The 144,179-nt window shown below is 38.5% G+C and overlaps 6 protein-coding genes and 2 non-coding genes across 17 annotated transcripts; 6 read left to right on the plus strand and 2 right to left on the minus strand.

The window, feature by feature from the left end:
- The first annotated feature begins 16,543 nt into the window (after positions 1 to 16,543).
- Positions 16,544 to 33,777, plus strand: LOC131307375 (uncharacterized). Of its 4 annotated transcripts, none has more exons than XR_009194111.1 (6): positions 16,544 to 16,907; positions 17,966 to 19,977; positions 20,901 to 21,005; positions 21,097 to 21,164; positions 31,894 to 32,923; positions 33,036 to 33,777. XR_009194111.1 is itself a non-coding variant. In XM_058333851.1 (2 exons), the coding sequence occupies exon 2, from the start codon at positions 18,119 to 18,121 to the stop codon at positions 19,907 to 19,909; it is 1,791 nt and encodes a 596-aa protein (XP_058189834.1). In that variant the 5' UTR covers positions 16,544 to 16,907; positions 17,966 to 18,118; the 3' UTR covers positions 19,910 to 20,041. The 4 variants fall into 4 exon arrangements, 1 of the variants encoding a protein (XP_058189834.1); XR_009194112.1 differs by having other exon boundaries at positions 32,831 to 32,923; positions 33,070 to 33,777; XR_009194110.1 differs by having other exon boundaries at positions 20,901 to 21,164.
- A 4,317-nt stretch (positions 33,778 to 38,094) lies between these two features.
- On the plus strand, positions 38,095 to 68,061 carry LOC131307377 (uncharacterized). Of its 3 annotated transcripts, none has more exons than XM_058333854.1 (7): positions 38,095 to 38,440; positions 40,500 to 40,568; positions 50,475 to 50,591; positions 50,662 to 50,736; positions 60,177 to 60,311; positions 66,241 to 66,382; positions 67,596 to 68,061. In XM_058333854.1, the coding sequence occupies exons 1-7, from the start codon at positions 38,180 to 38,182 to the stop codon at positions 67,754 to 67,756; spliced, it is 960 nt and encodes a 319-aa protein (XP_058189837.1). In that variant the 5' UTR covers positions 38,095 to 38,179; the 3' UTR covers positions 67,757 to 68,061. The 3 variants fall into 3 exon arrangements, with proteins under 3 accessions (XP_058189837.1, XP_058189836.1, XP_058189838.1); XM_058333853.1 differs by having other exon boundaries at positions 38,109 to 38,440; positions 50,662 to 50,721; positions 60,150 to 60,311; XM_058333855.1 differs by lacking the exon at positions 50,475 to 50,591 and having other exon boundaries at positions 38,109 to 38,440.
- LOC131309076 (small nucleolar RNA snoR100) lies at positions 43,262 to 43,369 on the minus strand. The gene has a single exon (XR_009194748.1). It is a non-coding gene; the product is annotated as a small nucleolar RNA snoR100 (small nucleolar RNA).
- On the plus strand, positions 59,144 to 59,251 carry LOC131309054 (small nucleolar RNA snoR100). The gene has a single exon (XR_009194727.1). It is a non-coding gene; the product is annotated as a small nucleolar RNA snoR100 (small nucleolar RNA).
- A 1,328-nt stretch (positions 68,062 to 69,389) lies between the features above and the next one.
- LOC131307379 (uncharacterized) lies at positions 69,390 to 73,895 on the plus strand. Its single transcript, XM_058333856.1, has 3 exons — positions 69,390 to 69,743; positions 72,489 to 72,793; positions 73,253 to 73,895. The coding sequence occupies exons 1-3, from the start codon at positions 69,612 to 69,614 to the stop codon at positions 73,779 to 73,781; spliced, it is 966 nt and encodes a 321-aa protein (XP_058189839.1). The 5' UTR covers positions 69,390 to 69,611; the 3' UTR covers positions 73,782 to 73,895.
- Positions 73,896 to 75,138: 1,243 nt separating this feature from the next.
- Positions 75,139 to 80,957, minus strand: LOC131307380 (MICOS complex subunit MIC10-like). 2 transcript variants are annotated; one of them, XM_058333858.1, is made up of 3 exons: positions 80,665 to 80,957; positions 77,889 to 78,028; positions 75,139 to 75,483 (listed from the first exon to the last, which is right to left on the minus strand). In XM_058333858.1, the coding sequence occupies exons 1-3, from the start codon at positions 80,792 to 80,794 to the stop codon at positions 75,469 to 75,471; spliced, it is 285 nt and encodes a 94-aa protein (XP_058189841.1). In that variant the 5' UTR covers positions 80,795 to 80,957; the 3' UTR covers positions 75,139 to 75,468. The 2 variants fall into 2 exon arrangements, with proteins under 2 accessions (XP_058189841.1, XP_058189840.1); XM_058333857.1 differs by lacking the exon at positions 75,139 to 75,483 and adding an exon at positions 76,596 to 76,806 and having other exon boundaries at positions 80,665 to 80,942.
- Positions 80,958 to 109,818: 28,861 nt separating this feature from the next.
- LOC131307376 (patellin-3-like) lies at positions 109,819 to 113,499 on the plus strand. The gene is made up of 4 exons (XM_058333852.1): positions 109,819 to 111,092; positions 112,244 to 112,368; positions 112,474 to 112,624; positions 112,754 to 113,499. Exons 1-4 carry the CDS (start codon positions 110,064 to 110,066, stop codon positions 113,006 to 113,008), a joined length of 1,560 nt encoding a protein of 519 aa, XP_058189835.1. The 5' UTR covers positions 109,819 to 110,063; the 3' UTR covers positions 113,009 to 113,499.
- A 23,974-nt stretch (positions 113,500 to 137,473) lies between these two features.
- Positions 137,474 to 141,495, plus strand: LOC131307381 (uncharacterized). 4 transcript variants are annotated; one of them, XM_058333862.1, is made up of 3 exons: positions 137,474 to 138,162; positions 138,262 to 138,981; positions 140,877 to 141,495. In XM_058333862.1, exons 1-3 carry the CDS (start codon positions 137,563 to 137,565, stop codon positions 141,318 to 141,320), a joined length of 1,764 nt encoding a protein of 587 aa, XP_058189845.1. In that variant the 5' UTR covers positions 137,474 to 137,562; the 3' UTR covers positions 141,321 to 141,495. The 4 variants fall into 4 exon arrangements, with proteins under 4 accessions (XP_058189845.1, XP_058189846.1, XP_058189844.1 ...); XM_058333863.1 differs by having other exon boundaries at positions 137,476 to 138,162; positions 138,406 to 138,981; XM_058333861.1 differs by having other exon boundaries at positions 137,484 to 138,981; positions 140,877 to 141,325; positions 141,401 to 141,495.
- The last annotated feature ends 2,684 nt before the right edge of the window (positions 141,496 to 144,179 follow it).

Genomic DNA, 144,179 nt, shown 5'->3' on the forward strand with positions numbered 1-144,179 from the left:
ACAACAAGCGGATAAGAAGAAGAAGAAGAAGAAGAACAGTGGGAACTGCGGAAGCGATGCTGGTTACGGAGGCAGCGGTGGCGGTGCCAAGTATGGAGGTAGCTATGGTGGAGGATATGGAGCCGTGGCGGCGGGGGGAATCATGGTGGCAGCAACGGCAGAAGAGGAGGCGGTAGTGGCGGATATGAATTTTTGGTGTATCTATAGTTGTTTGGTCTTTAAGTTTTGTTTGGTCTTTTGTCCCTTTCTGTATATTAGCAATAAGAATTTAAGGTTTTTGTCCCTTTCTCATGGTGCGAATGTTTTTTTGAGCGTTTCGTCCTGAATTCTTTGGATGTGAATTTTGGACATAAGGGTGTGAATTTTGAGGTGTAAACTGTGAAATAAGGGGTGTGAATTTTGTAATTGGGGAGATGTGAAGAGTGTGAATTCTGTATTTTTCAAAAGTGTGAATTCTTCTTCTACCGTGTGAATTGTGTTTTTTTCTAAACATGTGAATTCTTTATTTGAAAGAAGAGAATAGCCGGAATAACAATATTTTGTCCAGCAAGCCTTCTGTTACTTGCTACTGTGAATGAAACATTTTCTAAATTTGGCATTAGTCAGAATCAGAGATTCACGAGTGTTACTTTGGCATCATTTAGAAATTAGAGTTAGTTTGATTCACGAGTATTATGTTATCTAATCTTCCTCAGTTCTTCTGGTTTTTTTTTTTGGGATCTCTGTATGTATATAGCATGGATGTAATTTCTGAAAAAAGGGTAAAATAATATTTTGAGAGTGTGAATTGTGTAGGTTTGGTTGAATTATTTTAAGATTGTGAATTGTGTAATTTGAGTAGGTGTGAATGGTGTGAATTCTGCAAAGAAGTGTGAATTCTGCAAAGAAGTGTGAATTTTTGCAAAAGGGGTGAATTATGTAAATTGTGTGAATTCTGTAAAGACATGTGAATTCTGGGGATGTGATTTCTTGCAAACGGGTGTGAATTCTAAAAATGTGTGAATTTTAGGGGTATGAATTCCGCAAAGGTGTGAATTTTACAAAGGAGTGAATTCTGGGAGGTGTGAATTTTTAGGGGTGTGAATTCTCGGATGTGTGAATTTTGTGGATGAGGCGTGAATTATGAGAGTGTTGAAATATTGACAAGGGTAAATAGTAAAAACATCTTTAAAAAAGGGCTGGATGAAATAGCTCTACAAAAAGGGATTTGCATGGAACATCAAGTAAAAAATGGGACCTGCCAGGAATTTCCCGAAAAAATAATACCTGATTTTCAAGAAGACTAAACAAAAAAAAAAAAAATTACACGTACTGAAACTTAAAGAATTAAGCAAAAAAAAAAATCTCTCATTTCAATACTCGCACTGCAACTTAAAGAATTAAGCGAAAAGGAAAAGTATTATTACTAAAAATAAACCACCCATAAACTCCTCCTTACATATGACATACCGCTCCATTGAATCCAACCCTCTTCGATTTACATCCTTAGCTTGGCTCCACTGATTCTTCAACTTTCAACCTCTCCAGCGCCTTCACCGACTCCTTGCTAGCCGTTCCTTCTTTCGGCCCCACTGTCCCCTCCATCAACTCCATCAATGTTGGTCCAAAAGCAACCCCAAGAGGGAAATGAATTGAATATCTCAAATATATGTAGAATTTTAAAACTAATTACGAGAATAAAATAAACAAACAATAATGGCAGCAAATTCAACAAGCCCAAAACAGTAACACAGTAACATAACAGAACGGAGCAAGCTCCAACAGAAACAAAGATTAAATGCAGAGAATTAATATGCCAATTTCTAGAGTTACATATATGAAACTAATCGACTGATTTAGCATTTCTCTAAGACAATTGCCAATTATTCTTTGCATTTCCGGATTTCCCTCTCTATTAATTCCCTCCACTGCAAGTGTCTGCAAGTACGAAGCTCCACTTTTCATGCGTTCTTGTAACTTTAAAAGTCTTGAAACTTATTTTGGTATTTTTTATTTTTCGTAACTTTTTATTTAGTTTTTCGTTATAATTTTTGAGATTAATCATTCACCTCGACAAGACGAATTGAAAAAAGATAAAAATATAGACGGATATTAAAAAAATTCAAATAAGATGATACTTTAGACAAATAAGACAGCTATTTGATATTTTTTTGTCTTTAGTGATTTTTTTTTTTGCTTTTGGTCATAGTTTCGTACTTTTTAAATTGCTCTCGTCGAGATGGATTGTAACGCCCCGAGAATTCGGAGACATTAAAAAAGAATTGAAAAGAGTTTTTCAATTAGTTTTCCATTTCGAAGCATTTAAAATTTTAAAAGCCTTGTTAATTCCAATCAAATCTCAATGTATCAATCTTAAAGATTTTGCCAGATTCTCTAACTATACAATGTTAAAATAATTAATTGAAATTACAGAGAAACTAAGGGTGTAACCAGAGTTTGATGATATCTTCTTCGGTCAACGTCAAATCATTCCTTGTCTATGCCCTTCTGTTCCGTCTTCAATATCTGGCGTTCGAGTTACCATGGCAACGTAGTATCGTGAGCGATGACGCTCAGTAGCTAAAACTCACCCAAACCCATAACTTACAAGCAATAGGATAAACAATTGAAATACACAAGCACAATATCTCCCTTATGACCCGTCCCAACATCCGAGAGCCGACCACCACCATGCCGTAACCAGGGTTCGTAAATCCATACTTTCGACAGATCACCACCAATCATTCATCAACAATACATCACCACGGGTTCCAAACTAGGATTGCCTGGAATCCAAAATCACATCCTCTCACGTTATCCATTTTCCATTAAACCTACTTTCACGTCTAATATGTTAAATTCACACATCGCAACCAACCTCGAGAACCTATTTGTCCATTCTATCAGTACAACAACATTGCACACAATTTAACATTTCAATTAAAAATACTAACATGCTAACAACACATAAGCATGCGACAAAATTAATCATGCCATAGAATTTATCATGCGATTAAACTAACATTGAGCCGAAAATATTTAACTTAAGGACTTATATTATTTTTTTATATTCTATACGGTGGTTTTAAAAGCTATTCTAACTCAAGGGTTAAACAGTAATTATTCTTAAACTTTTCAATCTTTCCGGCTGCTGTCTTTTTTTCTTTCTTTTTTTTTTTTTTTTACAGAGGCTTATGATTTTCGGAACCAACCGTGGGCTTTAAACCCGGACTCGACCGGAATCTATATTATTGTTTCTGAAATACAAGGGTGGGATTTATCACTAAACAAGCTACATGGGCTAAACCGTAATCAATCCAAACATATTTCAAAATAAAAACAGCGGCCATGGGATCTCGGAAATTTCAGGAGGTTTCGGCCGAATACGTGTTAGGGTCGAACGGGAAAGCTAATTAACTTTGGGGCTTAACATATCATTTACTTATTCACTAGGTGGTTTTATGAGCTATTCAAACATGAGGGGCTAAACTGCAATTATTCCATTTTCTATTTCAAATTCCATTACTGTTTTCAACGGAAATCAGCGGGCTTCCGCGGACTTTGACCAGCGATGTCGGATTCGATTAATTTGATTAATATCAAATCATAATGTTAAAAAAATCATAATAGAAACACGACATATATTTAGGGAGGTGAGTTTCAAACTATCTCTCGTCCGGTGAACGGTTTTCGGAGAGGTTCGGTGGCGGATCGAAGCGGCGATGGAGCTTGGTACGTGGTGGTGGCGATCACGGCAGTGAGGTGAAGCTACGGGGTGATGGTGACCCGGTGGTGGTGATGGCGTCCAGTTAAAGGCTGCTCTGGTGGTGATGAACCGGTTGATGGAGGAGTTCGGGCTGCCTTCTCTCTCTCCCGAAATGTTGGTGGGGTGGTGTATATAAAATGGGTTTGGATAGCATGGGAGGTACCTCATGGGTAAAAATGACGTGTCAAATTGGGAGAGAAAAGGGGAGTAAGAGGTGGGATTTGGCTCCGATGAATCTGATCGAGCAAACAAGTTTTGTTCTATTTGGATAATGAAAGAGTATGGCATAGTTGATTCTTGGTATAAGTATGTAAAAGTTGATCTAACCAGAGGATTTGAACGGGTTCTAGGTATCCGAAAGAATGGTCATATATTACTGGTGGGAGATGTACCACGGCCTTGGGAGCTTTTTTCATATGACCCGTGGAATAAGGAAATTAAGAAGTTGGGAATTCATGGGGCTATAAGATATTTTCATGTTGATACCTACGAGGAGAACCTTATCTTACTAAATAAAACATATGCTCCATTGTTTATACGGGGAGGGGGCAGGAAGAGGAAGGACAGGTAAAAGCATGATTCAACTCAAGTTTCATCATTTCTTTTAGCAGTTCTACTTCTATATTTTGCATAATTAATACAATATATTTTTTTATTTTTTATGCCATTAAGTACTTCACTTATTAATGACCGAACAAAGAATACAGAGTCTTGGGGCATGCCCTGGTACAGACCAAAACCAAGATTACAAACAAGAATCCCTATTATACCAGAAATACATCACCATCCATCCTGCACCAAAAACCTACACTGGGACAAGCATCACCTTAGGTGTACAAGACCAGTAAATCCGTACAGAATGCCCATACAAATATGAAGTTCAGATTTCGGTATGCATAATTGTAAAGATTAAGAAAAGCATTGTAGTACTCTTCTTTCTAGACGTTGTAGTGAAGTACTCGCATGCATAAAGTGAGCTATATGTCTTAAATATTAAATGCTTCTTAAGCAACAATCTTACCCTCTGTGATGCTTATATCGTTACCATGTTCTCTTGTTGTTAATGACTACCCGATCCCTGTCCTTGCCCTTCATAAAACCCCGTTGCCTTCATGTTGTTTGATTTGACCATATATGACACAGGTAAGGGATACAGGGATGGGAGCTGTGTCCAATAAGTATCGGCTCTGAAGGTGGTGATTTATTTTTTGCATATCTAGTGATAAAACTCATGTATCTCCACCTGGACTTTCCTTCCATTGAACTGGTTAATATCTGAGGTGATTTGGACAGAATCTACCTCAAATTTTTCACAGGCTTCCTGGGAGTAAAAGGAAGCTGTTAGTTTTACAGTTTTCTACTTGTTTGCGGTATTTAAGGCTTCCGTGTGTAAGAGTTAAGGGTTGTGCAGACAGGGATGGTTGTTCATTACTTGGCTGAAGGGCTATAGATTATCTGAATGTCACACGGTTTGGTGGCATGCAACAGACGGATGTTGTATGAGGAGGGTTAAATAAGACCCCTTTTTCTTTTCTTTTCTTTTTTGTATGAGTGCTGAATATCCACTCATTTGTACTGATACCTATTGCTGCTTTGTTTGTCATGGTTATGTTAATTGATGACGGATGTTGTATAAGGAGGGTTAAATAAGTTTTTTTTTTTGGTATCCGAGTGCTGAATAGCCACTCATTTGTACGTGTAGCTATTGCTGCTTTGTTTGACGTGGTTATGTTAATTAGTATCCTAGGATAAATAAGACAATCTTGAACGAGTGTCTTTCGCCAATTACATTGTAGTTCACCTGTTTGATTTTTGTTCTTGGGAGCCAGTGAAGGCGTATTTTTTGTGCAAAAGTGGACGAGAAATTGAAGTCATCCATTCTCCTATTTTATCACATAAATGCATACTGATAACCAAACCGAGCCTTGTATATAAATGCATATTGATATGGACTTGAATTTACATGTGCCACTCTAGGTTTAATAAGCAAATGCAGGAGCAAATACAGTATGGTCAGTTGTGGACTTCTTCAAATCAAACAAATATAAGCGAACAAGTGAAATCGGGTATACTTGTGGCTTCGAAGATTTAGGAGCAGAAGGCCAAGTTAGAGAAGGTATTTCAAGATGCTGAAGCAGGGACCGGCATTTTTGGTGTTTTAGGTAGGAGCCTTGCGTTGTAAACATGCCTTTGAAATAAAAAATTGTTATTGGCATGGTGCCTGTAAGAGAAATATAAACCATAATGGTCAATGTCATTCAATTAAGATCATGTTTCTGTATTGGTTACTCCTGAAATCACCAAGTTGATGTTGCCTGCCTAAGTTCAACTTGCTTACTCTTGTTATGTATTCCTTCTTTTATTAATGTCAAAGTCCAGTTTCCTTCTTCATGTTTCGTCTAGCCGGATTTTGTGCTCTGTTTGAAGACTGAAGCATACATCCTCACAAGGAGATGCATTTTTTAACCTTTTGTCTTCAGAATATTGTATTCTTCTAGGTGGTCTGTCACCTTGAGGAGCATCGTATGACTAGTAATTCTTTGCTGAATAAATTTGAGCCTTTATTATTTTAACCAGAAACGTTTTATTAGAAAATTTTGAGACCTGAAGGCAGTTTACTACATTTATTAGGGTTCCAGTTTTGCAGGTATAGGTCAGTGTCCACTATAGCTCACGTTTTGCGTTTGTAACTCGCTCGGGAAGTATGTGGTTGAGGCCAGTGGGAGACTTGTGTTTCCCGGCCAGTGGTTGGTGTTTGTATAGCCTTGTGTTTGTCCAAAATGGTGCATGAACTTGCTCATAATTAAGGGCAAGCAATTCAACATTATGTCACTGTATATAGTCGCTAATGCCATTGTAAACATGATGAAGCTTATGAACTTTCCAAGAAAGAAAGTAAAGTTGGCACACCTGAAAGACCCTTTTCGGACCTGGGGCTGGTAAGCTACAGAGTACAGAGGATACTAGAGCGTTCGCAATGAATGCCCTTATGCTTGTTTAGAGGGGGCTATTCATTTTGCAGCACATTATAGAGGGAATCGGAGTGCTAGATTAATGATTTGTCCCTTTGATTTGGGTAACGAGGTGTTTAGAACGATATTGCTGCCAAATGGTCTTGCCAGTGCGAGAACCGAAATCGAACAATAGTATTCACAGGATTGCTTTCTCTTTTACACTGCGATCAATCTGATCATGCAAACAAGTTTGTTCTATTTCAATTTGGATAATGAAAAAGTATATATGGCGTGGTTGATTCTTGGTATAAGTATGTCAGAGTTGATCTAACCGGAGGAATTATAAGTAATATAGGTATTTTTTTACCAAGAAAAAGTACTTTTATTTTTTGTTTAGGAGACTTCACCTCACAAACTCCTTTGCTAAAAACATAATTTGTTTACTGGCAGTCAACTAATTTTGCGTTGTTTAATTACTGCAATGTTTGTTTTCCCCCGCTGCCATTTCAGTGGCCAACTCCTATTTCTTTGTTTTTTGATAGAAAAGTGGGATGAGTTTAATATTATAGACTTACAGTAAATGTATCGGTAATTATAGAACATATTGATGGTGCATGAATTTGTAAATAACTTACTCAACTATCGAAATCTAAGAATGACGAGGGTTTTTTTTAAATTTTTTATGACCACTTGCTGGATTGATTTTAGGTCTAAAAACATTGTTATTGACTTTTATGAACTTGATATACTATAGTTACACTAGGTTAACCTTCGAGTTAAATGGAAGGAGATGTGAGTGAAACTTGCATGACCTAGGATTAACCTTCCAGCTAAACAAGTCCAATTTACAAAATCTAAAGATGGAAGATAATATTGAAAAAAATATAAATATCTAGTTTGTAGAAACTCTAAAATATCTTAGCTCTAGAATATCCTTGTAAATATCTAGAGTTTTTTGTGAAAATTATTCTCATGTATAATTCTAGAATTACCTCAAAGTTTATCTTGTATGAAAATATCTTTGTATGACCCTGTTCTAGAGGTCTTCCATGAAGTAGTATAAATAGGAATGAGTTCTAGTTATTTTGTATTAAGCCAAAAAAAGTTTGAGTTCAAATGTAATCCAAATACTCTTTTTTCCACTGTTGTCTTTAGTCTCCATTTTCCTACTCTTCCAACAAACATAAGAATCTTGGGCTGATCAATGACGTGGATGAATAATAAAAAAATAGCTTGCAGTTATGCGGGCCAGAGCTAGCTATTAAGGGGCTTTGCAACCTATTGAAAACCATTTCATGCCGAAAAGAAAATTTGCAGACAACGTCTACTGATCATAAAGAACAAAATGCAGACAAGGAAGGCGAAAATTTGCAGACAACTCCTAAAGATCATATAGAAGAACAAGATGCAGTCTTACTATCCGCCATGCAGTAAACACTTTCTCTTTTACATCAAACATATATCCATAGTTACTCTTTTCACGCAATCTTTATATCTTTATTTGGTTTTCTTGGAAGAAACCATTTCATACCAAAAAAATATAACGCTTGACAATTGATTGTGATATTACCAAAGACCCATGTTTTTGTTCTTGCATCTGATAGATTGAACATAGCTAATTGATCGATGTTTTTGTCCTTTTGCAGGAGGCTTTTAAGGGCCTGAGCTTTTAAGCTCGGGCCTTGGCTAGAATTCTCGTAGGATTACACCTGCGAGTACCTCATTAGGAAAGGATGGCAAAGTACGGAGTTGGGCTTGAGGAGATGGGATTATTAAGCCCATCAAAGCCTATCAATGCCCCAGAAGGGCGGCCTTAGGGTCTTTCGACCAGAGCTTCCATTGTGGCTTGGGGTACGAAGAGAAGGAATGAGGTGGAAGAGAACAAGAGATAAAAGAGGAGGGAGAATCAATGCCCCAGAAGGGCGGCCTTAGGGTCTTTCGACCAGAGCTTCCATTGTGGCTTCGGGTACGAAGAGAAGGAATGAGGTGGAAGAGAACAAGAGATAAAAGAGGAGGGAGAGGAAGTGAAAAAGAGAAGGAAGGAGGAAGGAGGAAGGAGGGAGGGAAGAAGAGAGAAAAGGAGGAGGTGCAGAGTGAGTGGCAAAAAGGAAAGAAAAAAATGTATCCAAAAGTGCAAATTCATTCTTGGGCGAAAGGGGAGAAGGAGAAAGAGGGAGTAAAGAGGTATAAGTTTGGTGCACAAGTTTAGGGCTCTTTAAGTGCTTTAATTATATTTTTTATAGATCTACTAATAATGACAATGACATTGAGAATGTAAATCACTCTATCAAAAGAGGTCAACAATATTTTGATAAATGAACAGGATTGTCGCCATTTCTTTTTCCATTAGTAAAAAAAAATGTTCAACAGACCTTACCAACCAATTGTTCTCAATTCCGTTCTTAGGACATTACGAAGGCATTAACTCTTTTTCTTATGTTCATTTTCATACCCTTTTTTTGTGAGTTATTTGAAAAAATATTTTATATTATTTTACTGGATAAGGAGCTCTTTTTTTTACTATTTTCACCAGATAATTGTAAGTCGATCTTGCAATTGAAGACATTGACGAAGCACAATTGCATGACACAATGTTGTAAATGCATAGAGTGTCACGCCCTCAATATTTAAACATAAATATTTGTACTTTTCCATAAAAGAGATCCTCACATAATACCACGAATATATCCCAAAAGAGTTCCTTGTTGTCCTTCTCAAATTGAGTTTTAAAAAAATAAAAATAAAAATATTACATCTTGAGGCACCGCGGCCCAATAACTTTATAATACATAGGTTCAAAAGATAATAAGTGCTTACATTACACCTTCAACATGTAAAATAAATAAATAAATAAAATAAGTGTCTTCACTCGCTTTGCTTTTGAAAGAACTCACCCTAAAGCATGCAAAACACTCCAAGCTACTGCTTCAGATACACACCTGAAAAATGAAGGGTTGAGCAAACACGCACCCAGTAGAAAAGTCTCCAACAATTCTACATGCATATAAGTTGATGCTTGCAAAGACAGTTTGAATAAAACCAGAATGAACAATATTATTTGGTTGAACAGATAAGGTATCCGGCCTCTTCGTTTTATCCACTTTAATACCCACACCCTCACACATACGCACACTCACACACACAGATACACACCCACTACCATACTCTCTACTCACCAAACGACGTCAAGGTGTTTGTGTCAATTTTAAAAAAAAAACCTAGGCTCCACTTCCGCATAAGGTAATAATCTTCGCCTCAACTACAAAAGGTCATGAACTTCATGGATAAGATCTATTAGCTCACCTCCACATAATCAAAGAATAAGGATACCAAACACTTTATTAGTTCTGCATGATACCAAAGAATTGATAGTCAACAACGTTCACCAATTTATATTTCATTCTCTCATTTCAACCACAGTTTGGGTCACCATGGCCTCTCCCGGGTCTTTTCCCATTTTCATGCCATATGACTTATACACGATTCCCATCGCACAATTCAAGCAATAGGAAATTGACAAATAAAAAGAAAATAACAGTGATCGTGACCAAGTCCTGTCTACTTAACCACATCACCTAATATACTCGCCGATTGTCACACCTCCATACCAAGAATACCCAGATACACATAAACGACTTCATTCTTATAATTAAAATATCATCAGGAGTAGTACAACATCAATAAGTATCACACATGTACCATAACATTTCATCTCATGAAGCTTCACACAAATCATTCTGCCTTTCACGTTATCACTAAGAATAAAATCAAGTGTCTCCCATGACAACATGTGACCATCGAGATTAAAAAGGGAGAAGACTAATTCGGTATAATGAAGGCCCTACGTAAATTCAACTCGAGGTTTCAATCTTAATCCATTCCAAGTGTGCAAGGACCCCGAATGCCCATAGAGTACCATTCGAACGAGTGACACAATGAGGAGTATTGATTTAGAAATACTAAGAATACATTAAAAAGGATTAAAGGTTGTTCGGGACGGCGAGAGGCATGGCAGCATGCCAAAACTGCCCAGTAAAGGGTATCGATACCCCTTTCATGGGTATCGATACCCCATGTTCTGAAGTTCTTGTTTCACCATTGGTATCGATACCAGACCTTGTGGTATCAATACCACAAACAAACGAGCAGTGTTCTGTGCAGATTTGACAGGTTTTGATTCAAACGAATGGATGAACGATTAAAGACCCAATCTAATGTCAACCACATCACTTCACTAGCTCTATCACTACCAGACTTCGCCGTCAAAAAACCCTCGACACATTACAAGCTCAACACATTAAAAAAAATCGAAATCAAAGCTAGGTTCGGCTTATATTCAAGAAACTCAACTTTAAAGGAGAAATTAAACACATAATCAACACATAGGCATCTAGAGAGAGAGGAGAAATCCCTACTGGAAGGGTTTTGAGCAAAATCCCAAGCGAGCCCTAGCCTCCGATCTTAAAATCAACTAACGCTTCCTCCGAGCCCTTCCTGCACGACCCAAGAACCCGCGCGACCCAAGAACCGAGGATGCTTGTACAGGGCGTAGTATGCGTGGGTTTTCAAGGACCATGGTGGAGAAAACAAGGAAAGCTAGAGAGAGATATAGGCCGAGAGTAGGGCTGTAAACGAATCAAATCGAGCCGAACCCTGTTAAATTCGGCTCGGGTTCATTAAGGTATGAGTTCGGCTCGTGTTCGATTCGAGCCTGAACAACTTAGCTTGAGTTCGGCTCGTTAAAATTTTTCAAGGCTCGGGTTCGGCTCGGTTGGGTTCGTTCAGATACTAGTTTGGCTCGAGTTCGGCTCGGATTTGGCTGGGGTTCGATTCGAACTTGAACATTTTGGCTCGAGTTTGGCTCGTTAAACTCAAATGAATCGAGCCGAGCAGAATCTAAGAGCGAATTGAGCTTATCAAGACTCAGATTTGATTCGGCTCAGCTCATTAAACTCAAGCGAACCCAAACTCTCTCATTGATCGTATAGAATTTGGGAGAAAAATAAGTATTGAATTATATATACAACCTTAAATTTTTTTACATTTACAAATAGACCCCTATTGAATTATTAATTAAATTTAAGTATAGTTTCACGAACCTAACCGAGCCGAATACCATTAGGCTCAGGTTCGGCTCATTTACGGAACGAGCCTAGAATTGAGGTTCAGGTTCAGTTCGTTTAGCAGACGAATCGAACTCGAACGAGCTCTTACCGAACCGAGCCTCGAACAGTTCGCGAATAGCTCAGTTTATTTACAGCCCTAGCCGAGAGGGAGGAGGAGAGAGAGTCGGACGGAGAGTGGGAGGGGGAGACGTGTAGGAAGAAAAAAAAAAGATAAGCATTTTGTTTGGTTCACATTTTTGAAAGTTATTTTTGAGAATTGAGTGATAATGAATGAAAAGAAATAGAAACAGAGATTTATTGGAAATTATGTTGAGAGTTAAAAATTACTCTAAAAAATGGAAACCAAACGGAGTGCGGTGTCTCTCTCCACACACTCACTCTATATATACCACTATACATATCTCTTACTCTCACACGTCTCACACTTCTAAGTTCTGACCCATTAAACCCCAAATGCCTATTCTCATCTCCATTCACGTTCTCTAAAAAAAATTCTAACATTTATTTAAACACTTTAATTATCGAAATTTAACACGGGTCTCTACATAGAGGTTCCTCGTTGAGAACAATATCACCATTGGAAGAGCAAGCTCATAATGTTCTTACACTGTATTGTTTCAAAAAGTTCCAAGAGCAGTTTGGAAGAGCTTCTTTATATTTATTGACCCATGAGGATGGCCATATGTTTGTGTTGAATCATAACGAGGAAACACGTTACAATAAATATAAACGGCTTCTAAACTCGTGAATTTGTAAACAACTAACTCAACAATTTCAGCTGTCCAAAAGTATTTTGGACGAGTCGGATTAAAAACAATCTATTAACGGCTATTACTGTTAATAGATTGTTTTTAATCCGGCTCGTCTAAAAGTAAATAATGGGAAAGTCTACAATACACACCTCTTAAAAAGGGTGTACCATATGTACCTATTTTATGGTTCATTCATAACATTTTAGCATGTTTCGTAACTTTTGTTCTAGAATTCATAACTTTTTAGCAGTACAATTCGAAACATTTTCATTATGATTCATAACATTTTAGTGTATCTCGTAACCTTTATACGATTCGTAACTTTTTAGCAATACGATTCGTAAGATTTTCTCTATAATTCATAACATTTTGGGGGATGCATATGATACACATCCAAATAAAGGGTACTTTTGAATAGGCGAGATTGAGCGCCGTAAACTTTATTCACAGCTCCTCGGTGATTATTTACTAAAAAGTTTAGAATGCATTTCCATAGAAGGATTTTGAAGATTATCTTCTCGCCATATATATTACGTCTGATTAGATCGTAGCCTCTTGTCTTTTGGAATGTCTTTTTTAAGTATTTAAATTCTTAGGTTTATCTCAAGTTCTCAACCACGCATTGTTCGACTGCCTTTCGAAAAGAAAAGGTTGAAATCAATTTGTGTCTTGAATAGAAGTTTGTTTACTACGTAAAATTTCAAGATTAAATAGCTCCTCTATGCACCAGATCAAAAAGAAAAAAGAAGCTCTATGTTTTTTTTTTTTTTTGGGTACACCAGAAATGAAAAAAAAAATATTTAAACTCTCTCAAAAGTCACTCCTCCCATGTCCACCTCCAGGAGTGAAATTAGAGCATCCGGCGGAATGATATGAGACACAATTTTCTCCTCTTGATCGACACTTATATTGACGAGTCTGTCCGCCACTTAGTTGGCTTCCCTGAGCGTGTGTGGTAATGTGCTTGTGTGGTCCCCAATCAGGGCTTTGCACTCTTTGATCAGAACTATGTGTGGAGAATGTTCAAGTGGATCTCCATTAATCAAGTCATTAGATTAGCAGCAATTGAGTCTGACTCCACTTCCATAGCCTCCACTCCTTGTTGAATCATCCCAAGGCCTCTAAATAGTTTCCATATTTCGGACTCCCAAAGAAATCGATGACCCAATTACCTCTTTCCTCCCTGAAAACTCCACCATAGCCGGCTGGACCTGGCCTGGATTTCCTCTACTACTCCCATCCTTACATGCCTGTGCCTGGGAAATTCCACGGAACAAGTCTTACGCGTCTCGGGTTAACACAAGAAATTAAAACAAAACTATGCACAATCTCATTGGCAAACATGTGACTACTATAGCATGTCTCAATCGGGTTAGTATCAATATTGTCAAAAACTTTCCTGTTTCTAGCTAACCATATTTTCCAGAGGATAACTATAATTGAGACATTCAAAGAATAAACCCCTGAATTCACATTGGAGTGGTTGATGTTGTTGAGTAGCCAATCTCTCCATTCCTCCAAGTTACCAGTATTGGGTCCCTGGACACTAGAAAATTGAATCCAAACATTAGCACTCAAAGGACAATCAAAAAACAAGTGTTTAAGATCCTCGGTAGCTCCCTCACAACGAGGGCACCAATCATTATCTGCCAAATTGCGAATCCGCCGTTGGTGATTTAGTAAGAATTTTTCCATGCATACACAGCCATAGAAAACTACGGAGCTTAGCAGGGATGGTAAGAGACCAAATCCACTGAACGTATGATCCTTCAAATACTTCTTGTGAAGAAGTTGGATCCATAAAGGATCCCGTTCAGTCGAGATTCTCCATCCAAGTTTGGCCAATAAAGCAAGGTTTGAAGCCCCTGCCTTTCTAATACCAAGCCCACCACAAGCTTGGGGTTTACACACAGTAACAAGGTGAATCTTCTTTTTATCAATCTTTGTCACCCCAGAGAAAATTCCAATTCAATCTGTCAATCTGATTAATGATGGTGGAAGGTAAGGCCGCAGTTTGCATAGTGTAATTAGGAGTAGTACACTAAAGTAGCTCTTCTCGTAAATTTAAGACTATCAGATTTCCAACCCGCAAGTTTCCTATTGATCATTCTCTCAATGATGTACTGGTAGTTTCTTTTAGACACTTTGCTATGAATTAAAGGCACATTTAGAGAGGGCGAACCCACATTTAGAGCTCAGATTCTTAGCCGTTCTATTTGGAACATTAGGGGAAACCAAAAATTTTAGACTTATGAACACTAACAAGCTGACCCGATTCCTCACAGAACATATTTTAAGGTATTGCAACATGCTATCACATTGTTTACCGATAGCCTAATTGCCAAAAAACAGAACATCGTTAGCAAAAAATAGGCAGGAGAAGCAAGGGCCATCCTTGGAGGCTTGGATACCAACTCAATTCTTTTGTAAAACCTTTTGATTAATAATGGCAGAAAGTCTCTCCATACATAAGACAAAAAGATAGGGAGAGAGAGGGTCCCCTGTCTAAGCCGTGTCTTTGGAGTGAAAGAGGGAAGGGGTTCACTATTCCAAAGAACAGACGAATTCCAAATTGGTCACACAGCTCATACTAAGAGCAATCAGCTCTTCATTCATTCTAAAGTACAGAAGAGTATTCAACAGGAAATCCCGCGAAATTCTATCATAGGCCTTATCAAAATCAAATTTTCAGATCATACCACCATTTGTTGGAACTTTGGTTTGTATTTGTAAAAAACATTGTGTTTTCTCTAGTTCCACGTTGCTAAGTCACAAAACTTCTATCTACTTTAAATGACTTTGCACGCTAGTAGAACACCATTATTACAATCAATTTTCCAGATCATACCACCAATTGTAGATATCCTTAATATCAAGTCATGAAGTACTCCTTTCTTCAAACGAATCCAAGAATCCAAGATTATTGAGTAGTCTTCATTGAAGTAGGTATCAATCATAATATCATTGATCTGTTCACCGGGACGAACCATCAAGACACCAGCTGCATAAGGCAGCATAAGGCTTAACCATCAAGACACCAGCTTCATAAGGCTTATGAACGTTATAGATCAGTATAGTCTCCGTATCGGCTACCATGAATGGTTTCAGCTCTTTGCCATTATTACCACGAAATCCTACGAAGAAGCTCAATGTACCATTATGAAAGTGTAGATACAAATTTGTTGGCAAGCGGTGAACCGGATATATGGATTGGTTCTGTGGTTTAATGAATTGGTTCTGGTTCTAAAAAAATGAGAACCGGATATTTTGGTTCGGTCACAGTTTCATAATTGGAAATTGTGGTTTGAATCGAACAAGATCGTTAACCTATATATATATATACACTTCTGAAAACTTTGAATTACTAGTTGTTTAGTTATTTTGTTGGGCTTCTAAATCTATTTTGTGGGTTGGTTTAAATATAGTAGTTTTATATCGAAAAAAAAAGAAGTTTCAACAATTTTGTATGCAAATTCAGTTTTCAAAATTAATGAAGTTGTTGCAATTTTCTTTGTGGTATGTTATTTATTTTTTCTTAGCAATTTTTAGGTGCTAACATGATTTTTCTTGGTAATTTTCTTTGAGGTATGAAGTTGTTGCAATTTTCTTTGTGGTTTAGTCTTATATGTGTAACGGTCAGGTTATCTTTCTCAATTCTTTGGAAACGTTAAATATGGTTTGGTTCCTGAGTTTCTATAGAACTCCAATTCGGACCATGCACACCTCTATATGCAATTAGTCCGTTTCCAGCTGTATTATGTCTACGGTAGATTGTAATACTATCTTTTATTAATAATGAAAGTTGTTGCTCTTCCCAAAAAAAAAAACAAAAAGAAACAAACACCAATCTCCTATATCCTTTTGCCCTCAGTTTTCATGGGAGAAGAGGGCAAATCAGCCATTTGACCCGAAAAGCCCATCATCAGTGAGTACGCCAAATCTATTAGTTGGATCAATGAATAGGTAACCACAAAAACACCCTCGTGTAGTCACTGTACCGTGTCTGTAACAATTAGGGCTCCGAATAAAAACCACCCGCGCCGAGGTCCCATATCTCAATTACACCCCGTCGTCTCTTCCCTCCGCCGTGCTCCTCCATATCCTCTCTCTCTCTCACACTCTCTCTCTCTCTCTCTCTCTCTCTATATATATATATATATGTGTGTGTATGTATATCTGCTTTGTATCTGTCTCTTCCTACATTTAGCCGTAGCCACCACAGCGTCGCCACCAATAATCGTCGCCATTTGCTCCCTGCCCGCTGAATCTTGGCCGTTGGATCTCGTTCAGAGGGCCTGATTACAGAGGGCGCACACATCACACACACGAGGTGATTAAACTTCTCTGTTTATGTACTGCCTGCAAGTAACTGCCGTGGGTCTGACCATGCTTAGGAATTGACATTTTGAAAATACGAAGCGCAACCCTTTAATTGTGAACACCAGACTTCATCTCAAATCATCTCAAATGAGCTTAAATAATCTCCGTTTTCTATTTATTTCTCCGTTATCCAGTTAATTGATAGTGTATTGGATGGTGTTTGGTTTGCTGGAATGATTATGGGTAGTATTGGGATGGTCGTTCGTTCTCCTTCGATTCATTCACCGAATTGGTGAAAGATGATTCCCTTTTGGATGCACATTCTAAGCATTTCTTAGTGAAGCAAATGTCGGAGCAAGCATCGTGCCATTCCGATGGAGTTATAATTTAATAGCATATTAGGTAGTGTGTGGTTACCTGAAATGATTTTGCAAAGGAATGTGATGGTCCTTCCTTTGCTTCCATTTCACCGAAATTACTGGAAGATGGTTCCATTTGTAACACAGAGTCTATTCTTTTCTTAGTGAAGAAAGTGTTGCTATTTCAGCTCCATAGCTTAAATAATCTACATTTCCCATATATTTCTCCATTATCCAATCAAGTTGAATAGTTGATAGTGTTTTGCATGGTGTTTGGTTAGCTGGAAGCCTGGAATGACTATGGGAAGTAATGGGATGGTCCTTCGTTCTCCTTAGATTGACCTAATTGGTAAAAGATGATTCCCTTCGATGCACATTCTATGCATTTCTTAGTGCAGCAAATGTCGGAGCGAGCTTCGTGCCGTTTTGATGAATTGATAACTTAATAGCATATTAGGTGGTGTTTGGTTATCTGAAATGGTGATGGGAAGGAATTGGTTGGTCCTTCCTTTGCTCCCGTTTCACCGAAATTATTGAAAGATGGTTCCATTTTGTAATGTAGGGTCTATTCATTTCTTAGCGAAGAAAGTGTTGGAAGGGGCATCATTCTATTTCAGCTCCATAGCTTAATTCCAGTTAACAGAATACCGTTTTAAAGTTTTTGCTTGGGGATACAATGTGTATTCAGTTTTTTTTTTTTGTATTGCAGCAAATCGACACCACCTCATTGGAAGAAGGTTATGCGAAGGTGGTTATGTGTTATGTCTATACCCCATTATGCATTTTGGAAATCCCTGGGCAACCACTTGAGGATGACAAGTGTTTGAATGACAAGCTGAAGGTGTTTGTGATCTAGATTTTTATGGCTGATCAGTCCTTAATCACACTTCCTCCTGATTCATCACTTGATTTGCAAGATCATTCTTTAGTTATTGGGCAAGAATTCGCTGATGTTGAGACTTGCCGTAGAGCACTAAAGGATATTGCTATAGCATTGCATTTTGATCTTCGGATTGTGAAATCTGATCGTAGTCGGTTTATAGCAAAATGTTCAAAGGAAGGTTGTCCCTGGCGTGTACATGTTGCAAAATGTCCGGGAGTTCCTACCTTTTCTATTAGAACCCTACACGGAGAGCATACTTGTGAAGGGGTTCGCAACCTTCACCATCAACAAGCATCAGTCGGATGGGTTGCTAGGTCTGTTGAAGCAAGGGTTAGAGATAATCCTCAATATAAACCAAAGGAAATTCTACAAGATATTCGTGATCAGCATGGAGTTGCTGTGTCTTACATGCAAGCTTGGCGTGGGAAGGAGCGGAGCATGGCCGCACTTCACGGGACTTTTGAAGAAGGGTATCAGCTTCTTCCAGGATATTGTGAACAGATAAGAAAACTTAACCCAGGAAGCATAGCATCAGTTTTCACAACTGGACAAGATAATTTCTTCCAGCGCCTCTTTGTTTCATACCGTGCATCAATCTACGGTTTTATAAATGCTTGCAGACCACTTCTGGAACTTGACAAAGCACATCTCAAAGGTAAATATTTGGGCGTGTTGCTTTGTGCTGCAGCTGTTGATGCTGATGATGGGTTGTTTCCATTGGCCATTGGGATTGTTGATGTGGAGAGCGACGAGAATTGGATGTGGTTCATGTCAGAGTTGCGGAAGCTTCTTGGAGTAAATACTGACAATATGCCTAGACTTACCATACTCTCTGAAAGGCAACCAGGCATTGTGGAAGCTGTTGAGACTCATTTCCCCAGTGCTTTTCATGGTTTTTGCTTGCGTCATGTGAGTGAGAATTTTCGTGATACATTCAAGAACTCAAAGTTGGTGAATATCTTTTGGAATGCTGTTTATGCCCTTACGGCAGTTGAATTTGAAAGCAAGATCTCTGAGATGGTAGAAGTATCGCAAGATGTCATACCATGGTTTCAGCTATTTCCACCCCAACTATGGGCTGTTGCCTATTTTGAGGGGGTACGATATGGCCATTTCACATTGGGGGTCACAGAAATATTGTATAACTGGGCCCTTGAGTGTCATGAGCTCCCTGTTGTACAAATGATGGAACACATTCGTCATCAGATGTCATCTTGGTTCGCCGAGCGTCGTAATTTGGGAATGAGATGGAGCTCCATTCTTGTACCATCGGCTGAGAAGAAGATTTTAGAAGCAATCGCAGATGCTCATTGTTATCAAGTACTTCGTGCAAATGAAGTTGAATTTGAGATTGTGTCAAGCGAGCGGACAAATATTGTGGACATACGAACCAGAGTGTGTTCGTGTCGCCGTTGGCAACTCTATGGTTTGCCTTGTGCACATGCTGCTGCTGCACTCATCTCTTGCGGGCAAAATGCCCATTTATTTGCTGAGCATTGTTTCACAGTCAATAGCTACCGTGAAACCTATTCACATATTATCAATCCAATTCCAGATAAAAGTCTATGGAATGAGCACATTGAGGGAGCAGATGGTGGAGGTCCCAAATTTGATATTGCAATACGGCCACCCAAGACACGTCGGCCTCCTGGCAGGCCGAAAAAGAAGGTCCTTCGTGTGGAGAGTTTAAAGCGTCCAAAAAGAGTCGTTCAATGTGGTCGCTGCCATATGTTAGGACATTCTCAAAAGAAGTGCACGATGCAAACTTGATCCTTAGTTAATTGTCAAAAATCGTTTCTTTTGCCTTTCTGCAATTGCCGTAGGGGAATTATGTTTCTGTAAGCTTGGTTGATTTTCTTTACCACTCAGTTGCAAAATAAATTCTGTGGTTTTTGTGGAATCGTCCATGTGCTTGCCTTTTGACTATGTTGTCGGCCTGTTAAATTTGCATTTGAGTACTGGATGGTTTGACCAACTTTCAGCTTTAAGCTTATTTCCAACAAAGTTCCGTTTGTTTTGTTTCTGTCATTATTGTCAATTACTGACCAGAAAAAGAATTAAGTATCATAGTTTCTGTCTTTTTGTACACCTCTAGTTGAAATACATTATTTGTAAACATGCTAAAATTTTAATGGGAAGCATTCCTACCCTACACACCATGGAATGAGATAAATTACATAGCTGATAAGCTTGTTCTTATTGTTTCTTTTTATCTTTCATTGTCCCATTGTCTTAGAATTTCTACAAGAGCCTGATTTTTGTCCTTAATGATTCAGTTCGAAATGAGTACCTAGGCCCTGTTGCATTGTTACGTATCTTTGGCTTGTGCCTATGGTTGCTGAATTTTCAGATTAATAACAATTCCTGCATTTTTTTGATACTGACAGACACACTTCTGTGAGTATATCTATTGTGCTTTATATATAAACAGAGTTTTTACTTCCGGGTTCTGCTGTACTGTGGGAAGAAACTGTTTGGTTTTTTCCTTTTGAAATCTTTCAACTCAACTGTGTTTACAATAATGGAGAAATTGCTGAATTTGTTGCATTCAGTGATGATAGTATGAGTTCTTTTTTCCCTGTAGAAGTGATCTTATTGATATTAGATTGCGGATGTTTTCAGCCTTGTGGATGATGTCAATAAGAATTCTACAGAAAGTAAAATCGATTTAAGGGCATAGTTTTACTATTTATACGTTTTACGTAGTTTGTTCTCCCCTGTCTATCCTCTTTATCAATTGTGTATTCTTGTTGAATGCCAGATTTGATGAGCAAGCATATCAGCAAAGAATATTGCCTCTATATGAGAGTACTAATTCATTGCAACACCAGCAGCCGATAAACACGTGTACTTGAATTGGGCTTCCGTAAGCCAATTCTCTTCCCTCCTACTTTTGGTGTTAGTTTGGAGTTTTCATTCTTCAGTTGCTGTCTAAGCCTGTTGACATATCCCCGCAGCTCCTTCGTCATACTGTGGATGATCTTGTTCTTCCAAGAAATAGCACTCATACAGCTGGGCGGAAAAGGTTAGATGTTTTGCATTTTGATGATGGATTTGTCTATACCTGTTGGACGTATTGTCTGTAAAATGATGATTTCCACTGTTGCTTTAACACTTGTATTCTTATTTGAATTGATTTGTTAAATTTTGTGAAAACAGTGTTATGGTGTGAACCAAAATTGAGTTGCTATTGCAATCCTCGATGTTAAATAGATAACATAACAGTGTCTTCACCTTGATATAAGGTTTATCATTTGCACTACCTTGCATCACAGTAATGGTAATTAAGAGACAAGGTAAATGTGAGTCAGCTACTCTTTCCATGAGCAATTCAAAATCATTATCTGCAGTACTCGTTGGTAAACCACAAGTCCTATATGGTCTTGAGTCATTTTTGAGCTTTGTTTTTGTTGTTGCTCACAAAGTAAGAGGTGGGTAAATCGTAATGACTCATTTTTTTTATAAGGTAATGAGTAATGACTCATTTTTCTAATTGATCAAATAGTCACTCAGCATCACTAGTGGGTTTAAGAAGGGACTAGGGGGACCATTTATCCCCCAGAATTTCTTGTAAGTTGTAACTACAATAGTACATTGTGATGAGTTGCCCCTCTTTTTAACAGCTTAAAACTTATAGATGAGCCGGTGGTTAACAATCTAACTTGGTATTAGAGTCGACAATGGATCCTATGTTCGAACCTTACCGCCTAACTAATGATCAATGTTTACACGTGTTTAGCCCGCTTATGCAGAAGAGACTTGCTACACGTGAGGGGGAGTGCTGAGAATATAAATAATAAAGTTGCCCCACTTTCTAACAACTTAAACTTTTAGATGAGTTGGTGCCTTGGTGGTTGACAATCTAATATACCTCATTTATTCATAGGATCTTTCATTTATATCCTATGAAATTATAGGAGTTCCCCTCAAGTTTTTTAACACCCTCTAATATTTGATAAAAACTGTCCGACAAACCCTGTCTCCTTTTCAGCTCCGCTTCCAATCCTCCCTCAAAACAGCCACAATAGGGTTCGTCCCCTTACTCTTTCTTATTATGTTTTTTGCACAAATATGTTTGGATATAGGATTCGATACATATATTTATGCGTAGAGGGAGTTTGATTACCCTGGAGGGGGGGGGGGGGGGGGGGGGGGATGTGCTTTCAAATTTTACTGAAAGAACACAACAAAATAGAGAGTGCCAGGAAGGCATACCTTCCAAATACAAGGAAAATTACAAAATGCTAGGAACGTTTCTTTGTTGAATTAAGAAGAGTACATTTTTAATAGTATGCCATCTGAAATCCATTTACTATTAGGACATTTAATCACTCTAAACTAGGAAACATTGTTTTCAAGATCCATATAGACTAACAAGCGAAAGTGAAAAAACTTGTCTTCGAAATGTCCCTGAAATCTCCACTTGAACTCTTTATTCTCTCAGTGCCTCTCTTTGCACCAGTTTAAACGTTGTCCTCTCTCTCCTCCTCTGCTCTCTCTCTTCCTCTTCCTTTGCCCAAGTTTTCTTTGCGGATGGAGTTTTGTGGTAGTACTGGAGGTGCATGCCTCGCTATCGTGGAAGATTTGCAATGTTTTAGGGTCCTATTGGATAGTTATATTTTCCTCCTAATAGAAGCTGCGTGGCAGCAGCAATCACCACAAAAGACAGCCTTCCCGATTTGGATATTCAAAAGAAGAAGAAAGTGATTTGGATGTCCTCTCCAAAGATTAGGAACTCGAGGCAGCATCAACTTTGAAGTGACCTCTCCACATAGCGAGATTCCGATGGCATTGGCGGTAGATAACAATAGTGTGATCCATTGCCTTCGAAGGAATCTTGAATGACAACAACAATGACAAAGGAAGGCCAAACTGATTAGCGTGTGACCTCACACAATTGTTATCTACCGCGAGTGCAAGAGGAATCTTGCTATGTGGAGGGGCCACGTCATAGTTGACGACTGCCTAGAGTTTCTAAACCTTGGAGAGGAGGACCAAATTTGGAAGGCTCCCTCCAATTGCCGCTGCTAAGCAATTTCCATCATAGGAAAGAAATCACCATCCAAGTGGACCTTTTGGCCTTCCCAAGCTTCCTTAATATGGAGGCCTCACTCCTCACCACCTCCAGTACTAACACAGGTCCCATCCCTAAGGAAGACCTCGGGGATGAGAGGTAAACGAAGAGGGGAGAGAGACCTAGCTTTACACTAAGGATGTGGATAAGAGCTGGTTGCAGGGTTGCGTGTGGAGTCTAGATAATGGTAAGAGCTGGTTACAAGGTCATGCGAGGAGCCTAGAGGCTTGGCTATGGTGGAAAATTAGCTGCAATCCTTCCCTTAGGTCGAAGTTACAGTGACGACGACAAGTTTCACATTGGGTTCAGGTTGATGAGAGAGAGACAGAGGGGAGGGGGGTTGGTTGGTTGCTGTATGTGTGTATGTTTGTGGGTGTGAAAAGGGGGATTGGGTTGAGGTTGATGAGAGAGAGAGAGAGAGAGAGCTGTAAGTGTGTATGTTTGTGGGTGTGAGAAGGGGGGGATGAGGTTGGTTAGAGAGAGAGAGCTTCTGTGCTCTTTTATAATGTTGAGAGTGAGGGTAAGGAAATGTTAGGTTGTATGCCCAATAAGTTTAGCAAATCTTTCATTTAATAGTTGGCATCTACTAAAGGGGTCAGTGGGATACCCATTTCAACATGAATGCACCTAGTCAAGCCATAGTTAAGATGGAAATCTACAATATTTATTGAGATAACCACTTGATTGTTAACTTTTAGGGTATCATTTACTCAAAAACGATTCTTTGGCTATTGTGGTCTTTAAGTATTGATGTTACGACTAAGATTATTAGAATCCTGGAAAAACAGTCACTGGATGGCTAAATTTAATGTGTTAAAATCTCTATAGATTTATTCAATTGTTTTGGCTTAAAGGTAATCTAGTCAGCGTTTGCAAAACGATAATCAAATTGTGAAAGCTTTTGTGAAAGTACGATCTACTATGATTTTGTGCTTACTGATGAATGTTTAAGTTAAGCAGAATCTGAATTCTTCTTGCCGTGGAAAAAATGTTTTCACATTTGGGTTTTAATGGGTGCCTATTCTTAGTTAAATTCTTGGCTTCGCCGCTGCCCTTTTTGGAGATTGGAGATTGCTAAATCTGTTGACACCTTGATTTATTTACAGCTTATTCTCGCCGTGATTCATTTTACAGTCTTCTCCCATAAGGCAAGATGTGAATGCAATTTTCTTGTTATTGGGGAGAGAAAAAAGTGATTAGGGTGTTAATTAACCCTAACACACATATTATTCATACATATAGTATTTGGGTACAAGATGCAAAATGACTAAGTTACCCTCACTCACTAGTACACATAACTATATCTTCCAACACTCCCCTTCAAGCTGTGGAGAATAAACATCACAGAGTCCTAACTGGTAGCGTAGTATCTCTTACCAAGGCTTGAACAACGATTTATTGGATGTCTGTAGACACAAAGGGAGTAGCTATCACACAACCAGCTAACTTCTCTCACATAAGGTTACAATCAACTTCAATATATTTAGTCCTCTCATGAAGTACTGGATTGGATGTAATGTGAATTGCTGCTTGATTATCACACTCCAGATTCATAGGCAATTGCACATAGAAACTTATCCCCTCAAGAAAATAGCACACCTGTGCAATCTCACGGTGTCATGTGAGCCATGGCTCTATATTCTACTTCTATGCTAGACTGTACAACCACTCGTTGCAAGTTGGATGGATTAAGTGGCGGAGTACTTTGTGAGTGTTTTGCGTCCGCAGGAGCTGCAAGGTTAAAGGGAAACTTCTAGGTCAGCCATGTTAGATGGCAAAGAGTGTTGGGATACTATGAAACAACATGCAAGATGAGTGTTGCTGAAATTAAAGTATTGAGATGGATGTGTTGGTAAATGTAGGTCCAGTTCCATGAGCCATTTGAAATCATTATCTGCAGTAATTGTTGGTAAATCATAAGTCGTATATGGTCTCGAGTCGTTTTTGAGCTTTGTTTCTGTTGTTGCTCACAAAGTAAGCGGTGGGTTTAAGTAGGAACTAGGGGTGCCATTTATCCCCCAGAATTTCTTGTAACTACAATAGTACATTGTGATGAGTTGCCCCACTTTTTAACAGCTTAAGCTTGTAGGCTTGTAGATGAGTTGGTGGTTAAGAATCTAACATGGTATCAGAGCCAATGGATCCTCTGTTGAAACCTTACTGCCTACCTGATTGATTAATGTTTACACGTGTATAGCCCGCTTATGCAGAAGAGTTTGGCTACACGTGAAGGGGCATGTTAAGAATATAAATAATAAAGTTGTTCCTCTTTCTAACAACTTAAGCTTTTAAATGAGTTGGTGGTTGACAATCTAATATCCCCTCAAGTTGTTTAACACCCTCTAATATCGGTTCAAAACTTGCCGACGAACCCCTCCTCCTTTCTCAGCTGCCCCTCCAATCCTCCCTCAGAACAGCCACGATTGAGTTCGTCCCCACTCTTTCTTGTTCTGTTTTTTTGCACAAATATGTTTGGATATAGGATTCGGTATACGTGCATATGCATAGAGGGAGTTTGATTACTGGGTTTGCTTTATTGCACTTATCGGCAGGTATTTTTGGTTTTGGGGGGGAGGGAGGATGACTGAAAGAACCCAACAAACAGAGAATGCGAGGAAGGCATGCCTTCCAAATACAAGGAAAGTTAAAAATGCTAGGAACACGTTTCTTTGTTGAATTATGAAGAGTACATAGTATGTTATAGTATGCCATATGAAATTCACTTATAACTAGGACATTTAATCACATTGTTTTCAAGATCCATCTAGACTAACAAGCAAAAAGTGAAATAACTTGTCTTCGAAACGTCCCTGAAATCTCCACTCGAACTCTTGATATAATCTCTCATTGCCTCTCTTTGCTCCAGTTTAAACCTAGTCCTCTCTCTCTTACTTTTCCTTTGCCTCCAAGTTTTCTTTGCGGATGGGGTTTTGTGGTAATACTGGAGGTGGCGTGGACCACCACTTGGAGGAGATGCATGCCTCATTATCATGGAAGTTTGCAATGTTGTAGCGTCCAATTGGATAGTTATGTTTTCCTCCTAATAGAAGCTGTGTGGCAGCGACATTAACCACAAAAGACAGCCTTCCAGATTTGGATGTCCTATCGTTCCAAAAAAGAAGAAAGGGATTTGGATGTCCTCTCCGAAGATTAAGAACTTGAGGCAGCATCAACTTTGAAGTGACCCCTCCACATAGCAAGATTCCGATGGCATTGGCGGTAGATTACAATTGTGTGATCCATTGCCTTCAAAGGAATCTTGAATGACAACATTGACAATGGAAGGCCAAACTGATTAGCGTGTGACCTCGCACAATTGTTATCTACCGCGAATGCCAGAGAAATCTTACTATGTGGAGGGGCCACTTCATAGTTGATGGCTGCCTAGAGTTTCTAAACCTTGGAGAGGAGGACCAAATTCGGAAGGCTCCCTCCAATTGCCGCTGTTTAGCAGTTTCCATCATAGGAAAGAAATCACCATCCAAGTGGACCCTTTGGCGTTCCCAAGCTTCCTTAATATGGCAGCCTCACTCCTTCAGGCGGTGCTCCTCACCACCTCCATTGCTACCACAGGTCCCATCCCTAAGGAAGACCTCGGGCATGAGAGTTAAACGAAGATGAGAGAGAGACCTAGGTTTACACTAACGATGAGGATAAGAGCTGGTTGCAAGGTCACGCGAGGAGCCTAGAGGCTTGGCTATGGTGGAGAATTAGCTGCCCTTAGGTGGAAGTTCGAGTGACAACGACAAGTTTCACATTAAGATTACCACCCCCATCAATGTTTTATGCCGTGATTGGTGATGCAAATAATCATTGTGTCTAACCGCAATTTGAACCTGCACATAATGGTGGTTGATCGCTCTAGGTTGATGAGAGAGAGAGAGAGAGAGAGAGAGAGAGAGAGAGGGAGGGGGGGGGGAGGGAGGGAGAGGGAGAGGGAGAGAGAGGAATGATGCTTGGAAGATTGAACTTCTGCGCTCTTTTATAATGTTGAGAGCAAGGGTAAGGAATTGTTAGGTTGTATGCCCAGTAAGTTTAGCAAATCTTTCATTCAATAGTTGGCATCTACTAAAGGGGTCAGTGGTATACCCATTTCGACATGAATGCACCTAGTTAAGCCATAGTTAAGATAGAAATCTTAATATTTATTGAGATGACCACTTGATAGTTGACTTTTTAGCTATCATTTACTAAAAAACGATTCTTTGGCTATTGTGATCATTAAGTATTGACGTTAGGACTAAGATTATTAGAATCCTGGCTAAACAGTCACTGGATGGCTAAATTTAATGTGTGAAAATCTCCATAGATTTATTCAGTTGTTTTGGCTTAAAGGTAATCTAGTCATCGTTTGCAAAATGAGAATCAAATCGTGATAGCTTTTGTGAAAGTACGATCTATGATTTTGTGCTCATTGATGAATGTTGAAGTTAAGCAGAATCTCTATTCTTCTTGACTGTGGAAAAATGTTTCCACATTTGGGTTTTAATGGGTGCCTATTCTTTGTTAAATTCTTGTTTTCGCCGCTGCCCTTTGTGGATATTGGAGATTGGACTTTCGACATTGCTAAATCTTGACACCTTGATTTATTTACCACTTATTCTCATGATGATTCTTTTTACCGTCTTCTCCCATTAGGCAAAATGCATTCATGTGAATGCAATTTTCTTGTTATTGGGGAGAGAGAAAAGTGATTAGGGTGTTAATTAACCTTAACACACATGTTATTGATACATATAATTTGTGAGTAGAAATGCAAAATGACTAAGTTACCCTCACTCACTAGTCCACATAACTATATCTTCCAACACTCTCTTTCAAGTGGAAGAATAAACATCACCCAGTCCTAATTGGTTACATAGTGTCTCTAACTGTGGTTTGAACAACGATTTATTGGACGTATGTAGGCACAAAGTGTAACGACCCGTGCCAGCTGACTTGCTAACCTTTCGCCTAATCATGTGGCTCAAAAGGTTAACCTTAGGTTAATAGTAGCTAGTGGGCCTTACCTTATAAACCATTTCAACTTTCAATTATTTCCCGATGTGGGACTTATCTTGCATAGGGTGAGTTCTAACAATCTCCCCACCTTATGTTGCAACGTCCTTGTTGTATTGGCCCAGCAACTGTTGCTTCTCCTGGTGGCCATGGTGTGGCATCATTGCGCTCGTACCCGATTCTAGAGGTGGCCCCACCATGTAGACTAGGGTTGTGCTCTCATACCAACTATAACGACCCGCGCTGCTAACCCTTCACCTAGTCACGTGGCTTGAAAGGTTAACCTCGGATTAATAGTAGCTGGACGGTCTTGCCATAAATATCACATGACTTTCCCATAAGTCTCCGATGTGGGACTTTACAATCTCCCCACATTGGCTGTAACGTCCTCATTGCATTGGCCCAGCAACCCTCCCCTGGTGGCCATGGTGTGACACTTAGCTTTGTACACCACAATCAGTGTGCTCATATTAGATTCTAGAGGTGGCCCTCACCATGTAGACCAGAGTTATGCTCTGATACCTAACGACCCGCCCTAGCTGACCTCCTAACCCTTCGCCTAATCACGTGGCTCAAAAGGTTAGGTTAATAGTAATGGGTGGGCCTTACCTTATAAACCATTTCAACTTTTAATTATTTCCCGATGTGGGACTTATCTTGCATAGGGTGGGTTCTCACACAAAGGGAGCTATCACACCACCAACTAACTTCCCTTGCATAAGGTGACAATCAACTTGAATATGATTAGTCATGAAATGTGAAACATTGGATTGGATGTAATGTGAATTGTTGCTTGATTATCTCACTACAGATTCTTAGGCATTTGCACATAGAATCTTATCCCCTCAAGAAAATAGCGCGCCTGTGCAATCTCACGTGTCATGTGAGCCATGGCTCTATACTCTACTTCTGCACTAGACTGTGCAACCACTCTCTGCAAGTTGGATGGATTAAGTGACGGAGTACTTTGGGAGTGTTTTGCGTCCGCAGGAGCCACAAGGTTGAAGGGAAAATTCTAGGTCAGCCATGTTAGATGGCACGAAGTGTTGGGATACTAAGAAACAACATGCAAGATGAGTGTTGCTGAAATTAGAAATTTGAGATGGATGTGCAGTAAGGATTAGGGCTGTTACGAACCCGACCGGACCGAAAAAGACCGAAAAAACCGACCGATCGGTTTGGTCTTCGGTCGGTCCAAGGGAGCTTTTTTTCGGTTCGGGGTGGACCGAACCGAACCGAACCTAGGTCGGTTCGGTCTCGGTTTTCTGGAAATCTATACCGACCGAACCGAACCGAACCGAATGCGGACCGAACCGACCGAACCGAACCGAACCGCACCGAACCGACCGAGGACTGAACCGACCGAACCGAGCGCGAATATTATATATTTATATATTTATATAATATATAAATATATTATATATATTTATATAAATTGTTTTAATCTTCTGGCTCTTATTGTTTTGAATGGTTAACTTTTGGCTCTTACTTTTTTTTTTTTGGAATTTCATTGCTTGATTTATTTACGTTTTTGCAAAATTTTCCAATCGATTACTCTCTCTGTTCTAAATTACTTTAACTCCTCCAAGTTATATACACTAGTGTAGAAAATATTTCCATTCGATTGAAAAAAAAAGAAGATGGTGGAAGAGTACTTGTAAAAGTTGTAATTGTTTGAGCATACTTGTTGTATGTTTTTTTTTTTTTCAATTGGTGTTTGAAAAAAAAAAAAAGGTACAAATTACGATGGCCCAAATGTGAAAAAATAGCCCAAACATGGGTGATTGACTTAAGGTTGAAAATTGCTCAAATATGGGTGAGAAACATGTGAAAATGGCCCAAATATGGGTGAAAAAATGGTCTAAACATAGCCCGTAGTTTATTGTTAATTTTTAAAAACGGCCCAAATGGCCCAATTAAGGCCCATTTCGGGCGGACCGAACGCCCCGAAATCCCCGACCGAACCGAACTCACCCCGAACCGAACCGAACCGAAATTAATACCGGTCGGGATCGGTCTCCGGAATATATACCCCGAACCCGATCGGGGTGCGGCAAATCCACCCCGAACCGAACCGAACCGACCGAATAACACCCCTAGTAAGGATTAGAAATGAAAACCTTCGCATTATGGCAAGGGTAGTACTGATAGAACATAGGATGTGAGGAAATAGATCAAGGTGGATTGGACATATCTATCTTCTTTGTAATGCGGTAGTTAGGAGGAGTGATATGGTTATGGTAAACAGGTAACATCAGGGGGAGGAGTAGACTGAAATTAACTTTAGAAGCGGTAGTTCGAAAGGATCTTGTCCTTTTTAGAACATGATGCCCTCAACAAAGCTCAATGGAGAAAACAGATTAATGTAGCAGCCTCTCCTTGATTGATTGGGACCTAAGGCTCAGTTTCATTTGGTTATGCTATGGGCAAATGCAGGATTGATGAGAAAATTACGGGATCTTTCGGTGTATATTCGAGTGACCTATATGCAAGTGCTAGAACACGGGTTGGTAATTTGATGATGGTATCATTGTTTCATTTGTTCCACATATGGATGTTCTCTACGAAAGAGAGGAGGTGATGACAAGATAACAACCTTATGCTAACTGAGCTTGAGACAGGGAAAGAGTTTGTTTTTTTAGAGAAGAGTAACAGCTTTAGTTGTGCCAGAACACATATTCACCATACTTATTAAAAGAGAGAAAAATTAAACTTACATCAGCTTTAGTGATAGATACACCATACATATATGTGTATCTATCACTAATTCTACCAAAGAGGGAGGGGCTAGGTCCCCCTCCTGTCTTAAATATGATTCGCCCTGGTGGTGGGGGATATCATTTGTATGTTTTGGGCCAAACAGCAGAGATAATGTATTGTTGTCTCCCGTAGTTGTAAATAAATCCTGTTGTGTTCTGATTGTTGTATGATGACAATTAGTATCCGTCAATGACAATATTTTTGTGTCTCCCAGGTGCAACCAAGTGAGTCATTCTTTTTTTTTTATTCTGATCGGCGAGTGATGTCATTCTTGAGAATGATCCACTTTAATTGTACTAATTGTACTCTAAACAAGAGATGGATCTGGAGGGAATGTTCTGTCATTTTATTTGTGAACTTTGGATCGGCAAGAGGGTACTTCTGTTCTGTTGCATTTGTACCCCACCTATCCATCCATCACTTCCTTGGCAGTATCTCTGGAAACTCCTTTCTCACCGGATGGTCAGTTTGTTTGCTTGGTTTTTGGGGCATCATGCTTTACCTGCAAGGGAGCTTCTACATGCTAGGCTCATGTTTCCATCACCTGACTGTATGTTCTGTCCTAATGTCATGGAGTCTTGGCAATCCATTGTGCGGGAATGTCGAGCTTGGCTGTTTCTTAGTCCTTAGCTCTATTAGGCATCATTAACTAATGCATGTGCTGCCTCAAACTCATTTTCTACTCTGTTTGGCTAGGTCTTGGTCGTTTGTGCAACCCTCTGCATATATCAAAATTTCCGCTTTCTGGTGCATGATGTGACGTGCAATAAATGATATTGTCCCATCATCCGTTCTTTTAGCTGCTTCTAGGTGTGCCTGGGATTATCTTAAGCTATCTTTCGAACCTACACGGCCCTCTAAGTTGAATCAGAGTCTTGTAGTTGTGTAATCCTGGGTTGTTGGGTTTCGCTGTTGTGTGTAGGGTTCATTTGGGACGGTTTTCGTTTGGCTACGCACGATCTACTCAATTGAAAACACATGCTGCAAGTGAGTTTTGGGGTGGTGAGGTTAGGTCTCTAAAAGCATCCACTTATCACGTCCAATCCATAATTATTGAGATTGATTCCATTATATAGTTCTTATTGCTTTTTGAAGGACTCCACCACTAAAACTGGCTCTTACCTTGGCTTTTTTAGGACTGCAGCCAGTTATATAACAACTTTCGCAGTTTTTCATCAAATTTTGTTATTAGGAAGCAAACATTGGAGCGGATAAGTTTGAGCTATTTAGCTTAGACCCAAGAGCAGTGGGTTTTGTATTAGTGTGCCTAGTTTTTTGGTCAATAGTATTAGATTGTTAACCATCAACTCATCTAAAAGTTTAAGCAGTTAGAGAGAGGGGCAACTTTATAACTTATACCTTTAACATGCTCCCTCATGTGTAGCCTGGCTCTCCTCCATAAGTGGGCTAAACACTTGTAAATATTTGAACATTAGGTGGGCAGTGAGGTTCGAAAACAAGATCTATTGTCTACTTTGATGCCGCAGGGCCCATTTCACTTCACATTTTAAAAAATTCACAATCCACACCCCATGATGACAGACTAGCAAAAAGGTTGGACGATGATAGACCAAAAAGAGGCTACACGTGACAGATCTCAAATGCGGCTGCACGTGAGAGGGGATGTTAAGGAAATAGAGTCCCACATTGCTTGGGAGTGGAATGGGTGATCACATAATAATATTTGGGACCTCTCCACTCATTGCCAATTGGTTTTGAGATGGATATAACGTTTCCACAGGTAGGCTGCTTTTTTATCAGCTCGGCACATCCACTCCCCCTTTTGTATGACATGTACATCGTTGTAACCTTGTTCAGTCATTGTAAATTTGTAATATCTTATTTCGGTGTATGTTCAGGAGAAGGAAAAAAAACTGTTTCAGTTTCCAAGCATTGACTGACAGAGCGTGACTGATTACAGAGTTATTCTACAATTGACTCTTCTTGTTGAGGTACAATGGTAGTTTCCTCAAGCTTTACTCTCTTGTAGTTTGCTTCTGTTTTGTAGTCTTTGAATATTTTACTCACTCTTGTAGTTTGCTCATGCTTGACTTTGTCTTGTAGCTTCTAACTTTCCACCTGGTCCATCTTCTTATAGCTGATCCAAGCCATCCTTACCCACATTGCTGAATTGGCAAAGGGTCATTAATGGAGCATCTTTTGGTGAAAAAACCAAAAGATCTTTGGTTAGCCTCTGAAGCTGTACACAACAACGTTGCTCCTCTCCCTTTGTCCTCTTTGCCCTAAGCTCTGGAAGCATTGCTGGTAACTGATATTTCTTAGTTTTGTTCCTTCTGTCTTCTTCTACATTTGCTTTGTAATTGCCAATTTAGGAAAAAATTGTTTCTCTGTAGTGTATTTGCATTGTACTCGCTTAGAATGTGGGCAAATTGGCGGGTGGGTTTGTTCCAATTTCAGCAATCCTTGTTTATGAACAGTGCCTTGATGTATTGGAGTTTAGATTAGGAAGAATTCCATGTAATATACCAGTACAGTAGTGGCAGAAGCATCTAGCACCCGGAGGACAAGGCCCACATGGAGGGGGAGTGTTATGAGTTGCAGAATGAAGAAGTGGAAACGTCATTGAAGCAGCTTTGGAAGAGTGTCTACTTGTTTGATTAATTTATGTGGTGATCCTAATAAGTGGGATGGTTTCCTTAATTGATCCACCTGCAGGAACGATTGTAACTGTAAATACAAAGTAGAGAGTAGAGGAGAGTCAGAGTAGTTGTCGAGTATTCTTGCAACTCGAAAGACCTTTTAGCAGCTATCAGTTCAATGAATAAAATAATTTCTTCTTCTTCTTCTTCTTTTCTACTTCTTAATTTTCATTGCCGTTGTTGTTTCTCCTTTTCGTATAAGAGGTGACATAATCATTTTGAATGGCTTTATCACGAGAAATCTTGGATTCATGCATGAAAATTTCAGCTTGATGCAAGATCTCAAAATCGATTATGGAGATAAACCATAAAGGTTTACATCTCTTGGAGGAGCTTCTACATGAGAAAAGAGAGAATCGGATGAAACTGCGATGGCAAATTTGCAGAGTTTGTTTGAGGCTTTTTCCTGTTGTGTCATACAAATAGATAAAGTTGAGACTGCTTGGAAGGTCGAAGATTTGTATAAACACGAGTATGTAGAGATATATATGTAGAGACTGCAGGAAATTTGAGTAACACATGTTTCCCTGTCTTCTTTATTTTATTTTCAATATTTTTTTTTTAGGTTTTCCAGATAGTGTCTTCTGTAATGATTTTGTCGAGTTGTGGGAAGTCCATTGTACTGCAGAGCTCAAGACGGTAGCACCCAATGTTTTCTTTTTTTATCCAGGAAAATCCTATTATGGGGAAAGATGGTTTGGCAGATGTTACAGCTATGATTAGTGGGTTCTTTTTTATGTTTGAGAGCCAGGGTGGTTGATCTATCAAAAGTTCCGGTCCAGGGGGTACACAATCGGTAAAAGGGAAGGCGAGTGGGGCTTGAATTCTTGCCAATGAAGTGGTGATATCTTGCCAATGAAGTGGTGATAACCTGCTCTATCAACTCAACTAGGTGAGTTTAGTAAGTGAAATTACCCTCTTGTCCTCCCTCAAAAAAAAAAAAAAAAAACTCAGCTAGGAGACCACTTTATTAAAAGTTAATAATAAAACCCAATATTTTCTTACAATGTTAAACAATTAAACAATTGATAGGAATCACTGAATTTTTTTCTGAATTTTTTTCAAGTTTTTAATCTTTTTTTATTACTATTTTGCCAGATGGTTTGACAATCGACATGAAGAGCCCAAAAAATAAATCTTGTAAAGTGAGACTTTTCGTTAGGGAGCTTTTCTAAACTTCGGTCTATATTTTCCTTTTTGAATTATTATCACTGGGATGAATTATGAAACTAATTTTTTGGTTGGAAAGCTAGAATTTTAAGTGTTTTTTTAATTATGTTATTGACTTTCTAAATTCAATCAGGAAGTTCAACGTAAAAGAAATCCAAATAAATTGAAAGTGTTCTTCTTCTTCGTTTTATATTGTTATTATGTATAAGGAAAGATTTTAAAAAAAGTGATTCTCAATTTTATTAAGGTGGTACTTACAAGAAAATTGCATCCATACAATTATTGATTAGAGAGGTTGCACATGACCTTAATAATCACACACATTAACCCAAACTTCCCAATGAAATGAGCCCTGCGTCATGGGACTAAAAGCCTCGACGACACACAAGAAGGCGGGAAACTCAACGTGCTCCAGGAAACACTCTACATGGCTCGCTTGAACTGAATATTTTAAGGCGATACCTGAATAAACCACATCCAAACAATGATTGAGCAAAGAGGCTCCCGTGACCTTTATAAACTCACGCGCTGACCCAAACTTCCCGACATGGGATGCAGATTTGTATTGTAATTTTGAACTTCTTCAAATTTAACTGAACAAGTTAATAATACATTTTCTTGGAAATTGAAAATCTTGATAAAAAGGAAACAAAACTTAGATCACAAATGGATCCTTTCTGATCCCCAAAAGGATTGGTTTGGGTTATCGGCCCTATTGTGAGTCTCCAACTAGCTCGTTGGAACCAGGGGCGGATCCATCTTGGAGCACGTGGGGTTACGTGTCCCACGCCATTTTTAAAAAAAAAATTTCCAGATTTTGTGTATATGTATATATATATATAATATGTGTTACATGTCCATGAAGTTAGTGTGTGGTTCAGTGGTAAGGGACACTTTTTGAGAAAGAAAGGACGTGGGTTCGAGACCCCAACCTCTAAGTTTTTTGTTTTCTATCAAAATACACCAGAACTCTCACTCCCCAACGTCTCCAATCTATGTTTTTTTGTTTTTTTTCAAAATACATTAGAACTGTTTTACAGCCAATGTTTCTCCCACTTCTCAACATCTCCAATCATTTATGCAGTACTTAATATGAATTCGCACATTATATTTGTATATTTTGGTCCCCAAAACTTATACTTATAAAGTTAATAATAGGAAAATAGATGATGAACATGTGATAATTTTTTTAACTCATATAGTGGAGGTGAGCAGTTTGCCCAAGTAGCTTTTATTAAAATACATATATACTTTAAAATTATTACATTATCGTGAATGCTAAAATTATTTTGGTGTGAATATGTTTAACTGTAACTCATATATTACCGTGTTACAAAAAAAATTAGTGTCCCCATTATGTCAAATTTCTGGATCCGCCATTGGTTGGAACTATTTATATTTTGAAACAGTTGGAGAATTAAGCGTGCCAAAAATTATGTTGATTGATACAATTTCGGCACACGTTTATCTGAAAAAATAAATACGTATTTATTTAACATACTATTTCCATCATCTGTATAACCTCGAGAAGCCCACATAAAATGAGTCTAAATGGCCCAGTACATTTTCATGACTAGAGCAAAGGTATTAGAATTTTGTAAGATAAAAAAAAAAAAATTTGTTTAAATGCGAAGACCGGATACAACGCACAGGCTGACCTAAACATCTGATTTAAAAAAAAATAGAATCGGACTCAACCCTTCAATGTAGATAGACTCTAGATGCATATGAGCTCTACATACAACAAGCAACTACAAATTGTGTCCGGCATATTTTGCCTCGTTTAAATATAGCTAGATTTTGAAGATATTACAAAAAAGTAAGGGTTGCAAACGAACAGATCTAATTGCGAGCAGTTCATGGCTTGGCTCGTTAATGTTCGGATCAACTCATTTTTTAAACAAACCGAACTCAAATTTTAGGGCCGTGTCCTAAAAGAGTCGAGCTCGACTCTCAAAGATTCGATTTGTTTGTATAGACTCGACTCGTTTAAAATAGCTCATTATTAATTAGGCTCAACTCGTTAAGAGTTGTAGCTTAAATTTTAAGTCCGTTTAGTAAACAATCGAGCTCCAACCCAACGGGTTGGTTCGTTTGCACCCGTGGTGTCACTCATCCAGTACTCGGAGAGTTTTTGGCCGAAATGGTCATAATTTGTAATCAAATTGGAGAAATACCCATCTTTTGAAACGTATTGTAAAAATAGGTCATTGCGCCTTTTCAAAACGCGTTATAACGGTTAGGTGCCATGTGGCCACGGTTTGGTTGCCACGTAGGAATCACGCCGTTTGCCATAAATAGCGCCTTTTGAAAAAGAGTGATAGTTCTAACCCAAATAGCGTCTTTTCAAAAGGAGCTATATTTCTAAATCCAAAAGGAGCTATATTTCTAAACCCTAATCCCTAATAGCTTCTTTTTCATATTTTAACTCTAATAGCTCCTTTTGAAAAGGAGCTATAATTCTGACCCTGATAACACAATCTCGAAAATGGTTATGTAACATCCCAATTTTTTTTACACAAAATGTGAGAATTTGTTATCACCAAAGATATTATTAAAAGATTGGAAACAAAGAGATATTAAAAATTCTCACGATTCGTGTTAAAAAAATTAGAATTACTATTAATTTGGAAAAAATTTGAATATAATAGAGTTCACGAGTATATTGATTAACATAAAAGACTTGTTGAGTACAAACTTTTCATATAAAAACATCATTTCACATGACATGTAATTTGAATTTCATTTTCCGCATCTTCTCTTGTTGTGACTTTGTTGACCACACTTTGAGCACGTCTGTGGCTGTTGGTGCTCAATCAAATCATCCATTTCATTTTGGATTCAATTCACTTTCAGGCGGCCTTGGCCTCGGAGACGTTCTTTGTCTGGAAGAATTCTTGGCCCATCGTATGGCGGCAAGTAGGCTTGGTTAGGCAGTGGCTTGAATGAGAGAGATCCAAACATGGCAATTGTTGTGTCGACCGTCCAATATTTGCCAAAGTAATCAAGAGGGTCAATATACATTTTGTTGCAAACCGCAATAACGTGCGAACAGGCTATTTGGGTTTAGAAATATAGCTCCTTTTGAAAAGGCGCTATTTGGGTTAGAACTCTCACTCCTTTTCAAAAGGCGCTATTATGGCAAACGGCGTGATTCCTACGTGGCAACCAAACCGTGGCCACATGGCACCTAACCGTTATAACGCGTTTTGAAAAGTCGCGAAGACCTATTTTTACAATACGTTTCAAAAGATAGTATTTCTCCAATTTGATTACAAATTATGGCCATTTCGGCCAAAAAATCCAGTACCCACTTCTTTTCCCGGTTTCTTACCAGTTGGGAAGAACGAAGCAAACATCCCATCATCATCATCATCCATGACTTGCCGAACCACCACCACCACCGCTCTCAACCTCATCGCCACTCCGTCAAAACCCGTATTTTCCGTTGCTCTCGCCGGAAAATTTCCGCACAATTGCCCGATCAAATCCCGTCGTCTATCTCGTGTGCGTTTCCGTTCTCCCACGTCACTGAACCATGAGCGCCCGTACAAACGTCACCGTTTCGTTCCGAAAGCGCGCTATTCCTCTTCTTCGGAGGCCGTAGAGCTCCCTCTCCTTCCATTTCCTATGGACCAGGTGGGTGTGTTTTTCCTTTTTCGTCTTTTTATCTGATTTTTGGCTTTACACTTTTGAAAAGCCATACATCTATCATCTAGGTTATTTTGGGACTCTCGTAAATGCATACAAATTCCGGTCGACATTTGACGTTGGGAACCCAATTTAGTGCCCGTTCTCCTTAGCTTTTTCGTGGGCTTTTTGGGTTTTTGTCCTTATTCATTTTTTTTCCGCATTTGTTAGTTTTGCGCCAAACTTTTGTGGATTATTGATTCGTCTTATCGATAGAAACCAGAAAAGTAAAAAAATTATGACTTTTACCCAAAAATAAAATATTTTGGGAAATATTCAAGATAAAGCCCAGCCTAGCTTACAATAATCCCAAAAGTTTGACGCAAAATTAACAAATGCAAAAAAATCATGATTAAGGAGAAAAATCAAAAAAGCCCACGCAAAACTAAGAAATGCGAAAAAAATCTTGAATAGGGACAAAAATCCAAAAAGCCCAAGAAGCTAAGGAGAAGAACCACTTAGTCATCAGGTTTCTATGATATTTGAAGGAAAAGAAGCTCTCATTAGCAAGGGAGCAAACATTTCTAAGCTTTTCACATGGATGAGAAATAGAAATTTGATATTCTTCCTTAATCCCCATTTGATTTCAAGTACTTTGGTAAAATGAAGTGTGTCTAAAAACACTACAATTTGTGCAACGTGCCAATGTGGCATTGCTTCATTGTGACTGCAAAATAACGACCCACCCAATCATTAACGAGATCGATGAATTTTAAGTTAGTCGAGTTCAAGCTGGTATTTTGCTCATTAAAAAGATTATTCAAGACCACTTTATTATATGGACAAAACAAGCTTGAACATGTTATGTAACTCGTTAAGCTTGCAAATGAAATTTGAATGACCTCAACTCTGTAGACTTATAATGTTTAAAAACTCGAGCTACCAAAGCTTGGTTTGAGATTGACTCGATTAAAGCTCATTCGAGATTGCTCACGTGATAAACAAACCAAGTCTGAACATATATTCGAAGCACGTTAAATTTTTAAACCGAGTTTGAACTATTCATTTGTCGACTCGTTTAAGCGGTAGGCAATGCCGTAGTAGTATGTTGCATGAATTGTTTTATTTGTTGACACGCAAATAAATAATACTCCGTATGTGGTATATTCACTAATATCATACTTGTTCATATGATATTGCAGTACAAATGACTGGTCAGGACATGTCCCTGTACTACCCATACCAAATGTTTTGTCCTATATCCCTATATCCAGAGAGTTGAGCTTAGGCAAGTTGTATGCTTAGACCCGGCCCCTATAGTTATATGCGAGTCCATGTTGCATGATTTATGCTGTTGAAAAGCACATGTGTGGCAGGGTGTGCAACATGGACTCGCATATAACTATGGGGTGTGGGTCTAAGCATACAACTTGCCTAAGTTCAACTCTCTGGATATAGGGATATAGGACAAAACGTTAGGTATATCCCTATATCCAGAGAGTTGAGCTTAGGCAAGTTGTATGCTTAGACCCGCACCCTATAGTTATATGCAAGTTCATGTTGCATGATTTATGTTGTTGAAAAGCACATGTGTGGCAGGGTGGGTTGAGTTTGGAGCAAAATGCGTCTCGAATTGTGGTAGTCTGCTAGATCATATGGCTTCATATTATAATGAATGTTGACAAAGTCAAGTTCTGGTTTTCTCCTTGTATTTATGTAACGCCTTCTTGAGTTGGGTACTGGTTAACTGTTTACAGGTTTCATTTTCCCATTTCTTGTACAATTTTGGAGTAAGAAGTAACTGTTGTTGCTAAATATAAAAATCGGCAACCTTAAATATGAGACACTTGCTGATATTGGTTTCAGAATATAAGGGAGTATTAATTTAAGCCTCTTAACAACAAGTTTGTTTATTCTTGTTGACTATATTGTCTTCAACATGTGAAGGACAATGGCTTTCTGCTATATCTAAACTTGCAATATGCACATCAAGACTTGCAATATGTATGCATTCATAATTTTCTATGTCATTGACCATGTAGTTTTGACAGTATTACTTGTCCTGCAGGTACTTGTTCCCTCTGAGACTAAGACTCTTCATTTGTATGAAGCAAGATATCTTTCGTTGCTAGATGAGGTACTGCATATTACCTTGCACTTTTCATACGTTTAGGAAGGACCTTGCATATCCCCTGCTCATAGTATATCTAACTGATTGGCAATTTATGAGCTGTGTATGGACATGTATAGTCAATTGTCTTGTTTATGCTGTAAATAATAATAATAACCCAACCAGTTTTCCTTGCTTATAAGTTGGTGGTAACTGATAGTCACATTTTTGTTTTAGGTTTCTGTTGGGTGTTGTAGTCTCTTCTTTTGCTTTTTATGGTGACGATGATACAAATTTTTTTCCACCTCAAGTGGAGATTCGGTGATAATGATCATTCTTTAGTTCCAGGATTGATCCCTGTCTAGGGTCATTGCGATCAGTTTGATTGACGTCTCAGTTTTTTTTTTTTGTGTGTACCTTCCCCCTACATCAATGTGATAATATAGTCTTCGTGTCATCAAGTAGGCGACTCGCATTGGACAATTTATTTCGATGCACCATCCTTGCAATGCAACTCTATAGTGGCTAACTGATGCAGATAGAATAGCACAAGAATGCATGGTGCCTTGCTATGAAGAACAAACACTTCGTTTGAGGTTATGTATCAGTGTTGGACACCAACATTCTTCAGACACTCTCTGGACACGTGTCCGACACTCAATTATAAATTTCCTATATATTTTTTAATTGTGTTCACTTGGACACTCGGGGGACGCTCTAGTATAAGCTAGGCCACACGTGGGACACTCTATGGACACCATAGGGATGTCAAATGAAATAGTGGCTCTAATCAAAGCTTAAGGATCTCTTTTTGGGTGTTAAATGATTGTACAAAGATATAGTGACGTGTGAAATGAAGCATCTTTTGTTGGAACATTTTTTGTGAATGTTGTTGGAAATCTTGAACGATGTCATGACTCATGAGATATTTGATTGAAGCCATATAGGGTATGCTATTTATAACTAGACCCCGATTTTAGTGCTCTTAATGATTTTTATTTAACCATCATGTGCATGCTAAAAATACAAAATAGATGCTTTTAGCCTACCCCCAAAGTGTCGTATCCTCCTTATTGTCTTATGTCGTATTTGTGTCCATGATATTTAGGTGGCTTCAGACCATTGTTGTGCTTGCCAAGGCTAATGGGCTAAATTTGAGAGGATTTTCGTCTACGGGCCTAGAAAATCTGAGTAATACGCTGTTGGAAAGCTTTCAACAAGATGATCAAGATTGATGATAGCTTAAGCATCACGGTCAAATTTCATTCAATTTGTTTTGACCAAATTTTAAGCATGTTTATATAATTATATTGTTGGCATAAATTTTCCTTTTTAGCATATTTCCTTATTTCCTCTTAGATTTTAAGTCCTGATTTTGTTATTTTTTTCCATTTTGTTAGCGTTTGGTCATTATTTCTTGTCTTAATCGGAGGTCTTTTACGTATAACTTTTCTGGACAATGAGAGTCCTATAATCATTGGATGAGAGTTTTCGATAAACTCTCTCTCTCTCTCTCTCTCTCTCTCTATATATATATATATATATATATATATATATATATATATATATATTTATTTATTTATTTAGTTTTTCATGACTCAATAATATTTTTTGGGGATCACGATCAGTAAAATGCTTTAAGACCAAATGGGTTAAGAGTAGATTTTGCATCTATAGTTACTCTAGAATCGATGAACTCAAACTGGTATATTTTCCGTGTCTCTTCTTTAAAAGCCTCCGCTCATCACGAAGTAACTATATTTGTTTTTCTAAAGAGAACATTCATGGATGTTGTTTTTCTAGCTACTTGAAAAGAAAAGAGTTCGAACTAGGAGGTTTGCATCTTCATTGTGCACATTGATAAAGCTTGTGATCATGAGATTGGGGATCCTAAGATATCGGTTTTGTAGAAGGAGGTACTTGGGAGAGGGATGGAGGGGATGGATTCAATCATGTTTATTTGCTTTTAACATGTCAAGCGTTGTTAATATTGAGGGAGGAGAAAACTTTGAGGCCACTCGGGGTCTTTGGCAAGATGATCCTCTTTCCCCTTTCCTCTTCACTCTCAGTTGATGTTTTTGGGGCATGTTAGAGTTAATCATCTCCTCTAAAACTAGTATATGTGCCTAGGCGGCCTCTCCACTCACTGCCAATTGATTTTGAGATGGATGCTTAATACAGTGAATGGTTGATAGGCTACAAAGGTAGGTTATGTTGATGGCTTTTTTATTAGTAATAAGGGAAGGATAATTTCTGTCTCCCTTAAAGCATCTAAAAGATACCAGTTTCTTTTGTCTAGATGGAAATCAGAAGTGGTCAATTTGTTTTATGTTTTTGATAATGATGGAGATAGTTTCAATGCATGTCAAGGCCAATGCATCCAAGCTTGGATTGTAAATCATGTTCTTGAGTCTTGGTATTAAAATTTAGTTCAACAGTCACGGTGGCCCATTCTTACCAGAGGTGATCTAGTGGATTGTTTCAAAGGTTCTCCACTTGTGTAGTTGGTGGCTATTTTCTTTTTAATTCTGCAAGTGTCGTTGATGGCATATTCTAGTCAACAATAACAAAACCCATCTAGTCCTCAATCATTGGGTGGGGGAAGGTTGGAGAGTGGAGATAGACCTACCTTTTGGCAATATATGCACAAAGTGGTTGCTCTTAGAATACCACTAAAATAGTAGCCCCATATACCTCCAAGAACCGAGGAGCTAAAGAGACGTTTTGTTGTAGAACCATATCCTCAAATCAAAGCCCCAAGGCATTAGAGAGGATAGGCCTAGAGACCCAAATTAATTTCTGTGCATATTGCCATGCTTGCTTCATTCATAGTCCAGAGCATCGGAAAGCACAAGGATGGCATATTTTAGTATTTTGTAATTTCAAACTTGCTTGAAGTTAGTGGTTTACGTGGTTAGTTTTAATTGATATTCCTTATTGAGTTTAATCTATTCACCCCCTTTAGACACAAACATTGCTGGCTTTCCCTTTAATGGGGATTGTCCTTTATTTTTCCAAAAGAACGGGAGATTGAATATAAAGATAAAATCTGGAAATGATATCACATACTCTCATCAAAATACTTGGAACACTCGGTTTCCAAGCCTTGGGACATAGTTTTTAGAACCGTACGTTTCAGTGGGTCATCATTACAAATAGTCGCTCGACTTTGTGATTTGTTGAATTTGATTGTGGCTCTTTTTGTAATTTTGTTGGAAGAAGGGTTCAAACTATTTTTGTAAGCTATTTAAATTTAATATTATAATGTCATCTTTTGTCTTCTTTCTCCTTATTTGCTCTAAAAACTAATTTCTCTCGTTACCCATTAGTATCATATAGGGGAGCTTTATGTTGAGAGTATAAAGGGCCCTAAGAAGTAAAGACATGTCTTTGGGCCATTTGGACTGTACCGCAGACATGTTGGACACAAACACTGGGCCATTTGTACTGTACCACAGACATGTCGGACACAGACACTTACCTGACACTTGAAAATATGTGTCTGAGTATGTAATTGTCTTTTCTAAACCGGACACATTTTGGACACACTTTGACACTTATCAGTGAAAATATGTGTCTGATTATGTAATTGTCTTTTCTAAACCGGACACATTTTGGACACACTTCGACACTTATCAGTCATGTACCGTACATGCACGGGACACACTTTGGGTCATAATCTAATTTTTATAGCATAAAATAGGGTAAAAATGTATTATGTGCTATGTGAACCGAATTATAAACTAATATTAAAAAACTGAAAAATGACAAGTGTAATATTCTTTATAATAAATTTTAATAAAGAGAGAATGCTCTCATTCTCTTGACCAATTTCTAGATTGGTTTGAGCTTTTCCATTCTCATGGTAGTGCATAGGGCCTTTTTGTCTTGTGGCCTTTTTTTTGAAATCAGGTGGCATTCCCATATAGCCTTTTTTAATGTACTTATTTACTTATAAAAAAATATTCTTTATTAAAATTAACGATATTCTAGATAAAATAAAGAAATATGAAAGGTATAATCTAAGTTATGAAGAAAACACAGTTTGTCATTCTTATTTTTTCCATTTTTTTTATATCTCTAGTGTGTGTGTGTGAGTTAACGTATACCCCAACGTGTCTGTGTCCTACTTTTTGGAAGAATCATGTGTCTGCGTATATGTTTCTCGTATCTCTATCCGTGCTTCTTAAAAGGCAAAAACAAGATGGCATAGAATAGCATTAAAAACCTTGATGGTGTTGTTAGAGATAAGAGAAAGTGTATAGGGTGTTAATGAACCCTTACACATATAATTTTATTTATATTACTCTGGAGAGTTACACATACATAAGATAGACGATGTGGGACATACTCACTCTCTCTAATAAACACTTCTATCACTCCCCTTAAGCTGGAGAACAGATATCACAAAATCCCAGCTTGTTACATAAAAATTCTAAATGAGGTTTAACAGTGATTTGGTAAAAACATTTGCTATTTGAGCACCTGTGGACACAAAAGGCATAGCCAACACACCACCATCAACCTTCTCTCGAACGATATGACAATCTATCTCAATATGTTTGGTTCTCTCATGAAACACAGGGTTTGAAGTGACATGTATCGCCGCCTGATTGTCACAATACATAGGAATTGGTAACTGCACCCGAAATCCCAGCTCCTCAAGAAATGATCTCAGCAAAACAACCTCACATGTAGTATGAGCCATGGCATGATACTCTGCTTCTGCACTAGACCTTGCAACAACAGTCTGTTTCGTTTCTTACTTTTCCAGGTAACTAAGTTACCACCAACAAAAGTACAGTAACTAGTTGTTGAATGTCTGTCAGAAGGTGACCCTACCCAATCTGCATTAGTAAACGCCTCAACAATGACCATTGGAACGGTAAAATAAGCCATGTCCAGGATGAGCCTTAATATACTTCACAATATGAATACAAGCTTCCCAATGTGGAAGACGAGGAGCAGACATATGACTCACCATACTAACAGCAAATGAGATATCGGGACATGTATTGGTAAGATAATTCAACTTACCAACTAAGCGACGATATTGGTCTTGATGAGGAAATTCCTCCCCCTAATCAACGCAAAGTTTGACATTAAGATCCATAGGAGTCTCCACAGGTTTGGCTCCCAGCAAACCTGTCTCCTCTAGAATATCCAACACATATTTCCTTTGGGACAAACTAATCCCATCCTTGGACCTTGCTACCTCAATACCCAAGAAATATCGTAGCTTACCCAAGTCTTTAGTGTGAAACTGACCATGTAAGAACTGTTTCAACTCACCAATTCCTTGCTGATAATCTCCAGTAATAATAATGTCATCTACATAGACAATGAGCAATACTTTCCCTCAAGCTGACATAAGAGAAAATTCAGAATGATCTGATTGACTTCGATGCATGCCAAACCTCAGAATAGCCTCACTAAACTTGCCAAACCACGCTCGAGGAGATTGCTTAAGTCTATAAGGTGCCTTGCAAAGATGACATACCTTATGAGTTATGATGCTCCCCTTGAGCAATAAACCCAGGTGGTTGCTCCATATAGACTTCCTCTTGGAGATCGACATGGAGAAAGGCATTTTTGACATCAAGCTGATACAATGGCCAACCAAGATTGGCGGCAAGAGAAATAAGAATCCGCACAGAGCCAAGCTTGGCAACAGGAGAGAACGTGTCGGAATAATCAACACCATAAGTCTGGGTGTAGCCTTTAGCAACCAGGTTAGCTTTGTGACGCTCAACAGTGCCATCAGGAAGATACTTGACAGTATAGACCCAACGACAGCCAACAGTAGATTTCCCAGTGGGAAGAGGAACCAACTCCCATGTGCCATTAGTATGAAGAGCAGACATTTCATCCGCCATAGCTGTCCGCTACTCAGATCGAGATATTGCCTCCTGAACAGATTTAGGAACAAAAACGGAGGAAACAGTAGTAGTGAAAGCGCGAAGGGATGGAGAGAGATGAGTATAAGAGATAAACCGATAAATAGGATGAGAAGTGCTTGAGATATTAGAAAAACCATATTTTACTAGTGGACGACGATGCTCACGAGTCGGATATCGAGGAGCAGGTGGATCCGGCGACAGGGGAGAAGACGGAGGCGTGGGCACAGAGAGTTCGGCAGGCTAGAATGGTTCTGTAGGATGAGGTGGTGCCTAAGGTGGGGTTTGTGCTAGAGGGAGAGGCGGTGCCGATGCTGGGAAATGACAAACATATACCTGCAAAGGTTGGGGTGGTACAGTGCCAGTAGGAACAACCATAGGTAACACAGACTCGAGTGTAAGAAGATCATTGGTAGTAACGTGGTCCGAGTAATATGGCAACGACTCATTGAACGTGACATCAACATAGACAAAGTGACGATGTAAAGTAGGAGAGTAAAATCGATAGCCTTTCTGGGTGTGTGAGTATCCCAGAAAGATACACCTAAAAGATAGAGGATCAAGTTTACTCCTATCAGGATCAAGGGCATGAACATAACAGGTGCACCCAAAAACCCGAGGGGATAAAAAGTGGAGAGGCCGACCGGGAAACAAAACCGTATGGGGAACCTGATCACCTAAGACCGTAGAGGGCATACGGTTGATTAGGTAACATGCAGTGAGAACGACATCACTCCAATATGACTTAGGAACCTGCATTTGAAATAATAAGGCACGCATAACCTCAGACAAGTGCCTAATTTTACACTCAGCAACTCCATTTTGTTGTGGAGTTCGAGAGCACGACGATTGGTGAATAATGCCATGATCATCGAAAAACTGAGAAAGTAGATGGTGAAAATATTCACGGGCATTATCGGAACGAAATATCTTAACACAAGTATCAACTTGATTTTTGACTTCCATGTAAAAAGTTTTTAAAAACATATTTCAATTCAGACCGCTCTTTCATTAGATAAAGATATGTAATACAAGAAAAGTAACATAATACAAAAATAATATAATACTGAAAACCAGAAACGCTGGGCACATGAATAGGCCCCCAAATGTCTGAATGAACTAACTGAAAAGGTTGCGACGCACGACGCTCAACCCTAGATATAAAAGTGATTCTACGGTGTTTACTAAACTCACATACCTCACAAACCAACTTATCAATGGAATGACAAGAAGGCACAAGGTGCTTCAAACTCTGAAGAGAGGGATGACCAAGACGACAATGCTATTGGTATGAAGACTCTGATGTCTGAAGAGCTACAAGTTTAGGAATAGTCCAGTAATATAGGCCACCTCGCTCAATGCCCCCACCAATCTTCTTCCCTGTCTTGAGATCCTGAAAAACACAGCCATGAGAAAAAAATGTGACGGAATAATTTAAAGATTTTGTAAGGCGGCTCATAGACATAAGATTAAACGGGAAATGAGGAACATGTAATACGAATGACAAAGTAAGAAAGAAAGTGACAGGAATTGAACCGAAACCAGTAACAGCAGTGGTAGAGCCATTAGCCAAGGTAACATGAGATGTTCTACCAACCGGCTGTCGATCAAAGAAAGCAGATGTACCAGTCTGGCTGACTAAGTCAATAACCCAAGGAGAGGAAGAAGATGAGGCAACACAAGTAACAAATGAATCAGTCTGAGCGAGCATAGCAGTATAGGATCCTGTTGCAGCCTGAAATGACAAAAAACACTGGTACTCCTCAGCTGAAATAGCCACACTATCGGTAGAGGATTGAGTAAACTGTCCAGGGTCTTGAGAGATAGCAGCCTGATGAACCTGGGGAAAGCCGTGAAGATTATAACAGAACTCCACTGTATGATTTGTTCCCCAACAATGAATGCAAAATTTAGAATCACGGCCGCGACCGCGGCCACCTCCCTCAGATATGCGACCCCCACGATTATCAAAACCAGAGTCATGGCTACCAAAGCCACGATCAAAACTACGGCCTTCAGAGTCACGACCACGACCTTTAAACCCAGAATCACGGCTGCCAAAGTCACGACCACTCACTCCATAATCGCGGCCACGATTACTAAATCTTGAATCACGGCCGCGACCACAACCACGACCATGGCTGACTGAGAGAATAGAATTGTTAGAAATAGTGGAAGACAAAGCAGAATGGCCAGAAATCGGCGCAGAAATAGACAATGACTGCTGGAGACGACTGAATACCTCGCTGAGAGGAGTTAAGTCACGATTCCCCAAAATCTAATTACCCATAGGGCCAAAAGTGGATGATGCACCGGATAAAAAACGAGTAACCCTCATGCGCTCACGTTGGCACCGTATAACCTGAATATCAGTAGCAAGTGGCTCACATATATCCAATTCATTACAAATGCGCCGAAACTTAGCATAATAATCTTCAAAAGAATCATCACCCTGAGATATATTAAAGAAAGACCGATGAAGATCATATGTGCGACGGAGATTGTTGTCACCTGAATACAACTCCTTTGCCTGTGTCCACACCTCTCTAGTTGTATCACAGAACATCAGCGTACTAGCAACCTATTCCGTCATACTATTCCATAACTCTGAACGAACACGGGCATCAACAGCTTTCCATGCCCTATATGTGGTTTCAGCAGTAGTAGGACGCTCATCAGTCAAGTAAGAGTCCTCAGACTGACCCGTATAATATACCTCAACAACTTTAGCCCAAAGAACATAATTGCCCCCATTTAATGGTGTGGAGGTATTAGCCAATAAGGCGCCTCTCGCTAGACCAAGAACCAGTCAATAAGCTACCAACAAGAGTAGAACCAGAGCTAGAAACAGTACCAGAATCAGAATCCTTCTTCTGCTCAGACATTTTACCAAACAATGTAGAGGCACTCCAAACAATAAATAACCACAAAACTTCAACCGACTAAACAACAAACCAGTAAAAGCAACGGATCAAACGACCACCAACATAAAACGACCGAGCTCCGAGCAACTTCTAAGGACTTCTACCAATCAGAAAAATGTTACTATGCTGATCAATCACGATAACCATCCAATAGATCGAGAAACCCATACCAAGCAACATATCAATACCAAGGGCAGGACTAGATCAGTACGAGAAATATGTACCAGCAGTATAATAACACCAAGCACAGTAATAGAACAACACATAGGTGGAAAGCCCAGTGATTCAACTCATACCAGAGTTTGACGAAGACCTTGGACGATTGGCGCTAGGATTCCGGACTGAAAGGATCGTTGACAAGGGTTGCCGGAGGATGAGTGTGGCCGATGAGGGTCGCCGGTGGATGGGTCTGAATTTTGGAAGGATTTCGGAGGAGTTCACCGACTGGGTTAGGTTTTGAGCACTGGGTGGCCAACCAATCATGATTTCGAGCACTGGGTATGAATATCAAACACTATTCAGACTATTTCGGGCATAAATCGACTGATTTCGAGCAGATTTAGGGGGTTTTCTATGGTGTTGAAGGTTGATTTCGGGATTTTAGGGTTCAGTTTAAGGTTTTGGAGGGCTGGTGAGGGTCGATTTAGGGTTATAATGTACTGGGTGGGTTCGGTTAAGGGAGATGGTGGTTAATTGGTGTTACAGTAGGTTAATTGGTGGTGGTGGGCGACAGATTTAGGGTTTTCTATGGTGGTGATGTGGTGGTGTAGAATTAGGATTAAGGTGGGGCTCTGTTACCATGTTGTTAGAGATAAGAGAAAATGTATAGGGTGTTAATGAACCCTTACACATATAACTTTATTTATATTACTCTGGAGAGTTACACATACATAAGATAGACGATGTGGGACAAACCCACTCTCTCTAATAAACACTTCTAATAGGTTTGTATGTACTTTCAACTCTTTTTCCATAAAAGAGGCCGTCAATAGAATATATCTCTTGCACTAGAAGCATCTTTCTTACTTATTAGATCATGTGATGTTCTATTCATCCTTTAGAACACGTATTTTATTAATAAGCTTTTGATTATGTTCTCTTGCTTGTTGCAGTCTTTGTTTGGAACAAATAAGCATTTTGTGCACTTTGTGTTGGATCCAATTGGTATTAATGATACAGCAGAAGCATCATTTGCAGCTAGATATGGTTGTTTGGTTCTTATAGAGAAAGTAAGTTGCTAGACTGAACTCTTGGACATTGCAAAATTTGGATGGTCACATTCTCTTCGCTTTTGTGCAGGTTGAGCGGTTAGATGTTGGGGCATTAGTTTCTATCAGGGGAGTAGGTCGTGTTAAAATTGTGAAAATTGTGCAGGTGAGTACTTCATAGTTTTATGTTGTAAGCTTTACTTAATATGATACTACCGGCACCCCAAACCCTGGGTGGCTACACTAGTGTTTGATGAGGGGGTACAAGCGAACCCTCTTATTTCAGAAAATACAATAAATTTTTATATTTTTTGATTTTTTTTTTTTTTGTAATATTTTCTGCACTGGATCATTAGTGCATCATTGGTATGAAGCCAAAGTAAATGAAAATTACTTAGATTTGTGACTAAGTAGATATTATTGCTCAAACAAAATAAATCAAGTCTAGATAAATTTTCAACCAAAATAAATGTCTTTATTTTCGTAGTGTTTCGTGTATAAAATGTTTTCATGCATTTTTATCATTGCTGAACAAAAATTATGGAGCCAACTTTGAATGGCTAAACTTAAGATGTATTCATTGGTATTGTGATTGAAAAAGGAAAATAGTTCGTTCATAAAATCTTGTTATTTGATTTTATCAGCCAATAATTTATCCATTTATTTTACTTTGTTCAATTTTAAAGTATTTTAATAGCAGAAAAATACATGTTTGAAAAATTATGGATATATTAAACGGATAAAAAGTGTTGCACCTGCCGATTTTCTCCCGCTCTCCACTAAAAAAACTCGGTTTTGGTTTCTCTAGGGTGCGAAAGGTGTTCTCTATGACACCCTGAGTTCAAAAATGGTTTGGAGTCGCCACAAAGCATCAAGTTTAGGTGTGTCAAGGTCACCCATTTAAGTTACTGCCGACTGGTGAGAGAGAGAAATTATTTTTGAAAAAGGAGTCACAGTGTAAATGCCACTATTCTATTTGTTTGGGGCCGAAGCCCAAAAATTTGTGACACATTTTACTGTTCTACGAAATCCATAGATAGGGTCTGGGGTTTATTGTTATGCATGGGGATAATTTTATTGCAATTCAAGGCTTGTAGTGTTTACGGCGGAATTGACAAAAAGTGAAAGATTGGGGAGCAAAGAGACAGGGCAACATGAGACACATTAGGGTCGGTTTATCTCATGATTACTTTGTTGAGTGCACGGTTGTTGCTTTAAATAGAAAGGGCTTGCCATTTCACCATTTGTTGTGAGTTGTCACGATTGTGGGCCATACAGATAGGAAAGTCTGGGGAGTTTTTCTCGTGAAGGTCTCACATCGCAGTAGTCATTACATTCCTATCAGTAGTCGAGGCCAACCTATGTATGGTGTTGCAAAGTCCTATTCTCAAAAAATGGACACAGCACGCCTTGAGGAAACTAATATGATATACAAAAGTAAAAAGTGCCACATAACACTAATCAAATTAGAGAGCCATTTATTTCATTACTCAAATGTAAAGGAATCTGTTCCCTTGTAATTGTTTCCTGTTTCATTTCTTTTGTTTTGCCTTCTTTTGGGTGTATTTGTTGTTGTTTGGCATCTGCTTTTGGATGTGGCCTTGTTCTTTCAGGAGCCTCTTGAGGCTCTTTGTTGGTTATTAGGGCTATGCCCCAACGCTGGTGTAATCAACTGGTTGCTTAAAATTGTTGTGCAATGGTGTGTTCATCTTATAAATGGTTCAAAACATAGTTAGAGTCCACTTAGCAAGCTTTGTTTGGAGGGTTATGGAGGTATGGCCAAAGTGTTCACTATCAGGAAGTGGCCAGTGTGTCGAATTAATTTTGCAACTAACTCACATCAAATGAAGTTGGGAAGCACTTATAATGTCTGAGGTGGGTGTCCGGCACTTGATTTCTCATGGGACATGCCTCCTCGGAGAAGCATCTGTGCTTCTTAGGTTAAGTGCTTTCCAAACCTGTCTCAGTGGAAGCCAGTCTGCATAGGTTACGATAATACATTCAGATTTCTTGTAGTTAACTCTTGTAGTATTTGCGCATCAGGGTATTGCGCTGGCTAACATGCCAATGGTTGTCTTCTATATTAACCGGTCACCACTAATTGCTTGTGGTGTATAAACCCATCTCTGTAGAACTTTGGTAGACCTGTTAAGGGGAAAAAGTAAAATTTTCAATAGGTGTATGTACTTCTTGCTTTAATAACTTGATGATGCAGGATTTGCAACATCATTCCAGTCTTGCTTTCAAAGTATTCATTGGAAAGTGAACATGGAATTATTATTTATTGTTTTGATAAGTAAAAGATTATATTACCAAAAAGGCATTAAGGGAATGCTGCCCATATACAGTAAAAGACCACAAGACAAAAAGACCCTATACACTTGCACTCCTATTCGACTGAAAAAGCTCAAACTGATCTATAATGGTCAAGAGACGGAAAGCAATCATTCTTGTCCCAACTATACAAGCTATTTAACAAAAAACTTTTGATTTTAAATAAAGGCTTTTCAACCCCTTCAAAGCATCTCGAATTCCTTTCACGCCAAATCACCCATGAAATTATAATGAGGGGGCATTGGCGAATCCACGTGTATGTCAGGTTGTTCACTTCATGACCACCTTGGAGTTGGAAAAATGATAAAGAACTATATTCCTGTTGATTAATCTACTTTAAGAGATATTGGATACCTAAAAATAATTGATCCTCTCTTCAAACTGGAAAATAAACATTGATACTTTACCCACTTCATTACTCTACCACTAATTTAAGTTGAAGGCCTTTTCACATTTCGTCTTTCTTGATTTCTGAAATGAGAAGCTCTAATCTTTATAGAGTTAGAGTTTTTTATTTGTTCATAGAAGAATGGTAACAAAAAGGAGAATGTCAGCTCCAAAAATGATTTTTTGGTCTGCACAGATTGTCAGTTTTTTTATTCTGATGTGTATTCCAACATTTCCAACCCATCAAGGGAGAGTTGAGTTGGATTTTTATAACTCTTCCACCATGTAATTTTTAATGGCCGTACGAGTTCATTAGTCTCTCACTCTACATCCATTAGTCTATTTTGCATGTGGGAAAGTGTTGACAATGAGTAAAATATGTAACAAATAGTATCTTGATGAAAAAATACAATAAATTTGGTAAGAAGACTATCATTTAACTTTATAGGAAGGAGCACTTCTTTTAGTACAATATTCATAGCAAAGCATCATTGGTCTTGTTATGTTTGGTAATTAAAAGAACATGTTTAAATTATGCTGAAAAAAATTCCTAGAGCCGCCACTCGAGGGGGGCATGTTATGCATGTATTTGCATTTGGTAGCTGCTAATAATAGGACTTACTTTTTTTTTTTTTGGGAGGGGAGGGTGAATTCGATATCTCTCCTGATTAGCTTTTAGTTTTCAGTTCTGAACTGATGCATAAAATCTGTAAATATATGTGCATATATATATATATATATATATATATATTTTATCTTGTCAAATTTGACTGGAATCAACTAAATGAACCTATCAAGCCCTTACTGATATCAGAATGAGATGATTTTTTACGGCAGCTCTTAAAAATATTTTTTAAATAAATTGAACGCTTCTAATCATTTGTGTGGGGGTCCTATGCAAAACTTGTGTCAAATGTTTTGTTTTGCGAAACCCATGGTTGTTAGTTGTAGTTAGCGGGCTTTGAACCCCAGTCAAACGCACGGGAGTACATGATGCATACCACTAGGCTATCACTCCACTTGCACTTATGCATAAAATATCAATATACCAGATTCGCAAAATCTGTCCATAAGAACGAGATTTATTGTCATCCGCATTAAAAGCGTTTGCGTAAAGAACTTTAATTGTTAATCTTTACAGCTAAGGCTTGTAGTTGCAGGTGTAAATGGAAAACATTGTAGACGAGGAAGCGTTACAATCTATGTATATTTCCATTTATTATCTTAGATTGTGGCCCTTGTTTGATGCCTTTCGGTTTTGATTTGGGGGCATAGTTCTGCAGCAAAACGCCCCTTTACCTACTCTTTTCTTGGAGGTATAGGGGAGCCACTGTTTTAGTGGTATTCTGAGAGCAGCCATTTTGTGCATATATTGCCAAAGATTATGTCAGTCTCCAATCCTCCCCTGCCCGTACCAATAATGATTGGGGACTAGATGGGTTCTGCTATTGTTGTTGTTGTGGCCCCTCTTGGAAAATTTTCTCATTAATGTCCATTTCAGTTTCTGTGGTGCTGGCACTATCTTTTGAAGTCCTGGTGCCCCTATATATATTGGCATGTCAAGGTTCCTTATAGGGCATATATTTTCCTTGAAGGGTCTTTCTCTTTCTCTCTACACTTGACCATGGGCCGTGCAGTTAAGTTTGAGTTCATTGCTAATGAGCGTGTGAGGAGGCAAACATTTCGGAAAAGGAGAGCCGGCTTAATGAAGAAGGTGAGTGAGCTTAGAACTCTATGTGGTGTTGATGCCTGTGCTGTCATTTACAGTACACCTGATGCTCAGCCAGATGTTTGTCCTTCTCCACCTGAAACATACCATGTGCTTGAAAGGTTCTGTAACTTGCCTATCATGAAAAAAGATCTGAGTGTAATGAATCGGGAAACTTTTCTTACCCAAAATGTTATGAGAGTGAATACAACCTTGCAAAAATTTAAGTACCGAAACTGGCGGGTTGAGAAGGAACAACTTATGGGCAAAAACCTGGTTGAAATTAATTTGAATGATGTTGGCAACTTGAAGGATCTGGAAGATGTATCCGGCCTTTTGGAGGGGAGAATTAACAGTGCTGCAAAACAGATTGAACATATCAAAAGTGGGGGTGTTCGTGGGAATTAGATTGGGGCTGGATCAGGGTGTGCAAAGAGAAGTAGCCCCTCAGAAGATGGGCACTAAGAATCCATAGGGCATCTGCTAGTGATCGAAGTTCTGAGTTTTCTTATTTGTGTTTTCGTATAATAAATGTTCCTTTTTTATGTTATCTAGAGGAACATATTTGCACCTTATGTATTCTAAGTTTCTATGTTGTTTTTATTTCCTTAATTTTCTGGTTTTACTTCTACCCACCCTGAGTTTGCTTCTGTGTGTTTTCTTCTAAGTTCTAATAAATGTGTTGTTTTAATTTTATCTAGAGAAACACATTTGCATCTCACGAGTCATGTATTCTAAGTTTCAATGTTTTTTTATGTCCCTAATTTTCTTGGTTTTACTTCTAACCCTCCCCCAAAAAATAGATAAATAAGTAACATAAAAAAAAAAAATCAAATGTAAAAGATCAAGAACACCTTTGGCATTTGAAAGTTGTATCATTGAAACCCCAAAATGCTGATGTAACACCCGCTAAAAATGATATGAGATATCTCCCAATCCCCTTAAAACTCAAGGGGGTCTCACTAGTAATTAAGTATTAACTAAGCGTGTCATTGATAGCTTTGCAGACATTTCGTTCAACTAGGAAACAACCAACAAAAGTGGTAATTACGGATGTTTATTAAGATCTAACTTATTTACCAGTAAATCCCATTATGCATCACAAAGATTGTTGTCCTTAGACATCGCGATGCAATCATATCACACCTCAACTGGGTATGTATATTTTTAGGCTTTCACAGTTTTGGTTTGTATATTCATAATGATAACATAAGCGCTTTAGGGCGTCCCCAAGATATGTTTTCAAATACCGCTATACAATTACAACCCGTCTTTTCTCAATGGATACAAAACACTCATGCTTTGGCACCTGGTGCAATGGCACTAGTTTAACTTGGGGGGTAATGATTTAATAGTGGTGGGCGGCAAAGTGGCTTTGTTACCTACTCCATTAGGAACTGCAGATTTTTTGGTCCATCACATTCATGCATTTATGATTCATGTAACGGTATTGATACTCCTGAAAGGTGTTCTATTTGCTCATAGCTCCCGTTTGATACCGGATAAATCAAATCTTCGTTTTCGTTTTCCTTGCGATGGACCTGGAAGAGGGGGAACATGTCAGGTATCGGCTTGGGATCATGTCTTCTTAGGCCTATTCTGGATGTACAATGCAATTCCATTTCATCACTTAAATGTGCACCTCATATGCTAAAAATAGACTATCCAGCATATCAATGGGAAAATGACGGCCCAAGACGTATTTTGATAATTAATACCCGCTAAGGACATGCTAAGAACATTTGTTAATGCTGAAAATGTCCTTAACGGGTATTAATTATCAAAATACGTCCTTAGCCGTCATTTTCCCCATATCAATTCAACTGTCATGCACACGCGGACACGAAACAAGGAAAGAAAATCAGTGTGCTCCATCCTTATATGGTATAACATGTCAGGGTTGAAGCAGTTCTGTTTGCATTGAAACCTAATTTGCAATTTTTTATTGACCATGCCAGAACTTTTTGACCTGACAATATATGACAGTAGGATTATGTATTCAGTGGCAATTTTAATTGAAATCAGCTTGACTTATTATTTAAAATTTGCTATTAAAGCATTGTATTGTTCTTTCTTAGTTGAAGGAAACGTTCCCATTCTAATTATCAATGGCACCCCAGTTTGTAAGGGTAGTTGTGGAGTGTCAGTACGTTACCATTTTGGGGTTTTGCTGATACGAATTTCAAATGTGCCTCATTTTACCCTAGAGTTAGTAGTTGTTATCGTGTTAAAAACAGTGCATAAAGTGGTTGGCAACCTGACATACCTATAACTGCAGGGGAGGTGGCCACCCCCATGATTTTGAATTCCCTTGATACTACCTAATTGCCTATCCTACAATCAAAGGCAGAAATCCCACAACGTGGGCGGTCATTCTAAAATTGTTAGAAGACAATAGACTCGCTGACTTCTCTTGTAAATTTTTGCATATATTGTTGAGTATTTGAGTTTTACTTGGCATGTTAGTCCTCTCTTTCTTTCTTCCACCTCCCATCATATAAGACGCTGCCCACCATTTGTTTAGACGCTTCAATTCTCTTACCTTTCTAAAGTTTATAGCATGTATCTTAATAGTAATAGATTATGATTGGAAACAAAAACAAAAAAAAGAGATTGTTGGGTATTTTAGATTGGTATGTAACCATTGTCATTGTCGTTCTTTCTACCTTTTTCATGGTGTTTTTTGATTTAATAATCTCCACGCAATTCAATTTTCACCAAAATTGATGTTAGAGAAAGCAGGTAAATCGGGGCCCAACGCCCACATGATTCTTGGGTCCACCGCTCAATGCATAGGTGTAGTATAGATATCACTTAACAGAATAGTGTTTTTTTTTTTTTCTTCTTCCGATCGAGGACTGGTGTGTTTGAATCCTTAGCTTTTAGCATTGAAATTTGAGATGCATCAAATGCTCCCTCAAGAAAAATATGCATTGCCGTGATAACATATATTTACTAACTGAGATGTTCCTTATTAGTTATCCTGTTTTTCACAATGTGAGCTTCACTATTTTCTGGTGGCCCCATTTTGTGTATGTTATTCCTAATATGATATCGTCGACAAAGTTGGAAGGTTGAAGCCAATGAATCCATCTCATGTTAAGGCAAGGTGCAACACTTCCTTGTGTTTCTTGGAGTCTTTTCAAGACAGACAAGGTAAATGACAAGAAAAGGAATGCAATATACATGAAACTCTTGATGATGTGAATTAAAAACCTTCAAGTATGCTTTTATCGGTAAATATTAAGTATTAACCTGAAAAATCTGCATGGAGGAACTAGTGCAGAACTGTGAACTCAATTCTGATGTCATATAAGTCAATGTTATGAAAGAAGATTACGATTCTAATGGCAGGGAGGAACCAAAAAGGAACATTATAGTAAACCCGTAAATTAGAACAAACTAATGGGTTTTTTCCCCGAAAGATGTAAAACAACTTTCACAAGAGAATCTGTAGTTGAATGTGTTTAAGTATGCTTTGGCGTGTTCTGGTCCGTTTTTCATGATTTTTTGTGTATCACTTGATATCTCAGTTATAGATGCTCCCCTGCTATTTCATTTTGGTTTCGTATGAAATGGAGACCTTTTGGCTACATGAATGGCATTTTGTTCCTTGTTTTATTGTATTGCATTTTCTTGGTGGTACATATTGGATGTTAAACTTGACTTTGGCATTGGTGCCTTGACGTGACCAGATCGCGTGCGAATGTATCAGATATTTCTATATTGCTATCAGTGACAAGTTAATATTGGAATAACATTAGGACACTTTACTAATGTGTTCTAGTTAGTCAACAACGTGTGCAAGAAAATTTAAGTTTACTTAATTTTTTTAGATGTATGTATGTGCATGTCATTCAATTAACATCTTATACCAATAGATTTATTACAAGCAGCCTAAATTGGTAGGTTTGAGCATACTGACCAAGATGTAGGCACATTCAATCTGCCAAGGAAATTCATTGGTGCTTATTATAGATCTGCTTTCCCTTTTGAAGACTGTATTGAGGTCAGAACGCAATTACGAGTCATGACTCATGAGCAATTCTGTGAAGATCACGATCTTAAACCATCAATAGTTATGCTTCTTTGTTTGATTATAGATTTTAATATTTGAAAGCTGCATACCGATGCTCTGGACTATCAATGAAGGAAGCATGGTAATGTGCATAGAAATTGAATTGAGTCTCTTGGCTTGCCCTCTCTGATGCCATTTGGCTTTGATTTGGGGGTATGGTTCTGTAGCAAAACAGGTATAGGGGGCCACTATTTCAGTAGCATTCTGAGAGTAGCTACTTTGTGCATATTGCCAAAGGTTAGGTCTGTCTCCAATGGGGACTACATGGGTTCTATTGTTGTTGTAAAGCTGCTTCGTGTGGGATATGTTGGATATATTTCACAAACACGTACAACCTATTTTTTACCTAAACTTTTGGCGCTTTTTTTGCAATACCACTACTATTGCTATTTTTTCTACTTAGGATATGTACTTACTCTTGTAATGTATGCAGCTGAACAATGATCAGAACCAACTTAGAGTATAGTGTGTTAGATGAATCCCTGAAATCAATGGAGAAGAATATTACCAACTTTACTTAGAGTATAGTGTGTTATATGAATCCCTGAAATCAATGGAGAAGAATATTTTGTCCCTTGGCATTTAGGCTGAAGTAAGTAACCTTGCAACTCAGAATAGCTTATCATTTCCTATCAATTTAAGCTTTTATGGAAATTTGCGATCTAACATAGTATCAGAACTTTGGTTTTCTCCTTTTGCATTTGTTCCCCCTTTGCGTTATCATTCTCTCCTTCGCATTTTGTTTAAATCTTTGTAACATCTCCTTGTTGAAACAAAACCGCATGTAAGGGAGGGTGTTGGATATCTAGATATTCATTGTGGGGCTACTTCATAACAGCCAAAGCCGGTGTTCTAAAAGTCAATTCCAGTAAGGCTTAAGTAACAACCTCTTATACCAAAGACAGAAAAGAACAGGAAAGTACTAGACTACTAGGGCATCTGTCTTCCAAGCAGTGTATATACTGTATCTTCATAGATGCAAATGCTGGTAAAGAATTGTCATAGAATATTTTAGGTGACTTGATATTGCTAATTACACAGTTTCCTAAGTTTTGTGTTGCCATTCTAAAAGTTTTTTGCTTCTAGTGATAGTTTGCAGGCCAACCCTTACCTGAGAGGCGCAGTCATACCAATGCAGGATGTGGTTCCTGACAGTCTAAGCAAAGTAACCTTCCAGGTTGTCGAGCTGAAGGAGGCTCTTCACTGTTTGAATGGCTTGGAGATAAAGTTGAAGGTGCTCTCTCTCTCTCTCTCTCTCTCTCTCTCTCCGGCGCGCTTGTGTAGACTGTGCATCTTCTTTCGAATTTTCTATTCTATTTATCTGCTATTTGATACTTGAGCACATACCAATCCATTTCCCCCTTCATATCAGTTTCACATACTTTTAGCACACCTCTTCCTTTCAGCTGCGTGAGTGCGAAACATAGTTGTGTTGTGCTTCCCCATATATCAAACTACAACTTCTGTATTGAGCGTTCCTCTTCTCGTTCTCAATTAGCGTAACCTGTTTCTGGGACACCCATGCTACTCTATGGGAAGCACTCCAGTTTAACATCGGTGTGAGCCGACTAAATCGTCGTCCTACAATTTTCCGTCTACTTTGGAAGGATTTGTAGTCTCACACAACACTCAGAAAACATATGAAATGCACATCTACGTACCACTTTGGGAAAAGTACTGATCTACTTCGATCAGCGTTGTTGGAAATTGTCCCACATCAGTTAATTATCTCCTCTAAAACTAGTATATGAGCTTGGGCGGCCTCTCAATTCATTGCCAATTGGTATTGAGTTAGATGCTTTAGCATGGTATCAGAGCTTGGTTTTTGGAGACTTTTCCCCTTTGTTTATGCCATAGTTGCAATTTGTTTCGTTGTGATCTGTGTGTTCCGGATCCTTTTTTGACCTCTCCACGTGCAAGTCGGGGGTCACATGTGAGGGAAAGTGTTCGAAATTGTCCCACATCGGTTAATTATCTCCTCCAAAACTAGTATATTAGCCTGGGCGGCGTCTCCGCTCATTGCCAATTAGTTTTGAGTTGGATGCTTTAACAAGCATGATCAACATTCCTATTATTGAATGCACTTGTACTCGACACTAGGATTTTGTAGGTCAAATGAGTTATATCTTTAATCTATACTGTTCCATATTTTTACTAAAGTTAGCTAACAATATTTATCATGAGTAAACGTGTTCGTGGAGTTCATCATATTTAAATGGTTAGGTTCTGGATATTTTGCTTAAAGACAAATCTAGCCTTATACCAAGCCATTGATAATTGGCATTTAGAACAGAGACGGAATATCCTCTACTTCTTAGAAGTATATAGTCTTCTTCTCATGGAGTGAATGCAAGAAGGGAAAGGGAGAAAATAAGATTTATTCAGTTGCGGAGGATAAATGCACACCATGGAAGCAGAACCGATCAGTATGGCCAATGAGTTGACTGAGAATTTCTAGCCACTACTTGAAGGTTCTACTTCGAGGCAATGGCAACAGTATTCCAGCAAGTTGTAGTGGTAATAATTATTAAAGTCGAGGTACATTTTAAAGGACATGGCTTAAGTTCTCTTGTAATTTCATTATGCATAGTGATGTAGGACAGATGTGGAAACTTGCCCTAAAGCTGCCTAAAATAGCAATTGTGGCCGGTTTTTGGTACAGAAAGCTTCTAGGGTTAGAGTTCTGCAGGTAAAAGGTTTGTGGGGTAAGGAAATTCATAGTGTGATTGTTTTCATTTGCCTTGATTTTGAAAGAGGAAGCTTTGCTTGAATTTTAGGAGATAGGGTGTTTAAGGGTCTAATCCATGAGCAATTTAGAGTTTTAATGGTTCAAAATTCAGATGAGGACCAATAGGTAGGAGACTTGATGGAAAAAAAACCCCGTAGGAGGCAGTAGTAGCGTTGATTTGATTAAGGGCTGCAAAGGTGGCTGTTGTAGGGCTATAAACAGTAACTTGGGAATAGTAAATTTTTGTGAAAAGAAGAAAGCAAAAGAGGGGCATAATTATAAGAGGGCAGACTTTTGCTTTCTGGAAAAATTCAAAATACCCCCCAAACTTTACACTCAATGTCTATTAGACTCCCATACTTTCAAAAGAATCAATTTTACTCCCTAAGTTATCGTCCATTATTCAAATAGATCCTTTCCGTCAAATTTCATTAAATTGATAACGGAATTGGTTATAGGGGTTGTTTTTCCGTGAAATCCTAACTTTGTGCCTCTCTCTCTCTCTCTCACACACACACACACACACACCCAGCCACCATCACCATTGGCCCCAATGGAATGGACCTTCTCACCCTCTCTAACATCCATTAACCTAGCAATAGCCTTGAGAAGAAAAGTGTACGTGTGTGTGTCAGGTTGAATGGAATTTAAATGCATGATTCTGTACATATCAATTGCTGGCCTAGGGTTTTCACTCTCAGCATAGCCTCTTAATCATGGAATTGCAAGTGAATACACCTGGGTTTTGGATTTGGGTAAAGATTAGGTGGGCATAAGACATGGTGGGTTTTGTTGAGAGGAGAGACAAGTTTGAAGATGAGGTGTTTGCCCATATCTGGGCTGGTGAGAGGGACACCGTGTCTGATTGAGAAGCCGTGGATTTGCTTGAGCTTGTGATTGGAAGAGGCACATGTTAGCAAGAGAGCAATGCATTTCTTGAGAACAGAGGGTTGTGGGTTTTCTTGGGTAATGCTGGTTGAGGAGAGAATGGAGTGAGAGATGTGGTTTGTGGGGTGTTGATAAGGGGAATTAATGGAAAAACAACCATGGTTACCAATTCCATTATCAATTTGACAGAAAGGGTCTATTTGAATCACAGAAGATAACTTAGGGAGTAAAATTGATTTTTTTGAAAGTTTAGGAGTCTAATAAACATTGAGTGTAAAGTTTGGGGGGTATTTTGAATTTTTCCCTTTCCTATACTACAACTGCATGACCTCACATTTAACAATTTGCAAAATTACCAAAACATCCCTAAGAGAATAAAGTTTATTTAAGAGGCCAATCCTGTTTATAACCAAATTGATGTGCATTTGGATGCTCCCCTTCAACTCATTGTTCAAAAAGATGTCCAGTGGCATACTAAATTAAAGCAAACACAAAGACTATACTAATTTGAAAGTTCAAACAGTGACTAAGAAAAATAAATGTTCTGCATGTGAAATGTGTTATTTTCCCTATTTCATCTTTACATGCTTTCCTTGCCATGGTGGGTCGAATCTGTATCTCTTCAAGGCTGTACTTTTGGCCTGGTTCATTTGTCAAGATTAAAGCATGGGGTTGGACTATGAGTCCAAGGCGACCACATATTTTGTGCTTGGTTGAAACATTTGCGATAATTTATCAGCCAGATATGAAATACCACAAAACATGGGATTGAAAATACTTTAGGGAATGTGGTATGATTACCCTCATTATTGGTCAGTTAGTCCAATTAAACAAACCAGAACCTTTGGGCTGAAAGTGTTTTCCATGCATCCCCCTGTGCCTCTGTTCTCAAAGTACTACATTTTGGTTGCCACACCCATGGGCAAGATTGTTATTGTCAAGTTACGAGCATCATATCATACTTATCAATCGACATTAGTTATTCCCATGTTCTCCAGTGTCCTTGTAGTACAAGACTTTAGGTCCTCTGTTTTGCAATATTGACTTCCATTAGTTTTGGGTTGCCTCCTCCAAACTTTGAGTTGACTAAGAATCTCAATATTTTGGTTTCTCACAAGTCTTTAGGTTCTCTGTTTTGCAACATTGACTGCCAGTAGTTTACCGTTGCCTCCTCCAAGCTTTGAGTCGACCGAGAATTCTAATATTTTTGGGTTTCACCTATTACTTGTTAGATAGGCAAACTCCATCGAAAACCATATTTTTACTACAAAATAAGTTAGATAATGGATATATAAGTACAAATAAATTTGGAAAGACCTTAGCTTGAAATTTTTTAAGCCCAAATCAGTATGTACAACTGTAGATACTCTGCATCAGGTTATAATTAACCAAGGTTACACATGTACAATCATATACTCCCTCCATCCTAAATTGATGGTCCTTTTTTCCTTTTATGGATGTCCCAAAATGAATGTCCATTTTGAAAAGTCAACATAAAAAGTTGTGCAACATTACTCTTGAGTTAAAGGGATGACAAAAATAGTAACCAGGTGGTTAATGACACACAGGGCCGACCCTATACGTTTGGGGGCCCTAGGCGATTGCTCCGCATGGGGCCCATCTATTTTTATTGTTAAATTTGCAAATAAGAATATATATTTATGTGACATATATTTTTCTTGGTAGTTTTAGTTAATTTGAGATTGTAAACAAACTTAATGAAAGAGTATAAAATAAAATTATTAAAAAATGAATAATATAGCAAGTATTTTAGTATATTACGTGAAAAGTGTTGAAATAATTATTTATTTGTTATACAGTTGGCATGGATATCATATGGGCTTTGTGGTACCAATGCTTGTTAAACTCATTGTAGGGTGGGGATCGAGCATTGGTAGACTATTTTTTTTTCCAACTGTCTAACCATTAAAAAAGAGCAGTATGGGCACTGAGACTCAAACCCGCACCAAGCACACGTACGCCTAATATCCCACCACTGGTACGTAGAAGTAGATTTAAGAAACCTTGGGCATTTTTATGTATAATACTTGCTTTGATTTGGGGGTTCCTGTTTTGCTTATAAATTGGGGGCCCTAGGCGGCGGCCTCTTGCCACTGCCATAGGCCCCGGCTGAGCCTGATGATACGAGTTGGACAATTAAACTCCGTGACATATGAAAAGTTTTATGTAGTGCAAAAGCATATAAACAACGGTAGAATCATGAAAAATAGGGCAGCAATGGTGTAATGAAAATGTTGCACAAGAAATGAAAACCTTAGTGGGATGCTAGGGGCAGCACGGTTCCGTCATTGTTGTGGGTCCTTCGCTTTCATTACATTGATTTCCCCCTGAAATAGCAATAGAGCTTTTCCAAACATTTGTAATTTGTTCTCTAATTATACAACTTGCTTTGAAAATTAAAGTTGCGAAGAGTCAAATTGCAAATTTTGATCCATGTCCGAGGGATCAGACCCACCAAGAAAAAAGTATTGAAATAAGATGAGAGAAATAGATTAAGGTTGTTTGAACGTGTTAATCATAGATCGGTTGATGCAGTAGTACGGATGAGTGATATGGCTAGGATAGATACTAGGGGGTAGATGAAAATTGACTTTAGAGACAGTAGTTTGAAAAGACCTAGGTAACACGATGCCCTCAACAAAACTCAACGCATATAATAGATTATGTAGCCAACCACAATTGATTGTGACATAGGCGAGGTTTGGTTTGGTTATCCCCTTATCTACGTTTGTTGTCATCCAAACAATGGAACCTCAATGCTAAAACCACAACTTTAGTTTACAAATTTACATGAGGTTCAAGACCTGTTCTTGGGTCCCATTTGTTCCATTCCCGCAGTGACTTGCCATTATGATAAACGTTCCCAACTCTAGACTCTCTCTCTCTCTCTCTCTCTCTCTCTCTCTCTCTCTCATGTAATTACCTCTTGATCATGGAATCTGCTCACATGTTGATCCAAACAACGAATTCCTAACTTTAACATGTTTAGATCTCTTAATAGAATAGTTGTGAACCATTTTTAGATCACCAATTGTTTCAAAAGCTTACGCTGGTACAAAATGGGCCTAACCATTTATCAGGCAATCCAACAACTTCTCTTGTGCGTCCCCATCTTGCACTTGGAGACGCAAACATCAATTGATTGCATGTATATAACGAAACTAAACACAAACCAGAGAAGGACAATGCAAATGGGGGTCAAATGCAAGCAGAAAGAGTTGAATCCATGACCTCCAGAAAACCAAAGCTGTAACACCATGTTAGATCACCAATTGTCCAAAGCTTACGATATTACAAAATAGTCCCAGCAATGTATATCAAGGTATGCAACACCCGTACCGAACTTCACAAATCATAATACTCCACAGTCGTGTCAGTATTGTCTTAAATCGCAATACCAAAACACCAAGGATCGAATATGCACCATAATTTTCACACCCGTGCTATGGATATAACAAAATTGGCACTTTCATAGGGCTTTTGAGGTATGACTCATTTTTTGAAATCATTTACCTTCTTCTAATAGGCACCAAAGGAGGCATTAATGCAAACACAAATTGCTAATGCGGTAGAGTGGGCTGAAAAGGAATCCTCTGTAGACAGCTATGGAGCATTTTTTCCATCTTCCATCGAGCGTTTATGCTTTTCAGGACTTCAACCAGTTTCAGGCAAGTTGTTTTTTATCTTTATTTTATATTCCATTTGCGATATTTGTTTTTGTTGTATCGTTGCAAAGCACGTTAGACGGATCCTAAACAAGGAATGGTTCTAGAAGTTCATGCATGAAACTCAACCTTAGACTTCTCCAATCTTGTGCTAACAGCGGACATGCATGAAACTCAACCTTAGAGTTCTCCAATCTCCAGTCTAAAATTTCCCTTAGAGTGAACATTATCATGATGGATGCGGCGAGTTGAGATGTATCTTGTCCACAGAAGCAGCACAGGCTTATTTCAAAATGGGCTTCCTGAAAGGAAGTATCTACTTAATCTCGAGGAAAGGCTCATTGTAGAAAAGGGTGTTGTACTCTAATCTTGCCAAATCCAACTACTTGTTAAAGCTAAACATCAGTTAATCTGAGTCCTTGGAATGCATAAACAGTTGGTGGGTAATCTGTAGTGGTTAATGGCAACTAAACGTATTTGGGCTGCATAGGGTAATAGAATAAACTAGCAGACATTGAACCGTAAGTCTTCACATTTCATCCTTTGCTAATTGATGTCCCCTTCGTCTCAAGTCAAAGCAATAATAACTTTGTTAGGCAGTCAAGTCCTAAACGTTGGACTATGTAAAGGTGGTGATGTGAACATTGCTCCCATTTGTGGGAAATCTACCTAACAGATCATGATACCCACAGAATAGAATTGCGTGATAAGAAGCAGGATAAAATCAAGCGGTAAAGCATTTTGTTAGAGGACAATGACTACAAAGCATATCTGGCCAATCTCATCTAACTTGTTGATGAGACCAGCCACAACTTCTCTCAACTCTCAAGATGATGGGACAAAACTAATCTCAACTATTGGCCAATTGGTAAAAGAAGACACTTTTTCTACTACTGTAACCGGCTAGGAGCCTAGGACCATCACAGAAGCACCTTTGCCGTAGCAGTTCAGTGATTGTGGTATCCCTAATCTCAGCTGCCTCTCTCTCTCTCTCTCTCTCTCAATGTGTGTTATGTCTTGAGTTGTGAAAGTTGTGCATTGTGAGGGGTTGCCATCTAGATCTTAATTAAGTTGCAAGCATTTGTGTGCGTAGTTTGCAGTTTGCCTGCCTATCGACATGTAAAGATATTGTGGCCCTCCTTATCCTATGAACCTTCCAACTCTGAGATTATATAGTTGGAAATGAAAACCAATCTGGTTTATGTTATTTTTGCAGGAGGAACACCGACGGAATTGCGACAATTGCAGAGAGAGAAGTTGAGAGCAATGGAGGTTAAAGACACACTGGAAAGGCTAAATCAGTCCTTAGAATTTGTCAGAAATAATATCTCAATGGTTGCAGCCAAGCTCGCCATTCAGTCATTGGGGTCTCAATGAACAATGAAGTAAAAGGCATTCTTCATTCTGGTGTCAGAAGTAGAGAAGAAATGAAGGGAAGAAGCGTCACAAGAAAAAGAAAAAGCGATATGTCATTCTTAAATCAACGATGAACCTAGGGTTTCCTTGTGCTTGTAGTATAGATTCTTCATTCTGGTGTCTATCTATAGTATTTGTTCATATAGTAGTATATCTTGTTTCCGGGATTAAATCATCTTAATGGGATGGAATCAAAACTAGTCGTAAAGAAACTTGCTTCAACAGGGTGAAAGGCTTTTTGTCAAGTAGCAGTTTCAGGTGTGGAATCACTGAACCCAGTTACAAATTATCATTGAAAAGTAAAGCTCAAGGTGTCCGCCCAAATACCTTGCTGAGAGTTTTATGTCAAATCTTTGTGACGTGCCAACGGGTTTGAACTTTGAAGAAACTCATGAGAAGAAGTTGTTGAACTCCCAAATTTCCATTTTGTTTTAGCACTGTTTCATAACAAGAAAATATCTATAAACACCATAATTTCTACAATATTTCGTACATAATTTTCATTCCACTGATATACAGTTGTTATTGTTCAATCTACCAATTAGGCAGTGTTGTATTATCATATTTGTAACCTAATCTACCGATTATCGTGCGTAGATTTTATTCTGTAGATTCAAGTTTCATACGATATTTTATCTGAAAGCAACAAAACACTCTTCATATCACTCACTCACCAACCAAGTCACCCTTGCCCTTGCCTTGAGTTAGCCTTCACCCAACAATTCCCTCTGAAGTGGAAAATGAAAATAAAATTAAAGAATTCGGAACTAAAGAACATACGTTTTCGGGTTACGAATGAAAATTGTTAAAGCCAGAGTATGTAAGTTATGGAATGACCTCCCGTCGAACTGGTTTGTTTTAAGTTTAAAATTATGATAATTGTCTATTCTGTCAAATAAGATGCAATTTAGTCGTCTGCCTATGATCAAAATGATTTCTTGTGTAAATATTCTTTATGTAAATCTTCTCAAATAAATGATTGGATTTATTATTGCAAATCCATGAGGTTGGAAAGGGCAATTTTGGAGATGTATGGACAATGGAAAGGAACTAATTCCACACCCTTGGGGAAAACATGAGTTCTGTTGTTGTTGTTGATGATGGACAATGGAAAGGAACTAATCTCATAAGTTATACCCCTTTAACCCTATTTGTTTGTTCCTTATTCGATTCTACCGAATAGAAGGTTGTTTATGTCTTTTAATTGATAATAACTTCCTCTCTTTTTTTCTTTTTTTTTATAGGAAATATGAATCTTTTTATGATTAATCTCAATCATTTTATTACATAAGTTATTAAAAAAGATAAACCCTTATAAACTAGTAAAATACTCATATAAACAATTTATAAGTGACACAAAACATTTAAAAAAACTATTACTCCATTCGTCCCTAAATAAGTATTCGGCACGCAAAACTAGGCTTTAAAAAAAAAGCATTTGTTTCATTAAAAAAATCAATTTTTTTTCACAAATCAAATGAATAACAATGAGTTTTATTAAAAAATTTAATAAAAAACATGCATGTCTTGTAAAGACTAATTTTATGCGTCGGATACTTATTTAGGGACGGATGGAGTAACAAATTGGCACTAGGGAGTAGTCAACAAGAGCCTGGCTAATCTGGTAAAAGGTCGGGCCCCAATAAACGAAACAACGGAATGGGAATTTGAGGCCCAAATTTGTTCTTAAGCAAGAACAAATATCCCTTATATATTTTGTTGTGGTCACGGATGATTCATCTCCTTCCACTTTCTTTTTGTTCTTAAAGTTTGAAATTTGGGTTTTGTAAGATTAGAGAGTGGAGAAACTGGGCACATGGGGTTGGCCTCGTCCCCCTTGTTTTCAACTTCAATAGCTGTTAGCAGCAGCCCTTACACCACCAGGAGGCTCAACCACCGCCACCACCAGTGCCTCAGCTCCCTTGCTTCTCCTCAGCTTCCCCCTTCTGTAAGTTTGTTTCCAGTGCTATTCTGTTACCAAAACTACTCCTTTCTCTTTTATGTTCTTTTTGTATGATTGTTCAGAATATTGAAGAAATGGGTGTTTGTTCAGATTTTTCAGGAAATGGGTATGTGTTTGTATGCTATAATGTTGTTCTGTTTGCTATAGTTCGTGTGAAAGTTTCTGTAGGAATCAATTTGGAGCTTGACAACTCTCGTTTTTGGCAACGGCGTGGATGCGTTGAGCGCAGGCGTGCTAAGACTTGTAGCGCCTAACTTTTGATGAAGATTCCCGTAAATCTTGACTTCTAACGTATGAGCGATTGCGTGTGACCCAAAGGTTGAAGATCACAATGAGGTTCGTGGTTTGCCACACGGTTGTGGACTTCAAATTTCCTAGTCGTATAGGAAATGGAATGTAAAAACGTGAACTTTATTACTCCGGGATAATAAAATTTGATTACAAGAAAAGTAAAAATCCAAACTACTTCATGAAGGGAGTTTAAATGGAGTTTGAGCACGAGGTACTCGATAGACTACTTTGCTGAAAGTAGGAAAGTGTTTGTAAGCGTTGAGCTTTGATTGGTGTTAGATCTGTTTTCCATCTTGTTTTCTGCCATTTATAGGCAAAATCTCAGACTGGAAAATCATGGAAATCAACTGCCTTGTCCTCCGAAAATGGCCAAGTGTCCCATGCATGTTACACCCACGACAACTTGCGGCAGTTATCAAGATCATGGGTAGCAGTTGTTGCTTGCCCATTTACCCCATTTCCTAATGTGTTGCCATGTGTCTTTACTTCCGATATCAAGTAAAAACCCCAACTGTTCTTTACATCGTGGGGTACTCCACTTCTGTAGCAACAAGCACATGCCAACATTTTTACCCAAAGCTCTGAATAATAACTTCCATGGAATATTATTTGGCGTATCTCGCTTTACTTGGGCTTTAATTTATCGGGCTTGCTCCAAATCACAAAATTAATGTGGCCCATTAATTTTTAGCCCGAGAAACTAATGAATATCGGCCCAATTTAATTAATACTTAATTAAATGGCCCTCCAGCGCTGATCCGAGATTATGTGCCAAAAATGGGTATAAACAGAGCTATGGTGTTGAACTAAACAGCGAAAGTCATCATATGGGTAGAAAGTTTGAGCATAACTTAGATGGAGTATACCTGTGGGTAAACCAGAGCAGGCAATTGAATCCTATAGATGGAAGCATCTGTGCACGTGAAACAATTACTCCCTATGTGTCTCTGCCCGGGGGGAAAAAACTCTATGACTAAATGTTTTTGTGGGTTCTTGTTTTCTTTTTTGCTAACTAATATTTTGGGGGTTCGCATCATAGGAAAAGCTCATAATGGAAACAAGGTTAGTGTATGGCGCATGACGACTCGTGTCTTTATGTGATTAGAAGTTGGTGTGGTAGTTTTGGTAGTTTAAGAACAGCTATGTACGAGGAGTAGGATGGAAATGAGATTGTTAATGTTGCCTTGTTGATGTGCTAAAAGATTCATCCAAGTTTTAATGCCTGCACGTTGTCAACATTTGGAAAGTTGCCAAGCAAAAAAATATTGGAAAGTTAAGGCTTACATTACATCCGACTCTATCTATGAGTTCCTCTCATTTGCGAAATTGCACATGCAGACAAGAAAATTCGTCTGTTCAAAAAAAAAACAAAAAAAGGGACAATCTGATTCCCGGGTATTGCTTGTGTTCTTTTCTGTGGTATTCTTTTCAGGAGACCATGCTAGTTAGTGATTTGCGGATTCTTCATAATGGTCTTTTGAAGTAAATTGTGCTATTTGTGGTTAAAAAAATTCATAGATTGATATTTGTGATCTTAACCTTCACTTATTAAGGTGAAGAGAGAAAAACCTACTGTGGCGATTATGATGAAATTACTCTGGGTTTTTTCCGACTTGATGATATTGCTTTGTCCATAATGCTTGATACTGGCTTACACACCATTTTCTTTGTGTCTAATTTGCCGCGGACAATAGGCTTTGGGGTTCCTTCCAAAACTTATGAGCTTTTAGGTGACACGGAGAGTTCTGTCTGCCTTATACTTGAAGGGGCACCTCATGCATCAGCTTTGCTGCCTGACTCTCGGGCATGACCTCTCTCAAAGCTGCATTACTTTCACAATTTGTCACATTTTTATTTTATACCCAAGCCTTGCATATTTACCTTGAGTTCCTGTACTGTTTTTTGTATCTCGTGATAAGTCTATACGATGGAGGTTTTGGGATCTTCACTCTTGCTTGGAATGCATATTTCTATTCAATGTCAATCATCTATGTTTTAAGTTTTAACAAGTATATAACCCTGAAATTTGCTGCATAGGATTTTCTAGTTAGGTTTATAGGTTATGAGTAATTTCCCTAAGCCTCATTTTGTTCAATATCTTACCTGAGTTACGTGACAAGTAGGAAAGTAGTTCTACACATTGACACAGAGCATGAGGAATTGAGGATCGGCATCATGCTTTGTTTTATTGTCAGTCTTTTTGGCTGAAATGTAATCTCAAGATAGCACTATAAATGTTTGGTCTTTTATAAGGTACAATATGTTGAAGTTGTGTTCTGTGCTTGAAGTTTGATCATATAAGAGGATTTCACTTGAAACAAACGCATCTTCTCTACCCTTTCTATGTTAATGAGCTAAAAATAAGTTACACAAAGTTGGAATTGTTTTCACAGTTGGTATGAGAAAGAAAAAACAACAATCTTGACTATATAGCTTCAGTTCTTGTTCAGGGAATCCGCAATTCTAAATCCTCGTCGAACCTTGTTACGTTTTCCCAAATATACCATCTGTAAAGTATCTAGCAGCCAAGCGGAAGTTGATGATGGTTTAAATGACGAGGCTTGTGAGCTAGTAAGTGGAGCGGAGCTATCCATAGGGGAGGGAGTTGACAGCATTGGTGCTCATCTCTTCAAAGCAGTGAAGAACAACAATGGGACCGGCATATTGCTCTTGTCCGATATTTTTGGTTTCGAGGATCCTGCTACTAAAGATTTTGCCTATCGTGTTGCCTGCAATGGTTACAAGTATGTTATTGTTACCCTATCTTTAGACACCTTATACATGCAGTTTTGTTTGGTTTGCAGTTTTCATGTTTCTGTTTCCTGAATTTATTTTCCAGAAACACAGAAAATTTGTGGATTACGATATTTGAAATTTGTTTCTGACAACTTACTGGAAAAGATCAAAATACTCATTTTTGAGAAAACGTCAAACAGGTGTTTCATTGATCATAACTTTTTTCTGGAAACTGTATTGCAAAACTGATAGTGAAAACAGCAACGAAACAGGTATTTTCCGATATTTGCTTTGTTAGGTACACACACACATCTATATATATAGAAGACTTCTAAGCATTGATACGCTTGTTTTTCTCGTCTTCCCATATCTTTAGCAGCAAGAGTAATTAGTTTTTTTTAGACAATGGAGATTGAATGCCTTGATCTTATGTAATTTCACTGGGTTTTCTTGGAATAATCCTGTAGTGTTCTAGTGCCAGACTTGTTTCGCGGGGACCCATGGGCAAAGAACAGACCAAAGGCTTCATTTGAAGATTGGCTTGCCAAACAAACTCCGGAGAGGATTTCTAAAGACATCACAACATCTACAGAGTGGATGATGGATGAATTTGTAGCTGCAGGAATCTCGCAAAAGCTCGGTATCATGGGGTTTTGCTTTGGAGGTGGCCGAGTAATTGATGTGCTTGCGCAAGACCAGGGTGTCTGTTTTGGCATTGGGGTTTCGTTCTATGGCACACGGATTGACCCATCTGTAGCTGCTAATGTGAAGGTACCTGTGTTATTCATTGCAGGAGACAATGACCCGCTTTGTCCTGTCAATGCCTTGGAAGATATTGAGAAGAAAGTGGGTAATGGATCTACGGTGTTGATTTTCAGAGGAAGAGGCCACGGGTTTGCCCACCGGCCAGAATCTCCTGAAGAGGATGAAGATGCAGAACAAGCTTTTACGGTCATGAGAAATTGGCTGCATGATGGCTTGGTTGCAGGGACATGATTGCTTGTTTGTTAGATTTTATTTGTCCAATGTTTGTAATATAATGACCTAATCGATAGAGTTTTCAATGTGAAGTTATAATTCGTCATGGGTGCAGATGACTGTTTGGATCAATTGCCATTCATCATGATAGGTTTCATCTTTTGGTAGTGCAGTTTTTGTCATGGAGTTACCTCCTGGCAAGTGATTCTTAGCAGCATTTGTTTTGTTGCCATTTTTCATCTAAGAGGTTCATGCTAATGTAACTTTTGGCTTTTTACATGCTGGAAGCCAGTTTCGATAGGCTTCAATCTGAACAGTTCGTGACGTTCAAGTTTCAGTAGGCTTAGGCAAATCACCTGTTTTATATAACCTTGTGAGTATAATTTATCTTTGTAGATCAAGAGCATGGTGTATTTTGCAGGGAGTGTTGCTATATGTACCGATTTGGGGGAGGGATTTCGTACCGACTGCCGCCGGTGGGCCGTCTCCGGCCACCGGACGGCCGATCTGAGCCGTCCAAAAATTCTAAAAAACAAAACCCAGGGGCCTTATGCGGGAATCAACGTCATCCGAGGTATGTAGGGTGCTTGATCCGAGCATTCCTTTTTCGTGTATATACACGTATATACATATACACACGAAAAGGGGTGCTCGGATCAAGCACCCTACACACCTCGGATGCCATTGATTCCCGCATAGGGCCCCTCGGTTTTTTTTTTTAGAATTTTTGGACGGATCGGATCGGCCGTCCGGTGACCGGAGACGACCCGCCGGTGGCCGTCGGTACGAAATCCCTCCCCCCAAATCGGTACCTCTATCATTTCAGGCAATGCCGTTGCACATCCAGTCAACACCTACGACAGGATGAGAGCGACCATTGAGATATCTACCATGCCCAGATTTCAATTAATTGTACGAAATCTTTCTTATCTAAGCACAACCTTAAACAAGCCACCGTAACGATAGAGCATTTTAGGAAAATTCTGATATCAATTGGGGAAATATGCAGATGAGTTTTATAAGTGGATGCCAAAACCAAAATTTGGCAAGACTCCAAAACCATCTTCAATGGTCTGCCAAATTGTAGCCAGATTATGGCCTTGCAGGTTGGGGTAGAATTTGACACACGGGTTTGGCAAAGCTCTTTCCGTACCTCCGCCATTATAGGATGTGCAATACTAAAAATGTTGCTTCAAAATTTCCCAATTGCTTCCTTAACTCGCCAAAGAAATCAATTCCAGTTCACCAAATATATTGAGTCAACCGACTTTTACAAAAAAAAAAAGGACCTGAATACTGAAATTCTCCAAAAAACAAAGTTCCAAGGCAGCGGAAGTCCCTATTCCAGTTAACCCAAAAATGTAATCACTAAAAGTTAAAATAAGCAAAGGTCTCCATACTTTAAGTTACCAAAATTCAAATCTGCACTACCTTCAGATAACATTTTGGTCTGATGGTGCACTAAAATGCATTATTTTCTTCTCATTTTTTTCCCTCCCTTTTTCTGTCAAAGTAACACAGCAAAGAGAACATAAAGAGAACAGAAAGTTTCCAATACAGGCGGTTAAATACTTCATCCATAACAATCTTGGCGATGTAATCCGAGAGAGGAAAAGGCAACAACAATATCAACTTATAAAAACTCTGATTTTAGAACCCAAAAACTTGGGGGGTGGGGGTGGGCAGCTTCCTTTAATCTCTCATCTCAATCTTGTCCATCCTGGAAACAAGTGAGCTTTCACATTAATAGAAATCTGGAAGTCATAAAAACTTCAACAGTAGAAAAGTAAAACTTAATGAAAAAGCATTCAACATTTGGGGGGGGGGGGCGCAGCCTCCCAAAACCCAACTACTCATGTGCATCTACCATTTTTTATGAATCTGAGCAAAAAACTTTGGAAAATAGCAGGAGAATCAACTACAAAAAACCATTCGAGAAAAGAGAACATCACAAAGAGTAAGAAAGAAACCCCAAAAGATGAACATTCAACATCACCAGTGGACCATTGTATGTGCATTCTTCCAATTAACACATTAAATAACATTTAAGATTGATCATTTCTGGCATTCATTATCAACACGGTGCTTACTTGCCACCCACTTTTCTGTGCTGCTTGCTTTCTTAGAATCCATTCAGATGGACAAATTGGTTTTCTCAGCGGAAGTTTGATGTTAAACTTACTACAACAAACAATAATTTATTTCCTGCGTTCTTTAAATAATGGAAAAAGTCATTGCTCAAGTTAAACATCCATCTAAAAACCGATTGGCAATAAGTGGAGAGGCTGCAAAGGCTCATATATTAGTTTTGAAGGTTATAATTAATCAATGTTGGACAAGCTCTAACACTCCCCCGCACATGCAACCCTGACCCGCACGTGGAGAGGTAAACAAAGGATCCATACTATAGGGATCACAACAAAACAAAGTGCACGCAAGGCACAAAGGGGCAATCAATCAAGAGAGTCTTGTCCAAAGCCTTCGAAAGCCTAGTTCTGATACCATGTTAAAGCATCAAACTCAAAGCCAATTGAAGAAGAGGCCGCTCGGGCTTGTATACTAGTTTTGAAGGTTATAAACTTATAATTAACCAATGTGGGACAAGTTCTAAAAGCTCCAAGCGTTCCTATTCCTCTACAGACCCACAGAAAACCCTCAATCTTTCCTATGATCTACTATCTTGAGCCTTTGAGTCTCCACTCCACCATTGCCTGAGACAACCTTGAAGGTTTGCTAAAAATTTCATAAGGACTTTGGCCACAGTGGTTCTAACCTTGGCTCCAGGTTAGGGAGTTGATATGGAATGCAAGAAAGCTTCAAAGCACTAAATACGGGAAAAACTCGACTTTATTAAATCACCTTTTATTAAGTCAAACACAAAAGTCTGACGGATATAGACTTCTTCCTACGAGAAATAATTTCTCCCAAACCACATAAAACAAATGTAAACAACCAATGGTATAGTTCAACTAGCAGTACATGGTCAACCCTCAATCCATGTCCAGAAATTCTGCATTCAACCCTCAATCCATGTCCAGAAATTCTGCAACTTCAGAAAAAACCCATGACGTGGAAAGCTTTTAGAGACAGTATATTACCCACCATGAAATAATTTTCATACCCACCATGAAATGATGCCAATTTTCACGTTAAATCACTTCCTTAGTTCCATTATTTTGCTTTTCCAGAGACTTCTTATGTACTAATTAACCCAGTCAAAATTGTGGACCTATAATGCCAAATAAATCTGATTTCCTGTATAGCTCATTTTTTAACCTACAATATACTTCAAGTACAAGATGAAAGTTAGGAACCTTGAGAAAAAATTTCACAAATACCTTTAAGGTTAGAGGTGCGGCACCATCAAAACTTCCAAAATAAAACTCTGATTTTATCTAAATAAGGACTATACTACTACAAGTCATTCTCATGAGAAATCTGGATATGACCTTTTAATCCATTTCAGAAAGGAGGAGCATAACTCCTTGGTTTCCTGATGATTTTGAAATATTTGTAGTCTCTTTTCATCGTCCACTGAGAATGTATTATAGTGCTATAATAGTCAACGTGTTTGGGCCAAGAGGATTCATTCCAAACACATGCTCAGGGGAAATGAAAACAGAAAACAAACATGAATGCTGCTGTGAAGATGTATTCGAAAGATAAAAAAATGGAAACAAAAGGCACCATTGTGTCATAAAGAAGATGAAAATGGAAAAGCACTATTGAGTAAACAACACCAACCTATCTTCCAAGAAGACCTACAGAGTGCATAATTAGAGCAAAAAAGTCATGTCCACCAGTTGGCATGCTTAGATAAATAACTGGATGTTTGAAGCAGTGTTGTGATAAATTTATTTATTTTTATTAGTAATAAATCTATTGCAATAGGCACAAAGGGGATGCCACCCATGTACAAAGAAAGAAATTATCAAAAGACCAAAAAGCTGACGATACCAAAAGAGGCCGAACAATAAATAGAGCCTATACACCTCTCTAAATGCTGAAAATATATAACATGTCAAGGAATAGATCAACTCTACAAAGGGAAAAATAATCATGTCTTTTACTTTGGAAACAAAGAGTAAATAAACATATAAAAATCATAGGGGAAATGACTCTCACCGTCAGTGGAGGATCTGAAGTCTTTGGGGTGGCCAACTTTGCAGGAGATCCATCAAATTTGTAGGAGCACTCTGTGTATGCAGAACCAATACCCACTCCAGCACCAAAAGCCACCGATGCCCAGCGTGTTACAGGACTCCCTGATATGAAAAAAACAAGAGTGCATCCATCATATACCCAATATTTGTTTCCTAGTAACCCAAAACTGGCAAGACAAAAACCAAACAAAGTAACCTATAAACTGTAGTGCCAACTAATTAACATTTTTTTCGTACTTCCTTCTGTTTTTATCTTTTACTGTCCAGCAGCAAAACAAGCATCCTTCTCTAAGTATGTGCTCAGCTGAAGATGAGATTAGGGGACATTGTTTTATGTACATAGAAAATTTTGAGATCACCATTGACACGAGCAGTAAAAGAACCAATTGATTTCCTAGTTTGGATCAAACGGTCCTCAAGGATCTAGTGTATATCCATCACATACAAACAATCTCTTCGAAGGGACACAGAACTGGCAACAGAAAAACCATCGAAGTAGCCTATAAAATAAAGAACCAATATTTTCACTGCTCTCTTCTTTTTCATCATCTATTACTTCCAGCAGCAAGGAGACAAAACCTTACCTAATCATGTGTTCAACTAAATATGAGCTCCATGGACTTTATTTAAGTCCATAAAAAATGTTGGCATCTCACAGCATTGAAAGAACCTAATCTGTTTTCTAGTATGATTAAGATGGTCCCTAAGGACATTAATTCGGAGCACATAGGTTGCCTTTGCCCATGTCCATCATACCAAAAGTGGCTGACAGCCACTCTTTCGTGGTCACAATCGAGAGCTCTAAATGGGTTTGAGCCAACAAAATGTGATCAAAACACAGTAAGCTAACACATCAAACTAACACCTTGGACCATTTAATATGCCCATATTGGTAGCATCGTAAACCCACTAAAAATGATGGCTTCATGAAATAGCTATTCAAATATGCATTTTTGGACCTTGCAAACTTTTCCCTCCTAACCTGTTGCAACATAACCTTCTGGCAAACTCATAGTTATTGTCTTATTAGTACTTTACTGAGAATTACAGACTTAAAGTCTTTCTAGTGCGGTTCTAAGTTCAAATATGCAACAATGGCCACCATCAGTTGAACTGACATAAACCTCACAACTAGAGAGAAGGTTCCTCGTAGACTAAACTCTCCAGTTGGGTACAACCTCCCCCCAAAGTGTTCTAACTATTTATGGAACTACCATCGTTAATCTAACTTGAAGAACTCATTGTTCCCAACAGTCACTCTAAGTGGAAAACATTTACCAGAGACAAACAACATTCTATCCTGATTGGTAATAAACAAAGAAGTGTGACCTATGGAGTTTGCTTCAATGTTACTTCCGTTACTTAATGAACAAAACTACCTTATCAATAGTCTAGAGCATAGTTTCTACGTGCATTTATCAAAGAAAAAGGGAACAACAAATGGATGGCTGGCATCAGGTAAGACCCTTTTTTCGCAGACATAACTACTCAGACTACACAATATCATTCTTTACTGTTCTCCTCATGACAGAGTAGAAAACGTTGTGAACTCTACATCATTGGAGTTGATATACCAATTTGATCCGAGCTATTATATGGAACTTTTATTCAGTGTCACTATAATGCCTCAAAGAAGAACAGAATAGAAGCAAGAACATTACAGAACATACACAGTTTCCAAGTATGCCATCTGTAAATACCACATTTAAAGGTATCTAGATTACCATATGCATGTCTGGCCTAGCTTTACGAAGGGAAAAAGGGTAGAGGACTATAAAGTTCTATTAGAGAAGCAAGCTCCAGAAATAACTTCCAGTTAGCCAGTTATTAAGAGCACAGACAGAAGGCCCTATCACAAAACATGGAGTAACTAAATCAGCACGAAAAAGCAAATGGAGAGAGGCTCAAATCCTTGGAACTGCAGGAATAACAACAGACAAATAAGTGCAAGAAATAGCATCTAAAATGGTTTCCTAGAACCTCGACCAAAAACCAAAAAAAATAACAGATGAAACAAACATGCAGTTCTTTCAACATGAAAGTTGGATTTGTATATTAAAACCTTGAGTCTTCCTCTCGCCAAAGATTGAACACATATTACTAACTCTGCACATAATTCGAAATCAGCTCAAGCCAGCAAGACTACGACTACTCCCCCACACCTAATGCTTACAATCAAAATTCACAACATCAACATAATTCCAGCAATTGGATACAAGGGCGGAGCGTGATACAAACTCATGCGTAGAAAGTCACCCTTGAAAACCAGCTTACAAGGAGAGGTTCCCAAGAGATTGCATACTCAAGGACAAGCCCATACTTGGTCAATGTGGGACATTAGGATCGGAACAGAGTGACTAAGAGACAAGTCGGTCACTTTGTTTGATTTCTCAATAAGAAATGTTACATTTAGCACCCAATATTTACCATTTGTACTCCACAATAGAGCTCCTAATTTGCCCCAAAATAGTATAGTTGTAATTTTTGATCCCATGTATCAAAAATTCTGACTCGATTGGCCACGCCACAATTCGGCTTAATATACGAATATAAATAGTGCTTGAACGCCTCCCCAAAAATATTAAATCAAATAAAACAAATAGCGGCACTGAATCACCCATTTTCGTACTACTTTCAACTCAGACAACACATCGTGTAGAATCAACATAATCCACCATTCTCATTCAACATTTTTTCCCCCGGGGAGAAAATAGAGAGCGGATGTTCGGAAAACTTACTGAAGAGAAGGAGACCGCTGAAAGCGCCGGCCAGGGAGGAGTAGACGAATCGGCGCACGCCCAAATCGAGACAGGCCTCCCACTTCGCATTCAGATCGTGCTTCGGAGGGATTTCTCTGGTTTCGTCCATTTTCTTCCTTTTATCTTCTGCTTCTCTTTCGTTTCCTTCGGTTTCAACTTCTGGTGTGGGATTTCGTTCCTTGTAGGATTGGTGCGAAGAGGTTTCTTCGTTTTTTTGGTTCGCTTGCGAGAGAAGAACTGAAGATTCTTTCCTTTAGGGCTTTGGATTTTGGTTTTTAGTTTGGGCCTGTTGGGCTGGGCATATATTATACGGTCTCTGAAATGGGGTCGGTCACGTGGTTACTTGCATATGACTATATGAGTCCTGGCCTAAAGTCCAGTGATAACTAGGGCTGCAAATGATGTAATAAATCGAGCAGCTCGCGAATTCAAACGAGCGTGAGATTTAGCTACTACATGATGAGTCACATTTCTTATAATGTTTTTTTTTGTGTGCCAATATTGTATATATCAGCGGGGGTTAGCAAGATGTTAGTATGTTAGTCAACAGAGAATCCAGAGGCTGTCCATAGCCTTGAGCCCCAATTCGCCTCCTGTGGGGCTCGAACCTCCGCTTCCACTATGGAAGGAGGGTGAGACAACCAACTTCACTAGGAAGGGTTTCTCACATTTCTTCGAATGTACCAGTGTGAGATTGGGATGTCTCTGAAGCTAGTAACCTGTCTAAAGGAAAGAAAATTGTGCAACATTCACTTAATTGAAAGTAAGCAACATAATAAAGAAACAATTAGAACACTCAAGATATATATAGAGCATACGAACCTGCAATTAGAACATACTCCCACGACGAGACGATTTGACAACCACCAGTACTTGTTGTGATGTTCATCATTGGTAGAGACCTTTTTTCTAGGTCAACCGAGCGCGAATGTGAATGGTGAGTAGTACTCCCTCCGTTCCAAAATGAGTGATCTTTTTGGAAAAGCGTGTCATTTTTAATTGCTTATATATTTCAATATGAGTGTTAAAAAATATGCAATATGGATCTTGTTTGATAAATTTTAATTAGTTCTATTAAACAAAGTTTTCAAAATCACATAAAACTTTATAAATCGAAAGATATAAGCATTTTAAAATGACACGAAATTCCAAAAAGATCACTCATTTTGGAACGAAATGAGTACAAAATAAGCTACTTTACCTAATGCAAAATGCGGCGTTGACCCCAACGTGTTCCTATGCCTCACATGCTCGAAAGTATGACATGCTAAAACACATGCGTGCCAACCCAAAAATGACCTTACATAAACCTAATTTTGATTCTCCACCACTAATGTCTAATTACCTAATTTGTTAGAGTTTTTGGAGCTCTTGTAATAGTGATGTTGTAATATCCCATATTTGGGGGAGTGGTAGAGGCTAGAGAGTACCACATTAATGGGTTGGGAATTTAAGCCTCATTGGGTATATTAATTAATACCCACCAAAGTCTACATGATACATTCTTAATTAGTATAATTTTACGATCAAGTGTTCAGGTTGAAAAGGTCTATGATTAGCCGCATCGGATAGTTATTGATGTGGTCAGCGTCTTTTTTTTTATATTTATTTTTAACAAAGTCAGACGTTTGCATGGAGCAGGTGAACGTTATGAAGACGAAATGTAAAGCGAAAAAATATATTATTAAGTTGGTGATAAGAGTAAGAAAGGCCAAAATATATAGCAAGATCTTATGACTTAAACTAGCGATTATATTTTCAAGATCTAATAAAGTTAAATGTAGTCAATTCTTTTTATTAGATTTTTAGACGCAGTCATTTTCTTAATGTTAATGTTCAGTGTATTTTGGCTTATAGAGATGTAAGGGAGCTTTCTTTGGGGTTTTCCCTAGTTTTCTGTTTAGTTTTTCCGGTTCTGGTTGCATATTTGATATTTCTACTTTTATTTGGATCTTCTCAGTTAGTCACGTTGTATGGAGGACTAGAGCCTGACAGCTTGTGCCTAAAGGCACATCGGAATGTATTATAGACTCAATTTAAATAAATTATCCGTACTACCCGACTTCTCTACAGGATAGTTGTAATCTCCACAACACGTCAGTTATCATTTTGAGATATTTTTTTATTTGATCATATAAGGCAACATTATTTTACATAAAGATACATTGCCTAAAAAGTGAGGATAGAGTTGGATAGATTTATTACGAGAATATTCTTTGTATTCTTTAAAAAAATAATCCGATGGCTATAAATTTAACATGAAGTGATCTAACGGTTGTAGAGGTTGCTCTCATTTATATACCTAGACATTTTCACCAGAAACCACTCTGTTTTATTTTCTCTCAGTTAGGTCGTTTCAACTTTTGCAATGTAATGAAATTCCCGTTCTAAAAAAAGAAAGTATTTTCAAAATTAAAATTAAGTAGTTGTGTCTGCCAGTAGGATTATCATCTAAATATTGTTGCAAGTATTAACTCATTCCAATTCTTTGTTGTCCGAAAAATCATTTCTTTTGAAAACTTTATTATTTTGAAATAGTTTTTAGAGTGTAAATTCGGTTACTTGAATTTTGTTAATAAACCAATTCATTCATATCATTCGACGGTGTGAAGTCATTTTTTTTTATTAAAAAAATCCACATACTCAATATAGAGAACATAATATAGTGGTGAAACCATACAACCTTTGGGAATAAATATATTTAAAAACACTCCTACGGTTTGTTAAATATGGACACATAACTCATCCTCAAGAGTTTCAACCAATCTACAACCACACACATTTATAAAAAAAATTTGCACGTCGGGGCTAGCAATACCGGTGCAGGGTGCCACCCCACCACAATTTTCAAGCCAATTTTTTTTACACTAAGAGAGATAATTCAGTTAGGTATCTATTGATATTTTATATAGATAATGTAAAAGATTCTTTTTTGAAAAATAATCAGCTTGGATTCACTCGCTTTTATTTGAAGACCACAAGAGAGCTAGACCAATTTTTTAATTCTTTCTAACCAAAAAAATTCACAACAAAATCTAATTATATGAATATACATGTAATATTCTCTTCACATTTTTACAAACAAAACAAAGCAACAAAAGTGGACTCCCGTTAAACCATGTCAGTCCTAAATTTAAAATCCCAGACTCCGCTATTTTTTTTGCACATATACTCATCTTCACAATGAATACCATGCAGATAGTGGTGAATTGTATGAAACACTAATGCTAATTGTGCACACAGATAATGGAGTACATACGCCAAGTACAGATTGTTTTAGGACACGTTTTGGGTCTCACAAACATGATCGGAGTCGCTTATTTTGTTCAAAATATTCTGCTTAGGGCTCATGTAAAAAATCATTTCAACTGGATACTGGAAGGGGTCATTATGAAATATCCAACTTTGTCCCAGAATTCAGGCCAAATTCTGGAACAAAGTTGGATGCTTTGCAAAAGCTCTTACCGGTATCTGTTAGAACTTATGTTTTATAGGGACCCTAAAAAAAATATTTTAAACAAAAATTAGCAACTTCGATCATGCTTGTGGAACCCGAAACAGGTCCTAAAACGATCTGTGCATGGAGTATGTACTCCATTGTCTCTTCTTTTCTTTTTTTCTTTTTTCTTTTTATCATTGTACTCCATTGTCTGTGCAGCTAGCACAACTCTATATGAAACCAGAAAGTCTACACACACATACAATCTGTGCATAGATTGTGCACAGATTTCATTGTGGGGCCCACCATGGGTCCCACACAAATCATCCGAGCCCGTTCATTAAATGTAAAATATTTTTTCAAGGGTCCCCGTAAAAAATAATCTCAATCCGATACCTATAGGTGCTCGATCTAATCATATAACTTTTCATATCCGGAAATCTGAATGAAAGGTTAAATGGATAGATGAAGCACCTATAGGTATTGAATTGAGCTTATTTTTTACGGGAACCGTTGAAAAAATGTTTTACAATTAATGAACGGCTCGGATGATTTGTGTGGGACCCGTGGTGGGCCCCACAATAAAATCTGTGCACAATTTGCTATGTATGTAGCAGGAGTGATATGAAACCATCGCATGAACAAAAATATGTCGGTACTGTCTGTGCAAAATATGTATGGTTGCAAAAGTTTTATAAAGTTTAGTTAGGAGCAAAGTTTGTAAAACAGCAAAAACGATTTGCAGAGAACTACGCAGAGAAAAACGCGTTTGGCCTCATTTCGAATCTCGAAAAAATCTAGAAAATATCCATAAATTTTTGAATATTATTTTATGGGACCCTATAAAAAATCAGCTCCAGCGGATATCGGTAAGTATTACTTTTGGATTCGTAGGGGTGAAACTGCTGGCGTGGACCACTTTCTGATCCGCCTTCGGGCGGTCTTCTCAAACGGCGAAGCCTTAGGTCCCACCCGGAAAAAGAAAGCCGGCGAACTCGAAACTCGAAATGACATAGGTGAGCAATGAACCTTCTGGTCCGTATCTAGTTTTCTAAGGCTAGATGCACAAGGTTCGATCAAGACACTATATTGCGGGAATCGTAAACAAGAGATATCTTCCTTAGTCGACAGATCGAATAAATGATTCAAGACCAGAAGATAAGAAAGGTCAATAGCTTCTCATCAAAATGAAATTCAATAAATTGCTTGCATTGCATTCACTATAGTCCGAGAGCACACCCCTCCCCGAGCGGTGCACTCCCGTCCTGTCTCTTTCCTCTTTGGGTCGTTCACTCACTTCCTCGTATGCTATGGACATTTCTATGTAAGCCGAAGGCCCCTTGAAAAGCTCTTAGAGGATATAACACCTTACCTTTGTCTATAGCCTCTTCTAGAGGCCTTATAGCCCTTGTTTGAATGATTATTCAACTCCCTCGGGCCTTCAGTTTTGCTCCTATGAATCCAAAATTAATACTTACCGATATCCGCTAGAGCTGATTTTTTACAGGGCCCCATAAAATAATATTCAAAAATTTTTGGATATTTTTCTAGATTTTTTCGGGAGCCGAAATGGGACCAAACGTGTTTTTTTCTGCGTGATTCTCTGCAAATCGTCTCTGTGGATAGCGGGGCTCGTGTCTACCCAGCCCTCCCCCACCGATCGAACGGCTAACATCAGCTAACCGCTACGTAACAAGACCAAGTGAAGTGACCTGAGCTAACCGAAGCTCCCAAAGGTAAGTTTCTGTTTTCTTTTTTGTTACACCGTATGGATTTTTTTTTCCAAAAATATTCACCGTGTTCGGATAACTTTATTATATACTCCGTATTGATATGATGGAAGTTATAGTACTTGTTGAAGCCAAAATCTGGAACGTCAATCCGAGCTCTGCCTTCAATGGGTTCCTGCAAGAAGTCCAAGAATTAGGGAGGTGTTTCCAGTCGTGGACCCTCCAATAATTAAGTTAGTATCTATTTGAGGAATGAATATCTACTCTGTAATTAAGGAAAGACAGAAAACGTACCTGATTTATTTGTTGTCATTTACTTTTATACCACCTCGTTTACCTGTTAGCGATTTCCATGGTGATGGGGAGTAGATCTTGGGCCGTTCCTGACGGTTAATAACGGTTATTCACCTCATGTCTAACGCGGGGACTCCCCCCACTCGAGGAAGAACGATATTCAGGGGATCGAGGGTAAGCCATGGGCTGGAAACAGCCCAACGGGAAATAACCACCCACGACGCAATCGTGGGGGCTTTAGCTGAGCGGGCATTGCTCTCGGGCCGAACGTACCTTTTCGTTCTAGCACCCCTCTAGGACAGGTGTCAAGGCGTTAACGCTCGGCTAGTTGTGTCTAAAAATCCCATCATCAGTATCCCCCATTCCCAAATCGAGCGCAACACACTCGATGTAGGGAATTTGTGACGACTTCTATTGCACAAAGCCCAACGCATCATTAAATGCTCAAACGTGTGTTCGTTGCCTGCAGTTTTGGGGGTGTTAAAGAATTCTTCCTTTGTGCTCTCCAAACTAAATCTCTGTTATTATATCACGCCACAGCTAGAGACACAGGATCTGGAGAAGACAAGAGGGGAGATGGCCTAGAGCGAGCCCTTCAACACTACCGCCAACATCATTGGCACCAACCCACTTCGGAGCTCATCCACAAACTTACAACCACCGATCGGGCTAGAGCAAGATAGACGGAGATAAAAGAGGAGGAAAAGGGAGGGGGAGCTATTTCCTTTTAGAGAGGAGGGGGGGGGGGGGGGGGGGGGGGGGGCCTATTTTAGAGAGAATGGTTTAGAGTGAGATCTAACCAGTAGGATTGAGTGGTTTAGAGTGAGACTTAAGATTGGTGTGTATTGTAATGCTACTAGCGGATGCCTCTACCTAGAGGCATGTTAGAGTGGACCCGGGAATCCTACAAGGCGGATTCTTGTAGGGCAAATCTCAGCCGTTTGTGAGTATTTTTAAAGATCCGGATACAAATGAAACTTTTTCGGGGAAGAGTAAATCCGACCCGAAAAAGTTTCATTATAATCCCGACGTTGAAAACACTCATCGACAGTTGTGATATGCACTACACGCCATGTAGTGCACTGCACTACAAGATTTTCGGGTCCTGTTAAAGTGGATCATAGTGTCAGCTCAAATAAATTGTCCGTACTATGCGACTACTCTACGGGTTGCAATCTTCACTAAGCGTCACTTACCATTTTGAGATATTTTTTCTATTTGATCACGTAAGGCATCATTATTTTACATAGAGATACATTGCCTAAAAAGTTAGGACGGAGGGATAGATTTATTAGGGGAATTTTTCTGTATCTTTTAGGAGTAAAAAAGAAATGGTCTGACGGCTATAAATTTAACATGAAATGATCTAACGGTTGTAGATGTTACTTTCATTTATATGTCTAGATATTTTTAACAGAAACCGCTCTGTTTTATAATATATAGAATAGAATATAGATATGAATCTATTTTGCTTAACCGGTAGGGATTGGACCCAATGATGAAACTCGAACGCAATACATTATGCTATAATAAAAGGGTACACGTTATCACCTGGGTCATCTTTTCTGCTTCAATTCTACTATATCTTATCTTAAATAAATCGAATTACAATTCAGAATTCCATTTTGAAAACTGATCTTGGGGTCAAATCAGAATTACTTTCAAAATTGTGCATCCCTTTGTATAACCGTTGGGCTCGAAATCAGAACATGACGAAAAGTCACATAAGTTGGCCCACCGACAATCACACCACCCGCATCTTTCCTTTTGTTTTATTATTGCCTTCCTTTTTGACGCAGTTTGAGGATTTTCTGATTTTGGTTGATTTGAGGTTGTCTTTTTACATTTTATTTTGTCACTAAAGCTCCGTTCCAAAACGGGTTTAAGAGCATCCACAGTGGACTAATTAAAATTAGATAATTAAAAGTTATCACATCACTTTTTAATTATTCATTTAAGAGATTGCTAAGGTTAGTAGTGTAGAAGTCTACAGTGACATAATAGAACATTGAATAATCAAAACTTTCCACATTATTTTTTCAACCTATAAAAATCTAAAAATTGTCACCATATAAAATATTTTTTTAAATACTTTTCAAACTAATAAAAACATGTTATTAGAAATAGAAAATAATTTTTTGAAAACTTTTCAATTTTGAAAAACACTTTTCCATAAAAGTTTAAAAAAAATAGTTTTTGAAAAAAAGATATATTTTTAAAATAAAAATTTTTGAAAAAAAATACAGTTTTAAAAAAATAGTTTTTAATAAAAAACAGTTTTTGAAAAATATTTTAACTGTTTTTTAAAAAAAAACAAACTTCTTTTAAAAATATTGTATTTTTCTTTGAAACATTGTTGAGAGAGAGAAAAAAGGTTTTGGTTATTAGCAAAAAGTTGCTAATTTTGATTATCCAATGCTTAAAATTTGATGAGTTGCTAAGAGGTTGTTAAATTTGGCTATGCCATTGTGAGCTCTTTTTTTAGGCCATCCATAGTGGTATAATCAAAAATGGATAATCAAAAGTTGACACATCAGCTTTTGATTATTCACTTAAGAGATTGCTAAGCTTAACAATGTTGAAGTTCACAATGGTCACTTCTAGTCCATAACCAAAATAAGGGGTCTACTTGTAACGACCCTGATTTTTGGTAAATAAAAATTTCGTTAAATATTTAAATTTTTTTTTAACTACTTGGATTTGCTACTAAAAATTTCTTTTTAATTTTTATAATCCGTCATAATTAGATTTGAGATTTATAAAATTATATATTTTCACGCCGAACAATCTAGTCATTTTCTAAAGACAAGTATGCTTATAAAAGCACTTGTATATTTTCCTAACGAGTTAGATAAAATCTTTAAATTATATTTCTCGGCTAGAAATCCTACTTGGCAAATAGAATTAGTTTCCAACCAATTCGTTAGAAAACCCTAATTACCGTTTCAATCTAATTACAATTTTCTAACCCTAGATGGACCTTTTTGACCGTCTTTGAGCCTTATGAAACCCTCCGAACCCTATTGAACCATTAGACTATAGGAGTAATCATTTTATTCCTATGTTTAGTCATTTCACTTTACCTAGCATCATTACTTACCCTACCTATTGGGTTATAATGGCAAGGGAAAACTTTAACCTTTGGTCCATAAATGTTAGGAAAAATATTATCCCTTGGACAATAGATTCCCACGACTAGTCATATCAAATTATTATCAATATTCCTTTACCCCTTGGTCCATAATTGTTAGGGGAATTTTTGTCCCAAGGTTAATCGACCTTTGACTTGCCAATAAGGCTTTGATTTGACCATACAAAATCATGGGCCAAGAATCTCATCATTTTGCTTCCAATACTAGTTAACCTAACCATGCATGCATGCAACCCTAAGATTTTAGCCTTAAACCTATTAATCCTAGACTTACTTTCCTAGACACTCATATATATATATATATATATATATATATGTGTGTGTGTGTGTGTGTGTGTGTACCAGAGAGAGAGGGGGGGGGGGGGAGAGGCCGGATGGGGAGAGAGAGAGGGAGTGTGTGTGTGTGCAAATTATGGACACTTACACAAGCAACCTTATAGCCTTAAGCCTATTTTTGACTTGCCAACCCATTTCTAGTCTTTCAAAGTACAAAGTTAGCCAATGATTTCATTCTTTCTTGCAAGCAACCGCCCCATAGACTTGACAAGTCCAAAACCCTTCATGATGACCTAAAGATTTGGCCAACAAATGGAAGTGACAACTCATGGAAGACTTGGCATGCTTTCAAGCTTGATTGGACATGACAATGGAGCAAATCCATGGGAGAAAGGAGAGAAGGGGGGGCCGGCCATAGAGGAGGGAGGAGGAGCTCAAGTTTTGCCTATAAATAGCAAGTCATTCCAAGCATTTCAACTCACACCTTCACTTCTTGCTCTCACTTCTCTCTAGAAACCATTTCTGTTTTTCCAGGCAGCTTACTGCCCTCCACGAATCTCCATTTTTCTCCTGCTTAAAGTAGTTTTTAGAATCAACTCCCTTCGAAAAAGTTGTAGAGCACTTCGAAACCTTCAAGTTAGATCCAAGAACCATCCAAATCGGTGAAGAAATGACAAAGATATTGGCATCCGAAGTTCAGTAAAAATCTCGGATTTCCTATTTCCAGACAGCTTACTGTCCTTTCTTTTATCCCCATTTTTCTCCTACCTAAAGTAGTTTCTAGGATCAACTTCCTTCACGAAAGTCGTAGAGCACTTCGAGAGCTTCAACTTCGACCCAAGAACGATCGTATTCGGCCAAATATTGACCAAGTTACTGCCATCCAAAGTTCGGTCCAGATTTGCAAGTTCACCGCCCGTAGAAAATCTTCCAACTAGCTTATTCGGCCCCGACTAAGTTTCGGATCAAGTTAGATTTTCTCTACTCACTTCCCTAAGTATAAGTATAACCCCTTGTCCCCTAAGCTCTACGTATAGAATCGTACGTTAGAAGGTAGAATGTTTTTGATTCAAAGTATCAATATCCTTATCGTTTTCCTTAAGTAGATAAGGTTATCTATTGTTTAGTTTCAAGTAGATAAGGTTATTTATCGTTTAAAATGCGTGATTGTCAATAAGTTATCTCACTAATGGAGGTATGAGCATGTTAGATAAATGACCTTATCTTAAATAAACATATGTTGTATTGAATTTCTCAAAAAGTAAGATAGAACGATTTTCGAAAAAGAAGATTTTAACACTGGTTTTAAGTGTTCATATTTTGATCTTTGAATGGTTATGAGCATGATTATTAATATAGAATTGGATGATCTTGCTAGTTTAGTTTCAAGATTTCAATGAATGATTTATGTTTGTAAAAAGTCCTACCGCGGAGTCTATGCATGAAAACGAGATACGGAAATCGAGAAAGTTAGAAACATGACACCTAGGGTGTGGTTAACGAAAAGGCGTGTTTTGAAAAGGTGAAATATTTTGGAAACCGCAATGTGGCCGGACTTGGTAGCCCATTGTGTGGTGTGTGTTTTGTGTGCCAATGGGAACCCGGTGCGGCGGAACCATTGTGAGGATACTCGGGAGACCGGAACGGCGGAACCGAGGTTGGGTGTGTGGCTTGGTTATCCGCGGTACGGAGCCAATGCAAATTGTGTGCCAATGGGAACCCGGTGCGGCAGAACCATTGTGAGGATACTCGGGAACCCGGAACGGCGGAACCGAGGTTGGGTGTGTAGCTTGGTTATCCGCGTTACGGAGCCAATGCAAATGATTTTGAAAGGTTGGGTGTGTAGCTTGGTTATCCGCGGTACGGAGCCAATGCAAATGATTTTTGAAAGGTTGAAATGTTGACACGGTCTACGATGAGTCGCGTAGGAGAAACCCGAAAATCTTGGACACCAACGAGAGATGATTAACGAATGTGGATGTGTCATTGTTAACTGTGTATATACGTATCATGTGGAAATTGATGCTTTATTATAGCCTTGTTTGTAAATTAAGGTTGGTGGGTAAGGATTTCCTATTGAGCGTTGTATCTCACGGTGTTGCCTTTTTGATGACCCTGACATATTATATGGGTGGCGACGCCGGTATAATGTGTCAGATTTCTTAGATGAACAGGATAAGATGTACACCGTGGAAGCTTTTGGAGCAGAGGAGCTTGCTAGGATGGAAGAGCAAGCAGAGTAGTATTAGGAACCCTAGTTTCCTTCCTTGTTGAATAAATGTACCATTTCCTTATGATGTATTTATGATGTAATAATGAGCCAGACTCTCTTTATTATATAATAAATGCCTCATTTAACGTACCCAAAATTGGGGGCGTTACACTACTACAATTTCACACAATCTCTCTCTTCCCTTTTGTTTTCCGCCATTCACTTCCCTCCATTACGTTTTTTTTTTGACAAAAATATATCGAATATATGGTGTTCTTCCTAGTGTTATTTATCAAAACAACACCGATTTTTTTTTCTTCCTATTCTTATAGCCTATATCACAAATCCACTACTCTCTTAATCTTTCAAAAAAAAAATCAGATGTGTTCTTAAATTTGAAAAAGAATGCAAGGTTCTTCCTCTTTTTTTTTTTTTTTTGCAAGGTTCTTTGTTTACTCAACCATGGGGGAGGAACAAAAAAATGAATAACCACTTTTTAGTCGAAAAAATCAATTTTTTTTTGATAAAAAGTGATTATTTATCAAAATACTTGGGTAAAAGTAAAAAAAAAAAAAACACTTTTCCCGATTCCTCTCGTTGAGACAAATCAATAACCTATAAAAGTTTGGCGCAAATCTAAAAAATGCAAAAAAAATTCAAATAAAGATAATTTTTAGATTTAAATTAAGTTTAAGTTAAATTCATAAGAATGCAGCCTAAAATAGAAACGTAAAAGAAGAGTAAAATACCTTAATCCAGCAACGATGAGTTAAATTATAGATGATCGAGAAATATGAGCTTCACTTTTGGAGGAAAAGAAAGAGAAACAGTTTGTGGTTGAAGTGAAGAAGATATAGAGCAAGTGAAGAAGAGAAGAATAAAATAGTAGTTGAAATACATGTGTATATAAATTTTGGAATTAGTTAACTTATGTAGTGTGGGGTTCACAAATTTTGATTATTGAAAAAAGTTGCTAGTTTTGGTTATCCAAAACCCAAAATTTGATTATTTCTAAGGATGTTGCTAAGTTTGATTATACCATTGTGAGCCATTTTTTGCACAAATATTATTAACTTTAACAATAATTATCTTTTTGTTATACCACTGTGGATGGCCTTAGGGAACATTGCAAATTTTAACAATCTTATGATTTTGGTTATTCCACTGTGGATGCTTTAAGAACTTATTTTTGGTCTAATAATAAGGCATATTCCACAAAATGGTAAATAAATACTTATTTTTTAAGAAGGGGAATGAGTTTAAGAACTTATTTTTTATCTAATAATAAGGCATGTTCCAGAAAATAGTGAATAAATACTTATTTTTTAATAAGGCAATTTTAAACTCAAAAATTATGTGCTTACGCAAATAATTTTTCTATCAATATGAATCTTGTTTGATAGATCTTATTGAGATCTCTAATACGGTGCAAAAAAATTGAAAAATTATTTTTCATTTACATTATTTTTGAGTTTGAAAATATGAAATAAGCTGCTTATTTGGACTTTATGGAACAACCCATCTTATTTTTTTTGAGAAGTTCCAAAATAAGTATTTATATATATATATATATATTTTTTTTTTTTTGCGGATCAAAAAAAAAAGTACTTATTTTTTAGGAAAAATTTCAAAATGGCACCTGAATTTTGCATTAAATGTCACAGAGGCACTTGAACTTAAGTTTACTTCAATTAAACACATGTACTAACAAAATCCCCAAATTTAGACACATGAACTTAAGTTTATTTCAATTAAACACCTGTAATAACAAAATTTCCAAATTTAGACCCCCGCCGTTATATTTTGTCCCAAAAATTGCTGACATGGCATCTCCAACCTGTTTAAGTTGCCCTATTGCACTGTTTTCAACAGCGGACGATGAAGTTTGCCTATGGGTTTTGCTTGGATGCATCGTCCCTTGTTAGAAACATGTGCAATGGGGCAACTTAAATGGGTTGGAGATGCCATGCCAGTAATTTTTGGGACAAAATATAACGGCGGGGGTCTAAATTTGGGAATTTTGTTAGTACATGTGTTTAATTGAAATAAACTTAAGTTCAGGTGTCTAAATTTGGAGATTTTGTTAGTACAGGTGTTTAATTGAAATAAACTTAAGTTTAAGTGTCTCTGTGACATTTGGTGCAAAGTTCATGTGCCATTTTGAAAATTTACCTATTTTTTAAGAAGTTTTTTGAAACGGAACCTAAGAATAACAGATTGTGTTTTGGCAAAAAAATAAAAAATAACAGATTGTAGAATTATCTGAAAGGAGGAATTTTTGGGTGCCGAGCGGGCACCACGTAGTACTCGAGTAGCATATCCGGGCTAGTGGTGATGTGAGAGGAGAGAAATAGTTTCAATCTGAGCCGTCCAACATACTTTTGGACGACCCAAATGCGCTGCTAATGTACCATGTGAGCATAGCTGTAACGCCCCTGATTTTGGGAATGTTAAATAGACAATTTTATTGAAAACTAAATAGAGTCTGGCTCATTATTACATCATAACTCTCACAAGAGTATTTTTATTCAACAAAGGAGGGGGAACTAAGGTTCCTATTTACTGCTCTGCCTGCTCTTCCATCCTAGCCAACTTTTCGGCTCCGAAAGCCTTCACGGTGTACAACTCACCCTGTTCATTTACAAAGTTTGACACATTATACCAGCGCCGCCCCCAGTATAATATGTCAGGGTCACCAAAAAGTAACACCATGAGCTATAGGAACTCAATAGAATAATTCATACCCACTACCCTTAACTTACATACATTAGGGCAAATTCCACTTAGCACATGCATATCTAACAAACAGTTAACAATGACACATCCACATTTACTTATTCAAATAAACGTTGGTGTCCATGATTTCTGAGTTTCTCCTACCCGTCATCTCGTAGACCGTGTCACTGGTTTCAACTTTCATTAACCAAATAAACATTTTCAAAATTGTCATTTTAACACACCCAACCTCGGTTCTGCCGTTCCAGTCTCTCGAGTATCCTCACAATGGTTCTGCCGCACCGGGTCCCATTGGCACACAAAATTTTGCATTGGCTCCTTTTCGCGGATAACCAAGCCACACACCTAACCTCGGTTCCGCAGTTCCGGTCTCCCGAGTATCCTCACAATGGTTCCGCCGCACCGGGTTTCCATTGACACACAAATACACACACCACACAATGGGCTACCACATCCGGCCACATTGCAGTTTTCAAAACACGCCTTTTCATTAACCACACCCTAGGTGCCATGTTTCTACTTTCTCGATTTCTGTATCTCGTTCTCATGCAACGACTCCGCGGTAGGATTTTTCACATACGTAATCATAGATCATTCATTGAAATCTTGAAACTAAACTAGCAAAATCATTCAACTCTATATTACAAATCATGCTCAAATCCTTACTTAAAGCATAACGCCACATGTACGCCTTTGGAGTGAAAATCCCTTATGCTTTGTCACATCTCAAGACAAACAATCCAAGTAATCACATATACCATAATCATCATTAAGATCAAAATACGAATATTTCCAATCAAGTTCACACTTTCGAAATCTGTTTTTTCTTTTTTTTAGGAAAGTTCAAAACAACATATGTTTTTCCGAAAAATAAAGTGGATATATTCAACATGCTTATACTTCCATTAGCAAAAATAAATTTGTTGATTAACATGCATTTCAAACATTATAAGCAATAGATAACCTTATATACTTGTGGGCATGCGCCTCGGAAATTTTCGTTTGCATAAAATTGGGTGCGGCCCTTTTTCAGAGAGCGCGGCGAAACGCCTCGATTCAGAGCGCCACTCGGGTTTTAGCGGTGAAAACACCCAAGGAACCGAACTCGAAAACGTTTGCCACGTTTGTTTGATTTTGAAAAAGGCGCAGACCGGTCCATCATCACCTTCGATATCTGAGGTTCGGGAGCCAGTTTACTAGAGGGGAAGGGTTTTATGGCACCCCTCTCGCCCAATCCGGAGATCGGTCTCTACTCAGGCATTTTCTTACAAAATGTTTGCATTTTTCTCTCATTTGACCATTTTTTAGCTAGTTAGGGCGGGGGAGCAGTTAATAGGGATTAAAGCTGTAACAAGCTGCAATTTATGTGACAAAATGTTTTATGAATGACTTGCTTGCAATGATAAATATAGATTGAAAACAAGCACTGGGCAACCCGATTGAATTCAAGTACACTGCCCTGAAGGAACATGAGCAGGATCCACACCAGCATGCACTGGCCGAGCCACTGCATGCTGGTACAACCTACGCACGCCATATCTAGACTGGCGTACTCCACTTATCAGGTGTCACAGTCTTTGTTTGCAATCCTCTGGGCTCTGGAAAAGGACCAGCGCACACCCAGGACAAACCACACAGTTAGTAGAGCAAAATATACATAGTTACAGATAGATGAAGTAACTGGAAAAAATAGACAAGAAACCCCCCTAAACAGAGTGGGGACAGGAAATAGGCCAAGATTAAACCAAAATGCAAGGGCCAGCCACTAGATCCTAGTTTTAACTGCCGTACGCCAGTCATGGACTGCCGTACGCACGTTTAACCCTCATCCAGTGCTTGGCTTTGCATCATCTGGGCTCTGGAACATGACCAGAAGGATCCCAGAGGCCTTTTGAATAGACAAAGAGTAAGCAATAACTACCACATCTAAACAGTTCTAAATGTACAGAAAGCAGTAAACTGGTTATTTAGCATGCTAAGGGGATCAACAAAAATGTGAGATAACAGAAATGATGATCCATGATCTCCACGCCAGTAGTGCTCGTACTGCCATGATTGGCGTACGGCATATATGTACTGGCGTGCGCCAAGTTCCATCTCATGCATTTGTTGTATTTTACCAGTTTAAGGCCAGGACAAGTATTGTTTACTAGCCTGGGCCTTACTGGCCCCCCTCAGGAGTCGAAAACAGAAAAGAACGTAAATGTGGTATACCTTTTTGTATTGAGGTTTGAAGGAGGTATTGAGCTTAAGGGTTGAAGATGGAGGTTTAGAAGGTGGCTATATGTCAGCAGGGTGTATGGAGGTGGGTTGCTTTCCTTTCTCTTACAATGGAAGAAGAGAAATGGAGAGCAAAAAGAGAGGAGAAGAAAGCCTTGTGCTTCTTAATGTGTCTAACCCCTTGCAAATGAATGCAAGGGGGGTATTTATAGGGGAGAGAGACTGAGATCAGTCTGGGGCTAAAGCCTTGTTTGGCTGGTTGCTTGAAGAGGGGAGCCTCCCATGCATTAAATGCATGGGACTTGCCTTGATGGGGGGTGTAGGAGAGAAGGGGGACGGGCCTGGACGATATAATCATCAGGGGCTACTGTGGCCGACGTCAGGGTGGCACAAAAGTCTCGTCCGTGTGGCTGAATAAAGTTGATTTGACTGGGCTTGACTGGCGTGCGCCACATTTGGACTGGCATGCGCCAGTAAAAACTGGGTCAACGGCCGATGACTGACACGTGGCGGATAACTGGCGTACGTCATAAACGCACTGGCGTAAGCCGGTTGGGTTTTGCTGGGGCTGTTTGGCTCTGGTTTGAAGGGTTTTGAAAAAGGTTCGGGACGCTCAAAACTCGAACACACCATTATCCTCAGACTGTTCTCGATTATAATCATCATCGGGAAAATAAAAGATCGACAAATAACGTTATCTGGACAGTCCTGAATGGGGTGTCTACAATACTTAGAGAAAACGATTAAGGAAACTCTATATTATACTTTGAACTATAGAGTAAGGACATTCTACTTTCCAACATTCGATTCTATGCTATACGTGGAGTTAGTGAATAAGAGATTCTACCTTTCTGCTTGGCAGTTGGTCGATTTTTGAAAATTGGTCGTCGGTTTTGTGAATCGGCGGCGTAACGTCTCCGAATTGCTTCGAAAGGAAGATAGATGGATTTTATCTTCCTAGAAACAACTTTGCTAACTAAACTAGGCTACTTTAAAGATCTAGGGGAGGTTTTTTGAGGTGGTAATTCTCAAGAACTTAAAGAAACTTAAAGAAACTTGAACTTCGAAACTAGAAGGCTTAGAAATTTTAGAGAGAAGTGCTTACGCCACAACCTTGCCTTCCAAAAAGGTTGAAACACCCCAAGTGTATGGCTAGGTCGTCGATAGCATAATATCTGGAAGTCCAAGATCGTTCCCATAGAGAATCGAATATAGCTTAATTCGGATTGAAGGTTTTATGTGGTAGGATTGCGGCGTTTAAGACGGCCAACTTGGTTTTGCTTTAAACGGTGAAAATAATAAGGAAAAAGATTAGAAATTTGCTTAATGAACTTAAAAGAGGTAAGTCTAGGGATCATCTAACCCTTGACTAAGGCCGTTATCGGTTCTCAATTATAACTCGAGCGAGAGTCACGACCGCATGCTCACGCCCGGAAGATTTAGCTTTAAATACTACGATTATCAAAAGATGTGATTAATCGGGACTAAACCAACCTATTTTTGCTAATGTATCTAACACGTAGGAGGCCACGAGTCCTCGGTATATCGCTTGCCAAGACCGCTTGACTAAACTTCATATCAAGGAGTTAACACCCCTCGCTTAGACCAAAATGGCTAGGTTAATTTAATTCCAAAAATCAAGATTTTAAGCCCAAATGTTCGAGAATCAAATAATCGCCTAAGTCATTGGGAAAGATTAGCCCGAGACTTAGCCAAATAACTACTCACACATAGCTAAAAGACTAAAAATTATGCTAGGAAATGAAAACATGATTAACCGATAAAAACGGAAATAAACTTGATATTAATGAAGATCTAAAGAGTAGCTACAACCTTAATACTTGGAAAATTAACAAACAACTTAAACTTACAAGTGTTCTTGAAGGAAAATATTAGGAAAGCTTGAAGAAGATAACAATGGAACTTAAAGCAAAAGACTAACCTAAACTAACTACTTAACTCCCTACAAGTGAGAGAGAGAGAGAGGAGTATTTATACAAGAAATCTTCTCTCTCCATGCAAAATATCCCAAAAGGTACTTACTAATGGAAATGAAAAGTTTCCACTAATAGAAAGTTGAAAACTGTTAAAAAGTTGGTCGGTAAGCCTCCCGTAACGATACTCCATAGCCGTATCGATACCGTGCTGTCTTGTTCTGAAATCCAGGATTCCCCGTAGACGACCCGTATCGATACAAACAGAACCGTATCGATACAGAGAACAACGTATCGATACGCTGAAAGCTGAATTTCTCTCTGTTTTGAAACCGTATCGATACTCCATTGTTATCCCTGCATCTTGGCCTCAACTTCAGCAGACAGCTCCTAGCAGCTTCACAGCTCCTCAGTATCTTATTTTCATTCTCTAAACTTAAGTAAAGACTACATTTTAAACCTTTCTTTTACCTTTTCTTTTCTTTAATTTATTTAATGAAAATAAGAAAGTACCCCCCATTTGAAAACAATGACATTACCAGAATTTCAAGATTTCAATTAAATCAAAATGTCAACACCTCACTTTTAGTGTAAAATAGAAAATTGCACATTTTTCACAGAAGGAAATGGCTCAAAACATGACCTTGCTTTTTAAATAAAATCTTGCAACTTTGTAGTTACTCATAGAAAAAATCAAGGATCAATTACTGCCATTTTTTATCTCAAAAATCGATACTTTTTCAGAAAGTCATTTTTCCATACTTAGACAGATTTTAAGTGGCCGACAGGGTCTTCGGGTACTTGGAAGCACTTGGGTCATTCATGGCGTCAAAACACGCATCATTTGCATGAATTACCTGAAACACACAAAAACCTACCTTACGTGCAATATCGCTATAGAAGCTAAATAAACGCAAGTTAAAACAACATAAAATGGAACTAGTCGCTCCAAATATCTACAATATTGGGTGCTCATCATACCCCCCAACTTGAACTTTGCTAGTCCCTAGCAAATTAAAACAAAACGTATTTAACTAAGCTATGCAATCTTCCCAAGGTTCAAGATACAAAGATTGTACTCAACTACTACAACTAGGCAAGAGTCCAAAATACCCCTTCAAATTTTAGCATACGCAATCCACGCACAAACATGCCATGAACTAGGACGAACAACCTATGCCATATTAGAGTAGTCAAGCATGCATGCACCACAACGAGTTTCGACTCCAAAACTCACAAGGATACGCTCTTATTCAACTTTTCACACAGTGAGATACAAGATACATCCCATGACAAGCGCTAACGAGTAAATGCAATAGCTAGAGACAAGAAGCTACACAAGCTATCAAAAGGGCACTTAGAACAAAAGAAAAACTAATTATTGACAAGCATGGAACGACTAGGACAATCACAACTTAAGTAATAATAGATATCGACCATGGATCAAATGGAGTTAATCAGCGTACAAAAGATCATCGGAGGACTTTATTAGCTTCTAACGACATTGGACACAAAGAGAAAGGGACTACAAAAATGTAATGGCCATATACTTGCATGGTTCATCTACCCTTGACCACTACCGACCCTAAACTACCAAGGCATGGCCTAATATCGGCCAAACACCAAACAAAGTTACAAAAAAAAGAAATAAAGAAAAACTACTACCACTGACTCCACCACACCTAGTCTTCATCCTCATCCGGCTCCTCACGGTATTGAGCATCGAGCATCCCCTCCTCATCGGACTCTTCCTCATCCTGAATGTAAGCTAGCCCGAAGATCACACAAATCCTCTCATCATAGTATTCAACCCTCTTTCGGATATGATTTTGCTCTTTCATATCATATCTTTGATTTTTCTTTGAGGAATAGGGTTATTTGAGGTGAGATTTGTAGTGAGAGAAATTGAGGGGCCAATTTCGAGGGTTTTAGAGAAGGAGATGAAAATTTGGGGCCTTAGCTTTTGTAGTGGGAGAAGAGAGATAAGAAATCACGTTTCAATTTTTCTTTTTTACATTCCAACCACTTCTATTACATTCACACCACCCCAAACCTCCTTAAAACATTGAAAACTATAGACACACAACCCTCCGAACATCCGGTTATGTAGGTTTGAACAATGGAAAAGACTCGGACTATGGTTCAAAATTAGGACGAGGTGACTCTTATGTGGTTTAATCAAGCAAAAATGCCTTGAATCATTTCCTAAGTATGCCAACAACTCCAATAAGATGCATGAAAGATATATACACTACTCAAGCATGAACAAAATGTATTATTTACGCAAATGCGGAAAATGAGAATAAAAAGCATGGGATACTTCAAAAATGAATCTCTACTCTAGTGATGCATAACTCTTGATTTGACTTTTAGGCTCAACTTGTTCATCAAAGTTCATGTATATGCATGTGACATAGATTCAAACACATAACCAAATTCGAGGGGATACACGACTCTTGCCATTGACACAATTGAGCATAATTAAGGTATCTAGGATGCGAAAACACTACTAACAAAGGAGGATTGCAAGCAAAAGCGAAAAATTTTAAAATTTTAACAAAAACAAAAACAAAAAGAGACAAGTCTCAAAAATATATATATAACATATATATATCCCTCCCCCCAACTTAAACGATGATATGTCCTCATAGCATGAAGAACAACAGTATTGAGAGGAAAGAACAATAGATTATACATCTGAGGGGAATGTCAACCCCCTTATACCTCGACCAAGTTGGAGGCTTTTTGGTCGTTACTTCCCTTCGTCATTGGAACTGCTTCCAAGGCTCACTCTTTCGGCTCCTCTATCGGAACCACAGCCAGTCACACAAGGTCATCGCTGGGGCTTTCTTAGTCTTACAACCACGACACGTAATTGCACCCATGCTTAGGGCTCTTGAATGCCTTACTCACCCTAGCTTTTAGACCTAAACCACCAAGACTGGTGTAGTAGCATGCTTACCCTGCAAAAGACTTAACAACCAACTACCTACTTAGAAGCAAATGACATTAGTACCGCCCAGCTCGTGTTATTCGGCCCCAACAACTGACAAGTAAAATTAAAGCCACCAAATCGTCACGTGATTACACGGGTACTACTTTTCTCCCCATATCCAACTCATAGTGCCGTAGAGCAAGTCATGCAACAACTTGGAGCAAGAGATGGGTGGCTATACCGGACCATCAAAAGAGAAAAAGAAAAAAGAAAAGAGAGGGAGAAAAAGAAAGAGTTTATGTACGTTCAGCCAAACGCGGGTTCCGAACATTTAATATGCCAATGAAAGCTAATAAAATGAACATAGCACTCCACTCCACACTTTGCTTCAAAAATTGAATCCGACCATGCCATAAAAATAGATACTTTGAGTACCGCAATTGCCGAAATCCTTTGAGAAATTTAATTTCAACCAAGTGCGCATTCCACAATAGATTGATTTTCAAAGAGTTGACAAAATCTACAATATAAGGATGGTAAACCAAATCAAATTTATCAACACCAACAAAATCAATCAATTCGACTTTTAAAAGCTCTTGCACTTGGAGAGACTCGGTACAAAGGGTGGCATCATCTAGAGCTGAGAGTATTGGATGGTTCAAAATTTCTATGGAAGGTATCTCCTCAAATGAAGGAGACAAACTCTCAGGTCTATTCAAATTCTTCCCATCCTGCCATTCAGCAGAGTATACAAAAAGTCTACCTCCGCATTCGTTTCCTCAACAATGAGAAATTTCTCCCCCAGATCGTCACACAGAAAGGGATCTACGGAGGGAGAACACTGGACAACAGGTTCAAGACTTGACTCATCACTCCAAACATACTCTGAAGAGTTGTCAGAATCTAAACTAACATCTTAAGCAAAGGTATGCAGCTCAATTTCCTCTTCCATGGCATTTGAATTGGACTCTTGACAATGTGAAGCATAAACCCGAGAATGTAAAATTTGAGCCTATAGATCAAAGAAATCTAATGCTTGAGTGGGTTCTTTTTCAAAAAGTTTGCCATCGCACATCATGTCTAAGAATCGTTGACTCCTTTGAGAAAGTCCATCATAAAAATAGTTAGCAATTTGAAAATTTTCAAAGCCATGATTCGGGACTGCAATGAGCAAATCCTTGTATCTTCCCTAACATGCATAAAATGACTAATTTATTCTTTCAGCAAAAGTTTGAATTTGGTTCTTGAGATCAAACCAATTGGTAATGGTCATACGACTTTTAAAAACATTGGCGTCATGAATGGCTATGCAAGGGGTGTGAAAATTTAATTGGGACAAAGGTACTCCCGCAAAGTCTTGTGAGGTGTGATAATTTGATTAGGACAAAGGCAATCCCGCAAAGTCTTGTGGGGTGTTTCCCAATTTGCCGCCGCCATTCTATTAGATAGATAAGACATAAAGTAAACAGGCTAGAGGGGCTATGCCGCCACCTCTCTTCTTCAAACAGTTCCGTGGTGTTATGCCACTGCCACATTATATGGACAATAAAAGAAAAGACAATTGATGCTCAATCTAGCTTCGTTACACCTCAAGTCGAATTGGTGGCTCAGTTAGAGGTATCCGCTAAGTTGAGTTCAAATTACACAAAGGAAAATAAACGGAGTACTTACAGTGGCTTGACGAACCTCCAATATAAGCTATAATAGGAATTCTCCGGCAACGGCGCCAAAAATACTTACGCCACAACCTTGCCTTCCAAAAAGGTTGAAACACCCCAAGCGTATGGCTAGGTTGTCGATAGCATAATATCCGGAAGTCCGGGATCGTTCCCATAGAGAATCGAATATAGCTTAATTTGGATTGAAGGTTTTATGTGGTAGGATTGCGGCGTTTAAGACGGTCAACTTGGTTTTGCTTTAAACGGTGAAAATAATAAGGAAAAAGACTAGAAATTTGCTTAATGAACTTAAAAGAGGCAAGTTTAGGGATCGTCTAACCTTTAACTAAGGCCGTTACCGGTTCTCAAAATAACTCAAGCGAGGGTCACGACCGCGTGCTCACACCCGAAAGATTTAGCTTTAAAGACTACGATTATCAAAACATGTGATTAATCGGGACTAAACCAACCTATTTTCGCTAATGTATCTAACACGTAGGAGGCCACGAGCTCTCGGTATGTCGTTTGCCAAGACCGCTTGACTAAATTTCATATCAAAGAGTTAACACCCCTCGCTTAGACCAAAATGGCTAGGTTAATTCAATTTCAAAAATTAGGATTTTAAGCCCAAAGGTTCGAGAACCAAATAATCGCCTAAGTCATTAGGAAAGATTAGCCCGAGACTTAGCTAAATAACTACTCACACATAGCTAAAAGACTAGAAATTATGCTAGGAAATGAAAACATGATTAACCGATAAAAACGGAAATAAACTTGATATTAATGAAGATCTAAAGAGTAGCTACAACTTTAATACTTGGAAACTAACAAACAACTTAAACTTACAAGTGTTCTTGAAGGAAAATGTTAGGAAAGCTTGAAGAAGACAACAATGGAACTTAAAGCAAGAGACTAACCTAAACTAACTACTTAACTCCCTACAAGTGTGTGTGTGTGTGAGAGAGAGAGAGAGAGAGAGAGAGAGAGAGAGAGAGAGAGAGAGAGAGGAGTATTTATACAAGAAATCTTCTCTCTACTCCATGCAAAATATCCCAAAAGGTACCTACTAATGGAAATGGAAAGTTTCCATTAATAGAAAGTTGAAAACTGTCAAAAAGCTGGTCGGTAAGCCTCCCGTATCGATACTCCATAGCGTATCGATACCGTGCTGTCTTGTTCTAAAATCCAGGATTCCCCGTAGACGACCCGTATCGATACAAACAGAACCGTATCGATACGGAGAATAGCGTATCGATACGCTGAAAGCCGGATTCCTCTCTGTTTTGAAACCGTATCGATACTCCATTGTTATCCCTGCATCTTGGCCACAACTTCAGCAGACAGCTCCCAGCAGCTTCACAGCTCCTCAGCATCTTATTTTCATTCTCTAAACTTAAGTAAAGACTACATTTTAAACCTTTCTTTTATAAGTACCCCCATTTGGAAACAATGGCATTACCAGAATTTCAAGATTTCAATTAAATCAAAATGTCAACCCCTCACTTTTAGTGTAAAATGGAAAACTGCACATTTTTCACAGAAGGAAATGGCTCAAAACATGACATCGCTTTTAAATAAAATCTTGCAACTTTGTACTTACTCATAGAAAAATTCAAGAATCAATTACCGTGATTTTTTATCTCAAAAATTGATACTTTTTCAGAAAGTCATTTTTCCATACTTAGACAGATTTTAAGGGGCCGACAGGGTCTTTGAGTACTTGGAAGCACTTGGGCCATCCATGGCGTCAAAACATGCCTTATTTGCACGAATTATCTGAAACACACAAAAACCTACCTTACGTGCAATATCGCTATAGAAGCTAAATAAACGCAAGTTAAAACAACATAAAATGGAACTAGTCGCTCCAAATATCTACAATATTGGGTGCTCATCAAGAAGTGAGAGCAAGGTGTGAAGGTGTGAGAATGACTTGTAATGAGCTTGCTATTTATAGGCCAAAGCTCCCTCTCTCCTCTCCCTCACCTGAATTCTCTCTCTTTCTCCTATTTTTGATTTTTTTTCTTCTTTTGTCATGTCAAGGCTTGGCTTGGTGGGTAGTTTGAAGGGTAGTGTACAAGTAACCATCAATGGAAGACTAGATTTTGTACTTTGGGTAGATTTTAGGAAGATTTAATGGAAGAAGGAGGGGATGGTTCAAAGATTGGGTTGTAAGGATGTAAGAAAATCATGTCAATGTACTCTCCAAATCTCTCCCATATCTCTCCATCTCTCTCCAATCTCTCCCTCACTTTCTCTTTCGGCCTTTCTCTCCCACTTTCCTCTCCTCTCGGCTCTCTCTCTCTCTCTCTCTCTCTCATTCTTTGCCTAGTACAAACAATATATATATACACACACACACACACACACACACACCTATTTAAGAATACTTAAAGTACTAGTAGTCCTATTAGGTCTATGGAAAAGAAATGACAAGAATATTGTCCTTTGAGTAATATTTTCCTAGAAGTACATATATGTACATCTAGACATATATACGCATGCTTAACATAACCAAAAAGGTACCTATGTACTTATATTTATGGATATACAAGTACATAGAAAATCTAGGAAGATGACTTTGGTAGGTAACTTAGATTTAGGCATAATAGTCAAAGGGTGACATGCATAACAAGACTAAGTTTGCTTCTTTTGGAAGTAAGGTGATGGGATTTGGTTTTGACCTGTCTAGTCAAATCTATATATTTATTGGCAAATCCTAATGTCTATTACACAAGGGATAAAATTTTTTCTAACAACTATTATCCAATAGGTAAAGGAATAGATATGATAGGTAAGGTTTGAAAAGACTAGACATGGAGTATAATAATGGCTTGATGGGAAAGTGACAAGTCAATGAAAAGTGAAATGATTAAGACTAGTTTTATTTCTTTTGGAAGCAAAGTAATGGCTTCCTATGATCCAAAGATTCTTATATGACTTATCTTGTCAAATCTAGGCTTTCATTGGCAAGACTAACTTTTATTTTCTGAAGGGGTTAAATTTTTTCTAGTAGTTATTGCCCAATGGGGAAATGATAGTAGGTATGGCTTTGATAAGTCAAATCATGAAGTACAATGATTGCTTCTCTAGGTCTAAAAGGTTCAAATAAGGTTGAAAAAGTTCATAATGCTCAAAGATGATCAAAAAGGTTCATCTAAGGTTAAAGACTCGTAACTAGGTGAAGTGGTAGTTCGGTTCCTCCAACTAATCAGTCAAAACTTAATTCTAGTTGTCATGTAGGATTTCTAGTCAAGAAATATAATTTAAAGATTTTATTTTACTCATTAGGAAAATATACAAATGCTTCTATAAGCATAATTGTCTTTAGAAAATGACTAGATTGTTTGGGACGAAAATATATAATTTTATAAGTCTCAAATCTAATTATGACGGATTATTAGAAATTACAAAGAAATTTTAAAAGCAAATTCAAGTAATTAAAATAAAATTCAAATATTTAACGAAATTTTTATTTACCGAAAATCAGGGTCGTTACAACGACTACGTTGTACCCACCCGACGCCCAAAAATTTCTCATCCGGAAGAGTCTCAACTAGAAATGGGTCCTTTTTTTATTTTCTGTTACTAATAATTTGTAAAATTTAGATTCTCTTCGACTGATCTCTTTCAAGAGGTTATTTCGTGCCCCTGGCACCGCTATGTCCAATTTTTAACCACAACATTGAATGGATCTACACACTTATTTTGGGTCATACATCAAAATGTGTGGTGGAAAGAAATTTTGGAGTATCACATGGTGGCAGTACCCAAATGCATTGAATAAATTTTTTGAATAAAAAATATTCTAGTAAGTATTATCTTTCCTTAATAATTCAATCACTTTTCTTTCCTTTTACTACTAGTGGTTTTTTTTTTTAACCAATACTCAGAGACTTTGATTACTCAAAATCTGCCTAAAGGGCTACAAACCTCAAACCGGAGTCCGTTGATGGGAACAAATCCAAGATAATCGGGTTATCCATATGGCTTGGATAGGAATCCACTGAGTACAGAAGAGCACTACCCACAGATGGTAGCAGAACCGGTTCCACGCAGGGAACAAAGATACCCATAGAGGATAGAAAGAGTTCCATGCAGGGAACAGAAACTAAACAAAATAAAACAAAAAGAAATAAAAAACTCCGGTTACCGACAATGTCGCCGGAAGCGCCGCCACGGATCCAGCAACTTATTTGCCGGAGGGAGAGCCGAGCCACCCTTGCTACACCACAGTGCCCAATCAGACCCGAACCTGAGCCACAACGAAGGAGGCGGGAGAAGGATTACACCCCACCACCACCATATAGTGCTTCCTATATTTCGTACTTCTTGTCTGCATATCCCCCTACTTCCCAAAACTTTTTTTTTGGGTAAGTTACTTCCCAAAACTTATCAAAACACCTCTCTCTCTCTCTCTCTCTCTCTCTCTCTCTCTCTCTCTGTGCTGTTAAACGCTGCCTCAGGCTAGCTAGCTGTCCAAACACCATTGATACAGCCTCTTCCTCCTCTTCTTCTTCTAATTATAAACTTGGTTTTCCTTTCGCCATGTCTGGCTTAGTGGTTGTGTGGTTGTCATGTCAGAGGAGGGACGTGTTTCTATTTTTTAAATAGAGGTACACAATATACATTTTTAAAGTAAAATTTTTTTAAAAAAAAAAATGGTAAAAAATCATTGAAATCAAAAAAAGAAAAGAAAATAGAATGACAAAATAGCACAAATTTGGAGATAAGTTTTTTGAGATGAGAAAAGAGCAAAGCTGGTTCTCGTGAACTCAGAGATTTAGACTTTGTTTGTTTCGATGTAAAATATTTTTCATGTAAAATATTTTTTCAGAAAATAAATTTAAAATTTTATTTTTCGGTGTTTGGTTGACACTATAAAATATTTTCAGAAATCAACAAAATAGTTTAGAGAGAGAGATGAGGCTTAAACGGTGGAGAGATCTGAGAATATTGGAATTGAACGTAAGTCATAATTGACGATCGATGAAACTGAGCAGTAATAATTGCAGTAGAAGGCATCGTGTTCATTTTCGAAAATAATTTACGGAAGATTTAAGAAGGTAAGTCATTTTCATCCAATTGATGAAAAATGTTTTAAATGTAAAATATTTTTTTAATTTTTTACACAACCAAACATGAAAAAATAGATAAAATATTTTACCAAAAAATATTTTACGTCTAAACAAACGGAGTCTTAATAAATTCATATTGTTAAAATTCATGAATATGAATAGTAAAAGAATAGTGCAGAAAACGACACTGGAAGTCAAAATTGTACGTACCTGTAAAAGCAGAAGTGAAAGCAAACCGCCCCGACAGGCTGCACACGCACGCCGCGGTTCGGACATTTGCGGGGCATAGGATTCCAACAAATATCCAACTCCACCTGTCGATTCGCCTCCCTCTCCGTTTCGCCAGCCTCTCCGTTTGTTGACACTTCGCATTCACACTCATTCCCCCGAAAAAGCTAGAGACCGACGGGTGAGTACCCATACCGGTCACGCTGGGCCACTACTGGTTTTGTACGAAAAATTTCCAATCCGTACAATAATTTTAAAAAAATTGGGTGGACATAATAAGAAATCAACTAAATTCGATATGTGCATATGTTTGATTTAATTTTTTCGTTTTTTAAAAATTGATAAAATTATATCAATGCACTTTTTTGCTATTATCCGAAGCACAATAAGATTTAGTTAGCGTACATAAACTAAAAGTGAACTCACATGGAACAAACTAGATAGGACATGAGATAAGAGATGGTTTGGCAAAATAAGTTAAATGATTTTTTTTTCTTGTTCGAAAAAAATTTACATTTATTAGTTTTTCGTCAATTATGTGAAGATTATTTCTTTTTTATGACGAGAGAAATTTAAAAAGTAAAAAATTACAATTGAAATTTAATTTTTAATTTTTTAAATTCTCTCGTCATAAAAAATAATAATCCTTCAAAAGTCAACAAAAAATTAACAATTACAAAAAAAAGGAGAAGCCATTTGACCTATTATGCCAAGGGCAAATTGAGTAGACTGACATACTATGAGAGTTTTTGCTATAATAAGTACATAAATATTTTTCCGTAAAGTTTAAAAGACATTCTGCCCAGGAATTACAAAAATTCCCTCTCAAGATTGACCGGCGTTGAAAGTGCCTAAAATCCTAAGGTACTCTATGAAAGTGCCTAAAATCTTAGGATACCCTATATATGAAAGTGCCAAAAACCCTAGGGTACCTTATGAAAAACCGCTAAAATCTTATAATAGAAAAGTGTACCCTAAAACTCTATGAAAGTGTCTAAAACCTACGATACCCTATGAAAATGCAACAAGATCGAAAAACACGAAAAAATATATATTTTGTGTTAATCAAACAAGACCCTTATCTTATTTAAGACAATTTAAATAAAAAATATATTTTTTATATTAACCAAACAAAGCCCTTATCTTATTAATGATTTTTTTGTCTTTTTACAAATTCTAAACTCTAGATTTAGGCCCAACTACAGCTCGTATAAAGTAATTATTTCATTTCAACTTTAAACTAATATGCTGCTGTTGATCTACGCTGGACAATGTGATGGGTAGAAAATTCTACTCCGTCCCTCAAACCAACTTTGGAATCTCTCTCTCTAGAAAAAAACGAGAAGCACCGCCAGCTTTTTCGATTCCTTCACCTTCTCTCTCTCTCTCATCTCTCTCTCTCTCTCTCGCTTTGAGCTATAAACAGAGAGTTTCCAAATACCAGCACAGCTGAATCTAAACCATTTCCCCATCTGGAATCTCACCAAATGGCCGAAACAGCCGTAGAAGTCCCAGCAACCGTCACCGAAAAAGAGGCACCGCTACCGCCAGCAGCGGCCGAGCCGGAATTGGAACCCCAGCCGGTCGTGACGGTGGAAGTAGTGGAACCGGAGAAAACGAAGCTGGTCGAGCCGACAAAGAAATTGGCCCCCGAATCTCTAGTCTCGTTCAAGGAAGAGAGCAACAGGCTCTCAGATCTCTCCGATTTCCAGAGAGACGCGCTCGACGAGCTCAGGGCGCTTGTCCGCGACGCCCTGAACAAACGCGAGTTCACCCATGCAGCGAAAGCAGAAGAACAACCGAAAGAGCCGCCGCCAGCGGCTGCGCAAGAAGGGCCGGCTGGGACAACTGAAACCACTCCTGCAGATCCTGCTGTGCCTCAACCGGAAACCGAAACCCTAGTTACTGAACTGGAAATCGTCAAGGAATTAGCATCAGTCTACGAAACCAAATCCGAAGAAAAGCCGGCGGTGGAATCAGCAGCAGCTGCTGAGGGTTCTAGTTTGGCTGACGAGGTTTCGATTTGGGGCGTACCGCTCCTCAAGGACGACCGGAGCGACGTGATCCTTCTAAAGTTTCTCAGAGCAAGAGATTTCAAGGCCAGGGACGCGTTCGCGATGCTGAAAAACACGATCTGCTGGAGGAGGGAGTTCAAAATCGACGACCTACTCGGAGAAGAACTCGGAGACGACCTCGATAAGGTGGTGTTCATGCACGGGCTCGACAAGGACGGGCACCCGGTGTGTTACAACGTGTACGGGGAGTTTCAGAACAAGGACTTGTACCAGAAGACGTTCGGGGACGAGGAGAGGAGGACGAGGTTCCTGAGGTGGAGGATTCAGTTCCTCGAGAGGACTATAAGGAAGCTTGATTTCACTCCTGGTGGTATTTCTACTGTTTTTCAGGTTAGTGATCTGAAGAACTCGCCCGGGCCGGGGAAGAGGGAGCTGAGACTTGCTACGAAGCAGGCTCTGCAGATTCTTCAGGACAATTACCCGGAATTCGTTGCCAAACAGGTATATTACCAAATTCCTAGTGTTTCATTTCTTGCTTGTAATTGTCTTTATATAGGGATAGTGTTATTGCAATTCTTGTTATTGTGGTATTTGGTGATCCCATCTTGTTTCATTGAGATACTTGGATAAAAAAGAAGAAGAAAAATCTTGTTTCATTGGATATATTTGTGAAGCAAATGACCACGTCAATGTGGGAATTGGCCATAATACAAGAATTTACGTACCTGAACAGTGAATTTAGCGATCCAAAACGACCCCGTAATTTGTACTCTATTCCCTTCAATGTACGCCAAGAGAGAAAAATACAGAGCAATGCTCTTGGCACCGCAACACAAGTGTTGTGGTCTCCACACAAACACTTGTGCGGGCACCACCACACTTGTGTCTATGGAGTGAAAATTGCAAGTGTCAAAATGTGTTGTCACTAGACTTTCCCAACACATGTAATGAATTGCATCTAGAACTTCATTTTAAAAAAGAAGCTTTAATAGGACAATTATATACGAGGATTTGTCAAAATGCGTCTAGAACTGCGTTTTACATCAATACTGGGAAAATTATTACTCCAATTTTAGTGGATGTCTTTCTCTTAAACTAAGTATATCCCTATGTGGTAACCTATAGAAGTCCACCCTCACTGTACCGCAAATTTTGAAATGTGGTTTATTGCGTTCCCGTTTTCAGCTCAGCTCTCGTGCTGGAACAATGTGCTTTCCAGGTATCATAGGCCCAGATATCCTTTATGCATAGATAACTCTAGATAACTAGTTGGGTGTAAAGCAATCTAATAACAAGAGTACAAGACCTATCAACCTTATCTTTCGAGTTTTATTTTTGAAGTTTGGCTGGAATGTTTGTTGATTTATTTAGATGTTAAGTTCATTGGTCCAAATTAAATTGCTTACTTTGATGTGAAACATCCTTCTAGTATAGGTTCATTTATGGCATTCATAAATATTCCTCGGTGGTATCTGTCTTTTTACCAATATTTCCTTTTCTAGCGTGTAACTGTATCTGCATATTCGTAGTTTAGCTTCTGCATGGTGGAGTGTTTGGTGATTCCATCTTGTTCCATTTTATATCAAGTCTATTGGTGGAAATTAAATTGCTTACTTTGATGTGAAACATACCGCTGGGATTTGTTTCTTTAGGTGTTTATCAATGTTCCTTGGTGGTATCTGGCTTTCTACACAATGATCAGCCCGTTCCTGACCCAAAGGACTAAAAGCAAATTTGTATTTGCTGGACCAGCGAGAACTGCAGAAACTCTTTTCAAGTGAGTGACGATTTATTGAGGCAGTGGGGGTTCTAGATTCTTTCTAGTCTTTTATTTGTACCTTTTTGTGGGATTAAAATGGTTTGTGATCGGTTGGTGAAACAGATACATTCCGCCAGAGCAAGTACCGATCCAGTATGGCGGCCTAAGCGTGGATTTGTGTGATTGTAACCCTGACTTCGGCATGGATGACCCAGCCACAGAGATTACTGTTAAACCTCTAACGAAGCAAACTGTGGAGATCCAAGTATTAGAGGTCCAGATTTAATTAGATTACTTTTTCTCATTAGTTGCATGTGAATTTTTTTTTTAAACCAGTATAGCGGTAATAGTGTGAGTATATGTTCTCTGTTTCCATTAGTAATCTGGGATGAGTTACTTGCAGAAATGCGTTATTGTTTGGGAGCTACGGGTGGTGGATTGGGAAGTGAGCTACAGTGCAGAATTCGTGCCTAATGCTGAAGGTGCGTATATAATGGTCATACAGAAGCCAAAGAAGATGAGTCCAACCAATGAACCAGTGGTGTCTAACAGCTTCAAAGTCACTGAGCTTGGTAAGATAGTGCTTGTTATTGACAACCCTACTTCAAAAAGGAAGAAGTTTGTGTACAGGTTCAAGGTCAAACCTTTGTCTGATTGAGGACCTTGAGCCATCGGAGTTACTCTGGATTTTACTTCCAATGGAGCATCGTGAATACTGACATCCCCGGTATTTATCTTGTGATATGGCTTGATGCTGTACATTGGCCTGTTGTGTTAGGAGGCTGGTAAATGAATTTTACTTGGGCTGAAATTTCTATAGTTTTTTTTTGATATTTATACCTTCAATCCCCTTGTTCTTGAGTCAGTTACGTTCTTACTTTGGTTGGAGTGTAAAGCTCATGGCAGTTACATTGTGGTTTTATTTTGGTGTGGGTTTGTGAGGCTTGGTCAAATATGTAGTGAAGGGTTAATGAGGGATGAATCTGAGGGCAGTATATCTGCTTGTTCAGAAATGTGGCTGTAGAATCTTTCGTGTACCATGGCATTGGGGGCTCTGCTCTGTATATTTTCTGCAATTGGATTGCTTTTGAACACATTTGTACTGTAATAGACGTATGCCGACATTACTGTTTTATGTTTTGATTCTCATATGTTTGTTAGATTCCCAACTTTCATTTTTCATTTTGGTGGAAGGCGTGTTCTAAGATCATGTACCAGAACATGAATTCTGAGAACAGATCAATTCTTAGATCAGTTATTTTGCATGAGGTTAGTTGCTGTTTTGCAAGTGGCCGCGAGTTTCCTTCTAGTTAGCGATTGTTGAGAGGTGGCAATTTGTTGTTACCATTTATTTGTGCTCCAAGTTCTCTTCACCCAAGGATATGTGGAATTCCATTCTCCTATTTTTCAGTTGTTCAAAAGATGACTTCTCCGACACTGATAGGTTCTTTGTTCAGTTTGTTTTAAGTTGGGGATTGGAATGCGAATGATTTGAGTAAACTGTGACATACGCCCCCAACCAGTCTGATAGATTTGAAACCACACCCATTCAAGGCATGAGTTGGGAAACCGCAGTATATGCATCCACCAGTCCGATACGCATGCCAGGCTGTGCTGGCCAACCTCACACCATCCACCAGTCCGATGCGTATACCAGGCTGTGCCAGCCAACCTCACACCGACCGAGTTTACAATTTGTATTCAGTGTCAATGTGTCATACACTAGCCACCCGCATGTGTTTCCGTTTTTCCTTTCAGCGGAAGTGATCATCGACGTAGCTCATGATCTATGAATCCATTCCAATAACTATGGTCTAAACAGTGCAAGTTTTCCGGACTGAATTATCAGGCTCTCTTTATTGTTGGGTTTGGAGGGATCACAATGGCCCATAACTGGGGTAGCTCTGCATCTGAAACTGGTTGCATCTGTTCTTATCTGTATCCCCTGCTCCAGTGAGCAGACACACATGAAATTATATTTATATGCCATCTTTACATGTGATAATTTTTACATATTCTTCTTATCTGCATCGTTGGCTCCAGTGAGCAGGCGCACATGTAATTATCTGTACTTCATTTTTGAGCATTGTACATCTCGTTTGCGCATTCATTTCATAACTGAGCAACTGGGTGTTCCTGAAATGCTAAGGACTAGTTGGTTGGCTGTAGGTTTATTTTGGTACAAAGATGGATATGCAAATAGGCTACTCGAGAAAATGACAAATGCATTCAGGCAAAAGAACGATTCTAGCTATACGCATTTTCGCCTCAGGTGGGAATGCTGCTGAGTAGCTCCTTGTCAAGTGGGTGTAGAGTAGCCGATCCGGCCGTTAAGGCTCGGATCGAATATGAGTGCATACAAATTCGAACCGTCCATTGCTTGGTTAAGATTCGAGTCGTCGATTGTCAAGATGAGCGGCCGGATCAACTGCTCTGCACCGATTTGCAGGGTACTGCTTGCCAGCATCCCCATTCTGGTTTATTAATGTCTAACAGCATCCCCATCCGTGGGTGCTAAAGAACCTTACAACGAGCGATTACTCTGAATCCACTCCCAACTAGCTATGACTCCGACACTAGTCAAAGCTAAACCCCAAATGATTTTTCTACCCAAAAATCACTTACAAAAAGCGGGTTATAGATTTTTAAAACAAGAGTGTAAAATCCCTTTTACAATATGGTTCAAAGGTACACTCAAACTAGTGTAAGAATATTCAAGATGTGGCTTTGAATTTGACCGACAGATTTGCAATAGTAACCTCGCTGCAGTTTGCTTCAAGAGTGATGTGTCCATTGTCTTTTCTCTCTTCTACTTTATTTATCTTCAAGAGCCAATATGAACCTTAAGAATTTTCCACCAGCCGTTGGAATCAATTGGCTCCACGATCTTCCCTTCTTTAGATCTTTCCATCTTCATCAGCCTCCTTCTTTCCTTAGGAGTTGTTTTCCAGCCTTTAGAAATTAGGAATAGATTTTTCCTTAATCTCTCACCTTTTTCAATTTTCTAGTCTATTGAAGATAGGGATTTTGAAGACCTTTCTTTTCTTAGTGTCTATCGCCTCTTTCTTGTTTTCAACCTAGAACTCTAGGTTAGGAAAATAATTCTCTATGTAAAGCGAGAATAAATTCTTTACATTGCCGGTATAAATATTTGTTTTCTCCAAATCAATTGCATTGAGCCACGTCGCCATATTTTATTAATTGGGACTACTATTTTGACATGTATCGCAATGCAGTTGATTTGGAGAAAACAAATGTTTACACCGGCGGTGTAAAGAATTTATTCTCTTGTAAAGCACACCTTGAAGACTCCTATAGTACTTGAAGGAATTGCTCATAATTCCCTTAAAAAACAAGGAATGACAAAATTAACCCAGTGAGAATAGATTTCATCAATGAAGCCCAATTGACAAATGTAATTCCAATTAGGTTATGTTTGTTATCATCAAAATCTAAAACCTTGGGCTAACAGTAGAATATTGTAGATTATTGAAATCTGTGAAAGTATGTGCATAATATACCCCAAATAGATTGCGCAGAAGAGTTCTGTGCGTGGAAAGATAATCTAATCCTAAAAGCTCTTCAAGAGGTGATTTTTGAATACTGCTCTTATCAATTTATTTTTCACAATACATTGTTACAGAATGCATTTTATAATTAGCTTCCAAATGGCCAAAAGAAAGCCATGCTCGAGACACATTGTGCAATCACTTGTGCTACTAGGCTACTACATCACACAAATCAAAACATAATCAGACGAGCAATGCTATAGTGACCATATCTGAATACTATATTTTGGGTACCATGTGAGGTGCCACCATTGTATTAATAGAATGTGCTCTACTACATGTGTAATACCCGTCCCGGATATTTAATATTTTAAACTCATATTTTAATTGAATTATGTGTTTATGGAGTTAATTCATATTTTGTGAGTATTTAGTAAAAATGCTATTGGTCAGTTGCATAAGTTAGGGGTGTGGTGGCTACACCATATAATTACCCTAGAGGAGATATTTTGTAAATATCCCCTCACTCTTTCTTTCCTGACATCAACGTAGAGAGAGACTCTTTCTTTCCTGACATCAACGTAGAGAGAGAGAGAGAGAGAGAGAGAGAGAGAGAGAGAGAGAGAGAGAGAGAGAGAGAGAGAGAACGACTGGAAGAAGAAGAAGAAGAGAAGGGAAAAACTCGAGGACTGGTCTTGATCGTCTTTGATCGAAGCTCTACCTGGTAAATTCATGTTTCTTTACTTGAATTTTATGTTTTGTTGTTGAACTTCGTGTTTGGATGGTGAATTCGTGGGTTGGTGGTTTGGTTGAAGTGGAGTTGGAGGTGGGTTGAAGTTCTTGGAGAAATTAAGAACCTAGTCTTAAATCTCTTGAATTTGGTGTTTAGAACTTGATTTGATTCGTGGGTTTTGATGTTCTTGAGTAGCTCTTTGTTATGTATGAGTTTGAGCATGATTTTGTGAAGTTTTGGTGAGTTTTAGATGAGATTTAAGTTGAGAAAAGGTTGGGAATCGAAGGATGAACAAGCTGAATTTTCGCTGAAAACCCAGTCGGTACCTGTACCACTTTTTGGTGGTACCTGTACCGGCAGATCAGAATTGAAACATTTGGGTCGATTTTGGGTGGGTACCTGTACTGAGTTTTTGTGGTACCTGTACCTCTCGGGTAACTTTTCAGCAACTATTGTAAACTTTGGACGATCATATCTTTTTCATCCAAACTCCTTTCTGGGCAAATTATATTTCGAAATTGATGTACTAAAAATGTACTTTTTAATGGTGGTGGTTTCATGACCTAATTCTAATCCTAAAAGAAGTTATGGTCAAAATATGGTGAAATAGTTATAAGTTCCTATATAGATTTTGGAGATTAAGTGCTACTCTAACTTGATGTATGTTTTGGTACATTTAGAGGTCTTTGAGATGTCATGTTTAAGTTCATTGGATACCATTTAATACCTTGTTAGCTATATAACTTGATATCAGATGGGTGTAGAATGGATTAGGGGACGTTTGGTGACCTTGTTAACCTTTGGACATGTGTTAGCTTGGTAAAATGTTATGGAGTGTTATCATACATTTGTTTGATCATTCCAATGGAGAAGTATGCTAATATGAGTTAGCTTGTGACTAGGTAGCGAGCTGGTCTAATGGGAGGTGTCGAAATCGTAAGTTTGGCATACTCTAGTCGAATCGAAGGTGAGTGTGTTTGATATGATTTTTCTCCATATAATAATGTTTTGGTGGTTAGTGTATATCTTGCTAATCGTGGTTAGCTTTTAATGTGATTATCTTTAACAAGATATTACTGTAGTGTGAGGGGTGTAAATCATGCTATTGTTGTTTAGTTTTTGATATGTTGTGAATGTTTGTGTGTGAGGCACACCATGTCGTAAGCCATATCGTTCAATGGACGATGGTTGGGAGCATGGTGTGTGGGACACAAGATTTGGTTGTGATATGCGTGTTTAATGAATATGCATGCTGATGGGCATTGATTGAACTACTGAAGGTTAGCGTGTGAGGCATACCATGTCGTATGCCATGCCGACTAATTGTTGGTGGATGGGAGCATGGTATGTGGGACACCTTGTCTTGGGTACATGGGGAATGTGGCAGACGTGCCGTTGCGTATTGTGTGATTTACATTCATACTTATATTTCTTCGGTTATATATGTTGGTTGTTTGTTGGATATTACTGTTTATTATGGTGGTTGTGTTTGAAAGGCGTAGTGGTTATAGTTGTTATATACATTTGAGTATTTCAGTTATGTTGGTGAATTCAGAATCATGTTGATATTCCTTCGGGTATTATGGTATTATGTTGTGCATTTCTATATCTCACACATTCTGGCTTTCCTTTTTGGTCTGCCAGGTAGCAGGTTGCTTAGATTGAGTCCACTATTGGTCAACGTTGGAGGTGTTTCAATAGCGTCAAGTAGGGTTTTGATTACATTGTTGTGGAGTGCCTTAGCTGGTGCAGAACCTATTTGTAAAAGAGTTGTAGCTAAGGATATTTGAAGCTTCTAAATTGTATATGTTGTAATTAAGTTTAGTCGATGACTGACGTTCTATTTGAGGTTAAACGTTGACACTTTTATATTTTTATGCGTTAAGTCTTCCGCTGGGGTTTTACTCTGTTTCGTGTATGGTTTGTCGTTTAATGGTTCTTTTGTGTGGAATGCCACGTGGCCGTGTCGGTTCGGGTCCACTTTGGGTGTCGTTCCGGGGCGGGGCGTGACAGCTTGGTATCAGAGCTAGTATGTTCTAGTCTCTGTGTTGAGAGTCGATTGGGGATTTAGTAGTGGACCATAGGGTGTTGTGTCTATCAAGTAAAAGTTAGTGGGTGACTAACGTGTTAGTATTTAATACTAAACACTATGTTTGCTGTTGGTGGTTTGAGTTGTTAAAACAGGTTATTAATGTGGCTCATCTCATGGAACAACAAATGGTAATTATTCCAGGGTATATTACGCTGGCACTGGCGGTGTCTTATGTGGGTTGTGTTCTGTGTGTTACAGGTAAAGGGATTGAAAGGTTCACGGCATTGGGGTGAGTATGTGCACAAGCATCAAAGAACTCTGGGTTGTCGGATGAGGTGCCAGGTATATTCAATATTGTATGATGTCATGCGTACGTAGTAGTGGATGTGGGGTTAAACTTATTTACTGTATTATCAATGCTTAATGTGCACTTAGAGTAATTATGCGTTTTTGTAAGATAATGTTTATGTTGTAGTGAGATGGTTGTATTGTCATGTGGTATGTCAACCTTGCTATAGTGTAAGTTGGCGGTGGAAAGATTCTTGAGAGTTGGAAAGGTACGCACTAGAGATGGTTCATTTTGAATTTGGAAGGTTAGTGTCAAAGTTGTAGGAATTGTGATGAATTTTGGGAGATATTGAAAAAAAGGGGTGTGTGTGTGTGTGTGTGTGTTCATGGAAGTGGCATGGCTTCATTGGTGTGTGATTGGGTACGTGTATGATTTGTGCATGCTAAGAAGATGATACTCACATAGAGATATATGTATTGCTAGAAAGTTTAAAATGATTGTTATCCGTTCATGGTGTGGAAAGTGTTAAATGTTGTAAAAACTGAAAACTTTTGGAATGTGTTAAACGTGTGTAGAGAATGTTAAACTTTCTAAATAAAGTGAATAACTTGAGTATGTACACATCTAGTGTGGTAATATTCTGGGCATAGCGCCTAAAGAAATGTTAAGGGGATATGAATACTTCTGTTTAGTTGAAAAGATCAAATACGGTGGAAGTTGAAAATCTTACAGATAGCGGTTTCGTGTTGCGTTGAGCTTGGTGTATTTGGTAACGTTATAACGTTACTTATGAAAATTTGAATAAGTAGTGTGTATGTATCTATGTACTACTTGCATCTGGTTGTGTATGCGTACATGGCTTGTATGGTATTATGGATGTGGTATGTGGTACACTGTTGAAAAGTTAAAAGCACGTACGGAAGGGTTTTGTATTCTTTGGAAAATGTTAGAAACTACACTTGATAGTCGTAGAAAATAAATCCATATTTGGTGTTTGAAAGGAGCGAAATGAATATATGTAAATGTGAATAGTGGTTTAGTGTTACGTGAAGATGGTTTTATCAGTTTTATGTGAACTGGTATATGATTGCAGTTATCTTTGGAGAGATAGGTGTGGGTGAGTATTTCTATGTCTTACATCATGTACGGATGAGTTGGGAAGTTTTAGTGAGTTAGTTGTCAAATGTACCGATAATGAATGAGATGAGAAAATTTGGGGTATTAGTTGTTGGAGGTGGAGTAGGTAGGGGCGATAGTGTGTTTAATGGTTGAATTTGTGAGTTGAGAATCGCATGTTGGGCGAATGAGATCAAACAGAAGGGGAAATCAGCTACAAATGGTAACTGTGAATGTTTGGATACTACAAGGGTGAGCTATGGTTGGGATTGTTCGGTTAACGAGTTGAAATGATACAAGTCTGGGGAAATATGTCACGCCCCGATCTTGCACGACCCGACCACGTGAGCTCAAAAAAATTAAATAACAAATCAAACTTTATCATGCCTCCGGATCCACCGCCTTACCTGAAAAAAATTGGATTATACAACGTGAGTCGACACTCAATAGGAAACGTGCTAAAAGAGAAGATAAGAGAACGCAAGCAAAATATACGATACGCAAAATAATTTGTTCTAGTCTACTTCTTTTCGAATACATCAATTTGCGAGTATACACAATATCCTAAGAGAAAGCGCATTTTAATGATCCCAAAAAAAAAAAAACATTGAATGTAATACTAATATTTCCTTCTCAAATATCAAACCGAAGTAAATAAATAAGTAAAACAATCCGATACGGTACGATACGATGAAAATCCAATTCCCAAGTACCAAGTTATAATCAAACCACATAAACTCATCTCATCTCTTATATTAATCAAACCACGTAAACTCGTCTCATCTCATATATCCAAAATCCTTCAAACACAAAATACGTTAAATTATTTAGTCAAGTAGGAGAAAATAAGAGCACATAAGACCGATGGTCAAAATTAACAAGTTGTGTACCAAATCCTAGGCGACTGATCAGGTCCCTAATCATCCAAATTTATGGGCTACTAACCCAAAGGCCTATGGAACACCTTATCCCGCGCGGGTTTACGGACTATACACCGACGGATAAACTCATTATCCATATGCTTCCGGCTACACAACAAGTACAAAATGGTCAAGTCAACCTCCAATACGTGGCTCACTAGCCCAAATAACAAGTACCAATTCCAAATCATCCAAACTACAAGAAAGATCATAGAATCTAGTCATAGTCTCAACAAAGTCATAATCTAAAATCCCGATTTACGGTAGTAAAATTATCATCAAATCAATATATAAGTAGAGTCATTATCAACTGTGGTGTCTAATTACAAGAATTGGTTTAACTTTTCTCTCTGTCATTTTATCAAACACCTTATAGGAATGTATCAAATCATCACATATTAGATCATTCTTTACTCAAACCACACGATCCTTAAACCAGTCCAACATACTAAAATTTACATAATCTAGTAAATAATCATCAAGGTCTTTAATCAATCGTGAAAATTCAAAACTCATGAATAACACATGCTACACATAGTCCACATATACTTTGAACAAGACATACTACGCATAAATCACCTATACTTGGAACATATTAGGGTTAACTTAAAATTGAAAAGAAAAACACTATAATCACAGATTTTTTTAGGTGTATCTTACTATACTTTCCCATATCTAAGCATTTAGCAAGAATCCTACCTCAAAAATGAAAACCTCCGAATTTGCTAGGAACTCCAAACTTAGCCGATCGAGATTTTGTTGGAACCAATACATAGCCCTCTCCTTGTAGATCGCATTTTCTCTTCGCCTTTTTCCAAGATTCACAAGCATGGGCCTTCAATTTTGGTGTTGAAGTGTTAGGGTTTGAGAGAGAGGGAGAGAACACGCAGGAAAAAGGAAAAATAAAAAAAGAAGGAATGGGAATCGGGTCTCTCTGATCCCATTTTCTGATTTTAAGTGTAGTAATTACACTACACCCCCTCAACTACCTTAAGCACTTCTCAAGTCCTAGAATTTAATAAGTAGCTACACTAATACCCCATGAGCTATAAAAATAAATAGTAACCACTCATAAAAATTAACCACCGCGGGTCTCTCAACACTCTCGTCCTTTGGCTCACGAACTCGGGCCCACATGACCAAACATACATCTTCATATACAAAATAAAATTCATTGCGCACAAAATTATCTAATTATAATTCCACGTACCAACATCAATAAAAATAAATTTAAAATTAGACACGGGTCTCTACAAAATACAAATCAGGTCGGGATTGAATTGTGTTGAGAGAATGGGCAATGCCTATAAGCAGTTGCAGTGGTCAGATGGGAAATGGGTTAACTTCGCGGAAGTGAAATTGGGGCAGAGTGTTGGTGTTCTTGAAAACCATTATGAGAGAATAGAACAAGTATAACTTTATTGTTGTTTAATTTGATAACATGTTCATGCATTGTGGCTTCGTGTCAGAGCCAGTCCAGTTGACTGGAGTATTAGTGGTGTTGTGATAAAATAGGCAACAAGCCTATCAAATCACGACACGTCTTGCATATTGTCATATTCGCATGCCATCAATGATATTTATATTGTGGACTAACCTTGTTTTGAAGGGACACGTTACAACAGAACTGAGTTCGAATTTCTGAAACAGAATTTGGAAGTGGTGCTGGGTTGACAATGAGACGTGGAATAGTGTTGAAATTTTGGTTGTGATGGAATGATGGAAAGGGCGTTGGGGTTTATGAGAGAATGCATAGAGGAAGTAGATTAAGTGAAGCATAGGTGATTGTTAAGGTCAGATGTGAAATTTTAAGTGATAGTTGAGCTACGATGGTAGTAAGTTTTTTGGTGAGTTGAGGTTAGGAAGATTGGGTGGGTTGTTGATTCATGTTAGTATGTGTTGGGATGGATCGTATACTAGTATATACAAATTTATTGAGGTGTTGTTTGTGTGTGATGGATGTGCTTGTTTGGTGTACCTAAGTGATAAAAAGGTTAGTGGAGCATGATCATATAATATGCATATAATGTTGTTTTAAGGTTGATGTTGTTGGTGTATCAAGTAGTGTTAATATGCTGATCGATAGTACGAGGTTAAAACTTAGTTTTCGTTGAAGCTTATACTCATGTTTTGAGAATGCGTGGTGACATTGTGATCAAGATGGTTTATTGAGTTTCTATTTGCAGGACTAATATGATTAGTTTCGTCGAGGGTTGATGTGAAACAAGGATGTTTTTAAAGTATAAATCACAAGGGTGTTATTTTCTATATGTTTTGTGTTTAGAGACATGGCTTTAAAGGAGTTTTGGTTTAAGGGTGAAGGTGAATGAGAGTGGATTACGCGATGATGTATTTGAGGGAGTAACTTGTTTGTGGTATTGTATATGTGTTGTTCTTACACGTAGTTGGGGGACAAAAATGAGGTAACTTGTTGGTTGTGGTTGTTACTGGTGTGAGGCGGTTGGTTCTAATTTCGAGGACGAAATTTTCTTTGTTGGGGGGGGGAGTTGTAATACCCGTCCCGGATATTTAATATTTTAAACTCATATTTTAATTGAATTATGTGTTTACGAAGTTAATTCATATTTTGTGAGTATTTAATAAAAATGCTATTGGTCGGTTGCATAAGTTAGGGATGTGGTGGCTACACCATATAATTATTCTAGAGGAGATATTTTGTAAATATCCCCTCACTCTTTCTTTCCTGACATCAACGTAGAGAGAGAGAGAGAGAGAGAGAGAGAGAGAGAGAGAGAGAACGGCTGGAAGAAGAAGAAGAAGAAGAGAAGGGAAAAACTTGAGGATTGGTCTTGATCGTCTTTGATCGAAGCTCTACCTGGTAAATTCATGTTTCTTTACTTGAATTTTATGTTTTGTTGTTGAACTTCGTGTTTAGATGGTGAATTCGTGGGTCGGTGATTTGGTTGAAGTGGAGTTGGATGTGGGTTGGAGTTTTTGGAGAAATTAAGAACCTAGTCTTAAATCTCTTGAATTTGGTGTTTAGAACTTGATTTGATTCGTGGGTTTTGATGTTCTTGAGTAGCTCTTTGTTATGTATGAGTTTGAGCATGATTTTGTGAAGTTTTGGTGAGTTTTAGATGAGATTTAAGTTGAGAAAAGGTTGGGAATCGGAGGATGAACAAGCTGAATTTTCGCTGAAAACCCAGTCAGTACTTGTACCACTTTTTGGTGGTACCTGTACCGGCAGATCAGAATTGAAACATTTGGGTTGATTTTGCGTGGGTACCTGTACTGAGTTTTTGTGGTACCTGTACCTCTCGGGTAACTTTTCGGCAACTATTGTAAAACTTTGGACGATCATATCTTTTTCATCCAAACTCCTTTCTGGGCAAATTATATATCGAAATTGATGTACTAAAAACATACTTTTTAATTGTGGTGGTTTCATGACCTAATTCTAGTCCTAAAAGAAGTTATGGTCAAAATATGGTGGAATGGTTATAAGTTGCTATATAGATTTTGGAGATTAAGTGCTAGTCTAAATTGATGTATGTTTTGGTACATTTAGAGGTCTTTGAGATGTCATGTTTAAGTTCATTGGATACCATTTAATACCTTGTTAGCTATATAACTTGATATCAGATGGGTGTAGAATGGATTAGGGGACGTTTGGTGACCTTGTTAACCTTTGGATATGTGTTAGCTTGGTAAAATGTTATGGAGTGTTATCATACATTTGTTTGATCATTCCAATGAAGAAGTATGCTAATTTGAGTTAGCTTGTGACTAGGTAGTGAGCTGGTCTAACAGGAGGTATCGAAATCGTAAGTTTGGCATATTGCAGTCGAATCGAAGGTGAGTGTGTTTGATATGGTTTTTCTCCATATAATAATGTTTTGGTGGTTAGTGTATATCTTGCTAATCGTGGTTAGCTTTTGATGTGATTATCTTTAACGAGATATTACTGTAGTGTGAGGGGTGTAAATCATGCTATTGTTGTTTAGCTTTTGATATGTTGTGAATGTTTATGTGTGAGGCACACCATGTCGTAAGCCATATCGTTCAATGGACGATGGTTGAGAGCATGGTGTGTGGGACACGAGATTTGGTTGTGATATGCGTGTTTGATGAATATGCATGCTGATGGGCGTTGATTGAACCACTGAAGGTTAGCGTGTAAGGCATACCATGTCGTATGGCATGCCGACTAATTGTCGGTGGATGGGAGCATGGTATGTGGGACACCTTGTCTTGGGTACATGGGGAATGTGGCAGACATGCCGTTGCATATTGTGTGATTTACATTCATACTTATATTTCTTCGGTTATATATGTTGGTTGTTTGTTGGATATTACTGTTTATTATGGTGGTTGTGTTTGAAAGGCGTAGTGGTTATAGTTGTTATATACATTTGAGTATTTCAGTTACGTTGGTGAATTCAGAATCATGTTGATATTCGTTCGGGTATCGTGGTATTATGTTGAGCACTTCTATATCTCACACACTCTGGCTTTCCTTTTTGGTCTGCCAGGTAGCAGGTTGCTTAGATTGAGTCCACTACTGGTCAACGTTGGAGGTGTTTCAATAGCGTCAAGTAGGGTTTTGATTACGTTGTTGTGGAGTGCCTTAGCTGGTGCAGAACCTATTTGTAAAAGAGTTGTAGCTAAGGATATTTTGAGCTTCTAAATTGTGTATGTTGTAATTAAGTTTAGTCGATGACTGACGTTCTATTTGAGGTTAAACGTTGACACTTTTATATTTTTATGCGTTAAGTTTTCCGCTGGGGTTTTACTCTGTTTCGTGTATGGTTTGTCATTTAGTGGTTCTTTTGTGTGGAATGCCACGTGGCCGTGTCGGTTCGGGTCCACTTTGGGTGTCGTTCCAGGGCGAGGCGTGACAACATGACAAGTGGGACACATTCAATCAATACAATGGTAACACATCATATAGTACTCAAAATATGTTACTTAGACAGTCATCAGAGCATTAGTGTACTCACACTCATATAAGGTGTAGATTCTACATCTACTGCACCACCGTGTGTACTTAGCCTGCTTGTGTATTTGAATGTGTAAGTTGCTTTTTTTTGAATTGAATTTGGTCTCTAGATCTATCTTTTCTGATGTCCAACCTTAAAATATGCATTTGAATAAGAGTCATATCATATAGTTGATTATCATCAGCGTCTCGAATGGCAAAAATATGATTACACCAAGAATGTTAGAGTATCGAGTGGTGGAAGAACTGAGTATTACGGTCACCATCACTTTACCATGTTATACAAAATTTGAGGGCCCAAAACTGAGCTTCTTGCTAAAGAAGAGTATGATATTCATACAACACGATAGATCTTGTTCCAATTATAATAAAAAATTTGAAGAATGATATGGTAGAGTTTTCTAGATATCTTGAAGTCGGGCGAGATGTTTTTTATGAAAGATATTACCAAAACACGTTAAAAGGGCAAACTCAGTGCACGAACCTCCCCCAAACATGTTACATTCCATTTTTGTAATGAGCCTAAACTCCTGTAGTTAAAACATCCCCGAAAAAGCACAAGTCATGTGGGAGACTATTCCATAGGTTCTTGATAAAAGGAAAATATGGTGGGGATGAGAAAGCCAGATGTGTTCAAAACGATTTTTTCTTTTCTTTTTTGGAGTATGGTGATGGCGGAATAGGAAGAATATCTACGCCGCGTTAAGTGGTCCGAATGAGCATGAGGTAAGTGCACGAGACCCGCGTGGGGAAACAGATTATACGTATAGCGGCCCAACCTTTCTAGTTCTAGAATAAGCTCTCAACTATTTTTGCGGCAATTAGACCAAGTATAAGATGGACCAGAAAACCCCAGATCATCGAGACCGACGTCCATTATCGTGAGAAGCTCTACCCCTGAATTTATCGAATTTGTCCCCTACTAGCAGCCATGGCCCATGAGAGAGAATTATTTGTAGATAAAAAGAGTGTACGTAAATGATTTTGTTGGTCCAAATAGCAACCCAAGAAAGTGGGGTGGAATTTTAAAACTAATTTGCTAATAATGCAAGATATACCACAACCTTATTTTCAAACAAATCTCAGTTTGTATATGCAATATAGATATGCAAAGCGGAAAGTAAAGAGAGTAAGGAAGAGAGAATCAAACGCAATGATTTATAGTGGTTCGGTCCATAACTTCACGGCCTAGTCCACTCCCCAAGTGTTCAACTCGAGATTTGCTACACTATCTTCGATAGTTACAATCCTTCTAGCTTCGCGGGTGCTAGACAACCTTTACAATGAGCAATCTATCTCCAATCGCTCCGACTAATTTTGACTCCGATGCTAGTCATACTTAACCCAACTAGTTTTGACTTTGGTGCTAGTAACATCTAACCACTAAGTGATTTTCTCTCCAAAACCACTCATAAAAAGTAATCACTCACAAGAGTATGAATAAGGGTGTACAATCCCTTTTACAATAGAGATCAAACTAAGCACTCTCACACAAGTGTATAGATATCAAGATAAAGAATTGAGTATTGAGAGATTTAATCAGTATGTGCCTTGGAGTATTTTTCGTGAAGAGAATAAATTCTTTAAACCGCCGGTGTAAACATTTGTTTCTTCCAAATCAATTGCATTGCACCACGTCGCCATGTTTTTATTAATTGGGACCATTGTTTTGACACGTGTCGCAACACAATTGATTTGAAGGAAATAAATATTTACACCGACGGTGTAAAAAATTTATTCCCTTTCGTGAAGCTCTCCTCTGCATCCTTTAATCTTCATTGGCCTTATATATATCCTTCAACCAATGAACACCACTTCATATTTGGAAATCAATTACACAATTCCGTCCATTTCCACACTAGCCGTTGGGAACCCATTTAGGTAGCCATATTCCACTTGACTTGTTCCCATCATTTAGCCGTTAGAGATAATTCTTCTAGTCAACAAAAATGTAGCCAATCAATTATCTAGTTTCCATTTCTTTGCCACTGAAATGCAAAGCCATTTGTATCTTGGGAAGTTCCATTAGCCGTTGGAAATATAAAATCATGTAACCAATAATTCCATCCATTTGAATCAATCTCTAGTCAATTAAGTTAGGGGAAGATTTGTCCTTAATCTTCCTCCTTTCAATTTATCTTGGCTATTGAAGATAGTGATTTGGTGTAGCAATGTTTCCAGTGTACTTCAACCAAATCCTACAAAATAAACATGTATTCAAATGAGTACCAAATATCACAATATTAATTATATTTCAATTCCAATTTGTTTTGTTATCATCAAATCAATAAGATATTCTATAAAAATCTTTGGGCTAACAGATTTAAAAGTAAAATGACGGTTATAGGGATTGGAAGAAGCATAGATACCAGAAAACAAACCAGGCCATTAATAGCTTGGGGGTGATCCAGAATGAAGTCAATCGGCACCTATTTTCGTTCCATATGTTAGATTATATTGTAATCATATAATATCATAATCATGTCCCGATATGATATTATGTGATATGATTTTCTTAATCCCCTTGATTTCATTTTGATTGTAATTGATTTCGATTGTATTGTAATTAGGATGATTTTCTTTCCATAGTTAGACATTCTCTCCTGTATAAATAGATGTCACATTGTATACTTTCATTATCGAATTCAATACAATATCTCTCATGTTTCTCAATACTTTCACATGGTATCAGAGCTGAGGCTCCATACTTGATTTTTGATCACCATCTCTTCTGTCTTGCCATTACCATCTTATCATTCCAAAGCCACCGATTACCATCTCCAATTCATTACCGTCGGTAATCTCCTCGATCCCTTGATTTCAAACACTACGGGCTTTTCCAATCATCAAAGCCAACTCCACCAATTTCCAATTTGCCGTCCACCATCACTGTTTTTTTTCTAGCAGTAAAACCCATCACCCACTGCCTCAAAAGCCATCTCATTTCCACTAAAACCAAACTAGCCGTTTCCAGAAAAATAAAAATAAAAAAAGAAAAAAGAAAAAAAATTGTGGCCCACACAAACCAAAAATCACCACCTACTCTATTACCAATCTTCCAGGAATTCAATCTCCACTTGAAGGGGACCTTCATCGAAGACCACTATGGGTAGATTTAAATATTTTGTTATTTTTGTAGATGATTATTCTCGTTTTACATGGTTATATCTCATGAAAAATAGATCTGAATTACAACAGATTTATTATGATTTTTCTAAAATGGTTCAAACTCATTTTTCTCGCCCAATCAAAATTTTTCGTGTTGATAATGCCATGGAATATAAAGAAACAAAATTTTTAAAATTTCTTCGCCAAAGTGGAACCTTGACACATAGGTCTTGTCTTGACACATCTTAACAAAATGGTCGCGCTGAGTGTAAGCATAGACACATTTTAGATACCATCCATGCCCATCTTATAGATGCCTCTTGTCCTGAGCGACATTGGGGGGAAGCTGCTCTCACCACTATCTATACCATTAATCGTGTCTTATCCCCTACCATTGGGAATCGGTCTCCTTATGAACGATTATATGGTATATTGTCCAACTATAGTCTTCTCAAAGTTTTTGGATGTGCTTGTTTTATTCTCTTACAATCTCATGAGCGTACAAAGTTGGAACCATGCGCTCGTCTCTGTTGCTTCTTAGGATATTCGATTGAGCATAAGGGATATAAATGTTGGGATTCCTCTTCCTAACGTCTTCGCATTTCTTGGCATGTCATATTTTGGGAATACAAAATGTTTTCTTCTATGTCCAAGTTTCACTTACTAGCTGTGTCTGTTTCTCCTTTCTTCACTGACCCTTCTACAGATATATTCCTTGATGACGTTGATACAGGTTCTTCTGAGCTTCCCTATACGACCGATCCCGAGACATCGATTATGTCCGATGATCCTACTCCTACATCTTCTGACTCCTTTCTTCACGAGCCTGAGCCCCTTACATCACCCAGCTCTCCTCCTATTGAGCTTCCTACACCACCTCTATCTGATGATCCTCCTATTGAGCTTTCTACACCACCTCTAATTGATGCTTCACCAATTCGTCGTTCTACTCGGGTAAAGGAAGTACCTGCTCATCTTCATGATTATCATTGTTTTTCTACTATCCTTTCTCAGCTTGAACCTCACTCCTACCGTGAGGCAAGTTCTAACCCTCTTTGGCAGCAAGCAATGGCAGAAGATTTACAAGCTTTGGATAAAACACATACTTGGGATATCGTTGATCTTCCTCCTGGTAAGATTCCTATTGGTTCTAAGTGGGTTTTCAAGATAAAGACTTGATCTGATGGCTCTATAGAGTATTACAAAGCTCGTCTGGTTGTAAAGGGTTTTGCTCAAGAGTATGGTATTGATTTTGAGGAAACTTTTGCCCCAGTTGCTCGTCTCACTTCTATTCAGAATTTACTTGCGGTTGCTGCTGTGTGCAAGTGGAGTCTAAATCAAATGGACATCAAGAATGCCTTTCTCAATGGTGATCTTACCGAAGAAGTTTATATGCGACCCTCACCTAGGTATAATCATCCTCCAAACAAATTGTGTAAACTTATCGTGCTCTTTATGGTCTCAAGCAAGCTCCATGTGCCTGGTTTGCCAAATTCAGTACCACTATTCAGCATTTTGGATTTTCTACTAGCCAGTATGATTTTGCACTTTTTATCCAGAAGTCTGCACGTGGTATTATTTTTCTCCTTCTCTATGTTGATGACATGATTATTACTGGTAATGATAATGTTGGTATTTCTGATCTTAAAGCCTTTCTCAACAAGCAATTTCAAATGAAGGATCTAGATACTGTGATCTGCTTTTTAGGTCTTGAGATCTTATCTACATTCGATGGCTACTATCTCACTCGGGCTAAGTATGCTTCTGATCTTCTTAGTCATACTGGTATCACCGACAACAAGACTACATTCACCCCACTTGAGCTGACCACTCGGCTCACTCCTTTGGATGGTTCGCCACTTCCTAATGCCACTTGTTATCGCCAATTGGTTGGCAATCTTGTGTATCTTACTTCACCCGACCTGACATTGCCTATGTTGTTCACACAGTTAGTCAGTTCATGTCTGCTCCTCGCTATGTCAAAGGCACCTTATTCCATGACCTCTACTATTCATCACATTCTTTTCTTGAGTTATGTGCATATTCTGATGCTGATTGGGCTGGTGACCCCGCTGATCGTCAATCTACCACGGGCTACTGCTTATTTCTTGGTGACTTTCTCATTTCTTGGCGAAGTAAGAAGCAATCTCTTGTTTCTCGCTCAAGTACTGAGGTAGAGTATCGTGCTATTGCTGACACTACTCAAGAGCTGATATGGCTTTGATGGCTCCTCACTGATATGAGTGTTATTCATTCAACTGCCACTACACTTTGTTGTGCTAATCAGAGTGCTGTTCAAATTGCTCGCAATGATGTGTTTCATGATTGCACCAAACATATTGAGATTGATTGTCACTTCATCCGACAACATGTTGTCTAAGGTAGCGTTCGTCTTCTGTCAGTTTCCTCAGCTGACCAGACCGCGGACATCTTCATGAAGGCTCATCTTCCTGGACGTTTTCTTGATTTAGTGTACAAACTCAAGCTGGCATCTGCACTACCACCTTGAGTTTGAGGGGGGATGTTAGATTATATCATAATCATATAATATTGTATTCATGTCCCAATATGATATTATATGATATGATTTCCTTGATCCTCTTGATTTCAATTTGATTGTAATTGATTCCGATTGTATTGTAATTAGGATGATTTTCTTTCCATAGTTAGGTGCTCTCTCCTGTATAAATAGAGGTCACATTGTATACTTTCATTATTAAATTCAATACAATATCTCTCATTTTTCTCAATACTTTCACACCATAAGAGCTCAATGCCACCACGAAAGCCAACGACATCCACCCTATGGACCTCAGAAGACCCCAAAGAGCAAGAAACATCTTCCGCAGCTTGCCCTGCCAGCTAAGTCTCCAATAAAAAGAGTATATCTATTAGGATTATGGTGGCGAATCAGATCTTGCACATGCAATCAAAGATGCAGATTGCCAACACCCCTACTATTCCATATGTTCATCTTAATGGGGACGAAACAGAAGAAGCGCTTGTTAGAATTTTCACAGTAACAAACCCTAATATCTTGCTCTAATCCATAGCATGTGAATAAACCTTAATCTGCAACATACTTGAAGAGCTTGATGAAGCCATAAGTGAAATCTTGAGTGCTTAAGTGAATCTGATCTTGAGATGGCTGAAGAAGAGTGAAACCCACATGTACAATGCGTACCAATTTTTTTTTCTCCAGAGAGGAGTAGGATCTCCTCTAGTGCTTATAAAATGGCCCAGCCCATTATGGGTCCAAATTAATCATATAGCACCGGGCCCACACTTAACAAAATACATACTAAAAATTAGGTGCATCAAAATGACCCATCACAAAATGGTGATCACTAACCAAATGGGTCTAAACAAAGACTCCGATAAATTTGATAGTCGAACTAATCCGGAACCTTTTAACATAAATGAATATGCTAGTCCACATAATTGAAATAAATCTAACATTCTCCCACTTGGACAACATATGTCATTATGTAAGACACAAAAAAGCTTTATAACGATATAAGCAAACATATATCCGGATTAGCTAATAAGTGGCCACAACATAGACTATCAAACGTGAGTCAGCACCCAAAACCATTCCTGTGTCCATAAGGGGTACATAAGTATTCAATCATGTAAGTCAATGCATCGACAGAATACAAAGCACACAACCAAACACTTACAACCCGTGACACAAATGGTAGTATGAAAGTGTGGTGTGGAAAATATACAAAAGGTGATCATCACATCAATTTCCACAAGATCCATGTGTCTGCCCAAGACACTGTGCCTACTGAGATAGGGTCAAAATATATCAGATTCTAGCACCAATAATGCCATAATTAACAAAATTGTGCGCCCAACAAAATATGGCAATAAACTCAAGAATGCCATGGCTAGCAAAACGCGCGCACAACAAAATATGGCAATAAACATTGATCATAGCATGCATACAAAATTCTCGAGAGTATGATCAACCAAAAACAACACCATTAACACAGTAGCAGCTGATTACAATATATAAAACTCCCACTAAGCAAAAACAATAGAAGACTCAACTAATCTCATATAAGTCATATGCTCTTGAAACACTTTAGGAGCCAAACCTTTAGTTAGTGGGTCAGCCAACATTTGCTCTGTGAAAATGTGTTCAACATTTATAAAATTGCAACAGAGTTATCACAAAATATCTTCAGTGGTTTCATAACAAGCTATGTACTCTGCCTCCATAGATGAGGTAGCTGTAAGTGTCTATTTGACACTTTTTAAGATACAGCTCCGTCTGCCATCATAAACACATAATCAGAGGTGGACTTTCCGTAGTCTATACAACCAACATAATTAGCATTAGTGAATCCAACTACATTCAGAATATTGGAGCGTCGGTAAGTAATCACAAAATCCTTGGTACCCTGTAGGTATCTCAATACTTTCTTTACAACTTTCCAGTGATTCAAACCAGGATCACTCAAGCATCTTCCAAGTAATAATTTGTCATTTTTCACAATAGGTGCCTTTTTTCAAGAGAACAAGACTGCACGTTAAACCTAGTCAAAATTTTGTCAATGTAGGTTTTCTGAGACAAGCCAAGAATACCATTTGTTTTATCACGAAGGATTCGGATACCCAAAACATAAGATGCCTCACCAAAATCCTTCACATCAAAATGCATAAAGAATAATTGCTTCGTCTTAGTCAAAAGTGCAGTATCATTAGTAGCAAAGTAGAATATCATCGACATACAAGACAAGAAAAAATATAATTACTCCCACTGACCTTCAGGTAGATAGACTGATCTGCAACATTCTCCTTAAAACTACAAGAGGTGACAATCTCATCAAACTTCAAGTACCATTGTCGCGAAGCTTGTTTAAATCTTCTGATCTTTTTAACAGAATGTCTGAAGTACCCTCATCAACAATAGGTTTCACGGGAACAATAGGTGATGGAACAAGAGGTAAAGATCACATGCTCCTCCTTAAACACAATCTCGCGTGGTGAAGAACTACCAACGTTAACCTCATCCTTAAGAAAAATAGAATGATCGGACTGAACAATTCTGGTAGTGTGAGAAGGGCAATAAAATCTAGAGCCTCTTGAGCGAATGCAATAGCCAACAAAATATCCGCTAATAGGTTTCGCATCAAGCTTTTCAACTGCGGACCCCACAAGCGAAAAAATGGCACAAGCTAGGTTTCTTGCAAGCCCAAAACTGATATGGAGTTTTAAGAACAGATTTGCTACGCACTTGATCCAAAATATATGCAGTTGTTTTCAGTACTTCACCCCATAAGAATTCTAGAAAAGAAGAATTGTGAAACATACAACGCACCATATCCATTAGAGGCTACAAACACGACAAAAGAGGCATTTTCCTTTAAAAACCTTCAGCCTTAGCATTTACATTAACCGGAACACATTGCTTAATAGACTTGTCCATAGTGTATTTCATAATCACGAGACAAGTATGATTAGAATGCTCCCACCTTTCATAATAAGCTTTTATGGCAGCGGAACTTCCAGGCTTAGGTGGTGCTTTGTCCCTTAAAGCCAAATCCAAATTCATAATGGCCAAGTTCACCATAAGCGACTCATTCCAATCCTCCCAATTGGTCTCATTTAGTGTTTTGATGGCAGACATGCAGAGATAAACTAGGATTGAAAGATGAAGAAATAATAACCACATTTACTAAGCATGTAAAAACGAAAGCATGCTTATCAAAAATTTCTTCGCTTCACCAGCTACAAAAGTTCTACTAGAGTCTTAAATCACAAGACTAGTAAGACTCTTACGTAGGACAAAGCAGAACAATTAAATATAACGACTTAAAATGACCCACTACCGATAGGGTAAAATTGAGTCACCAAATACAACATAGTTAATTGTTCTCTTTATCGTTCAAAGCATCCTTCCAAACAATGATTTACCGATAGGGTAAAGTCATAGCCAGACTATATGGACCTTTGTTAATCTCAACAATATTGCTATAATCAACATAAGCGGCGTTCAAAGAACAATTTTTGATAACCAGTAAGGATGAAAAAAATTACCCACTTTAGCACTTAAAAACCGGTTATAAAACCAATTTAAAATGGTACTTTGATTTGTTTATCCAAACAACAGCTTTTAAAAGGATGAAATGGAAAAGATGGAAGTGTCAAGAGGTGCAACAGTCAACAGGTTTCACCACTTCCCTTATTTTCGTCAAAGATTAGATTAGACCAATCAAGTCCTCCAAAATTTGGTAAAGCCATTATTATTATTACTACCATAGAAAACGTGTTATCCTTTAACAATAGACAAAGAACACCAAAATTCATTTGGCAACAAGTTCAGTAAATGACTAAAAAGAGAAAAGCCCATCTTTCTCAAAATCACGCCAACACATCATGAATGCCAACAGGTGGTAAGATCTTTTCAGAAGGGTTAAATAACCCCTTTTCTATCAAAGACTAAACCAATCAAGGTACTCAACCAAAACCATAAGCGGTTAGAAAAGGACAAAATCAACATAAAACAAAGTTTTATTTGTTTATGCAAGAACACCAGATTAGCTTGCAAATGGCAGCAGCAGATTTAAAAGAAAAACGACGCGAGCACGAAAGGCGTCTCAGCATTTCTTCTTAAACAAAAGAAGCACTCAACCATAGCCCAATCTGTTTACAAAAAGACCAAAAACAAAAGAGGCCTGAACAGCTTTGAGGGAAAAAGACCGAAAAAGACAGGAGCACAAAAGGGAGTTTCAACCCTTCTCCTTTTTTTTTTTTTTTTTTTTGAGTTATCAATGCAGGAAACTTGTTTTCCCGTAAGTCTCTACCAATTAACAAGGTACACCAAACTAGCTTGTTGGTTAATGGCAACTGATTAAAAGCAAAAACAAGAAAGGAGCCGAAAAGTAACTGGATGTACAAAAGGGTTTCAGCACTTCTCCTTTTTTGTCAAAGATAAAACAAATCAATCGTTTAACCAAAGGCCACAATCTGTATAACGTAGAGACAAAAAAGAAAAAGGGCTAAAGAGGAAAAGGGCAAGAATCGGCAAAACAGAAGGGGGAAATACGGGTCAACTCGTCGACAAGAACAATCGGCAGTGGATCATCAATCAATCACGAAAGATACAAAATAATTCATGATCCCAGCAGTAATTCATAATCACAGCACATGAATTGAAGAGCAAGGAGCTTTGATACCAATTGTTAGAATTTTCACAGTAACAAACCCTAATATCTTGCTCCAATCCATAGCATGTGAATAAACCTTAATCTGCAACATTCCTGAAGAGCTTGATGAAGCCATAAGGGAAATCTTGAGTGCTTAAGTGAATCTGATCTTGAGATGGCTGAAGAAGAGTGAAACCCACATGTACAGTGCGTACCAATTTTTTGTTTTCTCCAGAGAGGAGTAGGATCTCCTCTAGTGCTTATAAGATGGCCCATCCCATTATGGGTTCAAATTAATCATATAGCATCGGGCCCACACTTAACAAAATACATACTAAAAATTAGGTGCATCAAAATGATCCATCACAAAATGGTGATTACTAACCAAATGGGTCTAAACAAATACTCCGATAAATTTGCCAGTTGAACTAATCCGAAACCTTTTTAACATAAATGAATATGTTAATTCACAAAATTGAAATAAATCTAACAGCGCTTTGATGGGAAGTCTGCTAGAAGCCACCACCCGGGCCACAAATAAAGAGGCCCAGTCTGGTTTGTTATTGGAGCCACCTCTGTTTGGTAGTTGAGATGCCATCCGACGGGCATGAGCAAGTAAATGCCGGTAACGGCAATGGGGAAACAAATAGCTAGGAAAGAAATGGATGACGGTGACATGCTCTCGAGTTTCTCAAGTGAAGTAGTCGAACGGGTCTTGAGTTAGAAAATGAGTGCGAAGGAAAGGGAAGGCCGAAAGAAAATTGGTCAAACCATTTGGAGCCCGGATGATAAGTGGGCTCCAAATGCCAGATGACACTTGGAGCTCCCACTAATTATCTTGGCTCCAAATACTTTCACCAACTTTCCTTCGGCCTTTTCCTTTCCTTCGCACTTATTTTCTAACTCAGGACCCATTCGACTCCTTCACCAGAGAAACTCGAGAGCATCTCACCGTCATCCATTCATCTCCCACCAGTTTCCCCATCGCCGTTTTCCGGCATTTACTAGCCCACGCCGGTCGGATGGCATATCAACTACAAAACAGACTGGACCTCTTTATTTGTGGCTCGGGTGGCTTCTAGCAGACTTCCCATCCTAGTTTCTTCCGCTTCTTCCGTTTTGTCCCCAAAGCTTCTTCTAGCAGACTGGACCGAAGAAACAGCAAAGGACAAAACGCACGACACTTGTAAAACTCCAGGGTCACGGTTCGTGAATCTTGTCAAAAAAATAGTAGCACTACCTTAGCATGCCAGCTTCCCACGTGTCCTCCCTTATCTGCACACATGTCAACTTCCTGTTTTCTCAACCGACAACTCCTCCAAAATCAAAACACATTTCATAAACCAACTTTCCATACCTCAAACCTCCTAACACAGAGAGAGAGAGAGATGATCAACGTTGTGGCTCTGTTTCTGGTTTTGAGCTCACTGGTAACAGCAGGGTTATGGTCTCCACCTCCCCCGGAAACACACCCAAACCCACCAACCCAAGACTTTATTGCCAAAACTGGGCATCAGAAATTAATAGTTGAATTCGACAAAGAAGATGGAAACACCAAGGTCTCCATCTCGCCACAAGAATCCCACATCTCTCCGGTACTGCTCGAAGGCAAATGCTACGTTCCTTCGGCCAAAGACGAGTTACCAACGGCAACAACGAAGGGTGCTGCTGCAGTTGAGGATTCGAGACAGAAGGTCCAAGGAGCCTTGGATAGGTGCAGGGACAAAGCGATAGAGGTCGAAGAACGCGCGAAGGAGGCTGCTTTTGAAGCTTTAATCAAAGCGAAAGATTCGGTGGAACGTAAAACCGGCGAGGTTTTGAGTAAAGCTGGTGAGGTGAAAGATGAAGCGAAAGATGTCGTTAGAGAGGCGTCGGAGAAAGGGAAAGAGAGGGCTTCGGAGAGAGCCTGGGAGGTGAAAGAGGCGGTCGGAGATGCGACCGAGAGAGCTAAAGAGACGGTTACGAAAAAAACACAGGAAGCGAAAGAGGTGGCTAGAGATGTGACCCAGAAAGCGAAAGAGGTGGTTTCGGAAAAAGCACAAGATGGGAAAGAGGTGGTTTTCGAAAAAGCCCAAGAAGCGAAAGAGGCGGTTGGAGATGTGACCCAGAAAGCGAAAGAGAAGGTTTCGGAAAAGGCACAAGAAGTAAGAGAGAGGCTGTCGGAGGAGACCCAGAAAGCAAAGGAGAGGGTACGCGAAAAGGCCGAAAATGTGCAAGAATGCGCGGAGGAGGTGGCGGGGAGAGCTAAAGAGGGGGCGAAAACGGTTTTAGACACGTCGAAGATGATGGGGAAGGACGCGGAGAGAAATGTGGCCGCAACAATCGAGTCTGGGAAGGAGAAGGCCAAGGAGACGGCGGAACATGCGGCAGCTACCGCGAAGGATGTTATGGAAGAGGGAGAAAAGGATTTGTATGAGATTCTACGGCGAGGCAGAGAGGTGGGGTACGACGTGTTGGTGTACGTGGTGTCGCCGAGGGCGGTGGAGCCGGCGGCGGGAGTGGTGCATTTGCTGGGGTTCGCAGCGGCGTACGGGATGTGCTTGTGGGTTACTTTTGTTTCGAGCTACGTGCTGGCGGGGGCTATGGACATGCAACAGTTCGGGGTGGTGCAGAGTAAGATATACCCAGTCTATTTCAGGACCATGGCTTATTGTGTGGCCTTGGCTTTGTTTGCGCACTTGTTGAGCCACAGGAAGAGAATGTTGGCGAATTACGTGGGCGTTGAGGTGTTCCTGGGGTATAATCTTTTGGTATCTCTGTCGATGATTTTGTTCAATTTACTTTACTTGGAGCCTCGAGCCACCAAGGTACTTTGTGTTTGTGAATTCGATCAAAGTTATATCCTGATATTTAGTAGAGTTGTTAAATGAGCTAAACTGCTTGAGCTCGACTCAGTCTTCAAATAGATTGTTTAAGAGAGGGTTCTACACAGACAAAACTCAAATATTTGACCTCGTTAAGCACTCAAATCAATCTCGAGTAATTTACTACTCAGCTCGATAATCTACTTTGGACCTGACATATTTTTAAAGCTCGTTAAGTTTTCAAGCCGAAGCTTGAACAATACATTGCTCATTTCGTTCGGCTTGTTTACCTTGTTCATCGGCCTTATGACGAGAATGTAGTTACACATGGCATTTGAGAATGTCAGCCATAGATTGGTAAAGCAAAAGAATCAAAGGCTTACTGTGAAATTGCCTGCATTTAAGTGATGCAAGATCCCCTTCGTTGGTTATGGCTCGTTCAAATATGGGGCATTGGGTGACCATACCAGCACCAAATTGGGGATAACTTATTAGGTCAGGTCTATGAATGATATGCTAGTCTTTGGTTTTTCAGTTGCAGATCACCACCTTGGGACCTTTTCTATTTTCGCCTCGGGAAGTATTTTCTAAGATGTTTGTTTGTTAGCTGCTGCACCTAATTTTCATAGGCTCAAGTTCGTAACTTGTTATGCGGTGTAGTGAATAGGAAAGAATACAAAGAATTCAACGTGTAAACCCCAGACAAATCTAGTGGGGTAGGAAAGGGAGACAAACGAACAGTTAACCCTGGATTATGTTTCTAGGAGGTGGTAATTGGTGAGTTAAGACCGGAGACTATCAGCTCATCTGAGAGTAGAAAGCCATTGCTTGATCATTTGTACTTTTGTGCTTTAATTGGTGCTAAGACGGCCTGTATAAGCATGTACATCCCGTGTCATTAGTTTTGCCTCATTGTAGGTGAATTTGGATTCAGAACTTCCCTATTGTCTATAGATACAACTTTGAGGTCATGCACCTATTGGGAGACTGTTGAAGAGGGAATTCCAAATTTGCTTCTAGTCAAATGAACCAGATAAAGACTTTCAGCAATCATCAACCGAGGGATTCCCTTTATCTTTGTTCGACTGCTAATGATACGGGTGGGAAACTAAATACGTTTGTAGTGGATTACAGAAGTAGTCTCCCAATAGCAAAATATAGGCAAGAGCCGCAAGACACTTTGGCTTATAACTCTCAAGATGTGCTCTAGGTATACAACCTAGCCATAGCACACATAGAACTCTGACCTGACCTTGTGGAGTACCTTCATGGCTTTAATAACTAGTAGGTGTTAATGATATCATTGTCTGTTTGGCTCACTTTCTTCATAGAAGATGCAAATTAATTTTGTAATTCTTGTGCAATGAACCTCAAGTCCATGACTTAAGCCGCAAACTGTTACAAGATTTGAAGTTAGGTTTTGGAATCTTGTAATTATTTGTGATGGACCATGAATTATGCCACAATCTGCCACGGGATTTGAATTCAGGTTTCAGTTTCTTGTTTTTTGGATTACGTGCAAGATTTGAACTTTTTGGTACCCTAGTGTTGAATTGTTCACCAGACTCTTTAGTTCAGGTTTCATCTCTGTGTCGAAGGCAAAATCTTAAATGTAGAATCAGTAGTCTTTGAAGGTCTTTTTACAGGGATAGTAAGTGTGTGCATATTTTATTCCTTATACGCACAATGTGACACTATTTCCTGCAGAACATTATATTGTCACTTCTGTTATTGCTTTCAAATGCAAGATCCTGTTGATAGAGGCAGATAATACTTGGAATATGTGGTTAGTCACAACAGGTGGATAATGAGTGCATACGCTAAATGCTACGAGCTCCACTTTTAACATGGTGATTTCAGATTGAAAATTGGGGTCAAATGTATTTCTTTGTTTGCAGGTGATGTTTGAGAGGAAAAAGTTGGAAAAAGAGGAAGGGCGAGGAAGAAAGAGTTCAATCTCTGAACCTAACAGCAAAGCAGCGGCTAACCCTACTGCTGACTCTGCAGGCAGACCGGCCCGTGGTGCAGACGCCACCTCGACGACTCCTTTTTCCAAGGGTGGGCGAGGAAGAGAGACTTCTATCTCTGAACCTAGCAGTAAATCAGCGGCTGACCCTACTGCTGACTCTGCAGCCATCCCAGCCCGTGGTGCAGACGCCACATCGGCTCCTCCTCTAAGGCCAGAAGAACTAGAGCAGGTGGCAGCAAGGGCTCAAATTGTTGAACTTAGTGAGAGGCTGAAGAAACTAAACGCATATTCATCTTTTCTAAATATCCTAACGCTTATGCATCTAACATGGCACCTCGTCTACCTTGGCCAACATCTTCATGTTGCCTGCTAATGGAGGTAAGCTCTTAATCTTCACATCACCCGCCTGTTTGTCAAATGACATGTTATTTCTTGACATTTGTAATGCCACAGAGACTTTCTTTAACTTGCAAACTGGAAGAGCTTGCTGGCGAAGGGGAGATTTTGATGCAGAAAATGAGTAAATTTTGTTAGCAGCATGTTTTTGACTTGTAAACAGTTCAGATGTTTTAGTACTTTGGTGAAAAAGATATGTAGAGAGAGAGAGAGAGAGAGAGAGAGAGAGAGAGAGAGTTGGGATTTTGTTTTCTTTGTTTATGCGTAGTTTATTTAGTTTGTAAGGAGATGAATTCTGAACTTGCAATGTCTGTAAATGATGTTAGAAGAGGGGTGACTTCTCGTGTAAATCTTCTGTCGTTCCACAAAATAAAGCAGCAGATGATGCTTGTTAGGAAGGTCATCATGTTAACTCTCAGGCTGGCCCAACCCCAAGGCTCAACAGGCCTGGGCCTTGGGCATCCCAAAAATTCTAATTTTTAGAAACACTTCAATATTTTCACTATTTGAGTTTGAGTAGGACTCTTTTTAAGCCTAATAAAATGAAAAAAAAAAATCCAATTAGCGGTAATGAGTTAGCCCAACTTACCATCCTATCAACTCAAGTGCCCAATCCACTAAACTTCCAAAATCATTTCCCCTAAACTACTGAATAACACCTCCCAAAAATCGTTTCTCCCCAAACTCACCCGAAAAACTTGATGATCTTGGCGAAATCAAGAGAAGAAGATCGACGAGCACCGCAAAACTCGAAGAATAGTGGTACACGCCAAGGTAAATCGATGGCAATCAGTTCATTTTAACTAACTAAAGTAAGGACACACTTCTTTTTTTATTAGGCCTTGGACACTAAAAATTCTTAGGCGGACCGTGTTAACTCTTAATATGTTTTGTACGTCTATATGTAGTACAGTAATTACATATGACAAGACAAGACACATCTAATTTCTTTATCGATTCTTTTCGTGGATGATGAAGCTGCTGCTGCTTTCAAAAGATTTTGCAAGTATTGAAAGAGAAAGGGGTTATGTAGTAATGTCCACGGACCAATTACTATGTCCACAGTTCAAGTCTCATTATTGAATGCGCACCATATCATAAAAAGTAGATTGGTCCTAATATGATATAGTGAATAGGTGGCCCTATCATATAGTATATGCATATGGTTATAGCCCACCACTGAAGCCTGTGTCCGAGTACTCATTCAATATTTTTTTCCTGGTGTCTTAAACAGTGGTAGCAGACTGCATAGGGTTGCGGTAGCGGAAGTATCAAATAACACGTAGCGGGAATCGAGTGTGGCGATCGTGGATTTAGTAAAAATATTCTTGGCGTCAGAGCACTTGAAGCGGTTGTAGTAGTCATGGAGAGACCGTGAAGCCGGCTAAAAATCAGATCCAAAGCGATACATATCGGAAATCAGCCGATACGGGTGTGAGTTTTGATAGCAATAGTATACCTGTGTGTAGCGGTATTGGCGGGCCGAAAAACCATTACAGAGCAATTGATACACCGATACGTGACGAGGGATTTAAATCTATGGGTGTTACTTACCACATCACTGCCCATTAAAACCAATGATTTTATCAGTTTATTTCCACCTGAAGGAAACGATCGAGTGTAACTTGTTCACCCTTACCAAATGTGAAGGTGAACTTTTACCAACTTTCAGTAAAGAGAATTTGCGAGTTTAAATCCAATGATCAGAATCCGTCATTTTGTGGGAATTAATTCGTTTGGAGATTAGAAAAAAAATCCAATTCAACTGAATATCGATAAGACGAGATTGAGCAGAATTGGTGTTTTGAATGAATTGCATATCACTATCTGATTGAACTGAGTTCAATATTTGCACGGTCTCCTGCAAATTAATTCATACATAAAATTTAAATAATCAAAGTGAAACTACCTAAATAAAAGTGGGTAAAATGTGGAACTAAAGTTACATCCCACCAGAAAAAGGCTTTCCTCTAGTTAATAGTCATGGTCTGGACAGTGGGGTTCTGGATTGTGGATCTACTACAACAGGTCCTATTATGTTGTCCATCCCTTCATCTTTTTGGTTCCCATATTTTGATTTTTCTTCGTAATGATTTATAACACGTAAGTACGTAACGAAATGAGATAATTATTTACCCCCAAAAAGAGAGAAAGAAATGAGATAATTATTTACATTCCACAGTGTATTGTCAAAATCATTACCCTGTCATTCATCTTACTAAAGTTATAAATACAAATTGAAAAAACAATTGTTTATCAGACCAAACAAATTGTTTTATTAAACAATCTGCTCAAAATACTTATTAGAAAAAATATAGTTTGGACTAGACATAAAGTGGGGCCAGTGGTGAGCTTACGATTCCTAATAATATAGTCCATAATTTGAACTGGGCAGAAGTCTTCCCCTGGCCACACTATTAGGAGAGTGGATCTGAGATTCTGAACTTACCCCACCATTAAGCTATCCTAGTACTCATTGCATTAAACTTTTGATAACTTAGGTGTTTAGGCCGATTTACGTGCACCTCGATTAATTGTGGAGGCCAAATCTGATTCCATACGTGCATCTCGATTGATTATTGGGACCAATCTGACTGCCTACCGGCCGGGAATATTACATTAAACTTTATGCCAAAAGGAAAAACAAAATAGAAACCCCTAATTCGTTGTAGACCAAATATCCTGGAAAGAGTAGGAGAAGTTGCGGATCAAAAAAAAGTAGGTGAAGTTCGAAAGTAGGCATGTGCTGCTGCATGTGGGTATGTGATGCTAAAAACAAATGAACAAAAGACAAGAAGACAAAAGGGCACATTGTTCTTTTAGACATACATATGTA

This window comes from Rhododendron vialii, chromosome 11a, assembly GCF_030253575.1.
Source record: "Rhododendron vialii isolate Sample 1 chromosome 11a, ASM3025357v1".
Taxonomy (NCBI): Eukaryota; Viridiplantae; Streptophyta; class Magnoliopsida; order Ericales; family Ericaceae; genus Rhododendron; species Rhododendron vialii.

Bases quoted from the DNA above. Each gene is read 5' to 3' on its own strand.
- LOC131307375 (XM_058333851.1), top strand. From the start codon at position 18,119: ATGGCTGATCAGTCCTTAATCACACTTCCTCCTGATTCATCACTTGAT.
- LOC131307377 (XM_058333853.1), top strand. From the start codon at position 38,180: ATGACTTGCCGAACCACCACCACCACCGCTCTCAACCTCATCGCCACT. The intron at 40,569-50,474 runs GTACTGCATATT...TGCTTGTTGCAG, and splicing joins ATCTTTCGTTGCTAGATGAG to TCTTTGTTTGGAACAAATAA. The intron at 66,383-67,595 runs GCAAGTTGTTTT...TTATTTTTGCAG, and splicing joins AGGACTTCAACCAGTTTCAG to GAGGAACACCGACGGAATTG.
- LOC131307379 (XM_058333856.1), top strand. From the start codon at position 69,612: ATGGGGTTGGCCTCGTCCCCCTTGTTTTCAACTTCAATAGCTGTTAGC. The intron at 69,744-72,488 runs GTAAGTTTGTTT...ATATAGCTTCAG, and splicing joins CTCCTCAGCTTCCCCCTTCT to TTCTTGTTCAGGGAATCCGC. The intron at 72,794-73,252 runs GTATGTTATTGT...ATAATCCTGTAG, and splicing joins GTTGCCTGCAATGGTTACAA to TGTTCTAGTGCCAGACTTGT.
- LOC131307380 (XM_058333857.1), bottom strand. From the start codon at position 80,794: ATGGACGAAACCAGAGAAATCCCTCCGAAGCACGATCTGAATGCGAAG. The intron at 78,029-80,664 runs GTAAGTTTTCCG...TTTTCATATCAG, and splicing joins CAGCGGTCTCCTTCTCTTCA to GGAGTCCTGTAACACGCTGG. The intron at 76,807-77,888 runs GTGAGAGTCATT...CTGAAGTTGCAG, and splicing joins CTTCAGATCCTCCACTGACG to AATTTCTGGACATGGATTGA.
- LOC131307376 (XM_058333852.1), top strand. From the start codon at position 110,064: ATGGCCGAAACAGCCGTAGAAGTCCCAGCAACCGTCACCGAAAAAGAG. The intron at 112,369-112,473 runs GTGAGTGACGAT...TTGGTGAAACAG, and splicing joins ACTGCAGAAACTCTTTTCAA to ATACATTCCGCCAGAGCAAG. The intron at 112,625-112,753 runs GTCCAGATTTAA...AGTTACTTGCAG, and splicing joins TGGAGATCCAAGTATTAGAG to AAATGCGTTATTGTTTGGGA.
- LOC131307381 (XM_058333861.1), top strand. From the start codon at position 137,563: ATGATCAACGTTGTGGCTCTGTTTCTGGTTTTGAGCTCACTGGTAACA. The intron at 138,982-140,876 runs GTACTTTGTGTT...CTTTGTTTGCAG, and splicing joins TGGAGCCTCGAGCCACCAAG to GTGATGTTTGAGAGGAAAAA.